The following is a 141,158-nucleotide window of genomic DNA, read 5'->3' as shown; positions in this document are numbered from 1 at the left end:
GGGACCTCTGGAACGTGTCCGAGCTGGAGACAATCAAGTTGAAGGGTGGGCGCCGAGGTCCGGGGCTGGGCAGGGCAGGAGACGGGCCAACTGGCCACAGAGAAAGCCTGTGTGATGTTGGCTATGGGGAAGCCCCTGTGTGCCAGCTGTCCCCCACTTCTGTAAACCCCTCCCCCCAAACTCCAGAAAGTGAGCAATCCTTTCAAGCTGCCCCCCCCAACTGTGGCCATTTTCAAATTCCCTGCCTCTGGAGGGCACATCAAGTACGGGTAAGTACATACAAGGGCCTAGGGGTGGGCAGGGTCTGGCTAGCCAGATGGATAACGTAGGTAATCCAAAAATGGTATTCAGGGCACTTCTTAGGCTTCCCTCGGTGGTCTCATCCCCCCCCCCAAAAAAAAATTACAAGCTCTGAGGATCTGAGTACATGGAAGGAACTTTAGTGTACGAAAGCATGGCTACTGAGCAGACCTGTCTGCAGCTACCACCTCCTCCTCCCTCTCCAAAACAAACGCCCCTACTCACGTTCATGGTGGACTCTACCTCCCCCAGGGCTGTCCTGGGAGCACCGGAGAGAGGAGGAAGGTTCTGGTAGACCTGGGAGGGAAGGGGAGGCAAAGCCATCCCCTCAGTGACCAGTGCCAGTTTCCCTTCTCCAGCAGTGATGGTGGGCTCCCCTTTGTTATACTAAGTCCCTCGGGCAAGACAAGCCTCCCAAGATGGAGAATGTATTTTCAGAGGTCAGTTCAGCAGGTCTCTCCAGGAGGGGTGGGCCAGATGGGAAAGGACTTGAAGGAAAGCGGAATAGGGAAGCCTGAAAGGTCCATAGGGCCTCCCACAGCCCTTGGAAGAACAGAGGCCTGAGAGATGGGCATGGGGCAAGCCAGCTTGAGGGCCGAGATAATCTTACCAAGACCTGGCACCTGGCACCTACCCATTCTCCCTGGGGGAGCTGTGGGAGCCTGCAGGAGGAGGGGAAGGAGGAAAGCAGCCAATCCCACCATAGTGCTTCTAAGGGAACCTAGGAGTGAGTGTCCCTGGAGTCCGCTGGAGGTAGGAGTAACTGGTCTCCGGCCTTTCTGGGATAGGACCCGGCCGCAGCCAGGACTAGTGCTGGTGTGGGGCTGTGGACAGCCAGTCTTGAGTCTTGACACCCAGAGACTCCAGGCAGGATTGGAAACACATGGCCTCCCCCTCCCTCTGCCAGCTTGGGGAAAAGGTATCCATTGGCAGGGCTGTAAATCCAGGCAGATGGGGGGGGGTTCCCCAAAGTGACACCTAAGCTAAGCCCATTGGAGCAGGCAAGAGCAGCTCAAGGCCTTAGTCGCTATATTGGGAGACATGGGATTAAGAGTAGTCTCACCTGACCTCCCCACATCAGGAAGACCAAAGACACAATCTAAACAGGAGAATGACTCCCTTTTCCCCCTTAGGCCTCGGGCCCATCCTCCCTCTCTCCCTCCCACAATCTAGCCAATTTGAGGCAGGGGGAAAAAAATATCCCCTCACTCACCTTCAGTCTTCTTATCACACTCTATCTCTTCCTCCCACATCCCCATCTCCCACTCCCAGGACCCCTTCTCCACTTGGGACACAGCTGAGGAAAAGGGCTTTTTGGTGGTGGTTTTTTATTATTATTATTATTTTTTTTTTTATTTTCAAGCTTCTAAGAAGGGTTTACAAACAAGGGCATTTTGTTTTTGAAAAAGGGACAATGGGGCAATACTGTTGGCCCAGGTGCCCCCCAGTAGGCACCCCCCCAATGCCTGTAAGAAGGAAGGGGGCCCACGGTGCTTCTCCCACTGCCTTCAGCCACGAGGTACAAAAGCTTGGGGTTGGGGAGAGCTAGGCCCCACTCAGCTCTCCCCCCACCATTACCCCCCACACTGGCTCTCCTGGCCTTTTCCTGGGAAAGGGAATCGGCCAGGGTCCCAGGACAGGTCCTGAGAGAGAAGAGGGGCGGGGTGGCTCAGGCATCTGGCTAACCCAGCCTGGGAACCAGCTCAGGAAGCTCAGCTGGAGGAGAGGGACAGGACACAGCCGGGACTCTGGGAAGACTGGCTGGCGGAGGGTGGGGGGAGGGAAGGTGGCACGTTTCCATTTAACACTGAAATGAGGGCTGGGCCCAGGGAAGAGGGAAGAGCACATAGGCTCACAAAACAAAAGTTAAATTAAAATAAAACTGGACAGTTACAAATCAGGACCAACACGGCCCTGCCACTAAGCAGACGGCCTTCCCCCGCGTGAAAATCATTTTACCTGGCTCCAGGTACTGGCTACTCAGATATATGGGAGAGGGACAGAGTCTGGTTACCCCTGGCACAGAGGGGCCCCCAGACAGCCTTCGGGAGAGGGGTGGGGAAGGGCACCTGAATCCCTCTCTGGGCAGAGAAGGGAACTCAACAGGCGGCCCAGGAGAACAGAGACTACAGGGATGCTAGAGCCTACACTGAGCCAGCGAAGTCCATTGGGCTGTGCGGTCCTTGCCTTTGGCCTTGGTTCCTTTGCCTGGGGGAAGCGGGGCCCTTCTGGGGTCTGTGTGTGTGTGTGTGTGTGTGTGTGTGTGTTCCACTGGATCTGCATGCATCATCAAGAAAAAAAAAGAAAGACCTCTTCTCTTCCTCCTCTCGCCCCACCCCCCTGCCCACCACCTGAAGGCTCTGGAGAGGCCAGTGGGAGGCAGGGGAGGGGACAAGAACCACCTCTATTCACGCATCAATGTAAATAATAATAACAATAACAATAATAATAATAATAATTAAGAAACAATGCAATAAAACTGCATTTGCCTTTTCTCTGGGGACCTGCCAAGGCGAGGGCCTCCGTGGGCCAGGCAGCCCTGGGGACTGATTAATCTGTCGTCTTCGTCTGAGGGGCCTGAGAATCTCATCCTAGATGCTTTCCAGGGTCCCGCCCTGTCTCCCATCCTGGGGAGGGCTGAGAAGGCAGCCAGCCCCTCATGCTAGGCCAGTCCTGGGAGGCAGAGGGCCCCAGGGCCCATGAGCCAGGAGAATGGAGGACCAGCTCAAGGGATGAGTTGAAGGCAGGCCTGGGCAGCCTGATGGGGCCAGGGTCCGTAGCCACTCTGCTCCTGCCCGCCGCACTTCCTCTACACCCTCTCTCACTAAGCTTGTCCAACTTGCCAAGTGTCCCACCCACGCTGAGCTTTCTCCTCCACTCCCCACTTCTGCCACCCTCACACATCCTCGCACCATCTCTGCGACTTCCCTCTTCCTCCATCTGAGGTCCCCGGGGGAGGTTCCAGGGCTTGCCCGGCTCTTCCGGACCCTCCACCAGGACCTGCACTGTCATTCCTCTGGCCTGCCTGCTGGGCCTGCCTGCCATTCTTTCACGTCCCGCTACACCAACGTCTGCTGCCTTCTGCCTGGCCAATGCCAGAGCCCTGCTGCTGCCCGGACCCTCGTGGCTACCGCGTCTCCAAACCCTGGCCCCAGGAAGGGCACGCCTGGAACTCCAAGAGCAGGCACCCAAGATGGTCAACTCATCCCAGAGCTGGAAAGCAGATTCCCCCCATGTTTGGGACTAGCTCAGGGCTGGATGAGTGGGGAGGGCCCCAGATCTGCATGAGGGAAGCAGCGAGGGGGGGGGGGTCCCCCGGTCCACTCCACCTGGCTCCTGGGGGCCGCGGTGCACCCTGGGAGCACCCTCCTTTCTGCCTCTGGAATCAGGACCCAAGGTCTTTGCCCACAACTACCTTTTCTGCTGACAAAGCACAGATTTAAATGAGTCCCCACCACCTGCCCACTGTTGAACCACTGCCACAAGCAGCCAAACACGACTTTGGTTAAAGTTTCTGAAGGTACCGACACCCCCATGTAAGAATCAACCCACCCCACCCCCACCCCCAACATATCCCCCAAATAAAATAAAATAAACTCCATAAAGGACCCCCTGAGATCAACAAGAGAAAAACTGACCCACTGCAGGCCACCTGACCACCCCCAGCTGGCCAGACGTGCTCTTCCCCTGCCCCCCCCAACATTCCCAGGGACAAAAACCTTGGGAGTGACACCCACAGAGCAGCAAGCAAGCCCTCCCAGACCACCTGACCCCAGCCCTTATGGCTTGCAAAGTGATCTTCAAGCCAGAAGAGTGGGCAGGAGAGAGGGGACAGAATAAGGATTCAGGCAGCTCTCCCCTGGGCCTCCAGGAGCCCACCCAAGCCCAGAGGTTACAACTGAATAAATAGAGTCTAATGGTGGACCTGTCTTCCATCTTCTGTTCACAGTGTCAGGGGGAGGGGGGCGTACAGCTCTCCCCCGGGAAAGAAGCCGGAGGCCCAACTGGTGCCAGTTTGTCCTCAGCTGAAAGGCAGGGGGTGGGGGAGGCGGGTCTGGAGGGCCCCCACTTTGTCTTCAGCTCTCTGTGGCTGTCCACGTTTCTGTACTCCCTCCCCAGCTCCATGTGACATCTGGCCCGCCAGCATGGGGGGAGGCGAGTGGAAGACTGGTACATCTGGGGGCCGGGGTGGCAGAGCCCCTGCTGCAGCTGGAGTGGGGGGAGGAGCGGGCTGACTGGCCATTTGTCTTGCCCCCTTCTCCCCCAGCCCCTGCTGACCCTCCCAGGCTGGTCACCACTTGGCTACCTGAAGAAGGGAAGGTGATGCTGGCTCAAGATGCCGCTAGTCCGGGGGGACTCTGTCTTCGCCATGACATCCTTGAACCAGGACGCCACATCCACTTCCAACATCTCGTATCGTTTGATGAAGCTGTGTTCCTGTGGGGGACAGGAAGGAGCACGTCAGACCTAGGAGCTGTGACTCTGGCCCCCTCTCCTCCCTCCTGCCCCAAGGCCTTGGAGAAGCTCAGGGTCCCACTCCCAGTCCCAGGGAAACAGTGTACTCACAAGTAGCTTATTGTACTTTGGTCTCTTCCTGTGATCTTTAGTAAGGCTGGGGAATAAGAACACACATCTGTGAGTATGTGACTTTGCCAGGGGAAGAAGGAAACTTGTCCTAAGACGGGAGGGAGATGGCCCGCAGGATGAGCCGAAAAAACCAGAGCTAAGTGCGGTGGAATACTGAGCACCCTGAGAACCGGCCAAGTCCTGGGGCTTTTCTTCCTTTTCCATCCATTTAAACAGCTTCTGCTGTCCTCTCTAAAGCGATAACTCTTCAAAAGGCATCCAAGGACCATACAGGACATCTCCAGCTGAATGTCGCCATGTCACCTGAGATTCAACTTGTCCAAAACTGAATTTAGCCTTTCTGCCCCGCAGTTGGACGCTGGTCTCATCTACCTTATCACTGTCCATGTCACCTGCACTGTCTCTCTGAGGAAGGACCAACAAGTGGCGTTCTTCCTTCTGCACTCTCCTGACACCACCTGTCATGCCCGGCCTGGCTACTCCACCAGCCGGACACCCGGCTCCCACGTCCTGGATGTCAGGAGTTAGGAGGACGCTCCAGGGCCACGTGACTCTGTTAGTGCTGACATGTAACCTCCAGGAAGGGCCCCTCAGCTCACTTGCTTGTTGTCAAATACTCCCTCCTCTTATCAGGCTTCAGTCTTGGTCAGAACCTCCTGTCCATTCTCCCAGTGCTGCTTGTGAGAACCCTCCAAGCTACTGACAACTGGTGTCGAGTACCCAATGCCCTCCTCCCTCTCCCCCATTCTCCTGCCAGAAGTGTCTTTTATTCAGATCCAAACTCTCCAGTTCCTTCACTTGACTTTCCTATGGCATTTAGCTCTAGTCGTCTCTGGATCCTGGCCATGCTCTCCTGCTGGGGAAGGCTCTAGAGGGTGTGTGGTCTTCTAAAATCATGCTGCTCCTGGCTCATTAGGAGGCCCAAGAAACCTCTTGTAGCGCAGGATGGGGCAGCATGGCCGCTGGCTCAGTCACAATACATCTCGAGTCCACTAAAACCTCTCTTTTTTTCACTCAAGCAAATGTCTTACAATTCCCCTTTCTTGTAACAAAAAGAGTTTAGAAACACAGACCTGAAACAAACCTTTATTCCTACTAAATTTCACTGAAGCAATTGCTCTGGCCTAGGAAGAACTTTCTAAAACATAATTCTATCATTGGTCCTTCTCCGCTTCACTTTGTTTCCAAAATGCAACAAACGTTTCTCTCATCCCAAGATACTTACTCCCTCTCTCAGCTACCTCACCTCATTTGTGACTACTCTTTGGGGCAGTGATTGTAGCAGTCACCTATTAATTTCTCCCCAAGCAATGTCTACAGGATCAAGTCCCAACTCCTCAGCCTGTGGTCAAGAATCTCTACAACCTAACCCCACTTTCTCCCAACAGCCTTCCAAGTATCCATTCTAAGCAAAGCAAATCTCACTGACCATTCCCCGCTCTAGTATTCTTGCCAACAATGTCCTCTCCTCCTCTTCTTTCCTCCCCATCCTGCCCTGAATACTGAGGTCAACAATGATTTTTCCCTTCTCAAAAAAGTTCACGGATTTTTGTATTCTGAAAGCCAGAATTTAAAACTTATGCAAGCTGTCCCAATTATTAAAGCTTTAATAAATTTAAAATCACACTTGGGCTTTTGGGACACCCTTTGAACCCTCTCTCCACCTTGCCCATGAACTCCTCGAGAAGAGATCAATCAGGCCTTTCCCCTTCCTGTATCCCTTGCAGTATGTACAACAGGCTCTCTAGGCCCCCACTTTACCTCAATGGCATTCTGATTTCGAAGCCTATACTGGCCATAGCTCTGCTAAATAAGGAAGTTTAAAAGTAGGCACATGGGGAGTTGAGGGAAGAAATGGGGGGGAGGGGAAATTGAGGACCATTGTGTACAAGGAGAAGACTCACCAGTCTTTAACAAAGGACTGAAAGTCCACCGAGAAGCCCATATTACTGGGCAGAAGGGGTGGCTCTTCCTGCAGGACCTTGGTGAGGACCTCAAAATCAGTCTTGCAGTTCTTGTAGGGGAACTGCCCCGTCGCCAACTCCACCTAGGTAGGAAGGGCTGAGAATGTGGTCACCTTCCCTTCTTCCATTGGTCTTTTCCGCCCTCTCTCTAACCCTCTGCAGTTAGCTCCCCTCTTGCATCAAGTTCTCTACCCAACCTGCATCCCTCTTTCACAGATTTCCAAAATTAAAGGGCATCCAAGTCCAACCTTACCCTGCACAAGACTTCTTTCTACAGTAAACCTGACAAATGGTCATCCAAGATCTGCTTGAAGACTGGCAGTGATAGAAAGCCCACTACCTCTCAAGAGGGCCCACCTATTTTGCCAATTCTCTCCAGTCTCAAATTCATGGGAAGATTCTCAAGCCCCTGGCTTTCAAAGTCATGTTAACTTCAATTCCCTTCATACTCAATTCATGTTTTGCAACTGTCTCCAGCCCCAAGGAGGCCTCCTCTACAGCCAGGGTGCTGCCCAGCATTTGGCCCAGGTCTGCGTGGCTCACCAGTGAGATTCCCAGGCTCCACACATCTGCTCGGATATCATAATCAGGCTTGGTGGGGTCTGGAGGGTCTATTCGCTCCGGCTGGTAAGAAGGAAGAGACAGACAATTTCTTCCAACAGCTCTCACAGACATACCCATGAGGATAGGGCAAAGCAAACAGCCCAGGAAACACCTGGGAGGGTTACCTGTAGGCCAGAGGACCAGCCCAGGTCAGTAACTCCCAAACTTGTAGAGATGAAACACACAAACATTCTAGTATTTTACAACATCCCTCAACTCCACTTTCCTCAACTCCAACCCTGGATAAAAATCCAAGTCAATAAAGATGTACCCCTGAGAATGCCTGCCATCTAGGGGAGGGGGTGGAGGGAAGGAGGGGAAAAATTCGGAACAGAAGGGAGTATAAGGGATAATATTGAAAAAAAAAAAAAAAAATTACCTATGCATATGTACTGTCAAAAAAAATGTTATAATTATAAAATTAATTTAAAAAAAAAAAAAAAAAAAAGATGTACCCCTGAGACAGAAGACAACCTGCTAGACCACTACAGTGCTGGGGCTAAGGAAAGCTTACCGCCATGTAAGCTGCACAGCCGGCACTTCTCGTCTTGGCCTTGGAGTCCACCAGGCGGCCACTGATGCCAAAGTCACAGAGCTTGATCTGGCCCCGCTCATCGAGCAGGATGTTGGATGGCTTCACATCTCTGTGGATCACCCCATGCTTCTCCTTCAGGTAGTAGAGCGCCTTAACAATCTGGAACCACATCCACCCATCCCAGCCAGGACTCTTTTACTGCCGGGGGGTGGGGTAATGGCCCCAGTCCCCCTCACCCCCCTTTCTGCCACTCCTCCGTTCTCCTCCCAGAGTTCAGTGTCTTTCCTACAGCCCCCGCCACATGTAGTGAGGCCTCCAAGCCTGAGCAGAACAGTGCAAAGCTCCAAGTTCTCTTTCCTCCTTCTGGCACATCCATGTCTATAAACTCTGAAGGGACCCCTGATTATCCTCCAATCCATCTCCACCTACTTACAGCCACAGTCATCTTGCCTAAGATCCGCTCTGGGATGGGCCCTTGAATCCTCTTCTTTAGTTTCTCAGCACAGGTGCCCATAAGCTCCATGGCAATGAAGACATCTGTCTGTGGAGGGAATAAGGGGAAAGAGCTGAGAGAGAGGAAAAGCCTTCCCCCGCCCAAGATCTTATTTGTCCCGGAGCTGACCCACTTCCAGGTATTATGAAGCCATGGGAATACAGTTTTTGAGGGTGGGGGGAAGGCAACCTCAGAAATATAGAGAAAAAATTTTTTAGCACTTTTTATAAATCTAAAATCACTCTTTAGTTCACAAACCAAGAATGAATTGTGTAATTAACTTGATTTACATAAAAGTATGTCAGGGAGTGGAAGAAAGTGACAAGGGAAGGGAGAACATAAGATGTATGGGGCCAGACCACAGAGCAGTCACTCACATTGGTGATGAAGGTCCCAAAGCACTGAACAATGTAGGGGCAGTCATGGCTCTTGAGCACCACATCCAGATCCATAAGAATTCGCTTGTTTTCTTCCTTGTTTCCAGAGCGGCGCATTTGCTGCAGAAGACCATTGGAGTTGGAAAGGGGGTCAGGGCTGAGAAGGAAGAGGGCAGGAAGCAGAATCTCACCTTGAGTGGGACAGGGTGGCCTGCCCTCCTAAAGGGCCCTTTCTTATCTAAGAGGGGCAGAGCAGAGCTGCCTGGGCCCAGAGATAAAGAGCGGGAGAACCGGGAAGGCAGGTGGGGTTGGTGTCTACCTTGACAGCAAGGATGTGGCCCGTCTTCTTGAATCGCATCTTCCACACCTGGCCACATGTGCCACTGCCCATCTCACCCAGATTCTCTAGATCATTGATCTCCGCCTGGTACCTCTGGGGAAGAAGAAAGCACAGCAATTATCATCACCAAACGTTATTCCCCATAGCATGACAAATGTGGAAATGTGTTTAGAAGAATTTCACATGTTTAACCTATAGTGGATTACTTGTCTAGAAGAAGGGAAAATAGGAGGGAGAAAAATCTGGAACACAAGGTTTTGCAAGGGTGAATGTTGAAAACTATCTTTGCATGTATTTGGAAAAATATAAAATTATTATTACTAAAAAAAAAAAAAAAATTAAAAATATGCCCAATTCAAAACACACCCACCCACCCCCCAAAACCATTATTCTCACCTCTGTCCGCCAACCCTGCCCAGAAACTGCCAGAACACTCTTCCTCAAGGCTCAACCATCCGTCCACCCTCCCCTCCCACCTCCAAGGCCTCTGCTATGTTCGGGGCAACAGGTAGGAGAGGGGAATGGGTGACAATCATTCTCACCTGGCCTCCAATGGTCAGGTATCCTGTCTGCTTCATAATTTCCTGCAGCTTCTGGTCAATTTCTATGCTGAAGGGAGGAGAGACAAGGGGAGGACGGTGATCCTGACAGACACACACTTGGGCACTGGCATCCCCAAAACAACTTTACCCCATGGAGCAGCAAACTCCACTGACTCTTCCTACCCTAACAGCGACAGTGGGATAGTCTATTTCCTTATTCTCCCTCTTCCAAAGTCCCACTCAAGTCCAGTTCCTATAGTCCCAAAGCTTCTTCTCTTCCCACATGCCAAATCCCAGGGCCCAAAAGCCAAAGCCGTTTCACCTTCCCAACCATCAGCAATGTCCCCTCTCTCCTCTAACACTTGCCCACCTTTCCACATCCTCACTCAAAGGCTCCTAAACCTTAGACCACCTTCTCTTTCTGTCTCCTCACCTCTCCATGCTACGTGGCACAAACAGTGGTGTGGGGAGCCCCAACATGTGCCGGGGCCGAGCTGGTGGGGTGGGCTGCTGGGGGGAGCTCTCCGAGGAGGGCGATCGGCTACCCCCATCGTTGGCTAGAGGGAGCTGCAGAGCTGTGAGAGAGAAGGGAGGACAGGAGCAGCCGAGGAGTAAAGGGAAAAGAAATGTCAGTTTTCTAAGGACAGGCTGTCTTCCAGGCCCCACGAGACTGCCCAAAAAGCTCCTCCACTACAACTGACAATTAACTACTAAAAAACCCAAACTAATGCCTAGAAAAGGCCCAAGCATTCTGACCCTCCAAGAGAGTCATGCAATTAATCTTTCCACCGTCCCAAAGTTGCAGCACAGACCCAGGATGTCAGCCATCCAGCTATGGGTCCAGATTTGGGGACCTTTTTCCTTCAGGTTACTCCTTTTCTACAATGAAGGGAGAGAGAACTCTTGGTCAAGCTCTATTCTAGATCTGACTCACTTTTGTGGGAAGTGAGATGACCCAACCCAAATGGCCCCTTCATTCAGTCCAGTGTCAGAAAAGGTAACCCCAACTCTCTGGGAATCAGGAGGATTTCTGAAGACTGAACAATTGAGGACATCCTCTCTTTTTCCCCCTCCCTCTCAATGCCCCAGCCAGGACAGAGGGTGGCTTTCAGTTACTTACTACTGCAACCACCCAAGGAGCTTAGGCATTTAGGTATTGATTAGGGTTTTGGTCCCAGGGGAAGGGACCAGTTTATCCTTCTCCCATTCCTCTGATCATAGAGGGAAAACTAAGAAGGGACAGGACACTTCAGATCCCACACTAAACCAGAGATTTTCTTTGCAATTCCAAAAAAATCGGGTCTTAGGTCAGGCACATACGCTCCTGGGCAGAGAGGGATGGGAGAAGGGAGCAAAGAGGACTTAATTTCCTAACACCCTCTAGGCCCCACAGGCTGCCCCAGGAATATCATTCCCACTAGCAGCAGAGTTTCAGCACTCCCATCCCTGCCTCTCAGGGTCCAAAAGAAAGCAGATGGTGGGCCAGGAAGAACCACAAAACCTTTAGCAGTAAAGGGAACATGAGGGTTTATTGCTGATCCCTTCATTTTAAAGATGGAGAAAATGAGGCCTAAAGAGGGCAAAACCAATTGGTCAAAACCATGCTGTTTAGTAGAACAGGCCTGAGCCCATGTAATGGGCCTCCAGAGACTACCCAAGACAGGGTTCTTTCCTCTTCTCAATACAGAGGAAACTAGACCTCAATGTGGCTCACTGTCCCCAGGGCCTGGCTTCTGAACACTGACTGCTCTTGGTTTGTAGAGCTCAGTCCTCAGACCCCAGGTGCTCACCCTCTTTGAGGAAGGGGAGGGCTCAGAGGTCCCAAGGAGAACCTGTGCATGGGTCCCCGGCCCCCAGCCGTCTAATCTTCCACGTCAGTCCCTCCAGGTACTACGGCGTGCACAAGAGCAGGCCTGTAGCGGGCTTTTCCCCGATGCCCACCCAGCCCCATAAGCAGAGGGAAAGACGGAAGCCAAAGGGTTGAGGGGGAGATTCCCAGGAAGTCAAAGGGAACTCACGAGTCTAGCCTCCTCTTAGTGGGCTCCCTCTAAGAAGCAGGGGGGGGTGTGTGGAATGGGGAACATCAGACCTCCTGACAGCCCTGACAAATTATATCACATCAAGCAGCCTGCATGCAGGAGAGCTGGCCCCTTCATGCAACTAACAGCCCCCCAGAGGGGCAGGACATGCTGTAGGCAGGCAGGCAGGCAGCCACTCTGGGTGAGGGATGGAGGATGGGGATGGGATGAGGAAAAAAGGAACACCACTCAAGTGTTAAAGGAGAAAGAGGAGACCTGAAAAGAAAGAGTTTTGAACATGTAAACACAAGAGACTGAACAGCAATGAGGAGAGTGCGGGGGGAAAGGAGAAAAGACAGAAACTGAGGTTCAGGACAGAACAACAATAGCAGCAACTACTACTCCACTAAGGAGGGCCACAAAGGGAGAGGATGAGAGCCAGAGGGCTCATGAAGGAAGGCTCTGTCAACATGTACTAGGAGTGTATGGGCTGCTGAGAGCAGGGAAGGAGCTGCTGAATGGAGATAGAGACTTAAAAGAAGTGGAAAAGAGAGATTTATTGACTGGGGAAATGGGGGGGGGGAAGGGTAAAAGAGGAGAGAGGGGGTAGAGTGTCAAAGTAAGAAAAAAAACAATCCTTCCCAAGCTGCTCTATCTTGGCTCAGAAAAGAAACTTCCCCAAGAAAATCATCTAGGCTGATGCCATGTCTTCAGCATTAACAGGTGGGAAGCCTGAAGGCAAATACTACTGGCACTCGGAGTCCTCCAAGAAGGACTTCTAAGGCCCTTAGCCCATTCCCCAATGGGTGGGTCACAAAAAATGACAGGATAACGATTTCCAGGTCAGTTTTCCAAATGGGGCTTCTCTGTTCCGAGATGTTTATCTCTAGAGAGAACAGTATCCTAGGAAGCAAATGGGAAATTCTCCAGGATGTCTTTCATTTCCAGTTCAATGAGGTGAAGGAGCTGGACTGGACTCCACTGACTTGGCGCAGCTCTGACCCATCCTCTGATTCCCAAGTTTTCTCAGTTGTCAAGGTTTCTCTTTGCCTAACTACGTATAAATTAAAGGGAAAGGGCTTCTACTCACTGAGGCATCTGGGGAAGTCTGGACAGTGCAGAGGCCAGGCACATTGCCTCCATTAATAAATGTTCATTGAACTGGTAGCATTAAAGACAAGAGTCCTCTTACAAATGAGGAAAATTTCACGGAAGGGAAGTTTGAAGTTGTTTCAAGTGCCGTTCCTCTTCGCACCTCAGGTATTTCTCTTTGTGGTCACCATTCACTCATCCACTCTTTGTCTTGCTATTTTAGGACAAATGCCAAGTGCTTTTTTCCTTGGCCTTTCTTCTCTTCCACACCACCGCTCTGCCCATATCCTTCAACACACTAGACACTGGCCCTACTCCTGTCCATACCATTCGTACTAGGGCCTGGAGATCACCACTACCTTGCTACTGGAGCCTGTGGCTGGCATTGGGAAGCAAGAGGGGAAAGAAAGAGGCTCAGAGTATTATCCACAGTCAGAAAGGTTCTCCCTGAGAGAACCTTTATTTTAAATCCCAAATTTCACTGCTCCCTAAACTGTGGGGAGGGCATAGGTCAAACCACAGAAAAAAAGAAAGGTGAGAGACACCTGCCCTTTCAGACTCACCCCATATCCTAAGTCAGGGAGGCTAATGATGAGGAACCTGGCAAGGGGTGGACCTACTGCCACAGCTGTCACGGAACTTTCCAAATGAAGTGAGTCCAAGGGTAGGAGAGCTGGGGCTGGAAAGTACTTAGAATGCCTCCTGTCCTCGGGAAGAAACCACACCAGCTTAGACTCTGGCTCTCTGACTCAGCTTGGCCTGCCCATTATAAAGGACAGCCAGAGAAAAGCTCAAAGGCCAGGAGAACTCAAAACAGAATCCCCACCAACTTCTTCCAAATGGTTTTACTGATCTTTGCTAATAAGGAAAAAAAAGGCTTCCTGTGACTTACTGATACCCCAGTCCTTGTAAGTGGACATCCCAGCATATGGGCCCTTCCTGCCTCCTCATCTTCTCCGTATCCGAAGAGCGGCTGAGTCCTGTCGATGCTGCCTCGGCCATCTCCAGCCTGTCACCACCCTGCCGCCAGCCCTCGTGGCTTCATGTCTGGACTATTCCAATATCAGTCAGTTGGTTTTCCTGCCTCAAGTCTCTCCTCAGACCAAACCATCTTCGACTCTGCTGACCAAGTGATCTTCCTTTAGGGCAGGCCTGGCTTACAGATTCCTCTCCCATTGCCCTCAGGATAAACTAGAAGCTGACTTTAAAGGCCCTTCCCGATCAGACCCCTTCCTACCTTTCCAGTCTTTCTGCACGTCTCGCACCTTCCCTGTACTCTAACCCAGTGACCAGCCTCTTTTCTCTTCCTTGTACAAGGTCCTTCAGATCTCCCCCTGGGCCTTTTATAATAATGACAACAACTAGCATTTACACAGCACTTTAAAGTTTGCAAAATAATTTACAAATATCTCATTTTTTTCTCATCCAAACCCTGGAAGTAGGTGCTGTTATCATTCCCACTGTATAGATGAACAAAGTGAGACAGAAAGGCTCGATGCCTTGCCCAGAGTCACACAGCTGTAAGGGTGGACTGAGCTTGGTCTTCCCGCCTGCGGCCCAGGGCTCTGCATGGCGTCTCCCCCTGCCTTTTCAGTGGCCGCTGTCCCCCAGGCCTGGAACGTTTTTCTTCCTCACTTCTCAATTTCTGCAGAGTTTAGCTTGAATCCCATGCTCTCCAAGAAGTCTTTCCCTGCCCTTCTTCATGCCAAGGAGTTCCCTCTGCGCTTGTCTCCACCTCATCCTGCCACTTGGAAGGTGGTGAGAAATGCTTGTGGACTTCACGGAGAGGACGGGGTGCAGGCGTGGGGAGGCATCCATCACCTTCTACTCGAGTTGACTCTACTCGAAGGCCAGGTTTTAGGAGGAGGACGCTGTGCGACTATTCGGCTCTACTTCAGCCGGCCCGGGGGGCCAGAAGGCAGGATGGGGGAGTTGGTCAACCCAGTCAGTTGGAAGACGGGCAAAATGTCAGGGCAGTTATCACGTACGAACCAACCTCAGGATGAAACAGGACTGGGAGCACAGGGCAGCCAAGCTGCTCCCCCAGATCAGACGGTGCCTCAGGGGGCAAGAAGCAATGAAACCGGGGAGGAAGGTCCTACTCCTGGTGAGGCTGACTCAGGGGAAACCTGGGTGGCAAAGGACAGGAAGGGAATAGTAGATTCTAAACTTCTAGGTTCGGCCTCAGTCATTGTTTGGGCTAAGGCCCTACTACGTAATAGAAACAGGTGGGGTACAAGACTAATCAGCAACGGACACCTACACACACACTCAGACACCTACATACACACTCAGACACACACACAGACACGCACACAGTCTCACACACAGACACACACACAGACACGCACACACACTCACATAGACACACACAGACACACACACACACACAGACACACACACACTCACATAGACACACAGTCTCACACACAGACACACACACTCACATAGACACGCACACAGTCTCACACACACACACACACTCAGACACAGACACACTCACACAGACACACACACATTCAGACACCTACACACTCACACAGACACACACACAGACACGCACACACTCAGACACACACACTCACACACACAGTCACACAGACACACACAAACATACTCAGATACACACACACAGTCTCACACACAGACACACACACTCACATACACACAGTCTCACACACAGACACGCACACACTCAGACACACACACTCACACACACACAGTCACACACATAGACACACACAAACATACTCAGATACACACACAGTCTCACACACACACACACACACACACACACACACACACACACACACACACACTCAGACAAAGCCAAGCAGCAAGAAGCCCACACACTTGCCACACAGCCAGACACACTTCTGTGGACACTGCTGCACTCAGGCCTGCACGCCGGTCTACAGAGAGGGTCCGGAGGACAGAACAGAGGCGGACAGAGAGCGGACAGAGGTGAGGGGCAGTCAGGGGTAACCGGACACACGGCAGTTCTATGCGGCCGAAGGCAGCGAGTTAAGTCAATGATGCAGAAGTCCAAGCGGTGATGATAAAAAGGCTGGTACCTGCTCGTTGGGACGGGGCAGGAGCAGGGCTTAGAGTGATCACAATAACTGGATGGGGAAAAGGAAGAAAAAAAACAACACCACAATAAATAACAGAAACTACCAATTGATTCAAAGGAAAGAAATAAAATCATAACAAAGAAGAAAGGGGAGGGGGAGGCATCAAATCAAAGGGAAGAGATGAGGAGAAAACCAACAGAGATGGGAAAATGGGATGGAACCAACAACAAGGCGCGCACCTGAGGGAGCCCCTCCCCCCTCTCTTTCCGATTGAAGGCCCCGGTCCAGCCCTCCTCAGACCCCCCACTGTCAGCGTTACTTCCGGGCAGTCCAGGCGGAACCAGGCACAAACAACCCCAAACAGCAGCCGGCCCGATGACCTCCGGAGCACCAGCGGAGGGTCTCGGCTCCCACCCCCAGAAGTGAGGGCGCGGGCGCCCCCAATCAGAGAGGAGAGGCGAGGCGCGGGGGGAGACCAGAGCCCCGGATGGGGGGGAGGCTGGGGGGGTTAGGCAGCAATGGGAGAGAAGAGCCGGCCGTTCCTGGCCTGGCTGGAGAGGAACCCGGCACTTCCCGTAAGGAGCTCTCCCTGTCCCTGCAAAATCCCGGGGTCTCCTCCCTTAGGGCTGTCGCTGAAATTCCTGTGCAAGGGAAACCTTCGCCCCCTCGGTCCCTCCTCCGAGAACTAGGAGTCAGCTTAGCGCGGCTCCCGGGGACCACCGGAAACCGGGCCGGGGGCGGGCTATTTATTGACAAACGCTCGGAAGTGGAACGAGAAATGGGGGGGAACCAAGTATGTCCCCCCCACTCCTCGGGGCGAGCTCAGTCTCCTTCCCACCACGGCCCCAAGTTGGGAGAGGAAGAGTTCGGGAAAGGGGGGAGGGGGCTGGTAGGATTCCTCCCTCCTAAAGGGGTGAGGAGGAGGAAGAAGGGGGCGAAAGAGAAGGGAGGAGAGGAGTCTGGTAAAGGGCTCAGGGGAGCTCCTCGCCCCCCTTCAGGTCAGAAAGGAGGGGACCGGAAGTCTTCCCCCTCCCCCAGGCTTGGAGTACAGCCCTGGGTCAGGGTGACCCTCTCTCCCCATGGTCAGCGGAGGGAGGGGGAGTCTCGGGAGAGAGAGGAACCTGGAGGGATAAGCCGAGGGGTTCCGGAAGTCAGGGGCGGAGCTTTCGGGTCAGGGGCGTGGTATCTCATCTGACGCCCCGCCCACCTCCCCTCCCCCTTCTTCCCCTCCCCCCCCTTGCAGACTTCCTTACTCGGCCTGGGCCGCTGCGGGCTGATCTCCAGGTTGAGGTCGATCCTCCGCCGGGCCTCGCGGTTCTCTTGCTTCAGCTTCGCTTCCAGGCGGGATAGCTTCTGCTCCAGGGAGGACGCCGCCATCTTCCCCGCCGCCACCACCACCGCCGCCGCGCACCTCCCGCCCGTCCGACCCTCAGACAAACACCGCACTGCGCTTGCGCCGAGATGACCCCCACTAGGCCTCCGTCCCACACCAAAGTGCGCATGTCTGTATCTGTCACCGCCCGCCCTTCCCTTTCGGAACCCAGTGCACCTGCGCTTTCTCCTTTCTTCCCGCCCCAGTCCTCGCTTCTCGTTCCCCGAAGGCCAACGGTGCGCAAGCGTGGCAGGAAGGCTCGCGCCACCAAGGGATCGCCTCCGGCCACGGAGAGCAATTCGTACTACGCCTGCGCGGGGACGCCCGTGACCTATCGGAGGGGAGGGACCTTATAGCTACGGGGAGAGCTTTCTGGTCTAGAGGAGGAGGGATGTCCGGGCGCAAGCGGACGCCGGCTCGGCCGCGAAGGAAAAGGGGACTCCGTGGCGCGTGCGCGCGGGGGGGCGGTGCCGGCTTCTTCCGGTCGAGCGTTTAACGGTCATTTCCAGCTGTTGCTGGGAGTCATTGGGGGTTTCCTCGAGACTTAAGGCGCAGAAAAATGGGACCTTTGGCCCAATAATTCTGTAAGACTCCCCTCAGTCGGCGAATTCAGCCTCCCCTGCGCGCTTGCCTAGGCTAGCATTCCCCCAGGCGATATTTTTAACGTCCCTAATTAGTAGTTGGAGTGCGTGATTACTCCGCTAATTGAGGGCCCGAGTAGCGCCCTGCCCTCGTGTGGACCTTTGAGGGATCGGGATTACGGGAGGATTCCGGAGTCAGTTATTGTCGGCACTAATGCTGGCCAAGAAAGAGAAAGGCCCGGGTGGACCGAGCACTGACCACGCGCAGAACTGGGACGGGAGCTTGAGGCGTGAACTCTGCGGATAAAGAAACTGATCAAAATCGTGGGGGAAAAGTGGAATGAATGTGCTACCAGAAACTGAGCGCGCACTTACACCGTTTAAAAGGGACGCGTGACAGACATAAAGGGAGTTATCATAAATTAAGAACGTGGAGTGGAAGAGGTCTAGAATTGGGACACCCAAATGAAATCAGGGTTCAATTGAGGTCTAGTGGAAGGTTCCGGGCACAGGAAGTCAAATGGAGCTCCCCTGCAATCCCTTTGGATTGGGCGCAAGGACACGGAGTTACATGAGGTCTAGTGGCAGCGCAAGTGTCTCTGAAAAAGAATTTACAGACCCGGAAACCTAGATTGATAAAAGAGGTTTATTTTGGGGTTGGAAGTAAAGTCTAGTTAGTAAAAGGTGAAGGCAGAGATAAGGGCACCAGAACCAGGATTCCAGTGGGCAGAGATCCTGGACAGGCCAGGGTAAGGCCGCCGTGTTTGGGACCTCTGCAAAGGGAGGACTCCAGCTTGGCTCTTTTATTATAAAGAGATTTAGCCAAAGGGGCCCGTGGGTAGAGGAGCAAGTTGCCCCAGCAAGGGCTAGAATTTGCTTGGTGGGGGTTGGGAAACCTGAGCAGATCTTTAGAATGGAGGCTGGGAGAGCCCTGATCTCCTATTGCAATTCTAAGGGGTGCTTTGGACCAGGATTTGTGAATCAAAGGTCCTGGAGGGGCTGGGAATCAGAAAGGAGTAAATCCATCTGAAAGGACTAGTTTCTTAAAGGGGCCACAACAGCGTGTCAGACTTATGGAGAATTTATGAATAAACAAGAGATAAAATGGATACTTTTAATTACAAAGAAACTATAGATAAAACCTATGTAGTAACCAAAATTAGGGGGAAGATTGGGACAAAATTTACATAAAATTCTCATATCTCAAACATAGAGAACTTTATCAAACATAAGAATAGTCATTTCTCTATAGATAGACGATGGACTCCGTTTTGGTTTTTGTTTGGGAGGCAGTCAGCTAAGTGACTTGCCTGGGGTCACACATAAGTTGTGTAGGCCAAATTTTACTCTGGGCCTGGTACTCTTATTAGTTTTACCATCTACTTGTCCCAAAAGGTACATTTTCCATGAAGAAAGCAAAGCTATATATAATCATATAAAAGAAATGCTCTAAATTATTGATTAGCAAAATACAGATTCAAACAACTTATGAGATCATCTCATGTCTTATCAGATTGGCTAATGGGAAATCAGAAATTGAAGGGGATGTGGAAAATTGGGATAAGAATTGTGAACTGATCCAAACATTTTGGAGAGCAATCTGGAATTATGTATTTGACCCAGCAATACCACTCTTAGAGATCTGTTTCCCCAAGAAATCGAGGAAAAAGGAAAGGAGCCTGTAATACGTAAAGCAAAAAATTGGAAATTGAAGAGATGCCTATTAGTTGGGGAATAACACAATTTGGGGTTATGATTGTGATAGAATATGATTATGCTGTAAGAAATGATAAGCTGGTTGACTGCATGAAATAATAGTCAAATGAGCAGAATCAAGAAAACATTGTACACAACAATATTATTCAAAGAATAATTGTGGAAAACATAAATCAGCTACAAAGGACCTATGAAAGAAGATGCTGATGCTATCTACCTCCAGAGAAAGAACATGGCATGGTTTTACACATATAAATATGTGTCAAAAGGTGTACTGTGCTGTGGAGGGGTTAGGGATGAGACAACTCAGAACTTAAAATGTAAACCCCCCTCCAAAAAACAAAAAAAAAATTTTTTAAGCTATAGCAGGCTACTTTACTATCTCTGGTTCTAGGAGTGCGTAGTTTTTAAGAGGCATATGATGGTGCTCAATGGACTCAAACTGTATTCTAAATTGGGTCCTCACTGCTGCTTGGCAATCCTACATTTTCCTAATCAGTTATCTATCCCATACCATCCCATTCAACCACATGAATTCTTCCAAACATTTCATCTTTTTAACCTTTCATGCATGGTTCCCCACCTACCTCCATCCTCTCAGCTTTGCCTCATATTTTATTAAAAATTGAAGCTCAGAGCAGGTAGTTGGGGCAGTGGATAGAGCACCAGACCTGAAATCAGGAGAACCTGAGTTCAAATCTGGCCTCAGACACTTAACACTTCCTAGCTGTGTGACCCGGGCAAGTCACTTAACCCCAATTGCCTCAGGAAAAAGAAAAAATTGAGGCCATTTGCAAGAACTCCCTTCTCATATCACTTAGATGCCTTCTGCTTTCTGCTCCTTCACTCATCTCACACAAAGAAGATGCCCTTCTTGCCAAGATAAGCCCCTCTACCTATACCTGTTTACACAAAGTAATCCTGTTTCCATTCCATTAACTTTTAACAAATTTCATCTATCATTACCTTATCTTGTATCTTTCCCTCAGTCAATCAAACATTAATGCCTATTATGTGCCAGGCCCTCTGCTAATCTGTGGAGATACAAAAAGAGGCAATACCATCCTAGAGCTTATCTTATAGGAGAGACAAATACACTCTATTGGCTCCTTCCCCTACTATCTGCAAACAAGTCCACTTCTATCATCAAGAGCCCTTCACTGATGCCTCACCTTCCTTTCCTCAATTCTTCCTCCTCACCCTTGTAGACTTCCTTACTTGATCTGAACTACTATGAGCTGGTCTCCAGGTTCGGATTCATCCTCTGCTGACCCTAGTAGTTCTTGTGCTGCTGCTTTGCCTCCAGCAGAATAGCTTTTGCTCTAGGGATGAAACTGCCATCTTCCCCATCTCTGTCACTATTGTCCCACATCTCTCTTGTGGCCAAATTCCTTGAGAAAGCTGACTATGATGAATACTAACACCATCCCTCTTGTCACTCTTCAATATATATTCTGAGCTTATCATCCCACTGAATGTCCTCTTCAAAATTACCAATGATCTCTTAATTGCCCAGTCCAATGATCTTTTCCCATCCTTTTTGATCTCTGCAGCCTTTGACGCTGTTGAGCATCTTCTTGATTCTATGTTTTTCAGGACACTTCATTCTCCAGTTCTCCTCCCTGACCACTTTTCAGTCTCCTTTGCTGGATGATCTTCTCGGTCATAACCACCAATCATTGAATGTCCCACAAGGCTCTTTTGGAACCTCTTCTCCCTCTACTTCACTTTGTAATCTCATCAGCTCTCAGGGATTCAATTAGAGAGTAGTTCTCAAAGCTGCTGACCTCTAGTCTCACATCTTCAACCACCTATCATCTCACTCTCCAAGTAGATGTCCTTTAGATATCTCAAACACATGTCCAAAACTGAATTATTTCTTCCCAAATCCTCCTCTTTCCCACACTTCCCTATTAGCATTGATAGCATCATGTGCCCTCAGACTGGCAAGCTAGATATCCTTGACTCTTCACTATCTGCCCCCCCCCCCAAATATCTGATCTACTGGCAAAGCTTTTGCAACATCTCAAAATACCTCTGATACTGCCATCTCCTCCCTCTGTCCACTCCCATTTCACACCTGAACTATTGCATTGGGTTGCTGGTCAGTCTGCTTGCCACAAATTTCTCCCCACTCCAGTCTAGCCTTCAGCCACAAAAGCAATTTTTCTAAAGTTCAGGTCCCACCATGTCACCCCACCTCTGGCAATCCCCAACTCAGTAACTCCGTTTTCTATCACCTGTTTTTGATCTGAGATCAAATACAAAATCCACAGTTTGGTGTTCAAAGACTTCTATTACCTAGTTCCCCGCATACATAGTCCCAATTTTCTTTTATCTTACACCTTCCCACATACATGCTTAGAGACAGTAGCCTCTTTGCTGTTCCTTAAACAAGACGCTCCATCTTCTGGCCCCAGGAATTTTTCTGCCTGTCCTCTATACCTATAAATGCTCTCTCTTTACTCTTTTCTACCAGACAACCAAATTTCTAAAATTATTTCAGATTTCGGGGTTCATCCTTGAAAATAATTCTGGTGTTCAGAACTGTCATTTCCTTAGTGGTAACCCTGAATAGACCTGAAAGCTTTCTGAAAACAGAAGCTAAGAAGTCTCTATGATTTTAGGATTGAGCATGGACAGGATCCAACCAATACACCAGATCAGATCAAACACAATGAATTTAAGTTCCTATCAAACAACTGTCTAGATCCTGATGCCAGGTGTCCAGAAAATTAAGGAGCTATAGGCTTTAGCCCCAGGATATAACTCAGGTGAGATTAGAATTAGCCCAGGCCACCCTAATCTGCAAAATGAATTATCTCCTTGGTTTGCTTATCCAAGGTCTTGACAAGCAGCTACTAAAAAAAAAAATCTGGTTAAATTTAAATTGGTAGAACCTTTTAATTTCTCTTCCTGTCTTCTCCATTCTTCCTATACCTGGTCAGTGACTGACCAATATGCCTTGATATCATAGTGAACAATATGATCCAGGCCTCAAAACCAATGACCCTCAGTTCAACCCCATGTTCTAATGTGAAGATACTAGAATTGTTTTATCAAATACCTGTGTCTTGTCCTGATTAGGTGATTGAAAAGATCCTGGGTTACATCTAGCAGTGTCACTACCCGGTCTGTATCACAGAGATCATAAAAAAGGGAAAAGAGCTTATTTGTGCAAAAATGTTTGGAGCAGCCCTTTTTGTAGTGGCAAGGAACTGGAAATTGAATACTCATCAATTGGGGAATGGCTGAATAAGTTATGGTATATGTAATGAATATTATTCTATAAGAAATGATCAGCAGGCTATTTCAGAAAAGCCTGGAAAGACTTGAACTGATGCTGTGAAGTGAGCAGAAGCAGGAAAAATTTTACACAGAAATAAGTTATGTGATCAACTATGATGGACTTGGCTGTTCTCAACAATGTGATAATTCAAGGCAATTCCAATAAATTTAGGACAGAGTCATCTGCATGCAGAGAAAGAACTATGGAGACAGAATATGGGTCAAAGCATAGTATTTTCATCTTTTTTGTTTTCTTTTTCTTTTTGATCTTATTTTTCTTGCACAACATAAATGGAAATATGTTTAAAAGAATTGCATATATTTAACCTATGTCAGATTACTTGCTATCTTGGGAAGGAGGAAAGGAAGGGAGGAAGGAAAAAAATCTAGAACACAATTCCTACAAAAATTATTGTTGAAAACTATCTTCACATGTATTTGAAAAAATAAAATACTATTGAAAAAATTTAAAAGACCTTAAGTTAGTGAAGAATACAGGATTTGGTAGGTAGTGAGGTGAACTTTGATTCCACTTTAAAAATTATCTAGTGCATACAAATTTTGTTTACCTTGGAGAATATATTGATATTTTGCTATATGAAGTAAAATCTTTTGGGATTGTAATTTGATGATGTTCTATATTTTGACTTTGGGTATGATTGTCTGGATTATCATTAAGCCAATAGTCCAGTATTCAAAGGAAATGTCATGCACTGCTCAAAGGAAGCATAGAATCTGAGAATTGCTTTTTATGCCTGGGAAAATTGAAGAGACAACTTTTTGTAGACAAAATAAGATTCCTTGACTCAATTTCCCCATTGTGCTATTTCTTTTTAGAATAAAAATGTTCCTACCTCGTTAATTCTGAGCAAATTTCTATAATCAGAGCAGGTGAATTGTAAACGATTTTGTTGTTGCAATACTAAAACATCTTTGAGTTACTATAATATGATGCAAGTATGAAAGACATTACTGTTATAAATCTGAATTTGTGTTCAACTCCATATCCTGAGCAGCTAGGCAATTAAGTTCTTACATTTTCTGTTCACTTACTAATAGTTATAATATTCACATATAAGATTAAGTCCTTATATACAGATATCCTCAAAAAAGAGGGATAGGATAAAGATGTAAAAGTTTTAAATTTATTGAAGTAAGCTTCACTCTGAGAAACCAACATGATATGATTACTTTCCAAATGACATATACAGGCTTTGAGCATGTTTTAGAAATAAGTTCTCAATACAGAATTAAGGATTTTTACCTATAAAATTGCATTAATAATTGTAAAGAAATTTTAAAATCATGTAATTTTGATGTCTGATATTAAAAAAAAAAAAACCAAAGGCTTACTTTACAATTCAGGGTTCAAGCTAGAACAAGCAAAATTCTCTGAATTATCAAGTAAATTGAGTTTCTAATTTGATATTATTCTTATAACAGTGTTGTTATTAGGATTGACTCTATAAGATTTGAACTGGTTTTAAATACTGGAAAACCAGATTTACAAAATTTTCTTAAGCCTTTATCCCTAACAGATTTAAGCCACATTATAGGGAATCTGCAAGACACTTCCATACTAGACAAGCAAATCTGCTAGAGGAAATTCTCAGTGATGCCTTGAGAATGATGCCTATTCCAGAATTTTCAAGGGAAGATATTTTCAGAGATCAGATGACTGGTTGAGATGTCTAGGACTCAAGATGAAAAATATTGATTAAATGGAGATTAAATGGTACAGTTAGATACAGTAAAAAGAGCCCAGGCCCTGGAGTCAGGAGGAGCTGAGTTCAAAACTGACCTCAGACACTTGACACCTGTCAGCTGTGTGAGCTTGGGCAAGTCACTTAACTCCAATTTGCCTGAGGAGGGAGGTAGAATCGAGTGGATTATCAGGAATAAGAAGACTTTATATTATTTAATGTTGATGATCATCAGTGATGAACAGAACCAGCTACATCCAACAAAAGAATACTGGGAAATGAGTGTGGACTGTTTGCATTTTTGTTTTTCTTCCCAGGTTATTTTTACTTTTCTAAATCCGATTTTTCTTGTGCAATAAGAGAACTGTTAAAATTACTTTTTATTTATTGTTTGGGGATCAGGGCCATGCCTCCTGCAACTTTTCTTTATATTAACTTCACTTGATCAAAATTGACTTATGAAATAATGTTAACTGTTTAATACAGCAGAAGTCAAAGAGATTTTTTAATTCTCTCAAATGATTTAGTTATAGCTAACTGTATAAGGAAGGCTTTTCCTAATCCTAATTTTGATATATAAGTTTTCTTTCTCAATTAGTCCATTGTGAATCTTCTAAATGTAGTTTAATTTGTAACATGACTTAATTTACCTATAGAGTCTGTTTAATGAGGTGATTTCCTTAAGGCATATATGCAGATTATGACTACTCAACTAACTTTGTTTACCTTTTATGACATTAAAGTAATCATGGGATTCTGATTTTTTTGTGATACATATACCTACAGTATACCTGCTTCCTGGTATAAACTTATATCTCTGATTTACACCCCAAGACTTACTCAGATTGATTCCTCTGTGAGACATCGGGTTTGTCATCAATCTGGTCCCTACTCTCACCTTTATGGGATTCTATCAAGGGAGGTAAGTAGTGAAGATAATACATTTATGAACTCCCTCTGAAATCAATCCACAGGCAGCTAGGTAGTACAATAGATAAGCTACTTAATCGTGAAGATTTAATCTTTTTTTCATTTTTTAAAAATTAATTTAATTTTTACAAAAATTTTATGCATAGGTAATTTTCCAGCATTGACAATTGCAAAACCTTTTGTTTCAACTTTTCCCCTCCCTACCACTTCCCCCAGATGGCAGGTTGACGAATACATGTTAAATATGTTAAAGTATAAGGTAAATACAATATGTGTATACATGTCCAAACAGTTATTTTGCTGTACGAAAAGAATCAGACTTTGAAACAGTGTACAATTAGCCTGTAAAGGAAATCAAAAATGTAAGAAGACAAAAAGAGGGAGTGGGAATTCTATATAGTGGTTCATAGTCAACTCCCAGAGCTCTTTCACTGGGTGTAGCTGATTCAGTTCATTACTGCTCTATTGGAACTGGTTTGGTTCATCTCATTGTTGAAAAGATCATCATCCATCAGAATTGTTCATCATATAGTATTTTTTTTATTTTAATTTTTTTAATTAATTTTATAATTATAACTTTTTTGACAGTACATATGCATAGGTAATTTTTTACAACATTATCCCTTGTACTCCCTTCTGTTCCGAATTTTTCCCCTCCTTCCCTCCATCCCCTCCCCTAGATGGCAGGCACTCCCATACATATTAAATATGTTATAGTATATCCTAGGTACAATATATATGTGCAGAACCGAATTTTGTTGTTGTTGCAAAGGAAGAATTGGATTCGGAAGGTAAAAATAATATGGGGAGAAAAACAAAAAATGCTAACAGTTTACACTCAGTTCCCAGTGTTCCTTTTCTGGATGATTCTGTCCATCATTGATCAATTGGAATTGGATTAGCTCTTTTCTATGGTTGAAGATATCCACTTTTATCAGACTACATCTTCCTATAATATCATTGCTGAAGTGTATAATGATCTCCTAGTTCTCATTTCACTCAGCATCAGTTGATGTAAGTCTCTCCAAGCCTCTCTGTATTCATCCTGTTGGTCATTTCTTACAGAGCAATAATATTCCATAACATTCATACCATAATTTACCCAAACATTCTCCAATTGATGGACATTCATTCATTTTCCAGCTTCTAGCCATTACAAAAAGAGCTGCCACAAACATTTTGGCACATACAGGTCCCTTTTCCTTCTTTAGTATTTCTTTGTGATATAAGCCCAGTAGTAGCACTGCTGGATCAAAGAGTATGCATAGTTTGATAAATTTTTGAGCATAATTCCAGATTGCTCTCCAGAATGGTTGGATTCTTTCACAACTCCACCAACAATGCATCAGTGTCCCAGTTTTCCCACAGCCCCTCCAACATTCATCGTTATTAGTTCCTGTCATCTTAGCCAATCTGACAGGTGTGTAATGATATCTCAGAGTTGTCTTAATTTGCACTTCTCTGATCAATAGTGATTTGGAACACTCATATGAGTGGAAATAGTTTCAATTTCATCATCTGAGAATTGTCTGTTCATATCCTTTGACCATTTATCAATTGGAGAATGGCTTGATTTCTTATAAATTAGAGTCAATTCTCTGTATATTTTAGAGACGAGGCCTTTATCAGAACTTTTAACTGTAAAATGTTTTCCCAATTTGTTACTTCCCTTCTAATCTTGTTTGCATTAGTTTTGTTTGTACAAAAGCTTTTTAATTTGATGTAATCAAAATTTTTATTTTGTGATCAATAATGATCTCTAGTTCTCCTTTGGTCACAAATTCCTTCCTCCTCCACAACTCTGAGAGGTAAACTATCCTATGTTCCTCTAATTTATTTATGACCTCGTTCTTTATGCCTAAATCATGGACCCATTTTGATCTTATCTTAGCATGTGGTGTTAAATATAGGTCCATGCCTAGTTTCTGCCATACTAATTTCCAGTTTTCCCAGCAGTTTTTGTCAAATAATGAATTCTTATCCCAAAAGTTGGGATCTTTGGATTTGTCAAACACTAGATTGCTATTTTTATTTATAATCTTGCCCTGTGAACCTAACCTATTCCACTGATCAACTATTTCTTAGCCAATACCAAATGTTTTTGGTGACTGCTGCTTTATAATATAATTCTAGATCAGGTACAGCTAGGCCACCTTCATTTGATTATTTTTTCATTACTTTCCTTGAAATTCTCAACCTTTTGTTCTTCCATATGAATTTTGTTGTTATTTTTTCTAGGTCATTAAAATAGTTTCTTGGGAGCATCATATAGTATTAACATTGAAGTATATATATGATGATCTCCCGGTCCTGCTCATTTCCCTCAGCATCAGTTCATGTAAGTCTCTCCAGGCCTTTCTGAAATCATCCTGTTGGTCCTTTCTTACAAAACAATAATATTCCATAATATTCATATACCACAATTTATTCCTCCACTCTCCAATTGATGGGCATCCACTTAGTTTCCAGTTTCTGGCCACTACAAATAGGGCTGCCACAAACATATGAAGATTTAATCTTAATGAAATACCTAATGAAACTCAGTGGCATCAGAGCACCAGTCCTGGAGTCAGGAGGACTTTAGTTCAAATCTAGCCTCAGATACTTATTAGCTGTGTGGCCCAGGTCAAGTCACCTAACCCTGATTGCCTCCCCCCAAAAAAGTAATAACCCAACTTTCTGCTTCTTTAGTTATGCTTCTACTAGTATGAGACTATTGGGCTTTAATAAAGTGGAAATTTAATTTTAAGTAAGGAAATTTAACAAATGGGAAATTTTGGGAAACATTTTATCATGTTTGGAAAACTTACTATTATACTATTTAAATTTAACTTTTTGGGGCAGCTAGGTGGCACAATGTATAGAGTACCAACCCTGAAGTCAGGAGGAAGAATTCAAATCTGGCCTCAGACACTTAACACTTCCTAGCTGTGTGACTCTGGGCAAGTCACTTAACCCCAATTATCTCAGCAAAAATAAAATAAATTTAACTTTTTATGACTAGAGATTGTTTGAAATCAGAATGTTACCATGAACTCCAGGACTGCCAGAAGTAGCTACAAGAGATTTTTATTTTCTCCATTATTGAATATACTTAAAATTTTTATATTTTTAATCCAATTAGGTTTTATTTTAGTTCTACCCAAACTTACACTTTGGCTTTAACCAAATTCTATTGAATGTCTATATTTACTGATAACTATTTCAATCTATCTTACTTCCAAGTTGGTGGGTTTGTGTGGAGATAACCCTTATTTAAATCCTATATACAACTTTGCAGAGTCTAAACAAGATGAAGCCACATCCTTTCCAGCTCACTCTTACCAAATAAATTTCTTTCTAAAACTATTTCAGATTTTGGAGTTTGTTCTTGTTAATAACATTTTTCATCCCAGCTAAAATATTCCCTTTTATGGAAAGCCCTTTGCAAGTCCTCAATTCTAGTGCCTTTCCTCTGTTGATTATTTCCTATTTATCCCATATATAGCTTGTTTGAATATAGTTATTTACCTATTGTCTCCTCCATTAGATTGTAAGCTCCTGAGGGATTGAGCTTTACCTTTCTTTGAATACCCGGAATTTAGCACAGTGCCTAGCACATAGTAGTTACTTAATAAATGCTTATTGACTCATTGAACCTGGGGACTGCTAAGTTAAAAGCAAGATTTGGTGCAGATGCTAGCAGTGGCCAAAGTGGGTGCCGCCTTCTACCCCAATTCTCTCCCCCTTCCTATCCTTTACCTGGTAGAAATACTTTAAATATGGGCCTTGAGAAGGAGAGGGATTCTGCCTGTATCTATGAGGCTGATTAGGGCTCATTGACCTGTGTACATATTGATGAGTGAAAAAAGGAAATTGCACAATGGAAAAGAGAAAATTTTAAAAAGAGATAAAGGAATAGGGGAGGGAGGAAACACAGAAGGAATCCACAGGGACTGTAGGAACATCGATTTACAGAAATATGGAAACTTCAGTGTCATTTAGTCCACTCCTCCTTTTATAATTTAAGAAAATGAGGCATAGAGAGGTTATGTCCTGTTGAAGGTTATATAAGTGACAAAACCAGTATTAAAATCAGGTCTTACAACTTTAAGTTCAGTTCTTTTTCTTAATGTTCAGAGAAAAGAGAGTAGAAAAGTAAGAGAAGGATCTGGAGGCAAGGGCAATGTCAATCCTGTTTCTTAAGACAAAAGATTATTGTCTGTATTATTTGGTTTCAATTAATAAAGTTTAAAATCACAGGTTTTGTTTTGGAAGATTGGGAGGCTTTATTGTTTCACAAGATTGGCTTATATTTAGTTTGTAGCTTATGAAAACCCTATTATCTGTCCTATGAGCTGTTGTCAGCCACAGCTCCTATATGAGCTTTCCTAAAAGCTAGATAAAAAACAGAGAACATAGCCTATACTTAGGAATGTGAGCACTCTATCTCAGTTTCAGAAAAAAAGTGAGGAAATTGAGCCACAGAGAAAGAGGTCACACCTATTTCTCGAAAAATTTGTAGGAGATGTTAGAAAAGCTAGGTTTAGTGGAGCAATTAATTTGTAGATGTTAGGTCATTTAGAATCTAGCACCTAGAGATGATACAAAGAGATCAGCTAATTGAACTTTCATTGTATAACTTTGAAAGCATAAGTGATCAGAGGATATAAACAATTTTCAGATGATGGAATTCATCTATAGTTATATGAAAAAATGTTCCAAATCACTGTTGATTAGAGAAATGCAAATTACATCATCTGAGGGACCACCTCACGCATCTCAGATTGGCTGAGATGACAGAAAAAATAATGATAAATGTTGGAGGGAATGTGGGAAAACTGGGACACTACTACATTGTTGGTGGAATTATGAAATGATCCAATTATTCTGGAGAACAATCTGGAACTGTGCTCAAGGGGCTATAAAACTGTGCATACCCTTTAACCCAACAGTGCCATTTCTGGGTCTGTATCCCAAGGAAATCATAAAGGAGGAAAAGGTGTACAAAATATGGGCAAAGATGTTTGTAACAGCTCTTTTTGTGGTAGCAATGAATTGGAAAATGAGTAGATGCCCATCAATTGGCTGAACAAGTTGTGGTATATGAAAGTAATGGAATATTATTGTTCTATAAAAAAAAAAATGAACAAACTGATTTTAAAAAGGCCTGGAAAAAATTTACATGAAATGTAAATGCTGAGTGAAACAAGCAGAACCAGGAATACATTGTACATAATAACAGCAAGAACGTGCGATGATCAACTATGAAAGATTTGGTTCTCTTTAGGGGTTCAGTGATCCAAAGGAATTCCAATAGACTTTGGACAGAAAATGTCATCTGCATCCAGAAAAAAAAACTAAGGAGACTAAATGTAAATGAACATATACTATGTTCACTTTTTTTTTCACTTCTGATATATATATTAACCCTGTGGTCTTTCTCTTTTGCTCTGATTTTTCTCTCCCAACAAGATTCATAAAGCAATGTGTGTTTTAAAAAATGAATAATAAAAAAAGAAAGCATAAGTGATTTGTTCAAAATATCACAGGGCAATAATCACAAGAATTTTTTCTTATCTTTACCTTCAGAGCATCTTTTTCTTCCCTTTTTTCCTTCCTCTTCTTAGTGAAATGGAAAGAAAGATTTGTATTCAAAGTTCAAATTCCAACTTACTATATGTTTGATCTTCGATAAATCACTTACCTCTTTGGTCCTCAGTATCCTCAGCTGTAAAAGGAGGAACTGATACTAAAATGACCTTGAAGGTCTCCTTCAGCTCTAAATATGATGCCATGTCCTGGTCAGACTAAATCTGATAGTGCTAAGGACTATGCTTCACACATTTGACACATGCAGAGAAGGCAACTAGAATGGAGAGAGATCATGAAATCATATAAGGATGTGCCAAAGGAAAAGGCTAATCACTCCCTTTTAAATGAAGGATTGTCCTAGTGAAAATATATACTTATTGTGCTTGAGTTCTGAAAGAAAAACAATGGCAAATTATGGAAGTTACTGTAAGGAAGCAGATTTCAACCCAGTATAACAATTCTCTGACAAAGATGATTTTTTAAAAAAGGGACTGAGTTGCCTCAGTAAGTAGTGAATTTCCTAACATGGAGAGACTTTTTAAAAAGCTAGATAACTAAACTGTGCATATTCTTTGACCCAGCAGTGTTTCTACTGGGTCTGTATCCCAAAGAGATCTTAAAGGAGGGAAAGGGACCTGTATGTGCAAGAATGTTTGTGGCAGCTCTCTTTGTGGTGGGAAGGAAATGAAAACTGAGTGAATGCCCAACAATTGGAGAATGGCTGGGCAAATTATGGTATATGAATATTATGGAATATTATTGGTCTGTAAGAAATGACCAGCAGGATGATTTCAGAAAGGCCTGGAGAGACTTGCATGAACTGAGTGAAATGAGCAGAACCAGGAGATCATTGTGCACTTCAACAATAGTGTTATGAGGATGTATTCTGATGGAAGTGGATATCTTCAACAAAGAGAAGATCTAATTCAGTTCCAATTGATCAATGATGGACAGAAGCAGCTACATCCAGAGAAAGAACACTAGGAAATGAATGTGGACTACTTGTATTTTTGTTTTTCTTCCCAGGTTATTTTTACCTTCTGAATCTAATTTTTCTTATGCAACAAGAGAACTGTACGGATCTTTACATATATATTGTATCTAGGATATACTTTAACATGTTTAACAGGTATGAGACTGCCTGCCATCTAGGGGAGAGAGAGGAGGGAGGGAAGGGAAAAGTTGGAACAGAAGTGAGTGCAAGGGACAATGTTGAAAAATTACCCATACATATGTTGTCAGTAAAAAGCTATTTAAAAAAAAAAAAAGCTGGATAACTTTATGTTGGGGATGTTACAAAAGGTATTTTACTAAAGGTATATATACAGAAATAAACAATAGGTCAGCCTGAAGGTTTCCTGATAGGAGTGTAAGGAATGAGTAAATCTGGGAATCTGAAAGAAGAAGAAAGGATCTGGTTGGGGGAGAAAACAATGGAAGCTGAGCTGGGCAGAGAAGCACCAGAAATTAGCATAGCAACCAGTGTCTTTTGTTTGACGTTTATTAAGCACGCGTTGGCTCTGTACAGAGCCTACAGAACATACACTCTTTTAAGTGTTTAAGAGTTATCCCTTCCACAATGAAGGGGGTTAGGAGCACAGCAACCCCACAATCTGGAGAAACTGAGTAAAGTTTTTTGGCCCTCCCTAAAAAAAAAAAAAAAAGCCTGACCTCTTTCTGAGATGTTTACAGTACCTTATTGTAAAATTTATGTTAAGTATTTGGCCATAGACTTTGTAATTGCCTGTTCGTCTTCATGTATTCTCTTGCAGCTTCTGCAAAACTCTCCCAAAATTCCCATTTAATTTCTTATGCTGACATTTGATATAGTGAAACCATGATGGAGAAAGTCAGGATGTGGACAGGAGCTCTCTTCAGGGAGCTCCCAACTTCTCAACTTAAAAAATAAACAAACAAACAAAAGAACAAAACAAAGAAAACCTCATCTCCCCAAAGCCTAGTTCAAAAAGTGTTTATGACACATAGGTTTATAAATAAGGGATTGGATTCAGGATTTGGAGAACAGTCCCTATTCTCCTAAGAAAGAACATCTGATACTGAGGTGGAAGAATATTCTGAATCACACAGGAGTTTTTCCACCCTTTCCATAACAACCTCCTCCTTTTTTTCTCACAGTCTAAGGCACTAAATGAAGACAAATGGTTCAATGAGTAAGGATGGAGGAAGGATCTCAATCCCAGCCAAATAAAATGGGCTGACTCCTCAAACTGGAAGGGGAAAAACCAGCCAAAAGAGACAGGTGTGGTTGTCTCTGAATTCCAGGATTAAGCTAATCCCACCATGAGCAGTTCCACCCTTATTCTACACAGGCCTAAGATTATTTCCCTAACCTGTCTAAGGGCTTCCCTCAAACCCCACCTTCCTCTGGTTTCTGCCTTTTCTCCCTAAGATGTGTGTCCCCCTTCCTAGCCTTAGCCTTTCTAACTGAGGTTTCCCAAACTGATGAAATCCCCAGGGACCTTTCTTACTCCTCTTCCATTTTCTCCCGCACTTCAGCAGGCAGTCCCTCATACAGAGCCTCCTCCACCAGCAGCCCTGATTTCTTGAGCCCCCCACAGTTGCCAAGTTCTTCAGGTAAAGCCTCTAGCCGGTTACCCTTGAGTTCTAGCCGGCTGAGGGCCTGCAGCGAAGCCACCCGTGGGGAGAGCTGGCTGAGATGATTGTACCCTAGCAGTAGCGTCCTCAGCTTTTGGCAGAAGAAGAGTTCTTCTGGGAGCCCCTCCAGGGTATTGTAGGAAACAGCAAGATGCTGTAAGTTTTGGAGGTAGCTCACCTCTTGGGGTAAGGAGCGCAAGCCATTGTGAGAAATGTCAAGCAAGCGCAAGTTGGTGCAGAAACAGAGTTGCGGTGGCAGGGTCTCCAACTTGTTGTGACTGAGGTACAGCTGCTCTAAGCCCTTGAGTTTGCGAATGTGTTCGGGGACATAGGCTATCTGGTTGTGCCATAACTTGAGAGTGACCAGCTTGCGACAGTGTTGAAAGCTCAGGATCTCCTCGATGGAGCGGAGGTGGTTGTCCTTCAGGTCTAGCTCCTGTAGCGCAGCCAAGCTAAAGACAGCGTGGGGTATCCTCTCCAGCCCGCATCCCACCAGCTCTAACTCCCTCAGAGCCATGAGCTTCTTTAGCCCATTGAGGGTCAGCAGCCGGGCCCCGTCATTGTGGATGCTGAGCCGCTGCAGGTGCCCGGCCACGTCGGTCACACTGGGGGGCACTTTGCCTGCATTGCTTCTCAGGGAGAGGCTCTTGAGGAGCTTCAGCTCTTTGAGGCTCTCCAGATTAGCCGCCCGGCTAAGCTCTGCAGGGAAAAGACCCTCAAGATGGAGCTCTTCCAGGCCCCGGAGCCCAAACACCCAGAGGGGCACTTCTCGAAGCTCCTCACACTTCACCCTCACCACCTTGAGTCGGTCCCTCAAGAAAACAAAGGAGGAGAAGGGCAGTTTGGCTGGGGAGTGCAGCAGACTGAGCTCTTCCAGGTGGACCAGCTGGGACAGGGTGGGAGGAAAGGTGATGTCGCAGATGGCCTCCAGCTTGAGAGCCTCAATCTCACTCAGCTCGAAGACTGTGTCAGGGAGACCGGGCAGCATGCAGAGGGCCAGCTCCAGCCGCTCTCGCCCATTGCGCTGGAGCTTCTGGCGCAATTTCTCTGCTGTCCACTCGTGGTTGAGGTTGAGCTGCTTGAGCCGGCTCTCACTGACCTCCGAGAGGAAGACGGCAAAGCGTTTGGAGTAGAGAGAATCATACTGGTCAATGAGGTGGAGCATGAAGGCAAAGTCGTTCTTGACGTCAGGGATGTCCCCCATGCCTGTCTCCTCCCTCACCGAGCAGAAGGAATACTCCTTGAGGGGCCGGTGGAACAGCCAGTAGAGCGTGTAGAGACAAGTGAGGCCGTAGACACACACGAAGGAGATGTAGCAGAAGGCCAGCTTGGCGAAGAGGTGGGCCTTGGTGTGGTTGCAGCAGAAGCTGGCGTACCCCGTCACTTCGGCCGTCTCCACCTGGCAGGCCACCAAGAAGCTGATCTTCTCCACGTAGATGACGTTGTAGATCAGAATCGCCAGAAATTTGCAGACCTTGAGCACCGTCTGACGGATGTACATGGTGTATAAGATGTCGCCCTCCTCCACGTGCACCCGGAACTTCTTCACCTTCTCAAACAGGGCTTTGGCCTGCTCTCCCTCCTTTTTGTCCAGCAGGGTGACGGCCGGGGGTTCCATCACCACCTTCTCTGGCTCCGTCAGCACCTTCTCTGGCTCACCTGCCTTTCCCGTGCCCACGATGGCCGTGGCCGGCACCCGTCCCGAGGCGCCCTTGTGGTTCTCGCCAGACACCTCGGACAGGGCCCGAGTTGTCCACGGGGAGTCGAAGCATTTGCCCAAGATGGAAATGAAGTGCTCGATCTTGGAGCTGGTTCCGGGGAATTTGAACCAGAAGCTTGTGCAGACCATGAAGATGAGAGTGTGGATGACAACCAGGTAGGGGAAGTACTTGGCATACCAGTGCAGGGCGGTCTCGTAGCAGAGCTGATTGATGAAGCTATATTGTTGTAAGTCTAGATTGTTCTTGAGGCCACTGAGCTCCCGAAGGTCCTCTGAATCCCCAGAGATTGCCCGGGGCAGCGCCCCACAAGGTGTCTCTGATAGATTCTCTCGGGGTACATGGCTGGGCAAGCAGATGATCTTGTCCTGAGTTACCTGGGGTTTGGGGAGATAGGAACAAAAAGGATAAATATGCCCAGGGAGGTGGATGAGAAGAGCCTGGCCTACCCCTGCCTTGGTGGCCAGAACTATTCTGTGCCTCAGTTTCTCATATTGTAAGTATAGTACCTCCCCGCCTTGGCTCTCTCTCCAAAGATTTTACAAAACACACAATTAAAAAGCTCTGTAACTTTAAGGAATTCCCGGACACTCCCGCTGATCACATACAGGTTTGCCAAGTTTTGGGTCCTAGCCTCTAAGAGAACCCTATACTCAAAAAGGATCTCAGAGCATCATCTCTCACCCCTTCCATTCAACCTTACTCTGACTTGGCCTTGGCAGCTGCCTTAATGTTCCCTTTTTCTCCCCCCAAAATGATCTTCTGTCCTTTCCCCCAAGACCCACCTCCAGCCCAACTTTGGGATTTTCCCAGCCTCTTCTCATGGTCTGTCCAAAGGACTGGGGACCCTCACCTGCAGCGTGCAGCCGAAAACCCCGATCATGAGCATGGCCACTGTGATATATTCAGCTAGCACATCCCACCATGGCTTCAGCACTTTGAATGCAGGCTGCTGCTCTGTGAATTGTTTGAATTCAGCCACTGGGATCATTCTGTCTCTGGAGGAATTACAGAATGTCAGCATTGGAAAGAACCCCAAAGGTCATTTTTACAGAGGAGAAAACAGAAGCTTAGGAAAAGGAAAGAACTTGCCCAGGCTTTATTGGTGAAGTCAGGGTCAGGACACAGTATCTCTGACCACTGCTTTAATTAGTCTAGCTTGCTGCCCGGAAACGGTGCAGCCAGAGTTAAGTAAATGAAGGGGCCCAGGGGGAGGGAAAGGACCCAGGCATTCCTTGGGCCCCCAACCCAACTAGGGCCTTAGCCTTTGGCCCCCAAGGTCTCCCTTCCTCACCCCGATGCTTTCTCAGGCCCTTCCCCATCATCAGTCTAAATCTTCAATTTCTAACAATCTCAGATACTCAGACTGTCTTGAGTTCAGATGAACATCTCCTCTCTGTTAATCCCCCCCCCTACCCCCAGCTCTTCCTTTCCTCCCAGAATCCAGGGAGCACAGTCAGCTTTAGCCAAACACAACTCCTTCCCTGGGACCCACCCGGGCTGTCATCTCACTCTCAGGAAACTCCAGAGTTCTAACTCTCCCTAACTAATGCCACAAATCGCCTCAAGGACTGAAGGAGTTTGGGAAACTCCTGCCTCCCAGACTCTGAATTCCCACTCTGAGCTGTCCAAGGGTGGGACTGAGGCCATATACCTCCACCCCCACCCCATGGGGGCACTCCCCGTGCCACCTCCAACCCAGTGCCACTTTCAACCGGAAAAGCCGGCTAGAGCCTGGCTCTGGTTACCAGGGCCCCAGGGGCAGGGAGTAGAAGAGTCAAACAGGGGCGGGTCAGTTGGACCTTCCTGGAGGGGGTGGCTGGGCTCCTGGAGGGGCAGGGGTCTGGGCCCAGCTTGGAGAAGAAGTGAAAAATGCTGGCAGGGGTGGAAAAAGAGAAGTATACCTGACTTAGAACAGAGAATGACCAGGGGACAAAGGAATGGGAATCCTGGATCCTTATTGAGAAGGGGGAGGAGGGCCAGGATGAGTAGGCAGCCACCCAGTCTCCCTTGTCTCTCTGTCCCTGGGTGTCCTTGTAGACCAAGCTATTTTTCCTACTTTGTTAAATGAGGGGGTTGGACCAGACCGTTTATTTCTATGGTCCCTTCTATCTCTGATATTCTAAGAGTAGAACTATTATCCTGGGCCCTGGGGAGACACAGGAAGCCAGGCGTGGGGGGTAGGGCTGGATCAGGGCCAGATACCACCTACCATGGTATTTGGACTGGCACCTTGCCCTTTTAAATTAGCCGCCTTCATTGCCCTACTCTCTCCTTCAGTCTCTCCTTTTCCCCTCCCCCTTCCTACTTATTTCAGCCCTAGGAAGGAAGAGAAGCAAAGATTACCTGAATATATTCTTGGGAAGAGATCCTGGATTCAGAACCCAAAAAGAAGGTTAGGGTGTGACATACAGAAAAGGCTGCATTAGAGAGGAAGAGTTTCCTAGTCAAGAAGAGCTAACCATGGAGAAGGGTTCCCCAAGTGCTGAGGACCCTCCCCGGAGGGTTCCCAGGTGCTCTTTTCTTTAAGGGAGCAGAGAAGAGGCTCCAGGATCCATCTCCTCCAACCTGCATGTTTCTCCTATTACGGAAGTTGCTCCCTAGCCGTGGCAATCCCATCTCTCCCCTGATCCTGTTTCTGTCCTGATCCTCTTATCATTATCCCTGCTTTCAACTCCATTACTCTATTCAACCTTCACCATACAGCAAGCTAAATAGAAATCTGGAACGCCATCTGCAACCCCTGTTTACTAGCTGTGTGACTAATGCAAATTATTCCCCTCTCTGGACCTTAGTTTCACCGTCCGTAAATGAGAAAGTCAGACAAGATGTTCTCTAAGAATGCTTCTACGGCTCTCTAAATACCTGACCGTCCTGACCCTGTACTCTCTCTTCTGGTGAGCCCTAGGCCCAGAATTCATTTTGGGAGTTGGACATAGAAGACCCCTGGGTTCCAGAGTAGGTTTCCACTTTAGACTCCCATCAATTCCCTGGAGAAGGAGCTGATGAAACTCTGCTGATCATCCCCAAGTCCCAGCCAGCATCACTGATGTTTCCAATCTTTCGGCCCTGGCATTCTAACAGCTCTTGCACAGAAAAGTATCTGGGGATACTAGGCCAGTGATCGTACCCTTATGTCTAGAGCAGTTCAGTCTGCCCTAACGAGACCCCCCTCCCCCTCGTCTACTTACTATGTGCTTGATTGTGTGTACTCCAACAGAGGCAAGCTCATACCTGTCTTTATTCACAAGGACCCTCATTCATGGACACACATCTGTTAGGACATCCTGAGTCACACGCTGACACACATACACACACATGCTGACACACCCAAAGTTATAGTCAGAGGCCCAGTGCGTGCACAGTAATCAAGTTAGACACACACACACACACACACACACACACACACACACAAATATAGACATTCACAATCAGTGATACAGGCTCTGACACAAACACTGGAACATACCCGCCCACGTGGGTGGGTATGGCTATACCCATGCTTGCTTGTGACACATGAAAAAAACCAGAAACATCCACATAACCCCAGCTCTGTGGACACACACACATACACAAGCATATTTGTGACAACAGAAAAGGGTGAGTGTGTTTATACATACACTTTGCGGTATATAGATAGGCCTGGAGTTACAGGCCTTGGTCTCACATAGCCACTCTCCATGTTCTAGCCCTTATAATCCTTTGCTGGCCCTCTCTTGTGACAAACTCTTTAAAGTCCTCCACAAAAATAAGTCCCACTTACTTTTCCAGCTTTATTTCATAGGACAAATAATTAGTTCTTTTTTAAATTTTTTTTTATTTATTATTTTTTTGGCTGAGGCAGTTGGGGTTAAGTGACTTGCCCAGGGTCACACAGCTAGGGAGTGTTAAGTGTCTGAGGCCAGATTTGAACTCGGGTCCTCCTGACTTCAGGGCTCTATCCACTGAGCCACCTCGCTGCCCCTCTGATCAGCTGTTGACAAACTGGATGGACCTCCATCCTCCATGATCCAGATTTTGCCTCTGAGCATTCATTCCACGTGGGCATATCTGAAAGGTCCTCTCTCCTCTGCCTCATAGCCCTAAAATCTTGTCCCTTCAAGACTCAACTGTGTTGCTATGTTTTCCTCAATTCTGCCTTGTTCCTCCATTTTTCTTATACTATCAATATTTATGTTCATACCATGTCCCTCAAAATGAAATAAAATCTCTTTGAAAGTGGTGTTTCTCAACATCCTCCAGTCTCTGATCATGCTAGCACTTGGTGGGTGCTTTATAGACGCTGAATTATTGTTCTGGTCTTCACAGCAGATCAGCAGAGAAATCACTGGTTAAATACCAAAATTATCTCTATCATTATAAATCTTGCTTTCCACAGCCAACAACCAGTCTTCTCCCACTGTTCCCCTCCCCCAAAATGATGTCATTGGTCCAATTCAAGAAGGAAGGATCATTAAAAGTCTCCCCAAACCAAAGCAAACATCCCACATATCAGTTTTGGTCACAAGTTCATACCAGTACATCCTAGTGAAAATCTTAGAAATGTAATCAAGAAAAACAAATAGTGAGGAAGAATCACAGTCACCTCATGCATCTCAGATACATAACAGATAGATACACAATTACAGGCGGACACATTCTTATTCATGGCTGGTTACTCAGTAACAGGTTCTCACAGAAACAGTGGGCCTGCCCGAAACAGTCACCCATCCACCAGTCTCTCTCACATATTGATGTACACAATCATAGTCACAGACACAGAGATTTACAGGCAAACACAGGCACAAGTGAGGAATACCAGATATGAAGTCCATTACAGACAGATGGACGCGCTTTATGCACACCCCTGGATAGCCACAGTTGCAGACAGAGACCCAAACGCCCAAATGTCAAGTGCCATATAGACTCACAGACACACGGGGATTGTCATTATCTCTGTCTGTCTTTAATTCTAACTTTGTTGTCCCAAACCTATCATTAAGCCCCCACGGACACATGACTGTCTCCACATCCTAGAATGTTGTCTGAAAAAGATTCCGGAGGAAGGGCCCAAGGAGAATAGATGTGTACGAAGCTCTCAAGTGATCTACTTGGGCAGCATCTATGGCCCCTTGACAAAGACCTGATACCCCGTCATCAGGACTTCATTCCTTTGAAGGCATATAACCCTGTCAGAATGCCAATATGTGGGAGGGTCCCATAGCCACTCATTGTAGTCACTGGCTCCTTTGTGGAAGAGGTTCATCCATCTGTCCTTGGTAAGGGAAGATTTGAGCTCTGGATGTCGGGGAATAGAATGGGAGGGGGGAAACGACAGAAAGGCCACAGAAGAAAAACCAGGGACCTGCTTCCCTTCCTTCTTCTATTCTCTTTGCTTGCTCTAGAGCATATTTTCTGCACAAAGTACCAGATCTGACCTTCCGTGGCTTTCCCCAGCCTGGAGAGGTAAAAGGTACTAAACACGCTTTGTTAACTGGCCCCAACCTAGCTCTGCTTCTCCCTCTGCTCTCTGCACCATCCCCTGCTCATTCCTCTCCCCTAACCTTTGCTCTGTAACTCCCTTTCCCAGAGCTCCTTCCCTTTTTGGCTCTGCAAATCCTCTCCATTTTGGTCTTTCATGGTTCAACTCGGGGCTGGCCGTGGGAAGCCTTCCTGGACCACGCCAGCCCCACCTGAGCTGATAGCACCTAGCCATTCTCTGGCTAGAGATCTTGGCATTTGCCTTATAATCTTGGATTCATTAGGGATTCATTATCTTCATCCTTGTGTAAACTTTTCTAAGAGACTGGAAGTCCCTGCAAGGTAGACGCCCATATATTTGGTAAGTGATCAAGTCCCAGCCCAGTCCAAGCAACAGGCTAATGGCGTGCCGAGATGCTGAGGGCTGAGGGATCTCACTGGGGAGATCAAAATCAATGATAGGGTTTGGGATCTGGGAAGTGGAGTCAGGCTAGGGCCAGGGCCTGTGGCCACAAGGATTTAGGGCGGAAGGGAGCATCCTGAATAAGTCTGCCCTCAGCTGTGGGGTCCCTTAGCCCCCCACTCAGCCTCGGGGCGCAGCTTCAATGGCACCGATGGCTGGCTTTCCGATATCCCGCTCTCCGTACACTTCTGGGGTTCAGCCCTACTGTCCCGGCAGATCTCCCTTGAGGTGGGGGTTAATCCCCCCTCTCCCCCATAGATCCTGCTCTCTGGAAACCCCCACTTTCCGGACCAGTCCTCGATTTCCAGATCCAGGTTCCCAGCCTCAGAACACCTCCGTCCTCCCCACAGGACGCCCTCCGAGAACGGGGACTACTCCCTCCCTCCCACCTCTGGGACAGATCCCCGGTCCCCAGGTCCAGCTCTCCAGCCTTCCGGACAGACCCCGGTCCTCGGAGGTTCCCCCCTCCGTCCCGAGACAGCCCCCTCCCCCAACTCTGAGAACTGAAGCTGCTCCCGGGGCACACGCTCCCTCACTCACCCGCCAGCGCGGCCGCCGCTCCGAGCCGGCTCTCCCGGAGTTCGCTCCCGTCTCCTCCGGACGTCCCGAACGGCACCCGGGCCAGGCGGCTGAGTCAAGTCGGGCGTGGCCGCCGGAGCCAAGAAGCCCGGGCCGCTCCGCCCACCTGGCCCCGCCCCTCACCCAGCCCGACCCGGGCCCGAGACTGGAGGGAGAGGGAAACTGAGGCGGAGGCTGCCGGGGGGCAAACGCCGGTGCTTTCCCACTCCTGGCCGGCCGCTGGGGTCCCAGGAAAGGGAGGGGAGACGTCGTAGTTGGGAGGGCCACACAGTCTAAACTCCCTGGCTCTGGAAGGATGCAGAGGGTCAGCCTCTAAGGAGGCTAGGAGGCTTTTCTTTCTCCTGGACCCCCGGGAAACTGAGCCTCAGACCTCCAGAGGCAATCCGAGAGGAGAAGGCTGGCTCCCAGCTGTCTGGCACTTCTTTCTTTTCTTCCCAGTAAGGGAGATGGAAAAAAGTGGGATCCTTTAATTTCCCCCCTCAGCCAACCAATCCCCAGATCGACCCATAAGACAGAGTATTAGGGAGCTGAGGCCGCCAGGCAGCCACTTCCGTGTGGGGCAGGGGTAAAGTCCAATAATAGTAGGTTAACCCCAGAACCAGTCCAAGAGGTTCTAGTTCTTTCCCATCAGCCCTTCAGGGCCGCAGGGCAGGACCTGGAAGACAATCAGATTCCGAACTAAAACTGGGGAGGAGGGACTATAAGGATCTTAAAAGTCTGGTTACCCCTGGTTAATAAGGGGGAAAGAGCTTTTGATAAGTGTACCTGGAGATAAAGAGATGAGAACTACTGATAAGGGTCTTTCTGTCTTCCCTTAGGTGCCATTCCCTTTCTTCCCTCTGACCACTGGAGCCTCTTTTACTGGAAAAGGTGGGGGGAGGGTTCCAAGGGAAGCTCCCCAGGCATCGGGCCTGAACAAAGACTTCAGCTGGAGCTCACCAGTCTGGCTAGTATCCTTTCTTTACCTTTGTTTTGCTAAAACTATATCTATCTTTAACTATCTATGCATCTGGCAGAACTGAGAGCTAACCAAGATCTCATCCAGGGGAAGTCTGTGTAGGTAGGGGAGCTTAGGGTCCTTAACTCCCCCCACACCTTGACTTACAGGTTAGCTTCTCCTTCTAGATTCTTACACTTTATCATTTCTACCTCTTTCCTCCCCTTCTTTCCCCCATTAAAAAATAAAGAAGCAGGGCAGCTAGGGGGCGCAGTGGATAGAGCACCAGCCCTGAATTCAGGAGGACCCAAGTTCAAATCTAGTCTCAGACTCTTAACACTTCCTGGCTGTGTGACCCTGGGCAAGTCACTTAACCCCAATTGTCTCAGCAAAAAAAAAAAAAAAAAAAAAAAAAAAAAAAAAGAAAGAAAAGAAAAGAAAAAGGAAATGGGAGACACCCTAAGTCCATTGTAATTTAAGACTCATCTGATGCTGCCACCCCTCATCTCCTTAAGCCTTGATTATTGCAATAGCCTATTCAGGGGTCTGCCTGCTTCAAGTTTCTCCCCATTCCGATCTGTCCTCCATTCAGTCACTAAAGTGGTTTTCTCAAAACTTAGGTTTAATTGTCACCTCCTTACTCAATGAACCCTAGTGGCTCCCTATTACCTCCAGAAGCAAAGACAAATGGTTTGGCATTCAAATCCCTTTGTGATCTGCCTCCTCCTCCTCTTGTAGGCTATTTATATCTTAGTCCACAACATGTTCACTTGGATCCACTGATACTGGCATCCTGGCTACTCCACAAACAAGACACTCCTTCTCTAGGCTCCAGCTACTGACTTCCTGGCTTTCTTTATGTTCCAATTTAAATCCTTTCTTTTATTGGAAGTCTTTTCTTCTTAATTTTCCTTTTTAATCTTTTCCTCTTAATTCCAGTGGTTACTCTCTGTTAATTATTTCCCATGTATGCTGTATAATAGCTTGCTTTATATATGTTTTCATGTTTTCTCTCCCAATATATATAAGCTCCAACACTGATACATTGTTGGTGGAGTTGTGAAAGAATCCAACCATTCTGGACAGCAATCTGGAACTATGCCCAAAAAGTTGTCAAACTGTGCATACCCTTTGATCCAGCAGCGCTACTACTGGGCTTATATCCCAAAGAAATACTAAAGAGTGGAAAGGGACCTGTATGTGCCAAAATGTTTGTGGCAGCTCTTTTTGTAGTGGCTAGAAACTGGAAGATGAATGGATGTCCATCAGTTGGAGAATGGTTGGGTAAATTATGGCATATGAAGGTTATGGAATATTATTGTTCTGTAAGAAATGACCAGCAGGAGGAATACAGAGAGGCCTGGAGAGACTTAAATCAACTGATGCTGAGTGAAACGAGCAGAACTAGGAGATCATTATACACTTCAACAACAATACTGTATGAGGATGTATTCTGACTGAAGTGGATATGAATCAGCTACACCCAGAGAAGGAACACTGGGAATTGAGTGTAAACTGTTTATACTACTGTCTTTCGACCCAGGTTACTTTTACCTTCAGAATCCAATTCTTAGTGTGCAACAAGAAATTTGGTTTTACACACATATATTGTACCTAGGATATACGGTAACACATTTAACATGTATGGGATTGCCTGTCATCTAGGGAGAGAGTAGAGGGGGGAGGGGGAAATTTGGAAAAGAAGTGAATACAAGGGATAATATTGTAAAAAAAATTACCCATGCATATGTACTGTCAAAAAATTATAATTATAAAATTAATTAAATAATTAAAAATATATATATATATATATATATAAACTCCAAGAACAATCTTTTGCCTTTCTTTGTATCTCCAGCACTTAACACATTGCCTGGCACATATTAGACACTTGATTATTGTTTATTTCTTAAAAATCATGTTTATTATGTATCCAAGTTTTTAATTTTTTAAAAAAAATTTTGAGTTCTAAATTCTCTTCCTTTTTTTCTTTCTTCCTTATTGAGAAAGCAAGCAATTTGGTATAGATTATACATAAGCAGTGATACAAAACATATGTCATATTAGTCATATTGGGGGAAAAACAGACTAAATCCCCTCCCTCAAACAAGAAAGATAAACATTTTTTGAAGTATGATTTAATCTGCATTGAGATACCATTGTTCTTTCTCTGAAAGTAGCTAGGATTTTTCATCGTGAATCATTTGGAATTATCTTAGGTCATTGTTTTATTGAGAATAGCTAAGTCATTTACAATTGATTATTGTACACTTTTGCTGTTACTGTGTATAGTGTACTCCTAGTTCTGCTCATTTCACTTTGCATCAGTTCTGTTCTCTTCATTTCTTAGAGTGTAAGAATATTCCATGATAATCTCCAAGCAAAGAGTAACAGTTTTATTTTATCTTATTATTCCTGTTTATTCTAATCCCTTCCATTCTTTTTTTCCCCTTTTGTTGATATAACTAACACTTCCACTACAATACTAAATAATAATGGTGATAATGAGCATCTTTGCTTTTCCATGTCTTTATTGATAAGACATCTAGCTTATCTTCTCTACATCAGATACTACTTATCATTTTAAGGAAAGCTACATTAGTTCTATGCTTTCTAGTGTTTTTAATAGGAATGAGTGTTGCATTTTATGAAAAGCTTTTTCTGCATTTATTGAGATAATCATGTGGTTTTTATTGTTTTTCTTAGTAATATTGATGAGGTATATATCTAATAATGAGGTCTATACCTTATTAAAATTAGGATTAATTGTGGTCTAGTGGCAGGATTGGGGTACAGGGAATCAAATGGAGCTCCCCTGCATCCCCTTTGCATTCGGCACAAGGATACAAAGTTAAATGAGGTCTAGTGGCAGCACAAGAGTCCCCTGTAAATGAATTTACAAGCCCAAAAACCTAGATTGATAAAAAGAGGTTTATTGTAGGGTTTGGAAGTAAGGTTAAAGTCTGGTTAGTAAAAGGTATTAGATAGAGGAAGAAATACACCAACACGGTCTACAATGCAAAGCATGGTTGCTAACATCTTTCAACTCTCTGCCAAGGGATGATTCCCACTTGGCTCTTTTATTTGCTTCAAGGAGCCTAGGGCACTGCCAAATTCTTGGTGTGCTTTTCAGATAAGGAAGAAACTGTTTTGGGGAAACCTGAGCAGATAGTGGGGGCTCAAAATCCAAGCCAGCTCAGATCTGGTGGGGGCTGGGTACAGCCCAAACTGGCTCAGATACAGATCTCTTCCCATTGGAATACAAAAGGGTGGTTTTGACCAGATCTTGTAAATCAAAGGTCAGTCCCAAAGGAAGTTGTAGATCAGAAAAGGAATCTTAAAGGGGGCTACGCCCGCATCAATATCACCAATAGTTTTCCTAATATTGCACCAGCCCTGCATACTTGGTATAAATCCTACCTGGCCATTATGTATCTTTCTGATATATTGCCATAATCTCCTTGATAGTTTTTTATTTTAAATCTTTGCAGCAATATTCATCAGGGAAATTGGTCTATAGTTTGCTTTCTCTATTTTTGTTTTTCCTAATTTGGTTATCAGTATCATGTTTCTGACATAAAAAGAATTTGGTGGGACTCTTTCATTGTGTATTTTGTTGGCTTCTAATACTCATTTTTCTTTTTGCTTATTTCTCTAACACATGAATCATATTTATGCTCAGTGTTAAAAGGGAACCCAGAATTATTTAATCAAACACCTACATAGCACTGTGGATAAAGTCAATGCTCTATCCTGAGTTAGCTGAGTCAGGAAAATCTGAGTAAAAATCCCATTTCAGAGACTTACAAGCTGGGCAAGTCACTTAACATCTCTGTGCTTCAACTATAAGATGGGGATTATAATTGTACCTCTTCATAGATTGTTAAAAAGATCAAATGAAATAATATCTCCTAGAGTACTTAACCACAATGCCAATAAATAGATATATGTAGGACAAATTGGAGATAATTTAAATGAGAATCAAGAAATGTTTTTTGTAGAACATGGGATTTTATTTGATACTTTGAAAGGGAAGATGAGCATCCAGGCAAGGGGGACAGCCAGTGTTAATGCTTAGAGTACAAAGATCGACTGCCTTGCTCTAGGGACAAATGTAGCTGGATTATAGTGTACATGGTGAAAAGTAAGGTTTAAGATGACTGTAAAGGTAGAAAGCTGTAAAGGTGGAGGGGACCATGTTATGAAGACTTTGAATGCTAAAATTTCATATTTGATTCTTGAGGTGACAGGGGGCCACCAGCATATACTGAATAGAGAGATAATGTGTCCAGACTTGTACTTTAGGAAGATTTTGGGTTGTTGGGAGGTGGAAAGTGGTGTCCTTGATATTAGCAAGAAAATTAGGAAGAGGGGAGGGGTAGGTCATGCAAAGAAAGATATTGGGTTCTGGTTTTAAAATATTTAGTTTCGGATGTCTATGGAACATTCAATTCAAGATGCCCAATAGGCTTTTGGAGATGAGAAATTGGACATCAGGAGAGAGTTTAGAGTTAGAGCTCCAAGAAGATCTGGAAATCATCAGGATAGAGATGACAATCGAATCCATGGAAACTGATGAGAGTGCTAAGTGAACTAGTGAGAGTAAAGAAAATGGTCTAGAACAGGGATCTGTGATACATCGATAGTTAATGGACATGACCTGGATGAAGATCCCAGCAAAAGAGCCTGAGAAAGGTCAGTCAGTTGGTCAGGAAATAGAAAATAGCCAATCTAAGTCATAGAGGACTTCAAAGTTATGTTCTAGAGTCATGAAAATTGGAAAATATATTGAAATCCTCTGGAAATAAGAACACAAGCCAAACTATTTTAAATAAGGATGGGATTGAGTTATTCCTTTGCCTAAAAGCACCAGAGGAGGAAAAGCTCAGTATGGCATAAATGATTAAGTTGGGCAGGTATCAGGATGAGATAGCAGAGCTCAAATGTTGAGCATCCCATGACTGAATCAGCTCCACCACTCTTTCATTTGTATGTATCTAGTGAGCCAACGTGTCTAGAATGCCACCCAGTGGCTTATATACAAATATACTTTGAGCAGTTATCTTGAGCAACTAGATCAAATAATTAAATATATAAAGAGTTAGATGGAAGGGATCTCAGAGTTCTACCAGTCCAATTCTCACCCTTCATTTTTCAGATGAAGAAACTAAACCTCAGAGACGCAATTTGGCCATTATCACTCAAGTTGTAAATGGAAAGTTAAAATTTGAATCTGGGTCCTTTTGCTCCAATGATTATTACTTTTCCCCTTCCCCTACCATGCTAGCACTCTGAAACCTGGTCTTCTCTATGCCAAAAGGAAACAAGGAATTTCAGTAATTAGGCTGGAAAGGTAAGTGGGATCCAAGTAATGGCATCTTACCTGCTAAACTGAAGACTTTGTGCTTTATTCTACAGGCAATTGGTAGCCATTGAAAACTTTTAAGCAGGGGGTGAGCTAATCAGATGTATTTAGGAACATTAATTTGTTTGATTTATGGAAGCTGTATTAGAAAAGGAAAGGGTGGAAACAGGGAGACTCTTGAGAGAATCCAAATGAGAGGTAATTAGGGTCTGAACTAGAATAGAAATTGTATAAGTGGAGAAGAGAGGATGGAGATTAGAGATACTGTGCAGCTGAGAAGACTTGACAGTTGATTGGAAGTGGAGGAATGATAAAGGAGTCAAGCATGACTGGATGACCAGAAAATCATTGCTATTTTCTTTTTTAAATTTTCATTTAATTTTTAAATATTCATTTTTACAATTTTGAGTTCCTAGTTCTCTCCCTCCTTCCAGTCCCTTTCCCATTCAGTGAGAAGGCAAACAATACGATACCTATTATCCACATCATTTTTCAAATATGCATTATAATCTCCCAACTCTGAAGAAAAGTTTCCAGTACTCCATCATTGAAATCTTGTTCCCATTTTTCAAAGTCCATCTTCAATTGCACTTCCTCCATGTAGCTTCTTTTATGATCCTAGGTATAAGGGAGCATCTTCTTCTGTAAACTCCCATTGTTTTCTGTTTACCACACTTTGTTAGGTGTGCCCTGTAAGACAGCTTCAGAACTGCCCTCTGCTTCATGATTCAGATGTGTTAGGAAATGTGATTTCTAATTACCTTAGAGATCTCAAAGACTAACTCCACAGAAGACAGACATTAAGAATGAGTCAGAGACAGATCAGGAGAGGTAAGGCAAATGTTTTTCAAATTAGGGACTGGCAGTTATTCTTGGAGCCAGATATGTGGGGGAAAGTCAGCCTCTCACTCCCAAAATTTGCACTTTCAACCCTAGAACCTGCTGAGTGCACTTTCTTGGGACAGATCAGTCTCTTCCTCATTCACTGAGCTGAGGTGTTCTCTCTTGCTTCCAGCTGGTATTTCTTTTCCATCATGCATTCTTCAGTTTATTCAAATATGAATAGGTTCACTGATTTTTGCTTAATGTTTTGCTTAGCCAAATGGGTGTATTCAAGCCACTATTCATGATGGTATTTTATATAACCAGAATTTAGTAGGGATAGGGGAGGTAGGCTGGCTAAATTAAATTATTACCTTCCTTTTTTTTTTTTTGAAGTACAAAATAGATAATTTTTATTACAGTGAATTTATTTTTGTAAAACTTTTTATTTTCAAAATACATGCATAATTTTTAACATTCACCCTTGCAAAACCTTGTGTTCCAATTTTTTTTCACCCTCTCTTCCCTCCATTCCCTTCCCTAGACAACAAGCAATTCAATATATGTTAGACATGTGCAATTCTTCTATATATATATTACCACAATTATCTTGCTACACACAAAAAAAATCATATCAAAAAGGAAAAAAAAAGAGAAGGAAAACAAAATGCAAGCAAACAACAACAAAAAATGAAAATATGTTGGTCCACACTCAGTTCCCACAGTCCTCTCTCTGAATGCAAATAGGTCTCTCCATCACAAGTCCATTAGAATTGTCCTGAATCACCTCGATGTTAAAAAGAGCCATGTCCATCAGAATTGATCATCATATAATATTGCTGTTGCTATGTACAATGTTCTCCTGGTTCTACTCACTTCACTTAGCATAAGTTCTCTTGAACCTGCTCTGAAATCATCTTGCTGATCATTTCTTATAGAATAATATTCAATAACATTCATTTTCAATAACTTATTCAGCCATTCTCTAACTGATGGGCATCCATTCAATTTCTAGTTTTTGGCCACTACAAAGAGGGCTGCCACAAACATTTTTGTCCCTTTCCATCCTTTATGGTCCCTTTGGGATACAGACCTAGAAGACACACTGCTACAGCAAAGATATGTACAGTTTGATAGCCCTTCAAGCACAGTTCTAAATTGCTCTTCAGCCTAGTTGGATCAGTTCACAACTTTACCACTAATGTACCAGTAATGGGAGAAAGTGTCTCAGTTTTCCAACATCCTCTCTAAAATTCATTGTTATCTTTTCCTGTCATCTTAGCCAGTATGAGAGATGTGTAGTGGTACCTCTTTAACAGCCGTTATCTTAATAATTTTTATCATCTGAGAGGCCTTCGCATCTAAATGAGAAGTCTCTTCTGTAGAATTAACCACTACTAATATCGAATGACTCTGTGGTTGCCCTCCCCCTTACCATACATTGGAGCAACCTGTGTTCAATATTTGTCTTAATTTGCATTTCTCTGATCAATAGTGATTTAGAGCATTTTTTCATATGGCTAGAAATAGTTTCAATTTCTTCATCTGAAAATTGTTTATATCCTTTGACCATTTATCAATTGGAGAATGGCTTGACTTCTTATATGAGTCAATTCTCTATAGATTTCAGAAATGAGGTCTTTATTAGAACCCTTGGATGTATTCCCTTTCTTTTAAAAGCAATTAAGGAAAATGTCCTTTATTTTGAACGTTGTACTCCTAGTCTTACATATATACGATGTGTGATATGTACTTAAAATTCTTGCTCAGTCCTCTTCTTGAAGATGAGCAAGAGAAGAAACAAGAGCCCAGTTTTGTTCATCATATTATTCCTAACAAATATACTTTAGTATACTTTCACAAATGTTACATTCATATTTCTCTTGTGGCCCTTACTTTATTATATAGTTCTGAAAGAACTAAGCTTATAGAGACATTTGGAATTAGAAGGGACTTTAGAGAGCCTTAGTCCTTCTATTTTGAAGATGTGGAAACAGAGCTGAAATGCCTTGCCAGTTCACAGAGCTAAATAGTAACATGCGCAAATCCAACGTGCTTTCTACTCCTCGGTGGTCTCCCTCTCTCGATCTCCCCTTCTCTTTTACAAAAAATCACGTCTCCCTCCTTCTCTCCCTCCCTCCCTCCATCCCTATTCGCGCCTTCTTCCTCCCCCCACCCCCACCCCCCAAGTCCCGTCCTCCCTTAGGGGTAGCGCCATCCTTTGTCTTTTTAGAAGGTGGAGTCTTGGAGAGGAAGGCCCTGGATCTTAGGTCCCTCAAGAAGTCTGGGCAGGACTAAACATCTCATTACCCAGCCCCGGGTGGAGATATAGATTCGAGAGTCCAAATGTGGAGGGATACTCAGCATGAGGATTGGTCTGCCCACGGGAAAATAGACCAATGGAATACTAGTCCCACCCCCAACCTGTCCAGAGCCCAGCCTGTCGGTTTCCTAGAGCACAGGAGAGGCCAGGTAGGTTGAAGTGAGAGGAGGGGTAGCTTGGGGCTGGGGGGACAGGAGGGCTTGGATGGGGTGGGGTGATAGTATATAGGATTGACGAAGGCCGGGGGGGGGTGAAATCTAGGGGGGAGAGGCCATTTGAGGGGCACCGGAAATCCTCTTTCCTCCCACTCCCCATATGCTCCTTCTGGACTCCTGGAGGCAGTTGTCATGGAAACAGCCCCTTAAAAAAAGATCCCCCAGAGATTCAGCCCCCCTCCCCCGTCTTTGCTCTTGCTTCTCTCCTCCTGTCCCTTTCTCTCCTCTTTCATCCCGTCTCCCTTCTGCTTCCAGCCTGTCTCTCTGGCACTCTGCGTTTTCTCTCCGTTTGTCCGCCTCTCAGCTCTAGCTTATCCTATTTTTTCTTCTCAATTCCTCTCGCCTTCCCCATTCATCCCTCTTTCCTTCTGTCACCTCCTCTCTCTTCCATCTCTATTTTACCCCCTCCCCCATTTCCCTTTGGCTTGTCTCTCCGCCCCCTTCTCCATCTCTTCCTCAGTCTCCTCGGCGTTAACCCGGGGCCTCTGGGCCCTACCCTCTCCTGCGTAGTCCCCTCGCTAGCCGGCCAAGGCTGGGGCAGGGGGCGGGGTGGGGCGGGGCTCTCCTGTGGTCTCCTCGCCCCCAGCCCCCTCCTCTTCCTTGATCTCCTCCCTCTTCTCCCCATTGCCCTCGGTGCGTCGTCCAGGCCCGACTGCAGGGTCAGGCCCTCCCGCGGGGACCCAGGTGTTCCAGCTGCTCCAGGCTGAAGGTGACTGAGAGATGGGCTTGGGGGGGGGGGGGGCGCCGAGCAAGCGAAGCAGGTGGAGGGGGAGGGGTTGAGAGGCGGGGACTTCGGCGGTCGCGCTGGGCTCTTTGTCTCCATTAACTCCTTCATGGCAGTCCCCCTTCATCCCTCCTTTCCGCCAGCAGGTGTCTGGAATCAAGGTGTGTGTGTGTGTGGGGAGGGAGGGGGAGTGTGAAAGGACAATAGACAGATGCTTCCCTCGTCCCTCCCCCCCAATCACACCCAGACTCAGTCGTCACCACTGGAGCTGAAGACAAGACCAAGGCGGTCCCCCCTTCCCTAAACTCTCCATCTGCTTGAATTTCCGAGGGTTTCTGATCCCTTGCCCCTTCCTCTGGCCTAGTTGGAAACTCGGTTTCCCGTAGTCTTCTCAGGGGTTGGATGTGTCCAGGCTGAACACTGAGACACAAATAGCATTTGTACTGGGGAGGGAAAGCTTTTTCTATCCCTCAGATACTAGTTGAGGAGGGGGAGGCGGAGTAGGGATCTCAAGTTTGTGAGTGGGACTGGAGAAGGCTGTGACTGGGTCTCTGGAAACACTGGGTGGCTGGGGATGGGGACCTGGATCCTGGGTGGTGTGGCCAGGACTCTCCTGGCACTTCAGGGGTTTGGTAGGCAAGATGGTGCTAATCTCTCTCTAAGCTGTGGGGGGTGGTGGAGGGGGAGCGGTCCCATCTGCCATCTAATTCCCTCAGAACCTGCTGGGTGTCAAGAGGCTGGTTGCTATAGGATGCACACAGGAGAGCTGAGAACGCCTATAGTGTCCCCAGCTGGTGGGAGAGGCAGGTATCTGAAGAGGATACAAAAGAAGTCTGAGGATCGAGGGGCTGAAAATGAACTGGAGAGTTAGGTGCTGGAAAAGGCAGAAGAGAAGTGGGAGGAGGTGCTGGTAGGTCTGCAAGGCAGGCTGGGATGTGTCATTCTCTACCTTTGTTGCAGGATGAATACTGGAGCTAAAGCTAAAACCGGGGGAAGGGGCCCCCCAGCTGCCCGCCTGCCCAGCTCCACAGTGCCAGGGTCTCTCGGGACTCCTAAAAGATCAGGGACAGTGCCGCCACGAGCTGCTGCTGAACCCAGAGCTGTGGTGAAGAGGCCTTCCGGGGAGCCCACGGGACGAGTGGCACCTGTCCCCAAAGTGGCCACAGCCGTATCTGGGCCCCCAAGAACCAGCAAGACAGGCCACAGTGTTTCTAGCACAGGTACAGGGGCCCCAGATCTTTTTTCTTGATCCCTAGCCCCAAATCCCAAGACTTTAAACCTGCCCCTTGCTTCTTGACTCTTTTGATCCTTCTCCCTGACAATGACCTTGAACTCTACTCTCAGCTCCTGCTTCTACTGATGGTTCCTCCCTCTTCTATTCCTTCATTTCTCCAAATGTCAGAAAGAGTAAAGGGAGAGGAATTTGGGGCAACAGACTGGATGGCTCCAGCTTCCTGGTTCTAGGCCCCTGGTCCTAGAGCATGGCCTCCCTGATTCATTCCCTGTCCCCTTCTAAAAGGGTGTTTAAGGTGATATGGGAGGACAGAGGAGATCAGGATTGAACTGACCTGGAGCTTCTCCCTGTAGTGCCCAGGCAGCCTTTGGTGAGGAGAGCAGAACCAGCTCCAGGTGCTGGCCAAGCTTCCAGGTATGGCTTCCCCAAGAATGTCCCTCCTCAGGTGGGTATGACCCATTTCCAGATGGATCCACTCTAGATATGACAGAGCACTAGGCATAATACCTAGATGTGATCCTTTCTCTGGTGATTTCCCTTCATGACCCTTCCCCAGATAGGACCACCTGGCCCCTCTTTGGTATTTCTCTTCTCTGGGCCGATCCCTTCTCCAGATATGGCACCCACTCTCTATGTGAACCCTCCCCCAAACTGGTCCCACCTTCCCTTCCCCAGATATGCCGGTCCCCGGGTTGGTCTTCCAGGCTCCTAGGCCCTCCCCAGGTATAGCTCTTCTCAGGGGTGAGCACATCACAAATTTATTTTACAACCTTAGATGAAAATGGATACAAAACATCAGCTTGTGTTCAGGGAAGGGGGCTTGCCCTAGAAAACTCTGGGGAACCCAAGCTAGCTCTCTTTGTATGACCTCGGCTTTCTTCTCTCATCTAAGATCAGGGCCTGAGAGCTCCAGAGTGTCCACTGCAGCCAAGCAAGCCCGCTCTGCCCCGGTGGCATCTGGAGCCAAGTCTAAGACACCCCTAGCTTCCACCTCCACAGGACGGAACGTTGCGGCCCCAGCAGAGGCCAGGAGAGGTAAGAGGATGGGGGATGGCGATGGCACCGAGTCAGAGGATGCGACCAGGGAAGGAGGATGCCCCCCCTCAGTCCATTCTAATTTGCCACTAGGTGCAGGTGAAGGGCAGGAGAGGAAAGGGACTCTCCCGGAAGTCTTTACTCTCTCCCATCTCTTCCAGATACTACGAGACCAGCTCAGGGAGCACAAAGCTCAAGGGCTGGGCTCCCTGGGTCACGGTTGGCTGGAACCTCAGAACCCGAGCCAGGGTCTCTGCGAGCTCCCCTCAAATCCAGGGCCAGGCCCTCACCCCTGCCCAAAGCCACAGCCCCCAGAAGAACGCCCAAGAGCCCTGGGGACCCTGTCTCCAGCCCAGCCTCTGCAGCCAGGAGGAAGTCCAGTGAAGGTTCTCCTGGGCTTCCTTCTCGCCTCCCTGGACCCACTCGTCGCCTGGACAGCGCCTCTGCTGCCTCCGGGGCCCAGCCCTCTCTTCAGGCCCCGCCCCCGACCTGCCCAGTCCTCAGATCCAAGGGTCCCTCCTTTTCCTCCACACCCCCATCTAGGAGAAAAGACCAGCAGGCTTCACCCCTAGCCACACCCCCTATACAAGCTCCTCCCCCTTCATTGCCTACTCCCCCTCTACAAAACAATTCTCCTCCCACATCTCCCCAGCATGCCCCACCCTCTCCTTTAGTCAGACCCACAAAACAAGCCCCTCCCTCTCTAACCACATCCTCTAAACAAGCTCTTCCTTCGCCCTCGGATACATCCTCTCAACAGGTCAATTCCTCTCAGTCCACATCTCCCCAGCAGACCCCACCCTCTCCTTTAGCCACACCCGCTAAACAAGCCCCTCCCTCTCCCTTGCCTATACCCCTTCCACAAGTCAATTCCTCTTTGTCCACATCTACCCAGCAGATCTCCCCCTCTCCCTTAGCCACATCCACTGAACAAGTTCCCCCCTCTCCTTTAGCCACACTCACCAAACAAGCTCTTCCCTCCCCCTTGGCCACACCTCCTCCACAAACCAATTCCTCTCCGTCCACATCTCTGGAGGTCTCACTCTCTCCTTTAGCTACACCCATTAAACAAGCCCCTCCCTCTCCCTCCACCACACTCACTAATCATGCTCTTCCCTCTCTCTTAGCCACACCTTCACAAAACAATTCTATGTCTACATTTTCCCAGCAGGCCCCACCCTCTCCTTTAGCCACACCCTCTAAACAAGCCCCTCCTTCTCCTTTGGCCACACCCTTTCCACAAGTCAATTCCTCACAGTCCACATCTCCCCATCAGGTCCTACTCTCTCCTTTAGCCACATCCACTAAACAAGCCCCTCCCTCTCCCTTAGCCACACCCTTTAAACAAGCTCCTCCCTTTCCTACACAAACCAATTCTCTTCCCACATCTCCTGAGCAGGTCCCATCCTCTCCTTTAGCTACATCCACTCAACAAGCCCCACCCTCTCCCTCAGCTACACTCCCTAAACAAGCTCCTCCTTCTCTCTTGTCCACACCCCCTCTACAAACTAATTCTCTGTTCACATCTCAGCAGGCCCCACCCTCTCCCTTAGCCACATCCCCTATACAAGCTCTTCCCTCTCCTTTGGCCACACCCCTTCCACAAGCCAATTCCTCTCTGGCTACATCTCCCCAGCAAGCTTCACCCTTTCCTCTAGCCATGGGTTCTGCCTCAGCCACATCACTTCCTCGGGCTCCTCCCTCTCTGACCACAGCTCCTCAAAAGGCCCCACCTTCTCCTTCCTTAGCCACATGCTCCCTTCAGACCTCAAGCTCTCCAGCTATACTTCCTCCACAGGTTGCTCCCTCTCCTCCGGCCACACCTATCCAGGCTGCTCTCACTCCTATCAATTTCCCTCATCAGAACTCACTCTCCCCTTTAGCCACACCCTCAGAACAAAGAGCTGACTCTCTCCTGGCCACGCCTCTTACTCAGGCTCCACCCTCTCCCTTGTCCCCACCCATTCCCCCTCGAGCCACACCTCAGGATCCATCCTTGTCATTAGCTACACCTCCTTACCGGGCCCCTCCCCCTTCTCAAAAACTCTCCATTTTAGCCACACCCTCTCTACAGACTCCTCCCATTCCCTCAGACCCACCTTCTCCTCCCTCGGGTCCTCTTCAGTCTTCTTTTCCTTTGGCCTCCCCCCCTCCTCAGGCTCCTCCCTTCTCTCCAGCCTCGCCCTCTCTGCAGGACCTTCCCTCTCCCATAGCCACACACTCTCAACAAGCTCCATCCTTTCACTTGGTTCCTCCCTCCCCGCCCTTGGTCACCCCGCCTCTTCAGGCCCCTCCCTTGCATCTGGCCACGCCCTCTCCTTCTTGGGATCCACACCCTTTGCAGCCTCTCTCTGTTGCTCTGGTCTTGCCGCCTCCTCCCTCTCCTCTAACCACGCCTCCTCTTCAGGCCCCTCCCTCTCCCCAACAGATACTTTTGGTGCAAACTCCTCCCTCTCCCCTGCCCATACCTCTCATGCCGCCCTCCTCCTCTTCACCGGTCACCGTCCCTGTGCCAGGCCAGCCCCACCTGCAGAATCCGCCTCCTGGGGAATTGTCCCTTCCCGAGTCTGTCCTGTCCTTGGGAGCCTTGGGTGGGGAGCTGTCCAGAAGCCCTTCCAGCACTCTGAGTGGCCCAGACCTTGCTGGACACAGCAGTAGTGCCACAAGCACTCCGGAGGAACTTCGAGCCTATGACAGCGGCCCCGAGATTGGGGCCCCAGCTTCGCCCCCGCCCGATCCTGAGCTTGAACTTGCTGCCTGCCATCCTGCTGCCTGGAGCCGGCCAGGGGTCCCAACCAGGAGCCCCTGCACCACCACCCCTCGACTTACCCATGGGGTCCCAGGTAACCCAACGAGGGGGCAGGAGGACAGGGGCTGGAGGAAGAGGGCAGCTCTTTGAAGAGGGGGTAGGGCTCAATCTTGTGCTTCCTTCCCATAGGGGAACCACTACCCTGGTCTCCGTTGGCAGGGCCTCCTGATGGTCTGTCCACGATCTATGAGGCAGAAGCTCCGGAAACGGCATTTGGATCCCCACGCAGAGATGTACAAGATCAGGAGGAAGAGGATGACCAGACGGTGGAGAAGATGCCTGCAGCGCCTCGAGGTCCCAAGCCAGCTAGAGTGGGTGAGCTGCAGCTGGGAGCATTGCAGGCCAGCGTCGTACAGCAGCTGCTGAGCCGGACGCTGCTGCTGGCCGCAGAGGGACCGGGGGGAGCCCGGCAGGGACCTGGCGGGGGCCGCCCAGCTCTGAGTGAGGCCGAGCTGGGCCGGTGGGCAGAACTGCTCTCACCGCTGGATGAGTCCCGGGCCAGCATCACATCCGTCACTAGCTTCTCCCCGGATGATGTCGCCTCGCCCCAGGGAGACTGGACTGTAGTGGAGGTGGAGACTTTCCACTGAGCTGCCCTTGTCCCATCCCGTCCAAAGGACCGTGTGCCCTCTGAACTCAAGGCCCAGCCTGTTGATACCTGCCTTTGGCCTGTTGTCCCACCTGCAGTTCCACAGCAGGGGGAACTAGGCAGAGGGAAAGTCGGGCCGAGTTCTGGCTTGCTAGCATCCTTCCCTCTGAGTGGTGGAAGGCCTTGGCCTGACCAGCTTCTTGATCCCCACGTGTTGTATGTGTGTATGTTGTAGTTGCCATTGCTGGTTTGCTCCGTGACCTCTGGCTTCCATGGGTGCTGTGCCTGTGTGTTTTCTGAGGCCGGTTTAGTTTGTAATAAAGATGAGTCGGCGGGGCGGTAGCTGCTGCTTTAGGGGATTGGGCGTCTGAGACTTTTGGGTCTGGGGACCCCCAAGTCCTGCCATCTGCTGCTGGTTTTGGTGGGCAGGTGGAGAAGGGGGATTAGGGACAGTTTTCTCCCTTCCCGCTGGGGCTCAGGACCCCCAGGGAGGTGCCGCGTGACTCTGTGGGGCAGGATTCCTGCAGGGCGGGGCACTGGGGCCTCCGAGGCAAGGGCCGGCTCAGCCCGTGCTGCCGACGGTGAGTGAGCAGGTTGGAGCTCTGACTGAAGGATTTTCCGCATACTCCGCAGTGATGAGGCTTTTCTCCTGCGGAAAGTTAGTCCGGAGCTTGGCGTAAATGGGGAGCTGGGCAAGGATCATGTGGAGGGGGGCGGGGTGAAGAAGGGGCAGTACAGAGGCATCGTGGTACACGGGTAAACCAGTGTCAGAAATGGGGAGTTATGGGAGTATGTTGATGGGGAGTCTAGGGGGGAGATGCAGAATTCAGGTGGCTAGTCGGTAGGGAAAATGAAGGCAATGGAGGCTCCTAGAGGGGCTGGAGGAGCCATGAGGATGACTAGGAGGCCTGGCCGAAATACCTCTGGGGAGAGGTGAGGCTGACCACGAGCTGGGCTCCCTTCCAACTTCCCTCCCCAAGGGCTGGGGCCGGCTGGGAGGCGATGGGGCGGGGCAGGCCCCCAGCCGTTTTCCCCAGACCTCTCGGAGTAGGGTCCTGCAGCCGGGCTGCTTGCCCCTCTCCCAGCCCCTTTCCTCCTCCTCTTCCCGGGCCGCACCGGTGTGGGTAAACGTGTGCTTCTTCATGTCGGATTTCTGGTGGAAGCGCTTGGCGCAGAAGGGGCAGGGGTGGGGCCGCGTGCCCGAGTGGATAAGCAGGTGTGTGGACAGGGTGGAGGAGCGCCGGAAACTCTTCCCGCACTCGCCGCACCGGAACAGCCTCTCCTGGGGGCAGGACGGAGCCGTGGAAGGGGGGCCAGGCCGGGCTCCCTCCGCTCCGTCCCGTCCCCCCCAGAGGCAGAAACACGGGGCTGGGGCGGCTGCGCAGTAGCGTCTGTCCCTCCGCCGCCCCCGCTCCCCAGTCCTCCTGCGTTACCTTGAATTGGCGAGGGGGCTGTGCTGTGGGTGGCGGCAGCGGAAGGTGGGGCTGCAGACTTGGGGCAGTAACCGCTGTGGCAGGCTGAGGCTGGGGCTGGGGGCAGTGGCCATCCCAGGCGAGGCCGGCCGGCCCCTGGAGCCCTGGGGTTACGTCAAATGACTCCAATCACTGAGGTGCCAAAGGGCGACCCCTCCCACTAGAGGCCTGAGCCCACGGGCCTCCAGCTGCCGCCTCCCCTAGCCCAGGGGGGTCTTACCAAAGACGTCAGCCTCTGCCTGGGCAGGGGACCCCCGGGAGCAGCCGGCTTCGGGGCTGGGGGACGGGGGCCTCCATGTGCCTCCGAGGCTCCCCACTGAGAGGGCTGGCTTCCCTGCAGTAAAGCCTACACAAGAAGACTCATCATTCTTTGAGAAGTGTGAGAAAACCCCGGCATCTAGTCTCTGACTCTGCTGATGTAAGGTGTCCTGTCACCCCTCCCCCATCCTTGCCCCAAACCGGTCCGCGGCTCTTCAATTTTCCCCTGTCCTCACTTTCTCAGCTCCGTGGCCTTTCCCTCTCTCCACAACTTGGGCGCCTGGTACCCAGATCCTCCATGAGAGCCCTGCAGAATTCCGGAGCTGGGTCTCTCAGAAAGGACAGGCCATACATACTTACCAATCAACTTTTTTCTTCCAGAGGTTCTTCTGCTTCTTACCAGGAAGGATCGAGGCATCTCAGGGGCTACCCCTCCCCGAGGGGAGGAGGAGAAAGCAGACTAGGATGGACACCTCAACCCCCTTGAGTCCTCCAGAGGGAGGTTTTAGTTTAGATCCACCTGGAGTCTTCGGGAGCTGTCAGACATTCAGATGTGCCTTGGATGATGGGAACTAATGAAAGTGGAGCAACAGGGTGCCCTGGGCCATTCCATCTTCTTCCTCCTCCCCAACCCCAACATCCTGGCACCAGCTTCCTCCGGGTTCTAAAAAGAAAGTGGCTATGTTGGGGGCCTGTCCTATCTTTTCCCTGGTCCCTCCCCATATTCCTCACACACACAACCACTACCACCATGGAACACACTAATTGAGCTCCTGCAAACTGATTCCTTCCCAGAAGGAATGATGATCCATCTCATCAGAACTGAGCAGGAGCCAAGGCAGCCCCTCTCCTCCCTGCTCCCCCCACACCATTCTTGGGCCTCAGGGGATATGGGTTTACTGTAAGTCCCCACAAAGAGAAAGGACAGATAGCTCAACCCAAAGATCCTGGTCACCTCATCTACATCCACACGTTTCCCCTTACCTGCCACACTTTACAGCTAATCTTACTTCCACATCAAAGGCTAGCTTCCAGCCTTACCTCCATAAAGTCTACCCTGGCCATTCCAACTCAAAGCCACAGGCTCAGACCCCCCTTAGACTCTTTGGAATCTGCTGTAAGAATCCCAGAACCTCAGAGCTACAAGAGATGTCAGAGGCCAATTGGTCCAGTCTGCACATGAGCACAAACCTATTCTTCAACTTCCCTTATAAGTGGTCCCCCAGTCTCTAACAGGAGGCAGCCATTCCTCTTGGAGAGCTCTAGGAAGTTCTTAACCTTAACATGGATTGATTTCTTTGCAGCTTTCACTCCAGTTCTGCCCTCTAACAGCAAATTGACATCTTCAGTTTGTCACCCACACCACGGTCATTTCCCTTTGTGGTTTCTGTAGTCCCATTTCACCCACCAATTAATTCTCCGTGTAGATTAATAGAGTTGTTCACAGCCTTCTTAATATACAAACTGCCCCCCTTATGTTCTTTTTGGACAAGATATGCTTATCCAGGGATGAGAGATTCCCGTCCTGATTCCCAGCTCCCTAAGTCTCAATGATACCTATGAGGTTGTGTTTGTCGCTGCTAAAATCTGTTGCTGACTCTTGCTCAGAAATAATTTTGACCTTTTTTCCTTATAGAAAGCACCATTCTTTGTGGCATAGTGGGGAGGGGGGGAAACTCAATTTAGAGCCTAGAGAACCTATGCTTTTTCTGCTTCCATGTGATGGAGCAAGTCACTTCTTAGGGCCCTGTTTCCATCAGTTGAAGGAGGGCATCGAGATGGTTTCTAGTATTGCTTCCGAATTTACAAGCCTATAATTACAAACTCCATATCTTTTTATGGCTTGTATATAGGCATTTCTTCTTTCCTGTCACATTTCTGTTTGAAAACTGTGTTGCTCAGGTTACTGAGCCCCTCATCACAACTGTTTCCCCAGTCCTGGGAGATGCCCTGATCACAAGTCCATCTTAAGTCCTCCTGGAAGGCTTTCCAGTACAGTTTTCTGTGGAGGACTTAAGGAAAGACAGGGATAAGAATTATACAAGATGGCAAGGAGGTTCTCATCAGATCCACTGACAGTCTTCAGGTCTATATCATAGACTCATTGTGGGACTGAGAAAGACCAAGATTTGAATTTTCACCTTGGCCTCAATTTCTGAATTGGTGAAAGGTGGGGATAACACCAATATTTTCTATTTCACAAGGTTGGTTGGGAGGTTCAATGATGTGTGTGTTTAAACACACACATTTGTAATATTTTGTGTATTTTTAACATGAATATCAATTGCTATTTTTTAGAAATCTGAAACTACTAACAGTAAAATTACCCATGACTTAAATCCTTGTTTCCTGCCCAGGACATATCTGGCCTATTGCCCCAGTCTTCTAAAACAATCTCTTTCTAGTCTTTCCCCTCAGTATTTCATCTACTGGATCCCTCTCCCTAAAGTCTAGCTCTTGCCATATCATTCTCCTTTAAAGCCTGCGGATCTCCCTATCCCCAGAGGAAAAACATGAGGTGCTCTGTGATGTTCCATATTTACCTTTCTAGCCTTATCTCTCATTGCTCTTCATGACTCGTCACATCACTCTACTTCCACCCCATCACCCAAGATAACACAGAGATTCTTACCTGCTGCCTTTGGTTTTGCAATTTCTTTCCCACCTCTCCAATTAACTAAAAGTCTACTCTTCCCAAACTACTTTGTCTTACCTCCTCCTGGAATTTCTCCTGTCCACTCCACCCTTGGTAGGCTCAAATACAAACTTCCTCTGCTTCCTATTTTTCCACGTGTCTTCTCCACTCAGTTAAATTGTCTGGAAGCTATTTCGGACGAGGAAGGGAGCCTTATTCTCCCGTAGTACATCATGTTGGGTGACTTTGATGACACCTACTCACACATAAGTACCCTCCTTACCCCACCCACACATCCTCCTTCACACCCACCCACACAGAGCACTAACACAGACATTTCCCTATCGAACACACATCTCTCCACAACCGTCACCGTCTACCTCAGCCTCCAAGGGATCTCGCCTCACAAACCCTCTGTTCATTCTTGCCAATCTCATCCCTTCCCAGTCCTTTAAAGCCACAATGAAAGCTCCATTTAGCAATCCAGCAATGGGATTAGGATGAAATGAAGAAAGGCTTTTTTCTTGTTTGGGTGCCAACCCCTTCCACATTGTGTCCAATTCTCAGGATTTTTTTTTTTTCCCCAAAAACTCCTCCCTCCACGGCCATATTCTGCCTGAAAGTGTATCCCCTAGTATTTCAGGATAATGAAAGCAACCCTCAGTTTCTGTTGCTCCCTTCATGCTATCTGTTGTTAAATCAAGGACTGAGGAAGGGAAAGAAGCCCAAGTTTAAGCCATGAAGCTCAGGCTTTCCTGATCAGTCTTTATCTCACTTTGCTTTAGTCTCTTCCAACAAACTCCACCAACCTCCCCCCCCCCAACATCCTGCCCACCAATTCTAAGACCGTGTAAATATGCTTTATTATTTGTCTTTCCAACCTTGTGTGGAGACACATGGGTTTGTACAGGCAGTGTGAGGATGGTGGTGGGCAGAGGGGGGAGGTGGAGGCCATACACTTACACCTGACAAAACATTGCAGAGCAGGCCAGATACCTGCAGAGTACCAATCGCCCTCAACTACTTCTGGTCTCAGCACAGGGACAGAGCCAGTGGGAAGGGATGCTGTGTATGTGAGAGAAAAGGGACGGAGTCAAGAGAGTGGGAAACCTGCCCCACAGGGGCTTTCCTATGAATTAAGTATAGATCAGACTATTTGCTTCTGATGTCAGCTAAGGGGCAGGGACAACTGGGTCAGGATCAGGGTCAGGAGATAGCTTTGGGAGCACCAATGTGGTGGGCTGCCCTGGAGCCATAAGCCCTCAGTGATTGGGGGAGGACCAGAATAACAAGGTGAGAGGAGTGAGAGATGGGACAAATCCTCCTGCAAGGACAAAGAGTAACACTTAGGGTATAGTGTGTGTTTGAGGGGAGCATGCCCCCAGAGCAGCTTAAGTAGACACTTCATGGATTTTGGCACCTAAGTTCTCAAACTCAGCAAACAGAGCCCAAAGGGGAGGAATCAGGGATGAAATGGAAGACCAGAAGTCTTATTCTTCAGTGAATATGGCACTTCATCCTCCCATGGCCACAGGCACGGATTCTATAAGCAGGTTCCTAGGGCAGGGCCTACCAAGGAAACATTCCCACTCTTCTTTGCCCAAATTCTTTCCCCTCCTAGGTGACTTCTGCTGGGTTGGTAAACCCTCTTGGAGTGAATATGGAGGATCTAGAGGGGCACAGATGGGTGCTGAATACTGATACTGCACTGCAGGGAGACACAATCGGGATAAGACACTCCAGTGAAAATCCTCCCTCCCCCTCAGCCTTTCCATCTGGGGTCTGGTCACCATCTGGCTGTGAGGAAGCCCGGCAGCACCTTTAATGTTGGCAAAGAAAAGAGACACCAGGAAAATCTTAGAAAGCAAAGTGCTGAGTGTAGGGGAAGGCTGCTCCGTGGGGGGGCTAAGCAGGCTCTGGATGGTGAGGGAGCTCCAGGGTCTGGGACTAGAATGGTCAGAAGGTGCTCTTTTCTACCTCTAGCAGTGGCTAAAGCAGTTTCTCTCTCAGCTTCGGAGCCACAATGAGGATTCCTCCTTCCCACCTGTGGCCCAAAGAAACTCTCCTCAGCCCTCCGGACACAGCAGCTTACTTATCTGGGACGTGACAGGTGGGTGGGTGAGATGCTGACAATTAGCAGATGCTTCTAAACATTCCCTTAGATATTTGCTCCCCAGACTGGGATGACTTTGGTTTTAGCAGAAAAAGAGCCTGTTCCTCCAAGGGCACTGACCCAGGTACTGGCTTGGCTGATGGCAAGAAGGGAGTGGTGGAGGAGATACAATATGGTCAGAAAATGGAATTGGCACAGGGAGGAAGAGGCAGCTGCTAATGGAAGGTGCAGCGCCCAAACTGACCGGGACCCGCCCTAACCCTGTCTCCTATTCCAAGGCCAGTCCCCCCACCTCAGGGGCTAAAAGGGAATGGCCTGGGAAGGAAGCAGGTAGGAGTGGAGAGCTTGGACATGCCAGGGCCAAAGAGCTCTGGAGGGAAGTTACCACCAAAGGCCTGGCAAACAGAGGAAGTTGGGGGGCTTGTACATTCTGTATCTTTAAGGGTATGAGCCAGCCTCTTGTGCCAGCCTGACCGGAGGAGGCCATAGCTCAGGGGCAGCTGGTGGTCTTTTACATCACAGAAAAGAGAATCCTATTCTTGCTTTGACACTAGGCTACAGCCCTGGGAGTCCTATGAGCATGATCCATCTGCCAAGACCTGGTCTCTTTTTTTTTTTTCTCAGGAGGGAATCTTTTGCTCTTGATTCCTTTGTCAGGTCTGCTAATGGCTGAATCTCACCCTTTCCCCAATTCCCCCCATCAACCCCCAAATGTGGAGGTGCAGAACTGGCAGCTGGGGACTTAGTTAATCTGAAGCACCTCTCCAAGGATGGGGTGGGGCAGGAAAGTCTATGTGTCCTTAGCTCTCAGTCCCTGGAGAAGACAACCTAGTCCTGGGAATGGAGACAGAGAAGAGAGCAGTTCCCACAGAGAAGGCCAGTCCTGATCATTGGTCCTCTACGTCCCTCCTTGCCCCAGTGCCTGTGCTGCTCTCTTGGGAGGGAACGGCAGTGCTTTCTGGTCCTGGGCAGTCAGGGATGGGGGAGGAGAACAAAACAACCCTCTTGTAGATAAATAAATAACACTGGGAACAATCAGAAACTCAGAGACCACAGAAGTGTTCCAAGGGGGAGGGGAGCCTGTGACTCTCAGAGTCTCCCAGTCCCTGCCTTAGAGAACCCCTGAAAGGAAGGAGGATGGTGGGAGCTGGGAAGGGAGCCACAGAATGGAGCTGAGTTTAAATACAGTGAATCACAGGTGCCCCTGGGAGAGGGCAGTGTAGACAACACTCAAGGTAGATGTTCTGATGCACTCTGTGGAGGGGCAGGCACACCCAGATGTGCCCCATTCCCCCTGGTTCTGGTAGGGAGGGAACAGCCCCTCCAGGAAGAACGCTGAATGGAGGTTGGGGAGAGCCTGCCCTCCTACCCCCCGAACATGAGAGGTCTGGGCCCCAGATGGGGCGGGCCAAGGAGACAGTCATTCCTCAGTTACCCAGGCTCTGGCCATAGGAAGGGGCCAGCTCATCAGCTTCGCTGTCCGTGCTGCCCTCACTGTCCTTGGCGGGGCGGTCTAGTCGGCGGAAGAACCGGGCATCTCGGGGGGAGAGAGGATACAGGGCGTCCTGCAGAGCTGCCCCCACCCCCACCCCCAGGAGCTCCTCATCGGAGGAGGGCAGAGAATCCTCATCCAAATGACGCACCAAATGGAGGCTGTCGAATGCCAAGGGGTCCTCAAATGGGGGCGGGCCCTTCAGTAGCCGAACCTGGGAGACATGGAGAGGGAGACGAGATTGAGAAGGAGATGGACAGGAGGGATCCATACCCATATTAGTGGGGAAAATAAGCTGTGGCCAGGATGAGATGGGAGATAAAGGGGATGCTAAAGAGGACCAAAGGGGATGAGATGGAGGAAACAAAGGAGATGACCAAGGGATTAGGAAGGGAAACAGAAAAGGGAGTGAGCAAGACCTCCTGCATGGCAGAGGGCCACCAGGAGAGGAGAGATGGCTCTTAGGTGGAAAACACAGAGCAGTAGGAGGTAGTGGGCCACTGTGGCCCCCCTCCCCCCTCCCCAGCAAGAAGGCTGTTACTGGATTTGAGGGAAAAACCAGGAGCCGGATTGGGGAAGGACTAATGGGGATCAGGCAGAGGGCTGGTAAGGTTCCGAGGAAAAGGTCTTCCACCTTAGCCCAGCCCTGCTTCACCCAGACACCAGAGCCTGAAGGGGCGGCTCTGGGGGAGGGGCAGTTACCCTGGGCTCTGATACGGAGGGGTGGCCTGTGGGAGCCTACAAGTCCCAGCATGCAGTGCGTCGCCTCGGTCCAGCTGCCAGCCTGCCCAGGGTGAGAGACTCTGCTTGGATCAAGACAAGAGTTATGGGGCAGGGAGCTCCGGCCCTGATGTGGGGCCCACGAGTGGGCCTGAGACACCAAGTACAGCCGGGGAGCCCATACTTGGCAGTCCTGCTTCTCGACTTCCCTCCTTTCTCCCTGTGGACCTGGACCCCCTCTAATGGGACAGCTAGCACCTCTCCCAGCTCTTTGGGCACTAATTTTGGCAGGACCAAGGGCTCTGTAGGAGGCCAGCTTGTAGAACGGGGATCTAGAGAGAGAACAGTTGGGACATGTTTCCTTCTCTGTCTCGCTCTGCAATTGTAGGCCCAATCTCGTATCTGCTCTAAAGTCAGTAGGAAACTCCTGAAACAACAGCAATAAATGATGGAAGATGGCTCCTTTAAGCTTTCACCTCCATTATCTCAGGTGATTATCATACTACTTCTGGGGGGATTTTTACTCCATTTCACAGATTAGGAAAACTAAGGTAAGAAAAGAGGAAGGGTTTTTGTGCCAGTGGCCATCGGCTGAGACCACAATTCCACTTTCGGGCCTATTAGGCCAGGGCTCCTGGGCTTAGGATGCTGGCTGTTTTCCGTGTGAGTCCTGCTGTGTGCCCCCAGGTAGTTAGACATGTCAAGAATGCTCATCTCAGGGATGGTCTGATGTTCTCTGGTGGGCTACAATGGCACTCTCTTCCTTTCTTAGCACAGCATCGGGGAAAGTTGCCAGGCAGTCCAGGGCCCTGGGAATCTCTTCTCTGGGCACATTAGTTCGTGCCCTGGCCTACAGGTGGAAGGCCTGCCAGCATGCCCAAAGAGGGAATGGATGATTTTCCTTCTTGGAATGCCAGCCGGTGAGGAGCGACTAAAGAAGTCACAGCCTGGCCCAGCCTAGAACTCACCTCGGCCTTGAGTTCGTCAATCTGATCCTTGAGCTCACGGATGTACTGGGAGGAGTCGGAGTGGTTGAGCTGTCCCTGGATCATACCTTCTTCTCTCTGTAAGACAAAAACGTGCCCCCTCCCAGGTCACGGAGGAGAGGACCGCAGGGACGAAGACTGCCCCCCCCCCCAAGCTCTCCTCGTGGATGGTGCCCTCTGACCCTCACCTGAATCTCCAGCTCTGCGATCCGCTGCCTCATCTCTGCCACAGCAGCCATGCTGTCTGCCTCCCTGAGCCTTACTGCCATCACCTCCTCCTTGCTCTGGAGGGGCAAAAGCAGCAGGAAAGCACAGGGAGCTGACTCGGGGGAGGGAAAGATGAAGGAAGAGAGGGAGAGGGGCGGGATGGGGGCCTGGCAGCCTGGGTTGGAGGGCAGGCCCTGGAAGATGGGGAAAGGCTGCAGAGCACAGCTTGGGGGTGGGGGCTAGAGGGTGGGGGCCCACCTTACACTCAGCCTCAGCATGCTTGCGTTTGCTCTCACTCAGTTGGGTCTGCAGGCCTTTGTTCTGAGCCACCAGGTAATGGAGCTTTTCCTGCAGGCCCGCACTCTCTGCTTCTACACGGTTCAGCAAGTTTCGATGGATCTGGTCCTAGGAGGAGGGAAGTCACCAGCAAGTGACCAAGGGCTCAGGCAGTGCAGGGGGAGCTTAGAGCCAGACAATCAGGTGACCTCTGGCCTGTAACTGACAAGGTGCGGGGATGGCACAGCCCAGTTGGGTTCATGAGGTTGGGCAGGCGGATGGCGTAAGCTTGGCAGTGGGGCAGGAGGAGGGTACAGGCCAGGGAAGACAGGGTCCTTGCCCATTCCTCAGGGTGGGGAGGCCCTCTGACCTGTGTCTCCAGCTCCACCACTCGCTGCCGCAGCTCCCTTCCTTCAGCCAGAGCATGGGCCTCTCGCAGCCGGACGGTCATCAGTTCATCCTGTAGGTCACTAAGGGCCAGTTTCCGGGGAGACTCCTTCCATCTCCCTCCCCGGGAGAGGTGGGCCTATCCAAGAGGGAGGAAAGGGTTTTAGAGCCAGGAGAGACCTCTGAAGGGAAGATCAGCCTCCTGGAACTTCCATTCATCTTTTCGAGTGTGAAATGGCTCTTAATCAGCATCTTTCAAATAAGACCAGAGTCCCATGTCAAGAGTCTTCTCCCTGCCCTGGACTGTGGTCCCAGGGAGATAAGGACACTCAGGGGAAGGCATGATGGAGGTGACTGAACCTGAAGGTCCTCCCTGCAGGAGCTCTTCAGCCCTAAGAGCTGAAATTTCTATAAAGCATTTACCTTATCTCACAACAATCCTGCAAGGGAGTTAGTGCAAAGCCCAAGGCATACTTTAAATAACTATATAAATGTGAGTTATTTTGGATGCTCCAGTCCTCAAGGGCATCTGTGATTTCATCAGCAAGGAGGCTTGCTCCTCCAGCTCACACCTTACTGCACAGCTTTATGATACTGAAGAGCTGAATTGCACCCAGAGGAGGGTGACTGAAAGGATGGCTGGGCTGGAGATGATGCCATTATTGGATCAGCTGAAGGAATTGAGATGCTGACTTGGAGAAGAGAGACATACAGGAGAAACAATAGTGATCTTCAGTTACCTAAGGGGATGCTACCAGGAAGAGGAACTAAATTTATTCTCCTCTATCCTAGAGGACGGATAGCAATGGAAGGAAGATGATGCAAGGAAAAACATTTTAACAGAGTTGTTTACAAATGAAAGGGCTGCTTGTTTTGTTACTCAGCTTTACTTTTTCATCCAGCAAACACTTATTAGTAATGTCCACTATGGACAAGGCACTGTCTGAGTTTTTAGGGGTTTAAAGATAAAAACAAAATTCTCCCTGCTCCTAAGAAGCAGGCATCCTGTGAGGGTGAATGAGGTCCCCATCCCAGGAATCCTTAGTTTGGAAGATGGCTGATTACTCGGAGGGGTTAGAGTTTCACAGTGCACAAGGGATTCCTGTTCATGCAAGGATTGGCAAGATGACCACTGAGATTCTGTGATTCAATAGACACACAATCTGCAGCCAGGTATCCCCTCCAACTTTTTCTCTAACTAATTAGATCCTACAAGGGACTGCTCAGATGGCACAGTCTTTAAGAAGCCAGGGGCACGCTCATCCTCCAGAAGAGCACTGGAAGAAGACTAATAGAGCATGCAAGCCTTGTTAGCCTCAAGAAAACCAAAGTACAAGAGAGGAAATGGTTTTGCCCACAATACAAGGAAGTGACAGAGACAGCACTTGAAGTCTTGGTTTTAAACTGCCAGTCCAGGACTGCGTAGTGCATCAAAGAGTGAGAGGGAAAGCCCTCCGGGGAAGCCTGGATTACCTGCCAGCTGTCTGTGAGCTCCTGAACCTGCAATTTCAGCTCCCGAAGGGAGGCTACGGCCTCACTCTCCCGAAGTTTTAGGCCTTTCAGTTCTTCCTGTAGCCGGGCCACATTATTCTCATCAGGAAGTGAGTTGTTCCTCTAGGAAGAGCAGAAGAGGGAACAGAGTCAGTGAAGGGAATGAAGCTTTTGTCCTCTTGTCTTCCCATTCCCTTCCTTTTGTTCCTCCATATCTTGCTTGGGGCCCCAGGGCTTGGTACCTGAAGAGAGCAGTGGGTGATCTTATCTACCAGGACCTAGCAGTTCCCTGGTCCACACTATCAGGCTTGGTACCTTTACCTCTCAAAGAGTTGTTTGACCCGTCTTCTTCACTGCCAGGACCATACCTTCCCTAATTCCAGCTAAGGCAAGAACCCATTGGTCCTTGTTGTCTAGAGGAAATTTTCATTCTGACTTTCATTCTTCACTTTTACAGCTAGGATGGTGAATGGAGTCCTAGGACCTCTAGACTTCTAGCAAAGTCTGGCTTCGTAGGGCAAACTACTGAAGAACTAGGAGTGCCCCTTTGTGACTCAAAGCTTCCACTTTTAGGCTTTCAGACTCCAGTCTAAGTTACAGTGATGGAAGATCGAAAAATGAAGTCAGATACATGAAGGGAAGGAGACAGAAGGAGGCAGTGAAGGAGAGATAATGTTGTAAAGAGGGAGGTAGAAAGAAAAGACCAGATTTCTCCTACCTTGTAACCTTTCTGGAAAGATGCTAGTCTGTGGGTTTATCCCACTGCTGGCAACCCTCTGGATCTGATACCTAATCCTTCCTCTTAGCTCCTACCAAAAATTAGAAGATGCAGGGATCATAAACTCCTCTAGCTTCTAGAGAAGTCATATTGTCCCTCCAGGTATAAGAATCTCTACACATCCTGAATCAATGAAATTCTTCCGAGCTCTCCTGAAAAGTAGGCTCTTCAATTCAGTGGAGCCACAATCAATATATTTACACAGTGCTTTACAGTATATAGATCTGACCATGTCTTCTCTATTCAATCAGCTTCAGTGGCTCTATATAGGGGCTCTAGATTCAATCAAAAATTCAGTTTGGATTTACAACTCCTTCATAATATGATCCCTTCCTACCTTTCCGGTCTTTTTATGCCCTACTTCCCTCCATGTGCCTTACAAACCAGTGACATTGGGGCTTCATTTTTATTCTTCAAACAAGACATTCCCTCCATCTCCTCTGGACAATTTCTCCAGTTGTTCCCCAAGCCTGGAATTCTTTTCTTCTTTATCTCTGTCTAGTGACTTCTTTGAAGTCCCAGCTACAATCCCACCCTCTACAAGAAACTTTCCCAATCCCCCTTAATGCTATTACCTTCTCTCTTCTGATTATCTTCCAATTTATCCTGCCTATATCTTCTATATACAAAGTTGTTAGTACATTGTTTCCCTGCCATTAGATTGAGCTCTTTGAGGGCAACTTTTGCATCCTCAATTCTTAGGAGGTGCTAACTAAGTTTCTGTTGATAAAGTGCTTTCCCCACAATAACTTCATGAGGCATTTCAGTGGTAGAAGCAAACAGGTTTAGGAAAGCTTCGACATGCTCAAGGTTACAAGCAAGTGGTTGAACAAGACTTTGAAAGATCTCCTCACTCCAGGACCAAATCGCTTTGCCTTACACGAGACAGCAAGAATTTCCCCCAGAGACAGGAAATTCTTATGTTCAACTTAAATCTCCTACTTTGCAAATTACAGACCAAATCCTTTTTTCCTTGTCCAGACCTTAATAACAGTGGGAAACAGCTGGTCTCTACCTCTTTTGTCAGAGACTATCTCTGGGTGTAGGGAACCCTAAAGCATTAATAAATTACTAAGTAATAAGTACTAAGTAATAAATTACTTTTTATTGACTCCCAAATACCCTCTCACAAATTGGAGTCCCTCAAAAGGTTCAGAAAGGCCTACATCTGGACATAGCACCCATCAGTCTGACTGAAACTGAGAATGATAGTGACATCCTGTGGGCAGGACTTCAAAAGCACTATTTTTAGAGTCCTAAGAGAAGGGCCCCAGCTTTTGATGAAGGTGGGGAATAGGATGGCGGGGAGGTGGGGTATCTCTAAGCTTTTCCTTCCAAATGAACAGGGGACCTCTTAAGGGCTTTTTAGCCTCTACTAGGGTTGGAGACCAAGGCAATGATCTAAGCAAACAAGAACTGGTTTAACATAGAAGCTGTCTAAAGATCTCTGAACTCCCCATTTTGTAGAGTGGCGTCAATATGAAACTGGCTGGGATAGGAGCCACGGATTCTGGCTCCCTGCTTCTCTGCTGTCTGTGCTAGATAGGAAAACATCTCTAGTGAGTTGCTCTTAGAAGCTGGGGCTGGAGTACAGAATTCTTGGAAGTTGGCCCTACTGTTGTATATACTACTCAAACTAGGCAGAGAAGCAGAGTCAATTTTTGTGACCCACATTGCCCTTTGCCTTCTTGAATGGCTGGCATATTCCAAACAGTGCTTGCCATATTCTCTTGGATTACTGAAGGCAAACAAGAAACTCTCAGGGGATGTGTTCCCTGCAAAGTTCTTTTCTATCTGAATGGAAGCCCTGAAAGGAAAGCTCTGCCAAATCTACTACACAATTCCCAGGAAGTAAGGATACAAAAAGAAAAGTAGTCTTAGGGCCCAATCTGGCCCATTATAATAATGATCAAACTGACATTTATATAGCATTTTAAGGTATTCAGAGTACTTTGCACACATGGAGTCTCAACACAACTCTGTGAGGAAAGTCTTAGAGGGATTATTATCCTTATCACATATTTGAAGTTTGAAGTGAGTAAGATGACCTGCACAGTCATCTGGTGAGTGTCAGAGTGGTATCTGAACCCAGAACTGATGACAAGCCCAGCACTTACTCTGATCCATCACAGGGCAATTTCTAAGCCGAGTCTGTCTCCTTAGTTGGAAGCAAGTACCTCCACTTATCCCCAAGGCAGGATTTCTGTCCTTACAGTCAGAGGATGCCCAGGGACACCCCAGGCGTGTCTCTCCTCTCTCTATGTTGTGGACACAGAGTGACCATAGTCCTGAGTCTGGCTTTGGGGTGGGACTCACAAGCACTGGCCTCATTTTGATGTTCTGTGTGTGTCTCGTGGACATACACATGTAGTTTCTGTGTCCACAAGTTTCTGTGTATCTATGTGTATAGGTAGTTGGGATAGGGGAGGAGAAGGGAAGGAAAATGTATCACTCGCCTCTCTCCCAAGCCGAGCTGACCTTGCTAACTTCTCAGCAGTAATGCAGAACACTTTTAAAAACTCTTTTTGTACAACTATCTAGAGATGAGGCTTGTGTAGGAATCAGAACCCTTCACTTTTCCTCAGCTTTCCCTCTAAAATATTTTCAGTGATTTACAAGATCAGAGTGATAAAATCTTAAGTAGCAAAATTCTTTGATTCTGTGAGTTATAGGGCTGAGTTTGGATGGACAGATTATGTAGTTTTCTTTAAGTCCTTGCTAGAGTCTCTCCTTCTGCAAGAAGCTCTTTCTAGTCCTCTTTAATCTTGGTGACTTCCTTCTGAGACCAGCCCTAACTTATCCTGTATATATCTTGTTTGTACATAGTCGTTGGGATGCCATCTCCCCTAATTGACTGGGAATTTCTTGAGATCAGGGAATGTCTTGCTTTTCTTTGAATCTCCAAAATTTAACATAGAGCCTAAAACATAGAAGGTGTTTCACAAGTGCTTGTTGACTGACTGACGACAAGTGCTTGGAGATCTTCAGATAACTTTGTGAAGACAGTCCCAATGCCTTGTAGACTGTTCCTGTGGGCTGATAATATGGTTCTTTAACCGCTACAAATCCTTTGGTCTCTAGGCCTAAAGGCAAAATTAGACATTTGGTTTCTGGGTCATGTGCCCTGATTCTTCCACTTTAGGACTGAAAATAAGATCCAGGCATCTGGCCTTTCTGTCCTGAGCCCCCACCTCAGAGTTGGAAATAGAATCTGGGCACCCACCTTCCATCCAGAGCCCACCTCCTGAGTTCTGGGCATAGGATGGGGATTCACACATCTGTTTTCTCTCATCTGTGCCAATTGCCTGCTTCAGGTCTAAGAAAAGGATCCAGCTATCTGACCTCTCTGTCTTCATACCCTGATGCTCTAGCTCCTGGACCTTTCCTCTATTCCCCCTCATTACTTGGGTAGTGGTTCTCAGGGCTCTCGAGTGGCCCTTCTTGTACTAAGATGCAGGAAGGAAATGGTGGGGAAGAGGCACATGGAGATGTTGGTAAGAGAGCTCTGAGCTCATGTCTTTGAAGGTACCACAGACAACACCTTCACCAAAGTTTGCACAGTGGGGACTGACCGCAGGGGAGAGGAAAGCCAGAATGATAAACAAGGGTGGTGGTGGTTGGGGGAAGCACAATATAGGAAAATCCAGAGGTTCACTCTGAAGCCACAGAAGCTTATTATTTGGGCAGGGAAATTTCTATCTTATCCCATCCTATCCCATCTCCTCCTCAGACTGGCATTTTTGTTTGCTAGTTCCAAGGCACCCTTCTTCCTCAGAGACCCCACCTTCTCCATGTCCAGGACTTTGTCCTGCATCTCTCGGAGGGCACTCAGGGTCTCTGTTTCACGCATTCGAGATTGCTCCAGTTCTGTCTCCAGATGGGCCACAAACTCTTCTGTTAGACGAGGATTATCCTGCAGGAGACAAAGGACAATGGGATAAGATATAAAACTGATGTAAGGTGCATTCCTAGAAGTATGGGGAGGTGAGGGAGACAAAGAGTTCTACTGTTCTCTGACTTGGTCAGCCCATATCTACAGTGCTGGGTTCAATTCTGGGTATCACTTTTTTTTAAGAGAACAAGATTTAGTAGCTTCTTCATTAAAGGATTGGAACATTTGAAATATGATATTCCAGAGAATAATGGAGTTAGGATTACAGTTAAGAATCAACTACCTAGCAAAACTAAGTATAATCATTCATGGGAAAACTGGACTTCCAGTGAAATAAAGGATTTTCTTTTCATTATTATTATTATTATTATAGCTTTTTACCATGCATATGCATGGGTAATTTTTCAACATTGACTCTTGCAAAAACTTCTGTTCCAACTTTTCCTCTCCTTCCTTCTATCTCTTCCCCTAGAGGGCAGGCAGTCTGAGTATCACTTTTAAGGAGAGATGCTAACAAATAAAAATATGTAGAATGTTGGCCAAAATAATGAGGATATTGAATATTGGGCCACATGAAGAGTGGTTGAAAAAAACTGGGAATAGCCAGCCTGGAGGAGATAAAGTTTAGGAAAGGGCATGAGAGTGTCTTCAAATACATGAAGGGTGATCACAGGGAAGAATAACAGGATTTGCTCCTTTTGACCCCAAAGGGCAGGAGTAGGAGCAATGGGCAGAAGATGCAGACTGGGAACTTTTTGGCTCAAGAGAAAATTTCCTAATGCTTAAGGCTAGCTTGAAGCTGCCTTGGGAGCTCTTTTTGGGTGAGCATCAAATGGAAGCTGATTGACTTCTTGTAGGGGATAGTGCTCAAGTACAGGCTATCCCTTGAAGTCCCTTCCATGTCGGAGTTCTTCGGATTCCAGTTTCCAATCACGTCTTCTTTCAAAGTCACTAGGCTCTCCCTAGAACCAGTTAGTCCACCTTAAAACACAGCTTTGATCATGCAATGCTAGTTATAACTTTTCTTTTTCCATAAATGGTAATTTTATTTAGGGGGAGAGGTTACAGACAAAATGGTGGGATACAACAGACATCAGGAATAGTAAATATGAAATAGAGTTGGGAGAGCATAAAAAGGGCAAGTTCCCTAGAGAAAGGAAACATCCTATGAGGTTGGGGCATGCCCTTAATTGGCAGGCTAAATCCTGAAAGGGATTTAGCACCTAAAAGTGGCTATAACTTTTCAACTCTTGCCTCTACTTCTGTAGTCAGTTTCACCACGGTCTTTTCCAGAGACCAAAAGTGGAAAATGAAGCATATGGTGGGAAGTACAGAATTATCATCACCTGTTAACTATACTTAATTGATTAATCACTCAATAGACATTTATTAATCACTTGTGTGCTTAGCAGGAACTGTGCTCAGCATTGGAGGAATAAGAAGAGGCAAAATACAATCCTTGCTCTCAGGAAGCTTATAATCTAAAGGGGGATATATGCACATACACACACAGACATACAAATTTATACAAAACAAGCTTATACAGGATAAATAGCAAATAATTAACAAGAAGAAAAACACTGGAACTGAGAGATTACAGGAAGTGTCCTGTATAAGGTAGGATTTTACTTGGGACCTAAATCAATTAATGGGTAGTTATGAATAGAAGTGTCAAATATACACAACCCACAACTTGGGCATTATTTCTGAGCTCCCAGCCATCAAACACTGTCACAAGAAAAGAGCACTGAGGCTTTGGGAGCAAGGATCCTTGGGTTCTCGTTCTGGCTACACCCCAAATGGGCTGTGACCTCGGTAAAATAATTACCACTCTGAGTTTCAATCTCATTTGTAAAATAAGATGTTGGACTAGATGCTTTCTTCCAGTTCTAACAGTCTATGTTTGCTGAAGTCTTACCCTGAGAAGCAGGGCCTGGGGATGGGCAAGGCCTAAGAAAAGCATCTGAGGTGAATGCATCTGGTCTCTATTTGGACATCTTTGGTGGTTACCCAAAAGGGCCTCATTCTGCCATTCAAAAGCCCTTCATCATTTGGCTTCAATATCCTTGTCTAGCCTCATTTCATACTACTTTCTTTCCTTTCCCAACCAAATAGGACAAGTCTTCATTTGCTATTGTCCTCCTTCCTTTTACTCTCTGTGTTTTTGCTCCCACTATTTCCCATGCCTAGAATTCTCCCTCTTCTCACATCTACATCTCTTAAAATTCCTTCTTTCCTTCAAGGTTCAATTCAGATATTACCTTCTCAATGAAGCCTTTCCTGATCCTCCAATTAAAAGTCATCTTTCCCTCTTCAAATTTTTCATTGCATTTTTTCTGGACTTTGCACTTCTCTCTCTCTCTTGTATCAGGGTGATTTTTATATTTGCCTCCTAGAAGAAAGGCTGTATACCATCTATCTTTGAATTCTGAGGGATGAGCACAACAATATAAGGAAATAAGAGCACCTGATCTGGTAAAATCCGTTTATGCTGAGCCCTGTATTCAGCATCTAGATAAGTGCTTATCAGGGAATGGGCATCTTTTGTTCACCAGCTAGCCCATGACATATGTCAAAGAAAAAAGTCTACATAGCATTAAACATTTTAATCTATGCTGAAACTCAGTTCCCAAGTTCAGAGATTAGTTCTTCAACAGCAGTGAATAAAGGGAGTGAATAGAAGACAGAAGTTAAGACTGTTAAGTTTGTGGCCCTAAGTACTCTATATTCAACCAAGTATGAGATCTACTTAAATAAAAATTAGTTTTCTAGATATGGTCTTAGGATCAAAAGTGATCTGTAAGGATCCTCATTCCAGGTGAGGCCTTATGGTATCATAGTTATTCTCAATATTTCCTTCTCTCCTCTCCTCCTGCTACCTCAACTCTTTTATCCAGATTCTTGCTTCCTGAAGTCCCAAATAGAATGGTCAGGAGGAGAAATTTACCACATGAGATAGAGGTCCTCAATGGAAAATATGAGGGGAAATACCACAGGAAGGGCACAAGACAAAAAAGGAGAGGTTAGCAAGTATTTGTGAAAAGAATCCCCACACATCTTTTAAAGTATTCTATTAGGAAGAGGAAAGTGGTATAGAGGAGAGAGCGCTGGGCCTGGAGTCATAAAGATATGAGTTCAAACCTAACTTCAGGCATTTATTAGCCATGAGATCCAGGGACAAATCAATTAATGCCACTGCTCAGTTTCCTTAATAAAAGCATCTACCTCCCAGGGTTGTTGAAGATCTTATGATATAATATTTGCCAACTCTAAAGTGCTATATAAATGCTGGCTATTATTATAATTATTGCTATTGTTACTATTATTATTAAAACTGGGGCAGAAGCTGGATTTTAAATCACTGCTATCTTGGCTTAGATTTAAAAGATAAAACCTTTTACTAAAAAAGAAAAGTTAAATTCTTTATCTTTCAAGAAAGGAGAGAAATTATGAGTTCTAGAGAAACATGGAGAATGGTAGAAAACGAAGTCTCTTTTGACACAGATGAGGCTTTGCTCTCAGTGAGCATGCAGTAAGTCAGCATTCTGGAAAAAAGAAGAATGATTTTTCAAGGATACAACCAGGAAAAACACTCAAAGGAAATTTCCAATAGTATGGGAAATAGAGCAGAAACATTTCTCAGCAGAGAAACTGAAATGTTAAAAGAGAGTTAAAAGAGAGTCAGAATTATGACCCAGTTCCTGGTGATCTTAATCATTACAAAATTCAAACTCTGAACAATGAAAATGATTCCATCTCTCAGGTTTTTTTTTTCATGTTGACAACTATTATAAAAGGAGTTTCAATATGTGAAAAGTGTCTGAGTGACACATTAAGAGACAGAAAAAGCCATTGATTAAAAAGGAATGTTTTACATTTATGGTTTTACTTTTAAGTCTTAAGGAAGCCCCTTTGAGGCAGGGGAAGAAAGACCAGCCAGTAAATGCAGCCCCTGTTCACAGGCCAAGGTGGTATATCACATTAGAGGTCTCTGAGAAAATGGGATAGCATGAGGGTACCAGGCCACTTTTGGAAAACTAGGGCACTGAAAGGGGATGGGGGACAAAGTCTAAAGGCAGAATAAACCTAGTGGTAATGAAGACAACCTAACAAAAGACCTTCATTTATGAGGGACAACCTGATGTGCCAGATAAAGAATTCTCCATCCATAACTTAATAACTATGAGACTACAGACAAATCACAAACTTGGAGAAGCTTGATTTCCTCTTATATAAAAAGAGGAATAATAATACCTGCTATAGGGTTGCAGCGAGAATCAAATGATCATACACTCATATACATACATACATACACACACACACACACACACACACACACACACACACACACACACACACACACTCTCTGTCTCTTTCTCTCTCTGTCTCTGTCTCTGTCTCTCTCTCTCTCTCATTCCCCTCCCTTTCTCTCTTTCTCCTATTCCATCCCTATCCTCTTTATCTTTTTTCTGTTTCTCCTTTTTAAAATTTCCCTCAGTTATTAATTCCAATGATCTCCCTTTAAAATCTAATCTAACCTTTTTACTCACATCCTCTGCTGCCTTAAATGACCTTAGAGGTCATCTAGTGTCCCCCATTCCCCCAATTATATTGAAGAAGAAGTTGAGACCCAGATCGATTCAAGTGAATTGTCTTGAGCCCTCTGTTTCCCATCTCCTACCAATCTTTATTTTCAGGCCAAATCATACTTGTTCCTTTAGCCTTTACTTAAGAACATTCTTTTTCAGATGTTTTGTCATCCTGGCCAGTGTACAGAGCAGCCCTCAGGCCTTTCCGGCTGATACTGGGCCCTGACTCAAGCTAAGTACTATAGAATGGAAAACCACAGGGTGCTCCTTACCTGCTAAATTTTTACTGCATGGGGAAAAAAAAAGCTAACAGATTTCTCCAACAGGGTGTCCTGTTAGCTCTAGAGTGAAGGCAGACATAACCACAAAATGGAGTGGGGGCAGGGTGGGATGGGGATGGAGGAGCCGTTGCACTGGTACTTCTGCAGCTGTTGACAGTTGATCAGATAAGAAACAAGGCTGAGGCTGGGGAGCAGGACAGATGCTTCCCTGTGCCTATGGGGGACTCCAAGAAAGTTCCCTGAATTGAACAGGTTATAGTGGTGATGACTATTTTCTTCCTAGGTGGCAGAGGCCCTGGACTCCCCACAGATATCCAGTTTAAAAGACCCTACTTTTAATCTCAGTAGCTACTAAGGACAGAGGAGCCAAGAACACAAAGACTGGACTCACATTTTTAGTTAGCTTGGTCTAGTTGACCTAGATGATCTCTGACACTCCTTTCAACTCAGATTCTAAAACTCTAGCCCTCTATGATTATGCATCTCCCAGAGCCTTAATTTTGTCCACCTCTCTGACCTGTCTGCCTCCATTTAAAGCTCTCAACAATTCTGCCTCTTCCTATCTTTACAGTCTTATTTTTTACTCCCTTCCATGTGCTCCAGAATCAGCCACAAAGACCTTCTTACTCTCCTTAACATGATGGCATCTCCCATCTCCAAGCCTTCTCCTGGAACCTTCTACACCGCCTCTCTGCCTCGTGGCTTCCCTGGCTTCCTTCAAAACTCACTTCAAATGTTACTTTCTGCTGAAGGCCTTGGATGATCCTCCCACCTCCACCCCCTCCCCTCTACTAGTAATTTCCCTCTGAGATTACCTTTTGTCTATTCTGTATGTACTGAGTGTGTACATGGTTGTTTCACATAGTCTTTCCCATTAGAATGCAAGCTCCTTGAGGGAAAAAAGATTGTATTTTGGCCTTTCTTTGTATCTCCAGTGCTTAACATATTATCTGGCACATAGTAATTGCTTAATAAATGTTTGATGACTGATTATTATCTATGCTTATTCCTCAAGGATCTTGCATCTGGGGAGGATCATATATTTCTGTATTCCAGCTCTGTCTTGGGCCTTTGCACATGGTGGCGAAGCACGCAGATCCATGCTCAGGTCTTACTTTATCCAAAGGCATGGCCATGAAGAATCCTAAAATAATGTTCCTGGCCTGACGGGGAGAAAAGCTGGAACTGACTTTGTTTCCAACCAGGAGAATATTTCATTTGCTCTTGCTCATAAAGAACCAAAGAACAGGTCATTCTCTTTCCTAAGGCCAAAGATCCTGAGGTGTAAACCCTGGGGAAATACATCTTCTCTCGAGTGAAAGCCATCGGTACCTTGCCAGGCAAGCCCAGCTCTTCTCTATGCTCCCTAGGAGTAGGTCATACTCAAATCAAATCAAATCAAATAGCAAATGAAATAACACATGTAAAGCACTTGAAAAACCTTAAAGTGCTATTATCAGCTGTCATTAACTATTATTTACTATTGTTATGTAGCTGCTCATTAGGAAAGGAGACTTAGAAACTAAAGTTTCAGTCCCTTCTCTCTGTCTTTCTTCATTTTTGTCTGTCACTCTCACATCCACATCCACACACACAGAGACACAGACACATACACACATACACAGAGTTAGATGAGCTGGCGTGGATCTCTTATACCTCCGATGATGGAACCTATCTATATTTGCTAATTTTTTGCATATCTTCTCCACATACTCCAATAAATTCTCTACAGGGGATCCACCTAACAACTTGAGAGAGGGAGTGTCCTCCTCTGGATCTCTTGCCATTTCATGGCTCCCAACGAAGCAGGAAAAGTAGTCATTATAGGATGATTTCAAACTGGAAGGGACTTCAGAAATTATATAGTCCAACCTCTCTATTTTAGATGAGGAAAGGTCCTGCTCTATTTAAGGAAGTTGCCCAAGGTTATAGGCATTAAGTGGCAGAGCTGAGACTTCTGAATTCAAATGCAGCACTCTTTCCACTGCCTCACTGCCTTAGTTACCTTTCACTGTTACCATATGCCTATCTAGTCTCTTCCTTTTCTAGTCACACTGTAATCTATTAGCCTGTTTTGCCTATGCAAAATGTTATTAGTACATCATTATTAATATGTTAGCCTACTTATCCCCACTATGCACCATTTTATTGCCGTTGGGTGAGCCTCAACTTTAGTTCTTTGAGACCATATAGTTCTATGATTCACGGCCCCATAGCAGCAGCAGAGGAATAAAAATTTTACAATGATGGGCCTTTGTTTCAGGGAGAAGCTTTGAACCATTATAAACACTGTACGTTTTTCCAAAGGCATTCCAGATTGCTCCCCCGCTGTTGTCCAAATCTGGACCACTTATGGTTGGTCCACAGAATTTGTCCAAAACAAATGTATCGATGGGCTAGCTTTATGGATTGTCCACATAACTTTATGTCACAGCCTGGAACCATAGGCATTCTTCACCTACTTGAGTTTTTTCTGTATAGATATGGATTGAGCTGAACACTCACTGAGGAGGCTCCCAAATATTTGGGGTTTAATGAAATTAAAAAGGTGTCATCTGCAACAAGAACATCTGGAGATTCTAACCAAATATAATGAACCACTTTTCCAAATGAACTCTGTGCTGGCTGTTTATAGTGATTTCAAACACATTGGTGATTATGTTGCCTTATTTCATCCATCATTTGACATTAATCATCAGAAGTTTGAACAGAGTTATATAGCCTATTACATCTTTTAAGGAAGCTGGAATTAATTTGACACATGCATGGGAGCTACATTGTTGGAGTGGAACCTTTCAGGTAGCATTTTGTTGTACCATCAAACACTAAATTTTTTCAATTGTTGATTCTTGATCATTTTCACTGTGTGTGTATGTGGGCACATTTGCTCAGTGACCACTTAGTCAGCTACAAAGATGAAGCCTAGAAAATGTCATTGGTCAAAGTCAAACTGCTCCCTTCTCAACTCTTCAAGGGTTCTCTCAATCTTTTGTAGATTTTTCTCCTACAGTTTTGTAGAACTGGTAACACAGGTAGAGTTAACCACTATTTTCTCAGATGCCTTTTTTTGAGATAACAAGATCTAATATTCTTTCCAATATTTTTGTATCTGTCTTTTTAGATAACTTGGGGATCAGTCTCTCAACACCTTCCAAACTGTGTTACCTTCTCCAGTCTAGCTGTTCTTTCTGCCTTTTGTTTCTGGTGTCATTTCTGCATCCTCAAGTAGTAATTCAGGTAATTTAGGGACTGAGATATCAGTAGGTTCTACTAACATTAAAAAAGACTTAATGATAAAAATGTTAACAAAATTTCCCCCATTTTTCCCATTTTCTTCTTTTAAATTTCATCTAAATGTTTTCAGTATGATTGATTTCATTCAACTTTTTACCAAGCTTTCTGAAAACATGCCTTTCTTTTCATTGCATCTTCTTGTTTTGTGAAACAATATTACTCACAATTATTTCATCACCTTCCGTACTCACTTTAATACTAAAGTTACAAAGTATTAAAATACATGAAAATTAATTGAAGGGAAGCTCTTGTTAAGTTGATAGATTTTCCCCTATTTCATCAATATCTTTATTACACACAAACTATAATTATTTTAATATTTTCTTGCAAATGCGTATCTTGAATATAACATAGGGGATCAAATATTTCATGAAGCAGTGTTTCTTGTTAGTTTCATATGCACAATAACTAAGCTTTTTATTTACCTAAGGAGAGCCTATGAGCAATCCTTCCATTTAACTGCCACTTTCTTTGTCTTCTGGATTCATTTTTGGCAAGAAAGTTAAAATTGAATTGATTCAGTTCCTCCAGTAAAAAACCACTTAACTAATGTTTATAATGTGTGATTTTTGGCATCTTCTCTCCTTTATACCACTCTGTCACTGAAGAAGTAGAAGGAGCCACTTGGAACTGAGGGACATTTTAAATTTTTTCTTTGTTTTGTGGATTGTCATGGCAAAAGGATTCATTATCGAATGGCTAATCTGATAATAATAAGCCTCTCTGAACTTAGCCAGGTTAGTCCTTGGAAATTAGATGGTTGGTATTGAATGGCTTTCCAGAGTGAGTAGAACTTGTCAGGCTGACACAGTTTGAATTAATGAATGAAAAATCATTTTTTAAAGTACTTTATCTGTCCAAAGCACTGTGCTAAGATAGGAGATAATAAACAGAAAAAGCTCATCTTCATTCATATTCAAATAGGGAAAAAAGACATATAGAAAGTTCCAGCTGCAAGTCAAATGGAAAGGACCCATGGTTCTTAGGGTGATGAGAAAGCAGATAAAATCATCTAATTTGGTGTAGAATCATCTGACAATGCCAAGAACTTTGGGGGTGAAACCTTCCCCTGGCGTACAAAGGTTGTGAGTGTTGAGGGGAAAGCAGGGGCACATTTGCAGAAGCAATGGTCAGGTCGCATCTGCTTCCCAGGATAATGACTGAGGGGCTGGGGTGGTAAGAAGCAGGATCAGTGATCTGGGGTTCCTTGTCCTTGATTACTGTTTTCTTTTTTCAGGGATAGTAGAGCTGGCCTAGAAGTATAGTTGGTGGTCTGGAAGGCACGGCTATTCCCAAGGCTCTTGGGCTCAGGGTCCCGGGCTCTCTTCACTGGAGTCTGAGATTTAACGTGCTTGGAACATGCTGCCCCTTCTCTTCCCAGGGTGTTTCCTTGGGGCAGTAGCTGTCAGTAGCTAATGGGGATGGCTGGTCCCTGCTCCAGAGAAATCACTTCCCCAGTAACCTTGGTAACATAGGGTTACCTCCATGCTGCTATAGGATTTGGGGGGGGGTTAAGAAGATACTTCTTGTGTATGCTGTTTAGCTCACTGTGAAAAAAAAATTCTCTGTCATATAGCCCCTTGGATACAAAAGGGTTTCCAAGAGTTCATATGGATTTGATTATACTTTGCCTGGTGTAGACTCAGGAAGGTTTCCTTGAGTTGGGGGGGAGGGAGAGAAAATCTAGTCAATTGTTGGCCATCTGTATGTGTGTGGAGTGATAGCTTAGACTAGAGTTCCATGGCCTGCTAGCCCAGGTATAGGTTCCTTGCTAATAAGCTTATTGATTTATTTATATCTTGCTTTACAAATATTGTCATTTGCTCTTTACTACAACTTTAGGAGGTAGGTGCTACAACAATCCCCATTTTATAGGTGAGGAAGCTGAAGCAGACAGAGGTTAAAGGACTTGTCAGAGGTCACACAGCCAGGAAGGGTCTGAGATGGGATTTGAACCGAGGTTTTCCTGATGCCAGGCTCAACACTATCCACTGAGTCACACAACCTGGGATGCTCATGTGAGTATGACCCTTGAAGAGTATCCAGGTGCACCCATTCTCCATTGGAATTTGCTGTAGGATCAGAGCACAGCTCTCAGGAGTGTCCACTAAAACAAGTGTCCTCAGAAAAGTCAGTGTCTGTCCCCACTCCCCTCCCAGCTGCCCCAGCCCCCAATTCTTTCACGAGGCAGAAATGGAGCTTGAGGGTAGAGGAGTGACTTGTCCAATCAACATGAGCATTTTGTTTTGTGAGGTTTGAGAAGGACTCTCTTAGAACAATTCTGTGAGGGATGGAGGAAGCTCTTGTGAGCCTTATTTGACTAATGAGCAAACTGAGGCTGACAGAGGTACAGAGACTTGTTCGGTCCCATAGATAATAAGAGGCTGCAGGTTTATGATGCTTTTCATCACCCCCATTCTGTGGATGAGGAAACTGAGGCTGAGTTTGGCTGGTGCCCAGGATTACACAGCTAGTGAATATCTGAGTTAGGATTTGAATCTGGTCCTTCCTGACACTTACATCTCATTTTTGCATGCTTGTTTCTACGCTGTCTCCTTTGTTAAGTCTAGGAACTCCTTAAAAGCAGGGATCATCTTATGCCCTTTTTTGTCCCTTTGGCATTCCCAGCCTTTAGCTCAATCCTTGGCCCACGGTTGGTACTTAATAAACGCTGTTGTCTGCCTGCCTGACCAAGCCCCACCCTCCATGCACCTAATAACTGGCAGATTGGGGATTTGAACCCAAGCCATCCGACACCAAATTCAATATTTTCTCTCCTAGACTAGAATTCCTAACTCTGTGGCACTTCTGGAGGACTTGTTTTTCTTCCTGGATCTCTCTTCCTTTGGTGTATTAGGCTCAGAGAGCCTAAATCTGTCACCTGTTCACATTTGCAGGGCACAAACACTTTCAGGAGGGGCAGCTTGCCAGGCTAAATATTGGCATCCCCTTTGGCCCCGTTTCCTCCCTGCCTGGTATGGCACTCAGGGCTTACCTGCTGCTCCTGGAGCTGCCGGATAGTGCTCTGAGCCTTTTGGAGGTTCTCAGTGGCTGAGCTGCACTGCTGCTTCACCACAGCTAACTCCCTTTTGATGACATAGTTCTCCTCGGCCTCTTGGGCTCTGGTGACCTGCCCCTAAAGGAGAAGAGAAGACCAGTTATAGGGGGATTCTTCATGCCTCTGCCTCCCAGGCCCTCCCCCAACTCTTGATCCCCACCCCATGCCACACAAAGATGGAGTCTGGGTTCCCAGGGGATACGTGAGACAAAAGGCGTGCTGGACATGGCAGAGTGGTTAGGCTTCATGGTCAGGTGCTGGAAGATGGTAAAGGAGAAAAAAAAGAGAAGGAGAAAAGGTAGTGATCAAAAGTTTTGTGAGAAAGGAAAAAGTGAAGCATTAAACTGTCAGGAGTAGGAAAGAAGATGAGCCAAGTTTGCCAGGAACCCAGGATCCCAATAGCCTAACCTAATACTAAGGGTACTTCTATTGTTCCTACCAACTCCAGGTCCCTGAGAGGACCTCAATGTGCCCAGGGTTAAAAAATAAAGCAGCAAAAAAAAAAAAAATAAAAAAACCAAAACTAATAATGATTCTCATAATAATAATAAAATAATAATAATGACAAAAAAAATAAAGCAGCGCTTGGTAGCCTAAATGCTCATTGACAGCTCCACTGACAGATGCTCCACAGGATAGCAGACCTGTCCTGCTCTGTAACAAGAAGAATGCTATTTTCCTGGATCTTTGGGGGAATACAGGGAACTAAAGGCTTCTCTCATAGGAGGGCTACAAGGATCCCATGAAATAATGGATGGGAAAGCACTTAAGCCACAGAATGTCAAAGTTGGAAGGGACTTAAAGATGATTTAGTTCACGTTTCTCTTTTTATAGATGATAAAACATGGATGGCATAGAGACTGGGTGACTAGGTTCTTAAGGGTTAACCAAAGTAGATGTTTTCCAGGTTCACACAGCAGACCATGATTTTATCTTTTCTTTTTTTCTTTCTTTCTTTCTTTCTTTTTTTTTTTTTTAAAGGCCACAAGAAGTCATTATAAAGATTAGTGATGCATGGAGAGGTTGTAATCTACATCAGTATGGGGCTGAAATCACAGTTTTAGAAGTAGTAAGGAGGCACTTAAGTGTTTGCTAAATCCAGCAAGACAACTAAAGCTTCAAGACATCTCAGGGACATAAACCAAGAGATCAGTGACTTGCCCAAAATCACAAAGCAATTCAGTGAGCTGAGATTGGCACTGAGGTCTGAAGCAAGATCTAAAGCTCTTTCCATTATTCTGAATTGCCTCAATAATTCTATTCCATAGACATTTATTATGCACCTAAGTGCAAAGATTCTAAAGGGATCATAAAATGAAGACGTTTTTAAGGAAATTAAAATCTAGCAACAAATGAAGATACAGAGAAACTGGTCTAGAAGTTTGGCCTCCGGGCTTCTAGAATGCATAGAAATAATGTCAGACATAAGGTCAGTCACTTCCTTGTCCCAGTCTGGATCATCATTTCTTCCCTTATTTCTTGTATGGCAAATAAATGAATGTTTTAAGGGTTTAGAAATAGGGATGGAGGCAGCAGGTGAAGGAGCAGCTAGCAAGCCAGATCCATATATTTTATTGAATCTCTAGCTCTTGGGCAATTTACCTTATATGATAAAATTTATCCAAGATAACCTATTGAAGGAAACAAAAACATACTTCAAGAATGTTTTCTTAAAGACATTCTTTCATTGGATGGATGGGAAATTAAATTAAATAATTACCAAAGGTCCGTTTTAAAGATTCCACTATTCTATAAGTCTATTATATGACCACACTGCTCCCATCCCCATAAAAATCAAAAACAAATATGGACTTTTCCCACCCAAGCTCAGTGTAGAAAGTTTCTGGAAAAGATGGTTCAGTGAAACAGGTAGGTGAGTTAGATTAGAAGCCAAGCACTGGTATAAGATGCATTTCATATTTGTAATGGGAGGACAAAGACTGAAAAAACAGAATGGTGGTTCAAGTGTATACACACACACACACACACACACACACACACACACACACACTCTTATCCTTCAGAGAAATCTTTCTTCTACATCCCTCCCTCCTTCCTATTCCATACATACACATACTCACAATCACTATAGGAAAACTATGAAAAATGATCATCATGCATCCAATAATTCCACAAATGGCCACTTGTTTAGATAGAAACTTATTACATGCACTGTGTGAAACCCACTTCTTCCCCCTATCCTTTATACAGGAACATTTCCCACCTCTTCCCCAAAAAGCTGCCCACATACACACAAGTTCAAGAAACAACTTCTGAGAGGTAGGCATTGGCAGAAAAAGCATGGAGTGCAGATGGAAATCAGAGATGGGTAGGAAGAAAAAAAAAAGTACTGTACCTGGATTAACCTATCAGCCAGAGCAGCACTCTCCTACCGAAACCCACAGGGAGGAGATCCCGAAAAGGGGAAGAGGTAGAGCAGAAGGGATGGGATGTGGGGAAGGGGAGAGAAGAAAAACACGACAATAACCGGCAGTTACTAGCACAGTAGACTAGATCTACAAGCAAGGTAGAAAGAACAGGCTGAGGGCCAAAGCCCATAGGCAGGAATCCAGAAGACAGCCAAGGCTAATACTGCTTCAATCCCACAGAAATATACCTGGGCTAATGATTGGGGAAGAGGAGAAGTGGTACCTGGAGCATCTGATGAGTAGAAATAGTAAGGTATACTGCTTCCGGCCCAACCCACCCCTTCTTTTCCAGAATTATCATCTGTTCACAAATCAGTTTAAGAGGTTCTCTTAAACAGAGTTGCTATAGTAACAGAAGGAATTTTTTATTCTCTACACCAGTGTTTTTTTCTTTTAAAGAATATATTTGAGAGTTTTACTTCTTTTTTTGGTTCTCATGTATATATTTGAAAAAATCCTCACACATCATGACATATTTCTGGGCTACATGACAAAGAAAACACAATTTTAATGAAGCTGTTTGTCCCTAGCAAAATGACCAAAGACGGAAAAGGTTTTCAGTTGTGTCCAGAGCAAGCCTGGGATACGGGCTAAGAGAGAGAAAAGAAGATCATAGGCCTATACTTTCTTTCCACCATAGAGCCTCTCCTCTACCTTCCCTTTTAATGCCATCAGAGCTATGGAATTTGTCACTCTGCGAGTAGCACCAAAAGGGCAGTGGTACAGGCATTTATTGGATTGCCAAAGTTACGTTGCTGGGCATATTGTCACCTAGTATGTGACAATCCAATTAAAACTAACTATTTAATTAAAGATAGAATTTAATTAAGATAGAAGTTTTAGCTTCATTCAGGGAAGCATTATTGCTCTCTCTCTCTCTCTCTGTGTATCTGTATGTTTATCTTTCTAGAACTATGTCTATATATAGAAATTATGGCATTTACAGTAACCGTTATGGCATAAGCAACCCAAAGAGTTAATTACAATGCCACTCAAGCATCAGTGAAATTATATCACAGTCTCATTTTATATCCCATTACAAATCACAGCATCACTGACAGTGAAATAGTAGGGACGCTGTCACAAACCAATATGAAGTGCTGCCCACAGGACATGGTTACTCAGACCCTAGGCCTTGGTCTTGCAGGATGAATGACAATATTCAGTTCAGGTTAATAACTGTCCACTCCACCACAAAGGTGGTCTCTGCAATGCAATAATAAAAGGAAATGGGATTCTCCAGGAAAGGAACTGGGCAAGCAGCCACCAGACAGTTCAAAATGGGGAGGGTCCAGGTAAGTTAGGATACCAGGTGAAGCTTTCAGGGACTAGGGACCCTCTGGAAAAGAGAGTGCTCCTAGAAGCAGATAGGGTTGCCCCTCACCTTCTCTAGTGTCTCAATCCGCTGCTTCAGGAGCCGGTTCTCTGTCCGTAGCCTCTAAATTCCAAGAAAGGGATAAAAGAGAACATGTTAGAGTAGATCCCTTCTCACAATCTCACCTTAATTTCCCTGTGGTTAATTTAAGTCATCATCTAATTCTCTTGTCCTGAATAATGCATCTCCTTTTAAGTGCCTGACCTTAGATTTCAGCCAAAGATAATACCAGTCTAGTCCTGGGATTATCAACCTTTCTGTGTGTCCTGGACCCCTTTAGCAGTCTGACTGGAGAAGCCTTTGGACTGCTCCTCAGAATGTTTTTAAATGAATAAAATTAAATATATAAACTTATAAAGGAAATACATTTATCAAATGTTCCCCCCACACACTTCTAAATAGGTTCCTGGACTTCAGATAAAAAAATCCTAAATAACTTTAAAATATATATAATTAAATATAATTATTATAAATATAGTTAAAATGGCTAAGATTTTTTTTTCTGAAAAAACTTTCATTTAGGTTTGGTTGAGTTCAGAGATCAGTCAAAAGAACACTCTTCATCTTTGTTATTCATATAAGCTGTTACTTGATACTTAGACTGTATGCCCTCTTCTTCCCTCAAGGCTCCTATGTCACCTGCTCTGACACTATTGCTGATTTCCTCAGTTGTCAGTCTCTCTCACTCTTCACTTTTCCTTGTGTATTTGTCTGATATATGTTACTTGAAGGCAAATGACTCTATCCACTCCCTTGGATCTCTAGGGACTTACATAGCATTTAATAATTGTAGATTGAATTTTTATTTTTATACTAAAATTCATAAAACTGACTCTTTCCTCGCTCTTTCTGGGGTAGATGTCAAGTAGTTAATTGTACAATTAGGAGAATTTTAGGACTAAAAGGACCCAAGAAACCATTATCTTGGTCTCTTGCCCAAAGCCCCATAACTCAAAACCAAACCTCTTGACTCATCCTATTGCATTTTGCATTATACCAGTCTAGAACCCTGAGTCACAGATCCCTGTTCCTAGGTGTTCTAGTCCCACTAGTGTCCTTTCCAGCCCCACTGGGAGGAGCCTAATGGAATAGAAAGAGCACCATCTTCTTGAATTAGCCGCTGACCACAAATTTTTTTTTTTAAGTCACAAAAGAATTTGTTTATGCCAAAGTTGATAGATTAGTCTTCAAAGGAAGTCTAACAAATTAGAAATAATTTGGGATGGCTATATATATTGAAAATTTGGGTTCTTAGCTAGCAGGCTAACAATCTACAAGTACAACACTTTGTTGTCTACTCAGAGTCTCATTTCAGTGGCACATGAAGAACTTAGAAAAAGAGTCAAGACCAACCTCAAGGATAAAAAAGGATGGGATATAAGACAAAAGAACTGAATTATTATCAATTCACAACCTTGTATCCTAAAATAAAGCTACATTGGCATTAATAAACCCAAACTAGGAATAATAAAATGTTATTTCTACTTGACATGAAAATATATACCCACATATACATATTAGTAAATATACTTTCCCATTCCCATTTTGCTCATTGAGATAAATATGTATTTACTGTGTAGATAGAGATGGCAGGACTTAACTTGAAAAGGGTTGCAGATAGGATTAAAAGGCTACCATCTATGACTCCCAAATAATGTCCTCCCTCAATAGGTTTACAATCCAGGGCAAGTCCTACTTGTGGACCCTTACTACAACAAAAGAGCCTCAAAGGAGAAAGGAAGTCACAAGCTGGGAAGGTAAGAGAGGGAAAGGAGTCTGATCCTTTGCACTTAAGAGATAAAAGCAAAGGAGTATAATGGTACAGACAATAGATCTGGGATCACTAATCCTGGCTCAATCCTTTACTGGCCAGGTGATTCTGAACAAGTCACTTTTACTTCGATGCCTCAGTTTTCTCATCTGTACAAGGGGGAATAATAAATATTTCTACCAGTTTGTTACACTTTTGAAGCACTTTCACACAGACATGCTCTCATTTGAGCCTCAAGGTATGCTTAAATTAGGTAGGGCAGGCCTCATCTCCATTTTACAGATGAGGAAAATTGATGAGATGAGGCTCATCTACAATAAATCATTTGATCAAAGACATGACTATTGAATACAAGGGCACACACTATATAAATCAGTTTTTTGGATTCCTGGTTCAGAGATTTTTTTTTTAACTACTCCAAGTACTTTTATGTGAGCTAGAAAAGATAACATATAATAGTGATTTTTAAAAGAATTTTAAAAGTGCTTTATAAATTCAAATTATTACTATTGGTGATGGAACTGGAGCAGCTTTGTAAAGAATTAATGCATAATATATAAATGAATGTGTAAACAAATTAATGTATAAACTTCAAGAATATTTATTTATGTAAATGTCTTTATACATGCATATACACATGTGTCTATCTACCTATTACAGCTGGTAAAAATCACTCACACCTTACTTGGCAGCTACATCTCTGACAATCCACAATGCTGGGATTTAAATCTGTAGTGTCCAAAGGGACAGCTACCTCGAAAGTGGGTTCTAAGACCTGTCTCTATTTTGCTAGAAAAAAAGTGGTGTGAGGGGAGAAAATGAGTGGGCCTTAAATGTCTGCAACTGATGAAGGGTATTGTTGAGCTGTTTTACAGACAACTAAGTGAATAAACCAGAGAAGCTTTGCTTCACTACAAATGTTTTCTCAGGTGAAAACGTGGTTTTGATTCTGTTTTAAAAATCATTCCTTTTTCATTATTTCGTTATATGCCTTCATAATTTTTCATCCCTGTGTACCTTTTTATAGATGGAAGACACTGTAAGAATATCTCCATTGTGTTTTCTTAGCCTCTGCTTTTGCTCCAGGCAGAGGAAAGGGCTTGTTTTGAAAGCTACAACTGGGCATTTGGTCAAATATGACTTAGCAAAACATCATGTAAAAAAGATTGTTATATGAAGAAAAAACAATTAACAATTATATAATACTTTAGGATTTACAAAGTAAATCCTTCCAAGAAGTTGGTCAAGGAAGTTGTAAAGGATCTTCCATTTTATAGATGAGAAACCTAAGGCTCAGGGAGATGACTCTGCGGCCATCCTCCTTTCCCTAAAGCTTACTCCTTCCCAAATGTGAAGGATGATGTGAATTTGGGCTGAGTTGTATCATTCTGGAAAGGCTCAAACAATCCATCTACCCCAGTGAGCAGGGGATTGTGATCAGCGGTCCTGATCCAGACTTGGAGGACACTGAAGTGTCTCTGTGGGAAAGCCTCTGGGTCGGCAGTCTCTCTTCCAGGGCCGGCAGGTTTCCCAACCTAAGCCCTTAGTGACTTCCCTCCACCGATCCTTGGCTTGCACTCTGGAGCCGAGCAAAACCCGTTCAAAGCCATCTTGCACATGAAAGCTCTTCAGCAAGATGAAAACAATTGCCCTGTTTCCCTCCTGACCTCTACACTCATTCCATCCCTTCAAATGACTTTGGTGGGGGCTAGACTCTAGGCCATTCCTTGGCACTAGCTGGGCCTCCTTCTGGAGAGACCCTTCCCCATGGGGGCCGGAATCTCCCCTGCCTGGGATCTGTGCTTTATCTCCCTTCCCCTGCCTTCCCCGATCTCCCTTCCCTATAGGAGAGGCCTGCTAGAGCTCTGCCTAAGCCCCCCTGGGCTCCAGAGACTTCTGACCCTGAAGTATTCTGGCAGTCCTCATCTGGGTGCAGCTGCCATGCCATGGTCTACCCAAGATACTGACACATTACCAAGAGGAAGGATGGCGAGCAAGCTCAGCCAGTGCCAGAAATACTTCTAAATGCTCACTCTTCTCTGTCCTCCCAAGGTGTGTTAATCACATGACTGTGCTTGATCCCCAGATCAAAGAAGAATCAATGCGTTCAGTGGGGGGGGCACTGCTAGATAAGGCTCAATTTGGGATAAAAAGAAATAATCCTAGGGGTTAAGAACTTACTTTGATCTCTATTTGCTCCTCCATTTCTTTGTTTTTGATGGCAGCATATTCCTTCTCCAACCTATAATGAAGGGCAACTCCAGTTCAGTTCTAGTCAAGTTTCCCCTCTTCTACCCCTCCTGTGGTACCTCATTTCTTTCTGAGAAGCTCCTGGCCCACCCCAACTGCTCCCCAAGGATTGAGAGTCCCACACACTGACCTTTTCATCTTCTTGGGATTGTACTTGACCTGGTAGGCCTTGAGAATCAGCTTGTCAGGACAGCTATCAAACTGATGGGGTATCACCTTTTGGAAGTACTGTGGAGACACACCTAGTCACAGCTACCCCTCCCACTATGGGACCCTTCAGGGTCCCTTTTGAGTCACCAGTCACCCCCCCCAACTCCTATCAATGCCTCCTGTTTCCCTAGAGCAAGGGGTCTGCAATTTCAGCCTTTGGGCAGCTAAGAATAGCTTTTACATTTTTTTAAAAACACAATAAAATTTTATTACAAATATAAAAGTCATTCTTTACCTGCTGGGACCATACAAAAACAAGTTACTACTCTAGAGGATTCATGGCAGATAGCATCCTAATACTCCCCCTTTCTAGTTCCCCACATCTAAGGTGATCACTCTATCTAGTATTACCTGGATCAGGGCTCTGATTTAAACACAATATAGATGATGAATCTTTCCTTCAAGAGACCAAGATCCATAAAGAACCCAAACAAATGATTGTCTAAGTTTGATAGGGAAAACAAATATAGGAGAAAGAATAAGGCTAGTCAGATTATTCAAGGTTCCTATAGTTCTCTCAAGCTTTCTTTAAATCCTAGGCCAAAATTTCCAAAATTTCACTAGGAGGACAAAGCCAAAGGGGGGGGGAGGCGATGTAGGTGGATTGAGAAAAAGGCTTTCACAGAGAGAAAAAGAAAGGTAAGAAGATAAGGTAAAAGGCTGGAGGTACCAAAGGATGGTATTGGATATATAGGCGCTCAAATGTCTAATTGAATCAAAGTGAAATTAAACAAAGTAGAAATTTGAGCTCAGCCTTTGGAAAAAGCCTTGAAGCAAAGAGGGAGGAGCATCATTTTAAAGAAGGCTAGAATAAGGTGGGATTTGAGAAGGGGAAGCTTTCTCCCCCAAGTCATCTAGTCTACTTTGAGAAGTCAGGGCACTGAAACCAAGAACCTTGGGGACCCATCCAGCCCCCATCAAAAGGGTTAAATGTTAGAAATAGCCCAGCACAGCATAGGGTAGGCTGGCAACAGGAGGTGGTAGGGGGAAGGGGATTCAAGGAGATTGGCTGGCTTCTCTGGAGGAATACAACGGATCCCCCTGTGTCTGTGGACACAACTGCTGCCTTTGTGTATTCTTCCCTGAAACACCAGCTGGGAAACATTGTGGGGGGAGGGAGAATGAGAGGTGGAAAATCAACCTCTTCCCCCAATAAAACTCTGTCCCAGGATTGTTTATTTTCTTCCCCCTGGATCTGACCTGTTGGCTAGGCCATCCCAGACAGAAACCATGCCCAATGCCATGTCTATTTGATTATTCTAATTTACTGTAAAGCACATTCTGCAGCATGTGGCTTAAGGGAACCCAAGCTGGAGGCAGAAGACAGAACAATGTGTTCTACCCTCCTTTTCTATGCCCTCTGCATTCCCTTCTTGCCCTATATGCCAAGAATGATCTGACTAGCAAATTCACTTTCTCTTACTCCTCCTTCAGATCCTTGTTCCTACCTCAGTCAAGAAGGCCTCTGGAGGAGCCTTCAGATTCCTAGTTATATTAAAAAAGGGGGAGAGTGGGGAGCTTAGGGATGATCCTAAGCCAGGTTCCTGCCTCATTTTAATAACTTTCTTAGGTATAAAATGTGCATCTCATCTACAGAAGGCTCATAATCTTTCCCTCCTCCCACTCACTTGTGACATGCCCTCCATGTCCAGCTGCATCAGCTCCATCTGGTTCACCTGCAGCAGTGCCAGACCCACCCGGAACACAATTTCCAGTCCCTGCAATGGGAAAAAGTTGCCTGTTTTTACAATGAGGACTAGAGATGCAGGATCCACCTATTTCTCACCTCTCAATCCTAAATCTCTGCTATATTTGAAATGTCAACTAGGTGGAAGCAAGATAGGGGGTGGGGAAAAAGATGGTTCTAAGTTAGAAGCAGACAAGAAAAAAAGAGTCAAAGATAGCAAGTATATCAAATTAAAGAGAAAATCGTGAATTAGTTAGCAAAGAAATTAAGCAAATCAGGCTGTTATTTTAGGATCTGCTGACACTGATCTGAGTTCTCCCTTTCACCCAATCCCACTGAACCTTAGCCCTCACCTCGTACATAAAGATGTCGAAGACTCGGGTGGCGATTGGCAAGGGAAAGGTTGTGAGGAAGAGTGTGAGGAACCAGGATGAGGCATACATGGAAGTATGGAAGCTCTGAGATCGAAAGTGAATGTTCAAGTCTGGAAGCTGCTCCTGCCAGAAAATAAAGAAGACACAGTGTTTCCCCAAGACAGAACTCTAATACAACCTACCCTGGCTCCAAATAGATCTCAATCATCAGCTTTGGTGAAAATGTGTTCTGGCTATCTTCACCACAGAGGAAAACTCATATTCTAGTTAGTATCTAACTTCCTTAGGCTTCTTTATCAGTTCTTATTCTTTCTACCTAAATTTGGAAATCTCAATTCATGTACCTTTTCCTGATGTTTTATGTTTAAATTTCCCCTTCTCTTCCCAAGATCTTTCCTTCCATCCCTTTATATGACATATGCAGATCCTCTTGTCCCATCCCTTCCTTTATATATATTTATATAGATTTTCAGGAAATTAGATGCCAAAGAAGGAAAACTAAGGCATGCAGTAAGGCATGTAGAAATTGTATGGGTCCTCCAGGGTAGTTCTGTCAGAGCTGGAAATAGAATCAGTTGAGTGCTCCAATCATCTGTCCCTTTTGTCCTCCCCACTTGCCTCCTTTCCCCCTTCTCCCCTTCTCCCCCCACCCAGCCATCTTTGCAGACTTTCTCCCAGCTCAAAGCTTTCTGGGTTAACACCAAATTATATTCAGCTTAGAACTTCTTGGCTAACTGACCTAAAAATCATGACCTTCTCGAGAGAGGATAAAGTAATTTTTCATCAAGAGAAGAAAATGGAAATCAACTTCAAAGGTCAGATATCTCAGGCCCTCAGATACCTAGAACAACAGAATCTTTCTATTTTCTCAGGAGCAACTTTAAGGCTAGTCCTTGGAAGGGTAAGAGTAAGAGAGATTATGCTAAGGCCTTCCCTTCTCTTTGTCACCTTATTCTCCTCAGTCCTGTGGAATCTAATAGGTCCCTCCACCTGCATCTGGCTTCCTGAATGGGCCAACTTACACAGTTCTGTCTAGCAGCCATAAGCAATGTGGGGGCTGCTATTTATAAACAAAGACGTCTGCCGGCTTGTCTTTAATAAGCAGAGGCGGGTAGACATTTTCCCCTGTTACACATAGAAATAGAATAGAAATGGAGAAAGAGGACCATCTGAGGTCTGGGCCAGTCTCTCCCTCTCTCTCTTTCACTGGCTTTCTGTTTCTTTCTCTCTCTTCACATTTTTTTAACCTTGTTTTCTAAAGATGCACAATAAAGAAACATCACTAGACATTTCCTCAATTAACTTCCCTTTCAAAAAGACTTTGGAAATCAGGGTTGGGCAAAGTTAGAATCCTTCCTAATAGAGGAAGAAGAAGAAGCTCAAAGCAACAGAGAGGGGTATATTTCTCAGTAAGGTACCTCCTCAAAGTAACTTGCTTCAGAAAAGCTGTTTTTTACAGTATAGTGCCAAGAAAAGGAGATACGTTAAGGATGTAGAAAAAATCAGTTCTGAACACCAAACCTTATGATACGTTTAGGATAACATCTCTCTGTAAAAGAAATGAATTTTTGCCATTAAAGGGCTGAAACATTGTTTTTCTTGCAACTTGACAGAAGGAGGAATAGAGAAGGAAAAGGGAGACAGAACAGAGAAAGTATAGTTAACTCATAGGTAAGGTTTCTTTTTATGATTAAAACAGGTCACATGGATGTTAGAATTTCAAGTCCTTCCTCTTCACACTAAATTCTATAGTCTTAAAGAACTTCCAGAAATAAGGAGAGGAAATCCTAAGAGCCAGGAAAGCAGGGGAAGCCTCAATTCCTCCTGGATTTTCATCAGCCTGGCTCTCAGATCTGGCTCTTCTACATGGGATACCTGGGTAGGTTGTTCTTGGGTTGATGAAGGATTCAGCTAAAAGAGCTCGAGGTAATCATCCAAACATTAGAATCAGGGATTTGACCTTTAGCAAAAAGATAAATCACCTCAGCTTATACCCCAGAGCTCACCTGTAGCATGTATTCAAACTGGTATATACAGAGCCCCAGCTCAGCCATGCTGGGCTTAAAAAGTTCCCGTAGACGATATTCCTGCATCAACCGCACAAATACACAGAATGCCTCCTCCTCAGGCATCTGGGATAAAAAGGAGAAAGACACTGTTAAATAGCGTTCCAGAAAAGATTATAGGTCTCTTATGGATATGGATGATGTCCTATATTTCTCATAATCTGCATAGGGATAGAGAAGAATTCTACTTGATATCCCCTGTGACTAATCAGGCTAGGTACTGAGTAACCAATAGGGACACATGGGACTATGTCTTCCTATGTTCTTCCTTCCAAATTCAAGAGTATTTATTTTTTCCACCTTTTTTGTTTCCTGTCCTACTGCTAGCCCATCTTTCTCACCTAGAAGAGTTTCCCATGGCCCAATGGTGCTGATGCTTCCTTCAGATCCTTCCCTCAATACAGCCTCCAAAATGCCCATCCTAAGTTACCTTCAAGCCCCTGGAAGAGGATGAAGAAAGAATGATGGCTATTGGGTATTTCTTCCCTTTGTTCTTCCCCTAGATGGCACAAGTCAGAAAATTCTCACCCAGGGACCAGCTCAGTGCCACATTGTGTTCCAGCCCATTACTGAGGTGCAGCCTGTGTTTCCATCAAAGAATGAGCCATGGTCAACTAGGGAAGCTCTGTGGGCCCACCACACCATCAGGGCTATAAGCCTTGGTGTAACACAAATCTCCCACCACTGACCCCAGGGAAGCCAAACACTTGACTAGAAGGACCCCAGAAGCGCCTGAGGCAAGAGTCCCCGACAGGGCTCAAAGGGGAGAGCAGAGCCATCCCCTGCTGGGGGCATAGGGCCAGGCCACTCACCTGCATCAGGAGCAGGCCGACGATGAAGGCGCTGCCCTGACAGTAGCCCACCTCTCGGTCGACTAGGGAGTAGGCCTAGGAGAGAAGAGCAGAATGGTAATTTGCACCAGCCAGGTGCTCAGTGAAGGGGAGAGGTCAGCTTGGGCTCAAGAAAATCAGGACAGAAGGGAGTGAGGGACCCCATGAAGTCTCCGGAGATTTCTGGGAAGAAAGGGTGCCCAAGGAGACGGGACAGTCAGAGTTCTTTACCTTCATGACGTTGAAGAGGACCTCCTGGCCCAGACTGTCCTGCCCCTTGAAGAATTCATGCTCGGGGTAGGTCCGGGCGATGTCCCGGCGTATCAGTTTCTCACAAGGAGATGACATTTTGAGTAGTTCAGAGTACTGGTTCTTCACTGGCATGTCGGTGGCACTGCAGAGAAGCTGCCACACAATGGCACGGAAGTGGTGAGGGATGCCTTTCCGGATCAGCTCCTGGGGAGCAGAGGACCCAAGGTGATGGGACAGGCCGCCACAGGATCTTTGATCCTCTCTCGGGTTAGCAGGGAAAAGGCACTTCAGGCTCAGGTTGGGAACAGTGGGATATGGAGGGGGGAAAACCTCAAATAGGCAGAGTCATTCTGGTGGGTTAGGGTCACCACTAACTTTTTCCTGCTCTACTTAACACCGCAGATTGCAATGCCAGATTTTTTCTTCTGGACTGCACAGCAACCTCATCAGGGTAGGTAAGGCCCTTTTTTCATCCCTACTTTCTCCACAATGCCTGTCACAAAGTGGGTCCTTAATCACAGGAGGGACTGAGTGGCCTGGGACACTGAAAGGACAGTTGCCTTGCCTGGGGTCAAAAAGCCAGTGTATGGCAGAGGTTCAATGTGATGCAGGTATCCCCAAATCTGAGGCTCATTCTCCATCCACTAAGCCAGGCTGTTTCTCCTAAAACAAAGCTTTTTAATGTGTGACTTCCCCGTCCACAGAGTAGACTCTAAATTCTCACAGACCTCAATCAAGGTCTCCTATGATCTGACCCTATACTATCATTCTAGTCTTATCTCTCACTAGAATCACAGAGTTTCAGCACCAGAAGGGCCCTCATAGGTCATCTAGCAAACCCTTATTCACGGATGAAGCCTCTGTACAAGGTCATCCAGCTTCTCCTCATATTACCTCTAGTGGGAAGGTAGGGCAACTCTAGTTGATGGAAAATTTTCACATTAAGTTAAAATGTTTTTTTTTTTTTTTTGTGCCTTCTCCCCCACTGATCTTAGATTTGCTCACTAAACAAGTTTTATCCTTCTTTCAGGAGAGTTCTTCAAATATATAAATACCTTTGTCAATACCTCTCCACCAAATAGTCTCTTCTAAAAGCTAGGCTCTTCACTAGATCCTTACATAAATACAATTTTAAGTATTCTCACCTTTCTGGCTACTTTCCTTGACTTGAAAAGCTGTCACGTGGAAGAGGGATTAGGCTTGTTCTGCTTGGTCCAAGAGGACAGAACTAGGAACAATGGGTGGAAGTTACTAAATTACTGTCAAGAAAATCTTCCTAATGATCTTGGCTTCCCAGAAGTGGAATGGGCTGCTTCAGTAGCTAGGAGGCTCCCCTTCAAACAGAGGCAGGAGGCCCACCTGTCTATTTTGGAGACTCTTTTGGGTATGAGTTGCATTAGATGGCCACTAGGGTCCCTTCTAACTTTGAAATTCTGGTTCTAATGTTTTAGACATCATGTTTTCAGTCACTTAAATTGTGGTACTCAAAACTAAAAACAATAATTTAGAAATGGATTATCATTTACTTTGTTTTAAATCTTGTATTTCTATTAATGGAGCTTCAGATTGCATTAGCTTTTTGTACCTTATGCCACACTGATGAATTCTAGATACTGATCTTGCAATTAACTAAAAAACTCAAGTCTTTTTTCACATGAACTGATATTCATAAATCTTGTACTTGAACAGCTGATTTAGAAAAAAACACAACACCTGAGTATAGGACTTAATTATTCCTAATGAATTTTATTTTGTTATTTGATTCACAGAATTATGATCAGGCAAGACTTTTCTGATCCTCATTCTGTCAGCCCAGATATTAGGCTTTTCTTTCCCTCTTCATGTCATATGCAAATTTGGTAAGCATGCTATTGAATGAATATTTTTTTAGCTATATAGGAGTAGTCCATGATTTCTGATTCATCCTTCCTGATTTCTCTGCAGTTGTATATACTGTTGACCATCCGTGACTTTTGGATGGATCTTCAGGATAATAACTTTCTCCTGATTCTCCTATTTGCCTCAGCAGTCCTTTACAATCTCTTTTTGCTACTTCTGCATCCATGCAATGCCCCTTAATTGTGGGATACTCCAAGGCTTTGTCCTGGGACTTCTCCTACTTTCTGTACTTTCTCAACAACCTTTTCAGCTCTTAAGAGTTTAATTATCAGTTCCATGCAGATAACTCAGATCTATATATTCAGAATAGTCCCAGTTACTTTCCTGAACTCTTATTTCACAACACAAACTACTGATTGAACATTTCAAACTGAATACTAGAGAAATACCCTTCTCCCTTTAAAAATTTTTAAAATTTTTATTCTGAACTTAATAAATCTCAAACAAAATGAGTATTTCCATAAATATAATCATATAAATAAATAAAACATACAAATATAATAAAATTTATATATAATAAAATATATAAATATAATATAAGCAAATATAATAGATAGAGTACTCCAGGAGACTACAGATCTCCCTGATGTATATAGCTTGTTTTTCTTTTTAGATATATAATACATTCTGCAGCTTTCAAAACTGGCCTGTCTATACTTCTCCCTATACTTCTGGATTTTACTCTGTTCTCTGAATTAAAAAACAAAACAAAACAAACAAAAACACCATACTTCAGTGAGTTTCTTTTCTTTTTTCCTACCCCTTCCCTTTTTTTCCTTATCCTCCCTCATACTGATAAAAAAAGATCATAGTAACAAACATGCACAGTCAAGCAAAACAAATTCCTGGCTATCAAGATACTTATTTTATTCTGCAGCTTGAGTTATCTTCTCTTTATCTCAGAGAGGGATGACATAATTCATCCTCAGTCCTCTAGAATTATAATTCACAGCTATTTCAAACTCAACAGAACCAAAATAGAAGTAGTTTTTCCCACAAACTTTCTCTTCTATTGAACTTCTATCATTTTTTCAGTCTCCCAGACTTACAACCTTAGCTTATTATCTTCACTCATCATGTTCTCTCATTTCTAATATCTAATCAGTTGCCAAATCTTATCATCTCTGCATTAACAGCATCTTTTGAATCCAACTCCTTCTCTCTACTCACAATTACCTCTGTGATTCAGGCCATCATTATTCTTCATGTGAATTGTTGTATGGGCCTCCTCACTCTTCCTACCTCATGGCTCCCCATTCCAATTTGTCCTCCACACAACTGACAAAATGAATTTCCTTAAATGCAGATGTGACTATATTAAACTTATACTCAAACTCCAGTGTCTCCTAATACAAAATTAAATATAAGTTCTTCTGGATTTTAAACCCTTTCACAACTTAGCTCCAAATTTTCATTCTGGGATTATTATGTATCATTACTATTTCTCTTCCTATCTCTATGGTGTAATCAAATTGGTCTTCTCTCCTGCTTCAAACATGGCACTCTATTTTCTTTCTTCATGCCTTTGCACCCCCAAAGCCAGAAATGCAATTCTATCTTTCTTGTCCCTCATAAAACTGAAGCCAATTTTGATTCCCTCAACTGCTAGTGGCCTCCCTCCCTAAGTACTGTGTATTTATTTTGTATTTTTTCTTCATTATTTATATACATATATATATTATCTCCTATAATAGAATATTATTTCTTTGGAAGGATCATTTCATTTTTTTTTTTTGTCTTTGTATTGTTGGTACCTAGCACAGTCTTTGGGACACAGTACATACTTAATAAAAGCCTGTTAGTTAATTTGTCACTCTAATAACACTCTCAAAAAGTAGTAAGGTTATTCTGTTATGATTTATTCTGTTATGATTTATTCTTAGTTTCTGGTTCTTAGTACTTAAAGCTTAGTAGTCATGAAACTGCTAAGAAGAATCTTATTCTCATCAGAATTGGCTCAAAGAGGAAATGACATACATATTCAATATGCGCATAGATATCTATCTTATCTTGCTGGAAAGTAGGGAAGAAAGAGAAAAAGAGAAAGGGAAAGGATGATATAAGGGAGGGCATATTGGGGGAGAGGATGGTCACAAGCAAAATGCTTTTGAAGAGGGACAAGAGGAAAGAAGAGAAAGAACAGAATAAACAGGGAGATACAGTTAGCAAAAGTAATTGTGAAAAGAATTTTGAAGCAAGTTTCTCTGATGAAGGCCTCATTTCTCAAACATATAGGGAACTAAGTCAAATTTATTAAAAAAAAAAAACCCAAGAGCTATTTCCCAATTGATAAATTATCAAAACATATTAATAGTTTTCAGAAGAACTAATCAAATTACTTAGTCAAATGAAAAAATGCTCTAATACCCTACTGATTGGAAAACAGCAAATTAAGTCATTCTGAGGTACTACCTCATAATTATTAGATTGGTTAATGGGCCAGAGGGGGAAAATGACAAACGTTGGAGAGAATGTGGATGAAAATGAGACAATGTATTGTTGTTGGAATTGTGAACTGATGCAGCCATTCTGTAAAGCAGTTTGGAACTTTGACCTAAAAATACCACCACTAGGTGGCATCCCAAAAGAGATTTAAAAAAAAAATGCACAAAAATATTTATAGCAGCTTTTTTCTCAGGGAAAAGAGTTAGAAATTGAGAGGATGCCTATCATTTGAGGAATGGCTCAATAAATTGTGTGATTATGATGCAATACTATTATTCTATGGGAAATGATGAGCAGGATGCTCTCAGAAAAGTCTGAAAAGTCCTCATGAGCTCATGCAAAATAAAGTGTACTGTACAGAAAATAATAGCAATGCTGTGGGATGATCACCTGCAAATGATTTTGCTATTCTTAGTAATCCAAGACTACTCTGAAAGACTTATGATGAAAAATGCTATCCATACCCAGAGAGAGTTAATGATTCTATCTGAATACAGATTGTACATACTTTTTATTTTTACTTTATTTTTCTTGAGGTTTGTTTTTTTTTTTTTTTTTTTTTTTTTACTTTTATAGAAAAGTTTTACATGACTTCATGTGTGCCTTCTGGATCAGGAGGAAGGAAGAGAATCTGGAACTCAAAGTTTTAAAAACAAATGTTAAAAATTGCTTTACATGTAACTGGAAAAAATAAAATAGCAATAAAAAAAAACTTCCACTAAATAGCATTATGGAATTTGTCTGATCTTGATATTATATTGATTCTTTTATGGTTTGTGGAGTCCTCTTCTCCTTTCCCCTTAAAAATGGTATGGTGATGGCATTTAAAAAAATTATTTGACTCTAAATCTAACTTTAACTTTAACTCTAACCCTAACCCAACTAAACTGCCAAATATTCAAATTCTACTGCAGAGAATGCGATTCCATTGGGCTGGCCACATTGCTTGAATGCTATATGTATTCTTGCCAAAAAGACTATTTTATGGAGAACTCATAGGGGATAAGCACTCACTAGTGGTCAGAAAAAGTGATACAAGGACACTTTCAAATTTAAGATTTAGATTGATTGCACAACATGGGAGATGCTGGCATTGGACAACTTGGCATGGCAGAGAAAACACTGTGCTCTATGAGCAAAGCAGAAGAAATACAAGATGTGCAAAGTTAAATTTTTTTTTTTTAAAGATGAGCAAAGTTAGAGAATCCACTTTAAATGTTCATAGGGACTACTTGTGTCCAATTGTGGCAGAACATTCCAAGCTCATATTGGTCTGCTCAGCCACAGTCAGATCCATAGTTGGACATTTTGCCCTTCTTAAAGAACAAAGGACAATAACCAACCAAAATAACTAAACAAACAAACAAACAAACAAACAAAAAAGACGGGTTACATTTCCCCATCTCTAGTCTTACAGCCTTCTCTTCCATTTTCCCTAAGTCCAGTTTCTTAGAGATCACAATAATAATTGATTCCTTTCTTTTTTAAACACTTGGAATAATTTTTCTTCATCTAGAGGCTTAGCCTTGTTTATAAAATCATAGATTCTCAGAACTGGAAGGGACCTCAATGGTCATCCAGCCTCACAGGAACCTGAATAAGTGCCTCCTCTGTAACATCCCCAAGTGGTCAGTCTTTTTGAAAACCTCCAGAGAGAATAAAACTGTTTCTTTTGACTTCATCAGCTATTTCTCTTGTGTACAGGTAATAAATGAATTAAAAATGATTTGTGGGAGAAAAAACCAGCAGAGAGGAGAAATCCACAATTTTCTAAAGTAGTCCATTCCACTTTTGAAAAATTCTAATTTTAAGAATTTTTTCCTCATGTTGAATCTAAATCTGCCCTTGAGCAGTTCTTTCCCTAATCCTCCAAGGAAAACAAGTCTAATTTCTTTTCCACATGACAGTTTCTCAAATACTTAAGAACCACTATCTGTCCCCTTCCCTGCCCCTACATCTGTGCCTATGCCTGGTTTCCAATTCCCTCTCCCCAGCATCCTGCTCCTGTGATTTCTAGCATTAGAATCTCTAGGTGCTATCTCATGAACTTCTTACTGATCTTTTTCCCCCCCCTAATTCCTTTATGACCATGCTAATCTTAATCTTCTCAATCAGATGATGATTCCTTTATAATGAAGGAGGGAAAACAATCTAGAATTTTTAAAGTGTTTTGAGTTCTTTAATATAGGTTCGAGACCTATCATTCTAGAAATAAGGGGGCTTGTACCTCTATTTTTTATCCTATCAAGATAATTCTTTTATCAGACATATTTCTATTTTCTATATTTGTGGGGGGTTGCATGATAAGGCAATGGGCAGGGAAATAAATCATACTTTTTTTTTAATCATCTATTAATACTGTACCATCCTTCCTAAGCAGTAGGCCTACCCATACTGAGGAAAGCTTTTTTTAAAAGGCTTATCTTATTTCAGTTTTCCTGATATAATTCTGCCATGCTTTTGTGTTCAATGCCCTTTATTCCATCTTCTTCAGCCCTCCAGTGTACTCCAGTGTTCTTTCCTTCCCCTCCTCTCCAACTTTCATATCTGACACCTTTTCTTCTCCAGGTTAACCATTCCCTATCAAGTTATTACAAGGATATTCCCCTTTGAATCTGAGAGAGCTATCTGGGAAGCTATATCAGATTATTTCCACCTTCATTCTCTTTAAATGACCCCCTTTTCTTTCTTATTGGAAATATTAATAATCATATTCTCAGAATTTCATTCTAAGAACCTTCTATTCATGCTAGAATTACCTTCCCTTTTAAGAATCTGTGGTCTCCATAACATAGCTATTTTTCTCCTGATCTTTTTGAAATCTGCTCTCCTTTTTGAAATCTCTCTCTCTAGTCTAATCAGACTAGAACAATGTTCTAGTACTTCTGCTTTGTGAGCAGTTTCTTCCCGGTGGTCAAAAATCAGGTTTAGAGTATAGTACTTTTTCCCTTGCCTATTAAGAAAAGAAACTATTAATAAGATAAATTTACAGATGCTCTGCTTTTAGAATAATGAATCTTCTATAGAATTACAGAGTTAGAAAAGGCCTTCAGAGATCATCTAGCCCAACACTTTTCTGAATAAGAATCTTTTAACAACTTGCTGGACAAGTATTCAACTTTTGCTTTAAACCCTCATTACCTTATGAACAACCTTTTTTTTTTTAATTAAAGATTTTTATTTTCAAAACATATGCATAGATAATTTTCAACATTCACCCTTGTAAAACCTTATGTTCTAAATTTTTTTCCCTCCCTTTCCCCCACCCTGTCCCCTAGACAGCAAGTAATCCAACATTGAACAACCTTACTTGTTAGGAAGTTTTTCCTTGTATCAAATTTAATTCTCTCTGCTACTTCTCCCCATTGTTTTTAGATCCTTCTCTTTGGGGGCTAAATAGAACAAGTCAATTTACCTTCTGCAGCCTTTTGAATACTTCAAGATTGTGACCATGTCACCACTAGGCTATGCATCCCTAGCCCTCTCAATTGATTCTCGTGTGACATAATGAGGTCTTTTACCATCCTATTTGCTTTTCTCTGGATACTCTCCAGCTTATCATGCCCTTCTTCACATGTGTTATCCAGAAGTTAACATAATACTTTACTGTAGTCCAGCGAAGGCCAACTATAGTGCAATGATGACCTCCCACACTTTGGCTTTCTTAATAAAGCCTTGTTAACCATTACATTTGGGATTTTTTTGGTGTATTATTGGTTGCCATATAATTCTTGACTCATACTGAATTTGTAATTCACTAAAGATCCCACATCTTTTTCACATGATCTACTTTCTCATCTTGTATGTATGAAGTTGATTTTTTTTTCAACACAGGTGTAAGATTTTATACTCTGGCCTAATATTCTAGCTTATCAGGTGTTTTGGGATCCTGACTGCTCTACAATATATTAGTTATCCCTCATAGCAATCTGTGTTTTGGAAATTGGATACGCATATTAAGTATGATTTTATCCAAGTTAATGATAAGAATGCTATTTGTCACTAGGCCAATCACAGATCCCTGTAAGATTCACTGGAGCCTCTTATCAAGTTGACATTAATTTACTAGTAACTATTTTCTGGGTTTGGCCCAAGTCAAATTCACTAATTATCTACATCTTTTCATCTCCATTTGAATATAACATGACAAATTTTATCAAATGTTTTGCTAAAATCAAAACAAAGAAAATATTCATAGCAGCACTTTTTGTGGTAGCAAAAATGTGGAAAATTGAATGCTCATCAATTAGGGAATGAATGACTGAATGGATTGTGCTATATGACAGCAATGAAATACTATTATGCTATAAGAATTATGAATATGAAGAATTCAATGAAACAAAGGAATATTTGTATGAATTGATACAGAGTGAAGTAAACCGATCAAGAGATCAATGCACACCATAATACAACAATATAAATTAAAACATTAAAAGGCTGCCAGATTAATTAGATACTGATTAATTGCAATAATTGATATTGGCCTCAGAGAAAAGATGATGAAACATATCCCTCTTCTCTGGAATGATGAACATTATATATATTATAAACAAAAATGATATGTCAACTGATTTTGCTTAAGTTTTCTTTTGTTTTGGGGGAGGTTCAATGTGAAATCGTCATATCAATCTATGTATATATAATTATGTATACATATGCTTTATAAACATAAATGTGTACATGTACACATGTATATATCTATCCATGTATACACATATAATGTATATGCAGTATATGTATATATACATATATGTAAAATATACACTATGAAATATATCCTGCTTATAGAGCTTAATTGGGCTATTTTCAGAAAGCTAGTTTGACTCTTTGGGCCTCAGTTTTCTCAACTGCACAATTAAGGGATCAGATTAGATAACCATCAAGGTCATCCCAAATTTAAATCTATGATTCTATTATCCCTATGACCTATAATTGATAAAATCATGGTCATTCTTTGTGATCACTATATTCTCTTTCTATATGTTCACTAATATTCCTTTAATAATATATTTTATAATCTTGTCAGGACTCAAAAGTCAAGCTCAGGGCCTCTAGGGCAAGTTCCCTGGCAATTGAAACAATATCTTCTTTTTGAAAATCGGGAAAATTACCCTTCTCTAATCCATTTGAATTCTCCCCATTCTTTTAAAGATCACTGATATTTATTCAACAATCACATATACCAGTTCTTTGAGTATTCAGGTATGTAGTTCATCTGAGTCTGATGACTTAATGAATTAAATTCAAAGACAGTTTGTAGTATAATCTCTCCCCTCCTTCACCTTCTCTCTCTCTCTCCCCCTCTCCCTCCCTCCCTCTCTCTTTCTGTCCCTGTCTCTCTGTCTCTCTCTTCCTCCCTCTCTCTTTCCAAATATATATAGTATAGTATATACTATACTATAGTATACTATACTATAGACTATATTCTAAAAAGCATTTATTAATCACCACTGTACACATTTATTAAATACCTACTATATACAAAGTAATATGTCAACTCCTAGGAATAGGAAAACAAAATAAAAAAGGTCTTGCCCTCAAGAAGCTTATATCCTACTAAGGTTTAAAGGATTTGAAGATGTGGATTCTAAGATTGTAAATAAGGATTATGTTCTAAGCAGGGGCTAAACATCTGTAAAAGCACAATGGTAGAAGATGGAATGACACATTTAAGGAACAACTATTAGGCTAGTTTTATTGAAATATCAAATCATTATTAGGGAATATTCTAGGAAAGGTAAACTGGTACTAGGTTGAAAAGGGCTTTAAATAAGAAGCAGGGCATTTTTTACTTTAAGAGGCAGCAGGAAACCACTGAAGATTCTTGAGCAGAAAAGTAGTATTGTCAGATAGTGTTCTATGAAAAATATTTGGGCAACTGTGTGAATGGATTAGAGAAGGAAAAAACTGAAAGCCAAGAATTCAAATGAGTCTGACTAAGAGGCCTGCACTGGGGTGAAGGGTGTTTTGAGTACTGAGAAAGGGACGTAGAAAAGTTATGTTGGAAAGGCAGAATTGGCAATATTTGGACAATTAATTGAATTGGGAGTGGGGGAGTGAAAAACAGTGAGAAATGAAGAATGATGGAGCCCTTTACAAAAAGAAGTTTAATGGAAAGGTGGGCTTAAGACTTCCAATTGGGAAATATTCACTAGGTAGCTGGTGATATGGAATGTTCAGGAAAACTGTTAAGAGTTAGACAGACAAATCTAGAATAAATAAAGTCACAGAACCTGATGAAAGCACAAGAAGTTGTAAAGAGAAATGAAAGAGGGCTCAGGACAGAGCCCTAAAATAGCCATGGTTAGACACTGAGACAGGGACAATGATCCAGCAAAGCAGAGTGAGAGGGAGGAAAACCAGGAGCAGAGAGTATCACAAAAACTTAGAAGAGAGAAAGAATCTAGTGGAGAGGAAAGTCTTACATTCTGGTAGACAGAATATTAGAGAGGTCAAAAAGGATGGGGACTTAAAAAAAAAAAAAAGGACGTTAGTTTTTGTGATGAAGAAATTGTTATAATCTTTAAATAGCAATTTTAGGTAAGAGATAAAGTTGGAAGGAACTTTGCAAGGAAATAAGTGAAAGATGAGAAAATTGAATCACCAAGTGTAAAGCAGCCTATCACAATGTAAAGAGTTGGGTTCAAATCCCCACTGACATGACAGCTGTGTGATCCTGTCCAAGCTATTTAACCAAGCCCTCGAAGGGCTCTGGACACCTTCCTTAAGGCTAGAAGTTACTGAGAGGGTGTCAACCTACATTGGTAGATGAAGTTTTCTCACCTGGGTTTTGCTTATATCAATGAAATTGGATCACATGCCCCTTTTGCCTACCCCTTTGACAATGGCAGGATTAAGAGATGTGGAGTTAATGACTTGAGAAGATAGAGGAGTCACATAATAGCTTTTCAAGGATAGAGGAGACATGAGAATATTTGTCAGCAGTAGGGAGAGGGGAAAGTTTGAAGATTATGAAACAAAGGAAACGGATAATCACTCATTTCTCCTACCTTTTCTCTTCTTCCAATAGCTCTCTACTATGTTTCTAAATCTCTTGCAGTTCTAAGCCCCAGAATCTTAGAGCTGAAAGGGATCTCATAGGACAGTTAGTCTAAAACATACCTCTAGAAAAATCCTGTGTATAATATCCCTGCCAAAAAGTCATTGAGCTTTGCCTTAAGGAGCTCCCAGATTTCCAAGGCAGCCCATACTCCATTCTCCATGAACAATACCATACTAGAAGATGTTTCCTTTGATCTGAACACATGTTCTTCCACTGCTACATTCTAGTTATGTATCTTTAGTTCAGTTGTTTTTCAGTCATGTTAGACTCTTCATGATTTGGGGGATTTTCTTGGCAAAAGTATTGGAGTAGTTTGCCAATCCCTTCTTCAGTTTTACAGGTAAGGAAACTGAGGTAAACAGATTTAAATTTAGACTTGCTCCAGGTCACACAGGATTTGAACTCAGGTTTTTCTGACTCTAGGCTTAGTGATTTAATCATTATTTCTAACTAGTTGCCCTAGTTATGTATCTACTAAAATGTAAAGACTAGCCACATTCTGTTTATCATAGAATTTTTTCCAGTGTCCAGTACAGTTAAAGAGAATAGGCATTTAATAAATTTGTATTGAATAAGTAAAAATCTTTCCCAAGCCACTAAGTCTTGAGGATTCTTATTTTTGTGTTTATTATATTTATATTTAATATTTGTGTTTATTTTTTAAATTTTTTATATATTTGTGTTTAAATTTCAAGTTCACCTTATGTATTATCCACATCCTATAGATATGCAAATATCTGAAGTTGTAAGCACTATCTGATTATCTCTTAAGAATAAATAAGATGGGGCAACTAGGTGGCACAGTGGATAGAGCACCAGCCCTGAATTCAGGAGGACCCCAGTTCAAATCTAGTCTCAGACACTTAACACTTCCTAGCTGTGTGACCCTGGGCAAGTCACTTAACCCCAGCCTCAGGGGAAAAAAATGATAATAATAAATAAAATTGCTAAAAAAAAACAAAAAAAAAATAAATAAGATGCCTGCATCCTTTACAGATATTCTTAATAGTGTTTAGTTTTCAATTATTTCTATTAATTCTTCTCTTTCTGCCTCTAATTAATTTAAAGCCTTCTTGATCAGCTTACCAAGCATGTCCTTCTTAATTTTCATAACTTGGCCTCCATCTTCAGGCAAGCATCCATCATTCTGATATTGTGAGTCATGAAGCAGATAAGCAAATCTTATTTTTTGATTCTATCTACATAAACAGCTGTTCACTTTCTTTCTTTCTTTCCAAAAAGCTCCATCATTTGGTTGAAAGTAGTGGTTAAAATCTTACTCATGGCCCCTTATTTTACTGATCAGGTTTCCCAGTCCCTACAGAGGTTTCGTGGCAGCATAATTCATCCTCACACAAAACATAATGGGAATTTGCTGATAAATTCAATGAGTTTCACAAAAATTTTAGGTCCTATTGAATACACATACACTTCTCTTAAATACCTATGTCTGGAGTGCATAGTCACTTCCCTGACTACCAAACAAGGTTATAACATATCTTCTCCTTCCATGTCCAGTAAATGCTTTCCTCACACATCCTGGAACCCATATGATTTAAACTTAGGACTTCTTGACTCCAGTACGAGAGCTCTATCTACTTAGCCACCTAGCTAACTTGACTTTCCCCCCAGACCTTTTCTGAACTTCCCTATTTCTATTTAGGGCACTAAGCTAAGTTGACAAGTTAACCATCTTTCAAGTCACCTGAGTTTGCAAGCTCAATATTGTTTTTGCTGTAGTGTATAAATGCAGCTGGCTGATTAGGCACTTATAGATTCCCTTGCCTTATTCTTACAGGGTCAGATAAAAGACAAATTCCTTTCATTTGCCTTTACATTTGCCTTCATAGCCTTACTATAGTTTACCTGTTTGAATACATTCTTCCTCTACATAAACTAGGAAACTGTAGTAAAGTTCTGGCTTATTTGCTATTCCCAGAAAACAAAATTCCATTTTCTTCTTCCAAGCCTTTATGTAAACTTCTCCATCCTAGCAATGCTTTCCCTCTCAACTGTACCTCTTTAAAGCCCTAATTTCCTTTAAGGCTCAGCTCACATGTCACCTACTCAAAGCTCTTCCTGATCTCCCCAATTACTAATCTCTCTCCTTCTGACCAATCTTGCTTTGTATGTGTACATCTGTGCACATCTCATATTCCCCAAGTAGAATGAAAACACTTTTTTTTTAAACTTCATATCTCTAGTGTCTAGGCCATCATGTCCAATTTCTTTATTTTACAAAGGAACAAAACGGGGTAGAAATAAGTGAAATGACTTGCTTGAATCCCGCCACTAGTTATGTATCTGAGTCCTCTCTCTGGCTATATATATATATATCTGAGACAGGACTCAAAATTTGCTTTTCTGTCTTCAGTTCTAATGTATGACATTCCCAATGCTTCTTTTTGTGTTGTTTTAAATATGCCAATATTTAACAAGCTATGTACATGTCTAACAATGCTGTATCTACATTGAATGAAGGTTACACAAGGTTTGGGAAAACACTGACTTTTTTTTACACAGCAAAATGACAAGGGTCTACTGCTACAGTTTAAAACATATTAGTATCTTTTTTAAAACTAGGAAACTATTCTACTGCTCTTTACAGCTTTATTTTCAGTTCATAAAAAAAATTCCCTTCATATTATCTTATATGCTAGACTTTGGAGAGCCCAATCCCACAAGTCAGACAAGTCATCTCACAAATGGCCCATCAATGGAACCATGATCTTTAGATTAGGAAATGTAATTATTTTAGATGATGAAGAATGGCAAAGCAAAATGACTTAGATGGATAGGATTGGCAGGACTACATAGAGACAAATGTACTTGAGTAAGTAACAGCAGAAAAACCTGACTGAACAGTCTATAAAACATTTGGGGGTAGGGAGGGGAGTGGGAAGGAGAGGATGTAAAGGAACCAAACCCATTATTAATAGGAGTTAAGGGTGATGAGGTTAAGCCTGTGTCATTAACTTATAAAATTACAAAGCAAGGAAAGGAGAAAAACAGGTAATTTGTAACTAGTAAGCTAGTTCTAGATTTTCCTACTAGGAATTTGGATTGCAAAAACACATTGAGTGACTTTCCTAATCACTTGCTATTACACCCTATGTAGCACTTGCTACTGAGCTCTTGGCATCAAAATACAGGGAACAAAATTTTGGTCCAGAGGCAAAATGGTGATCACTGCCAGCTACCAAAACTCTTGTGATCTAGTGAAACCCAGCGTCTCTTCTGTTATTCTTTAAGTAAGCTCTGGACAAGGAGACTTGTCCCCTTAATATGAACTTATCCCCTTAATATTTCAATAACTATATTTTGATGTAACTGGTTTCCTTCATTGTTTTATGCATCTAAAAACAATGTTTTGATAATAATACATTAGACCAACATAAATATTAACAAGCCTAAGATCCAACTAATATATTCTCTTTGATGCAAGGCTCCTGCTACACTACCAGAACCTTTCAGTGAAACAAACTGACTTTGTCACTTTCCTATGAACAAAGTAGGTACATTTTGACTCTGTTTTTGTTCAGTGTCTGACTTGCAGCTTGAATGTCCTTCTTCACTTCTCCTTAATATAAGTTCTATACAATCTTCCAGATTCAAATGTAGCTTTTTCTTCTAACGCTCCAGCCAAGAGAAATCTCTCTCTCTGAACCCCATGACAATGCAGACTGCTCACTTGGCACTTAAAAGCTATTTTCTTTCTTTTTCTTGTCCTGTGATCTCATCAGTGTAGGGAACTCTTGATGAAAAACTCTTGATGGAAAACTTAAATGCCTTGCCCAGGGTCCCATGGCTAATACAAATTATAGCAGGTCTTGAATTCAGATCAATGTTGCCTCTAAGTCCAATTCTCAGTCCATACTGCCTCTCACAGCCTCATTAGGAAGTTATATTTCATTCAAAAGTAATAGAAAGCCATTGCAATGTATTGAATAGTGAGGTGAGGAATGAGCAGTGCTTTAGGAAAATAACTTTCAAAATATACAGAGAATGGATTATCTAATTAGAAAACTAATGAGGCTATGAGAGACAGTGTGGGGTAAGGTCATGGTGCTCTAAGGGGAAGAGCACTATTGCCTGGGAAAGACTTTATAGACTTCCTGCCTCAAGTCTCTCTACTCCAATCCATCCTCTGCATACCTGCCAAAGAAATTTTTCTAAAGCATATATCATTCTTCACATCACTACTCAATGTACCACAATAGCTTCCTACTACTTCTGTATCCTTTGTTTAGGTCTTTATAACCTTGCCTCTTGCTATCTTTTAATACATTATTACTCTACAAAAACGCTATGATCCAGTCATAAATAGGTTATTTGCTATTCTTCACAAAATACGCCAGTTCTTGTTAAGGTTCCTTTACACTGGCTATCCCCATGCTAGAATGATTCCCCTCATCACCTCTGACTCTTAGACCATCCCTGGCTTCCTTTAAGACACAGATCCTACAGAAGGTATTTTTAAATCCTTTCAGATGCTAATTCCTTCTCCTCTAAGATTATTTTCTATCTACTCTGAATTTATCCTGTATGTACTGATTTACATAGAATTTAAAGTCTTTGAAGGCAGGGACTATTTTTGCTTCCTTTTTTTTTGGATACTGAGTGTTTAGTACTGTGCCTGGAACAAAGCAGGTGCTTAATAAATTCTTGTTTATTACTATGTTAATTATCAATTTATCCTTATGGTATATATCCTACCTCCTTAACAATGGAAATTCTATAGGAATTATGTCTCATTTATTTCCCAGAGTGCTTAGTAGAGTCCTGCAAATAGTGGCTGGCAGTGTTTACACAATTATCATGAAGGAAAGCACAATTATAACTAGTGCAGTAAATGGACACCTTTCTTCACCCTTCACCCCCACCTCTGTTCTGATGGACTCTGCCCTGCCACTGTAGAATTGGAGGAAATGCTCATGTTGCTTCCCAGGAGCCCTACCTTGAGCAGCTTTTCTTTTTTGCGTCGCCATTCCTCCCATTCATTAACAATCCGGCCCCAGAGAATCCAAGTATCCTCTTCCAGGTGACTAAGGTTGGAAGAGGCCGAGGAGCTGGAGACCAAGGAAGAGCCGCTGTTTCGTCGAGAACCATTCATGGAACGCATCGACTTGGAGTCGGCCTCCAGAAGCCTGGGTAGGAAGGAGGGCAAAAACAGAAACAACCATTACTGCAAACCTGGTTGATTCCTCTCTCTGTCCCAGACACTGCATACCACATTCCTGGCAGTGGGTCTTGGGCCACAATATGAGTCTTTTGATCTCTACCCTTTGCCTGGGTAGGCCTATATATGTAGCTCAATGACAATGGAGTTTTAGGGGCCCTGTTCAACAGATTGGGAGTAAGGACTGTGCGAGCACTAGTAACTACTGCAAAAGCAGGATCTATAGACCCTTAACAACAGGCCAGTTCAACCCCAAACCACCTAGTTCTGTCCAATTCCCAGTTCTAAGGCTCATATTCATACTTCTATACAATTTCCCCTCGTTTCAGGACTTTCTGCCTCCTCACTTCAATTCTTGAATTCTCTTTCTTCAGGTGTCTTCCTTGAATAATTAGTTTTTAAAGACCAAGAAATGGATCCATGTAGGTCTCTGTGTAATTTCTAATATAATATAATTTACAGTTTGACTCTTTAAGAAATACTTCAAGGCTGGTAAAAATGACTGCCCTCTTTCCAGGCCTTCCTTAGGAAGCAAATGTCCTTTTCATCACTCACCGATTCTGTTCCTCTAGTTTAGCTAATAACTCCAATTCATCTGGGCTGAGGTTCTCAGAATCTGAGGTGGGGGAACAGGCAGGGCCTGAAAGGGCCTCATGGGAAGAGGAGTCAGGGCTGAGGGCTGGGCTCGCCATGCCGGGAAGGCTCAGGATCTCAGGGATGTTCATCAGAAATGGTTAGGGATGGAGGAAATTGAAGGGGAAAAGAAAAGGTTCACCAGAGGCCCAAATGAGGGAGGTTATAACTCCATCTATGGAATGAGAGAAACACAAGTTAGTTATATAAAATACTGACCACACAGTGCATTCAATAAATATTTGATATTCTCCCCTGCCTTTCAATTCAGTCTACACCAAAAAGAGTTTACCAATGACTTCTTTTAAGCCTGACACAATTAACATTATTTTCCTTTATTTATTGACCAATTAACCAATTCTATCAAGTTCACCCCACCTGCTTTGCCTTCTAGCCAAACCTTAGCCAGCATCCCTCTGATTTTCAGAACTTGACTCCTTTACATGTTCTATCACTGAAGGAGGAAAGATCAGAATGGATCCTTCGGAAATAAGGAAGGTACCCATATGACACACAGGATCATAAATTCTAAGTGAACAATAGGCAACAAAACTTGATTTTTAAATATTCAAATTGTATTCAAGTATTAAATACAACTCAACAGCATCCAAGAAACAGATATTACCCAAGCTTTAACAATACCCCACAGTATTCTATACCAACAGTGTTCTATAGTACTTAGCCAGAGTCCCACAATACACAACAGTGCTCCAGAATGCTGAAAGAATTCAGGCACAGTGCCTAAAGAATATGGGCTGTTAATGCTATGGATGTTACTGTTTCTTCATTCCTTCCTGATCACCCCTGTCCCTCTCACAATTCTCTCCCACCATCCTGTCCTCCAAACGGAGTATCTGATAGTTCTCATCTCATTTACTAGAGTGTGCTATTGGCACTGACAGAGGCAATTACCACTCATCATTAATTATGTGGCTGTTTGTTAATGGGCCAAAAAGTCAGTTTTTCCTAGCAGGGAGCCCAGGATTGATCAAAGCACTGGCAATTTGTTCTCTTGGTTATATGGGCCAAAGTCAGAAGGCTTCTGATCTCATTCCCCCACCCTGCCTCCATATCCAATGGAATTCTTGGGTCCCTGCCTTGGCACTCCTGATGAGCATCAAGGCTCTCACCTACTTAGTACCTCAGGAGCCCTATCTAACTACTTTGAAGACATTGCCTTTTCACCTCCTGCTGGGAAGTATAGATAGAATGGTCAAAATAAACTTTTTACCACATATAACATATATGTAGCACAGGGGACCAAAAATCAAGATATGGGAGGGGGCCTCAGCATGTATGGTGCTCCTCAGTCTCTTTTCAATAGATAGGCCTAGGGATCAAAGCTTTAGAGTATGTAGCCAGATCCCACAAGTCAGATACAGTTCTGGAAAATGAATTGATAGTATTGCTCCTGCTTAGCCACATTCACCATGACTGAGCTGATGGTACACTTGTCCAATATACCAGAAAGGGAATTGCTGAGAGCTATGGAGACAGGCATAGAAGCTTAGACTCCTGATTCCTTCTACATGTTTTTGCCCTTTTCTGTGGCAAGAAAAGGAATTGGTCACACTTAGATGTCTAAAACATGCTGAAGCCTCACCCATTCACCTTATAAGAAACAAGGAATAGAATTCCATTTATTCTCCCCATAGTCTCCAGATGCCATAAACAATCTGTGAAACAGTTCCCTTATCAATTTTTACGCAAAGTAAATTATCTCTGGAAATGCCCCCCGCTCACACCCTCCTTCCAGCTGACAGTCCCATGCAACCGGATCAATCTTCCTATTCTATCTACATCTTTGCCAGTTTACTGAACTTCCCATCTCAGAAACAACTTACCGATGAGTCCAAGGGAGGTGTTTTGACTCAGTGAAGATGACTTCAGCCTAACTGGGGGTTAATCATTCTTAAGATTCTGACAACGCAGTCCACTCAAGCGCTTCCTGAGAGAGTCAAAGTCTGCAGCTGGGGCTGGAAGGAATTGAATTGTGAACAGAAAATGCTGAGTCTAAAGGATTCACCCAAGAATTTGGGGGGAAGGGAGGAAAAAAGAGAGGGCAAAATTAATGCATAAGGGAGATTTCCAAACTAACTGGAATTATGGGATCACAGTAATTGCTGCCTAAATTTGTCTGAGAAGCTCAAAGCATACAACAGACCACATGTGGCTGGTAGAGAAAGAACTAGGACTCTTCTGCTCCTTTTATTCCCTTTTAAACAAGGAGGTCCATTGAGAATGAAAAGGTGGAATGAATAGGGAAGAATTGTTTCAAATACTCTTAATATCAATTCTAGGCAGAAAACCTAGGAGTACTGATTCCTTATTTTTCTCTCCCACTCCATTACATCAAATAAGGTGAGGGATAGCCTGGACTTGGGTTTCCAAAACAAAATTAGAATAGGAAATTATTGGAGATCAGCCAGGTATTTCTCACATGAATGAGCAGTTTTTGCAAGGAATCAAAGTTATTAAGCAACATCAGTTTGAGATTTGCAAACTTAAGGAGAAGACGTTCATTAGACTAGCATCAAATTTACTTCTCATCACTTCCCATAAAGTCCTTGCTGCTTCTGACCCCTTAGCAATCTTTTATTCTGCTTGGGCACAATGCCTAGGCGTTGGAAAAGTTTACATCCTAGCCCCATCCTGAAATGATATCGAAACATTCTTAGGAAAGAATTTAGGCTGCTGGTTCTTTGGCTAGATATTTCATATAAGATTTCATCCTTCTTCAAAATGAAACCTCCTTTTCAGAAATATAATCATTGTTTTCCAGATCTTTGTATATTAACATGGCAAGAAGTAAGAATCAACATTTTCCAGCCTATATATAGAAACATTTTGTTTAAATTCATACTCTCCAGCTTCTCCATCCTCCTCTTGAATTCCCTGCCTCTCTCCCTATCCTATACTATTTTCCGAATCTCCCACTTATGCCTATATAACAGGTGTTTAACTCCTTAAGACCACCGACTCCTTCCTGGTTCAAAAATTTCAAAGGCAACCACATTCTCTACTTTGTCTAATATAGCTATTGGTTATAAAGTATCAAAATACACCAGTCATTTTCTGGATTAAATTGGCTTACATCTAAAAAGAATAGTTTAATAATCCCAATAAAATGTGAAGCTTTTTTTCCCCGTCTGGGCACTACTTTTCCTAAGAAACAAAAACAAAAGTTTTCTAGTCCTCAAGACTGCAAAATTGGAGACTCTCCTCGGACTTAAACATAGACATTTCAGAATTCACTTACTGGCCAACAGGAACACTGTAACATTCCATTCGATTAACATAACCTATTCCTATTTCTATCAATTTAATTTTTCTGCTGTTACCATCCTTTATCTATTTAACTCCTATCCCTCTCACACTTTTTGGGAAAGGTACAAAAATTTCCTTTGGACTTCCAGGACCAAAGCCAGGACCACAACTTCTGACTCTTGTCATTCTCAGAGAATAGAAAGGAGTTTATAAATCACCTAATCTGAGCCTTCATTTCATAGATGGGGGAAATGTATCCAGAGAGGAGAACCTAATGATTAAAGTACTTTTTGATGTTTGGAACAACTCTGGTAGGCAGGTACTTGAGGGATAATAATCCCCATTTTACAAATAATCAAATTCACTTCAGGGAAGTGAAGTGACTTGCTGGTATGACAATCAAATATCTATTATCAGAGGTAGAAGATTTCCCCTGATTTCAAATCCAGTATAATTCCGAATATAATATCACAGCATCTCTTGGGAAAGAATTTGTCCAAGGTTACAAAACAAGAAAGTGACAGAGCTGGCACTTAAATCTATTTGAGTTGGCACTGAAAATTGCTATTTCTCATTTTAGTCAGGGCTCTCAATGTCCAGTGGATGTTCCTTGTTTAATGATAGATGCTAGGTCACGGTAAGCTATTATTTTATTTATAACTATTAATAGTAATAGTAATAACAGAAGCAACATATCTAAGGTCCTGGAGCTTAAAGAGGACTGCCATTACTAGAGTATTCCATCTGACCTGGAAAGTAGGCTTCAACCCACATTTTGCAGGTTTTCAGCCTTTGTGACCAGTTTGCTGTTGACTAGATTAATTAATTCTCTGTCACTTCAGTTTCTTTCGGAGCATGAGAGAAAGAATGAACTTGTTAAGCCATGACAGAAGCAGGGTGATGATGCAATGGTATCTAGTGAGGGTTCTTGGGTCCCTAAAAGTCCAGAACCCACAAGCAGAAAGATTCCTTTTATTTTTATGGTTTGGTTAGAAATGGAATTAAAAGAGAAGTTTTCCTCAGCGTCTATAAAAGCCTTGATGGAAGAACAATGGAGACTCATTGATCAATTCATTTCTTGAAAATTTTCAGAGGAAAGAGACACTGTTTGGTCCAAATGACACATTCTGACCATCGGACCTTTCTGTTTTCTGACTTGAGGTATGGCTCTTAGGATTCAATCTACACATCAAAAGAGAATCCCTCATATATCATGAGAGTCTAATAAAAAAAGCAAAGGCAATGTGGTGTTCCAGAGTAAGTATAATATTTAGACTTTAGAAGACTTGGTTTCAAACCCTGCTTTGCTTGGACTTGGAGCCTCAGTTTCCTAATCTGTAATAAAAAAACCCAAAAAAACAAGTGGAATTTCTCCCAGCTCTAAACCCTACGATCCTATGACACATTTTTGCCTCAGGAAAACCTAAAGTGGTCCTATTCACAAAGTAAAGACCCTTTTTTCCTCCTTCTATGGACAGCTTTTCAATTTGGTGTCATCTTGAAGATGATCCAGAATACTTGTTGAGGGAATTTCAAATCCTGTGTGAGATAATCTTTCTCAGTGACACATTCATGTTCTTAACTCATAACAATCTCTGATATTCTGAGCTCCCAATGACGGGAGTTTTCTCCCAACTCTGCCTATGAAGTTAAAGTTTCAAGCATTCTACTGATCTTAGCTCCCTATGTCATACAATGAAAAATAAAATCCCCTGGGAGGCTGTTGTGCTTTCAAGAAAGCAAATGGAGATTCGTCCTTTCTTAAGCACTACAGCTCTTTCTTATTCTCAACTAGTTCTGGATTTCTTCGAATTTTCACAAAGGACAGACTGATCTAACCCTTCAGTTACCTCTTATTCTTGCTAGTTCCAGATTTCGGATCAGCCACAAAGGGTTAACTAAGGGGGCCCCTCCTGTCCCATTAGAGTATAGCAGCAACACAGGTTTCATAAGGTTCTATTTTAGCTATCCAGCCATACACCCTGTGGGATAAGTTCTGTGATGGAATTGAAATGGTCCTCCGTCCAAACTTCTACTGATTTCTTCTACACTGAACATAGACAACCTAGAGAGGTGAAGGGACAACACATTCTTACTTTTTTTTTTTTTTTTTAAACTTCTACTATCTGGTGTCCAAAATGGTTCAGAGGATCATAGAGATTGTATTGGAAATGACCTTAAAGTCTGTCGTTTTATAGATGAGGCAAGTAAAACTTGAAAAAGTTAAAAATGACTTTTGTATAGCTCGTTGGTAGCAGAGCTGAGATGATTTGAACTCAGGTCCTCTCCTTACAAATTCAGCTTTCTTTCTACTGCACCATGGGAGGCATAAGGAAAAGGGAAGGGCAAATATTTGTGAGTTTGAACTGAAATTAGGGCAAGCTCAGCCATGGAAATTCTCAATAATTTTTTCTTCCATTTTTTAGATGCTTAGAAATGTGCAGAAAGTCATTGGCTTAGTCAGGCTCCTTCCTCTGCTGGTGCTTTGCAGCTGTTTCCATAAGAAAGCACAGAAGTCTGTTTCCCAGTCTGAAGGGCATGACCAAGGCTCTAACAGTTTGTCATTTTCACATCTGCCCCTCACCCTTCTCCAGGGGACCCCAGCTCTTCCATATGGCTGAGTTGTCTCTATATCAGCTTTCTACGCCAGTCGCTAACCCACGTGGAATTCCTCCCTCACCGCTCTCCCCCCACAGGAGCTCCCGGGAGCCCACAGGCCAGGCCAGCTGCTCTGGCCCCGTCCTCCTGTGGGAAGCAGGACCTGGGAGAGAGGCAGGATGACAGGTAATTGACCCCGCCTGGGAAGATGGGTTCGGACAGAACAGCAGGCTTTCTTGGGCTACATCTCAGTTCAGTTCAGAAGCAAGAGAGAGATGAAGTGACCTGTTCACTCATTTTTTAGCCAAGCCTTTTTAGCACATTTTTCTTTCTAAAAAAATCCCTTAACAAAGAAATGCCTGCTCCTGGCAGACTCGCCCAATCCCACTGTGCCCCAAATGCCACAACCTACTGAAGAGATCTCATTCTGACAGAACAATCCAACGGAAGGTGAGAGACTGGAGCTTCGCTATCGAGGTGCAGCCCGGGAGAGGGGGAGCAGACTAGTGCCGCCTGAAGGTCGGCATCAGCAGAAGGAGTCAGGATGCCACCGGACCAGTCTGGCCAGCCCTCGGGACTAGCGCCTCCTGCCCTCCTGCCGCTGAGCGCACGAGCTGCTTAGTGATGCACACCGGGAGGCAGGGCCTGGAGGGGGACGGTGCGGATGCTCAGGTCTCAGACTGGAAGGGAGCCCTGGATAAAACTCTGCCGCAGCGTTCCCAATCATTCAACTTTTTGCCTGGTGAAATTGGCTTGACAAGTCCCCTCTGCTCCTTGCTGCTGGACCGCCTCCTTTTCCCAAGTTTTTCTCTCTTCTCCCCCACCTGTCCAGGGCCCGGTGTCCTGTCACACCCCTTCCCTGTTCTTGTCCTCGGTCAGCCTGGAAAGTCACGGGTCTATCCTCGCCATGGCAGAGGACTTCAGGGCGGCTCGCAGTTCTCTGGGGAGGAGCAGAGGGCTCGGAGGCCCTTGATATCACAAGATTTCAGGGAGCACCGAATGGAACGCCTCCCTTTATGGATGAGAAAGGCTGCCTTACTTGGCCAAGGACACACAGGTGGTTTAAGATGCAAAGCCTGCCCTGGAGCCCGGTCTTCCCCGCTAAATCTGGCGTTCCTGCCTCGTGCTGGGAGAAGTTCGGGGAGAAGGGGGAGCTCCGGGAAGAAAGCCTGTGTGCCCAGGTCAGCCTCCCACAGCAGGGGTGCGGCGGTAGCCTCTGGGTTTCTCCCCAGCACCCCCGCCCCTCCCCCCCAGGGGCCGGAAGCCGAGCCGGCTCACTGGGATGGATGTCAGTGGCCAGACTTCGGGGTCTCGGCGCTTGGGGAGAAGAAGCGGAGGGCTGTGGGGCAACTTCCCAGAGCCTCCCCCTTCCCCTTCCGCATTTTTCAGGAGGGAGAAAGCGGGGTGGGGTGGGGGTGGAGAGAGAAAAGATCCCTGGGTTGGGGGGGCTAGAGGACATGGGTTCGAATCCCAAATCTGCCCCTGGCTCACTACGTGACCTTGGACCAGCCCCTTCCTCTTTGTGGACCTCAGTTTCCCCACTTGTCAGACGAACACCGCGGTCTGAGAGGCCCGCGATGGGATGGGGCCTGATGGAGGCGGAGGGCAGGAAGGCTGGAATGGAGAGCAAGAAAAAGAGGGAGGGGTCCTGGCCCCTCAACCGGCCGGGCGGGGAGAGGGGTTGGGCCGGGGGCCGGAGCCCGGTGCGCAGGTGCACGGTCGGCGTGGAGCCGCGGCCCGGGGTGGGGATGCTTCCTCCGCGGAGGCTCCCCAAGGAGACGCCCGCCTGCCTGCCGGCTCCCGGGAACGGGGACAGCGCGGGCCCTACCTGCGCCGCCGCCGCTGCCGCCGCCATGGTCTAGTCCTCCTTCTCCTCCTCCTCCTCTGCCACCGCCGCCGCCGCCGCCGCCGCCTTCTGTTCTCAGGCTCCGGCTCCGGCTCGGGCCGCCGCCCCCTTCCTCCCTCCCACCCGCCCCCCGACTCGTCCCGGCCCCCTCAGCCGCCCCCCGGGACCGCAGCCGCCGCCGGCACTGCCGCTGCCATTTCACCTCACTGACAGGAGCCTTTGCCCCGCCCTACGCCCCACCGAGAACCCAATCCGGGAGCTCAAAGCTTCTCAACCCCGGCCCCACAGGTAAGAGTGACTGAGAGAAGAGCCAACCAGGGGATACTCCGTGTTTACGTAAAAAACATTACGCCCCTTCGGAAAGAAGCGAATGAGAAGAAGGGAATCGCTAAAAGATAGGTATTTTTGCCTATGAAGATTTGGAGAGTAAATGAACGGCATCTAGAATAACCAATAGCGAGGAAAGAGCAAAGGAGAGGGTGTGTCCTCAAGGAGAGGCGGAGGCGCTGCGGAGGAGGCTCCGCCTGCGAGCTGTCTTTTAGTCCTGTGACTTGGGCACCTGAAATAGCCATCAATCTAGTGCAACCTCGAACCCCACCAAGGAGTCTGATAGGTGCAACCAGCAGAAGACAGACAGCTAAATCAGCCAATGCGACGTTAAGAAGGCGGGGCGCTGTGACATCCAGTTGCCTGGGTCTCAGGGCAAAGAGAAAAAACATTTGGATTTGGAACCGCAGCTCCTAGATTCAGTTCTTAATCCTCCCGGGTCCTGGATTCAAATCCTACTCTTAGTTATCAGTTTACTGTGTACACCCGAGTAAACCATTTAGCTTCTTGGTTTTCATCTGTAAAATGAGGTCCCTGGATTACAGGAGTGGGTTCAGCTCCAGTCACGTGGTCCTCCGGTCTCTGGCACATAGTAGGGTCTTTGTTCACTCGTATCCGCCTCTCAGACCCTATACTGCTGGAAGGGTTTGCCATTTCCTTCTCCTGCTCATTTTACAGATAGGGAACCTGCGGCAGAGTGAAGTGGTTCCTCCAGGGGTCGGATTCGAACTCAGTAACGCGAATCTTCCTGATCCCAAGCCTAGCGTTCTACCCGCTGCACCACCTCGTAGTCTAGAGCAGCTGGTGTTGAGAACAAGGACTAAGTGCCTCTCCAGAGCCTAGCGGAGTGCCGTCCTGTCATAGGCGCTTAGTAGATGCTTTTGCTGCCCGCCTGACTGACAGAGCTCCCTGGAAGCTGGGATAGAGAAATCCTACACGCGGAAACGCTCGTGTCCTGTTTACCCCACCACGGTTCCACGGGAGGCTGTTGCTGCTCAAAACATTTGCACAGAAGTCACGAGTCAAAGTCAGGAAGATGACTTGTTTTTGCTAGATCTGCAAAGTGAGGAAGTCCTCTAGAATAAGGACGTTTCCTCCCTGGAAATGTCTTCTGCCAGAATCATCCAGTCGTTCCAGGCAAAACTGAAATCTTGCTTATCTGGATTCTAGGATCTAGGACCCCAAAGAAGCAGCGTTGTGGTGTACTGGAAAGGGCAAAGAATTTAGTTAGAACCGGAGGTCTTGGGTTCTAATCCTGCCCTTCTCTTTCCCTCTTTATCAAGTCATTTTCATGGGCTTCAGTTTTATCCTGTCTATAAAAAATGAATTCTGGACTAAGTCAGAGCTTCTTAACCCTCCTTGGGTCCTGATCCCCTTTTTGGCCCATAGACATGCCCTTCTCAGCAACATTTCTTTCACTATATAAAGTAAAATATATAAGATGATAAAAAAAAAAAAAAACCCAGCTATTCTGAAAAGAAGTTCTAAAAAAATATATATTTTTTTAAGTTTATAGATTCCAGATTAACCACCTTGAGGACTAAACTAAAAGTTCCTTCTGATTGTGAATTCTAGAATATTTTTACTTTTTATTTGTCTTTTTATTCATTTGCCTCTTTTTAAAAACATTCTGTGTTTATGTAAAATATTAATTTATGGGTTTGGGTTAAGGATATTGAGGAAAGTAAAAGTTCCTGCTGACTGTGAATTCTAGAATATTTTTACTTTTATTTGTCTCTATTAATTTGCTTCTTCTTTTTTTAATGTTCTGTGTTTATGTAAAAAACATTAGTTTATGGGTTCTAGGTAAAGGACTCACTCTCAGAAGGAACTTTTTAATCCTTAAGGACTATGGATTCTAGGTTAAGTTTCTTCTGACTGTGAATTCTATAATATTTTTATATTTTGTTTTTATTTTTATTAATTTGCTTTTTTTTAACATTCATTTTTATAAGATTTTGAGTTCCAAAATTTTCTCCCTCCCTCCTTTTTATCCTACCCAAGACTGCAAGCAATCTGATATAGTTTATACATGTGCACTCATGTAAAATGTATTTCCACATGCTATGTTATGAAAGAAGAAACAGAACAAAAGGAAAAACCTCTGTAATATTTTTATCAGACCACTGCCCACATTGATCTCTCCTCCTCTAAATGCACTATATATTTTTCTAATTTTTAATTTTCATTCATTTAGTCAACAGACATTTAAGCACCTAACTTGTGCAGAGCCCTGTGCTGGCTGCTGAGCCAGACACAAAGTTTATGGAATAATCAGTCCTTGTGGACCAATTGATCCAAGAAGGGTAATAAGACATGAAAACTGATCACTTTAATTACAGGACAGCATTAGAACCTTGGGTAGAAATTGCAAAGAAGTTGCAAAATTAAGTAAGGAAAACCTTTGTATCCTCCAGAGAATCTGCCTCTGACCTTTTCTCTCTCCTATTTTCCAAGGAAATGATTCACTAACAGCCTAGCAGAGCAAATTCCAAGATTCTCGTATAGAAAAAGACTATCCTTTCTCTTCCCCTCATGATTTGGGACCACTCTTTTTCTTTTTAAAATTAATTTTATAATTATAATTTTTTTGACAGTACATATGCATGGGTAATTTTTTTTTACATTATCCCTTGTACTCACTTCTGTTCCAAATTTTCCCCTCCTTCCCTTTACCCCCTCCCCTAGATGACAGACAATCCCATACATGTTAAATGTGTTATAGTATGTCCTATATACAATATATGTGTGCAGAAGCGAATTTCTTGTTGACCAGGAAGAATTGGATTCAGAAGGTAAAAGTAACCTGGGAAGAAAAACAAAATGCAAACAATTTACACTCATTTCCCAGTGTTCCTTCTCTGGGTGTAGGTGATTCTGTCCGTCATTGATCAACTGGAACTGAATTAGAGCTTCTCTTTGTCGAAGATATCTACTTCCATCAGAATACGTCCTCTTACAGTATTGTTGTTGCCATGTATAATGATCTCCTGGTTCTGCTCATTTCATTCAGCATCAGTTCATGTAAGTGTCTCCAGGCCATTCTGAAATCCTGCTGGTCATTTCTTACAGAACAATAATATTCCATAACATTCATATACCATAATTTACCCAACCATTCTCCAATTGATGGACATCCATTCATTTTCCAGTTTCTGACCACTACAAAAAGGGCTGCCACAAACATTTTGGCACAAACAGGGACCACTCTTTTCAGTGACAAAACAGGAGCAAGCCTGACAGACTAAAAAGGCAGCATCTGCACCTTGGCATCCTTTTTACTCATTATTTTCTCTAGCTGTCTCTGCTGGAGAATGAGCTGGCAGGGGTGGTCTCAACAATGAGCTTAATCAGTTTGCCAGAGAAGCTGAGGGCCAACAAGGACATATCCTTCAGAATTGACTGAGTCCTGCTACTTTACCAGCAAACTGGTGAGTCAGAGGGTATTTCTTTGTTTTTCTTTTCTCTTTAGGAGATGGCAGGATGAACACCCTTCTGCCTATTTCTTTTCTTTTCTTTAAGAGCTGTGGGTAAGAAGACCTCAAGAGAAATGGTTTATGATGTTTGATGTATCAAGAAGTTGATCCAGCCATTCTGTGCATACCTTTTAGGCCAGCGATAGCACTACCAGTTATATACTCCAAAGAGACCAGCATAAGACAGAAAGGATCCATATGTACAAAGATACTTGTTGTAGCAAAGGTTTGGAAACAAATGGAGTGCTCATCAATTGACCAAATTATGGCATGCAATATTTCTTGCAGATTTCACTTTTGCAGCAGCTCTTGCTGATTTCACCTTATCAAGATCTCTTGTTGATTTCACTTTTGCAGCATCTCTTATGGATTTCACCTTTGCAGCAGGGTTTAATAAAAAAAATTTTTTAATGATGTGATCATTACATATTTATATTTTAAATTATGAGTGCTAAGGAAATGGCCTTAAGAGTTAATAAATCCAGGGGTAAGCATTTAATTTTTTTCTTTTTTCTTATCAAAATCAGAGATAGATATATGTAGTCACAGTGAGGAGGAAATGTGGATAAGCTAGCATCTTCTAACCTAGTCAACAAGCTTGTATATCTCCCAAAAAGAGTGAATGACAGCCTTATGGAAATGCAACCATTTACAACAACATCATCATTATGTATGCTCCCACCAGGAAGAACCCTGATGGAGTCAAAGAAAAATTTTATGAGGACCTAGAAAGCCTTAACATCAATGTGCTAAATGAGGACAAGCTTGTAATTCTAGGTGACTTTTATACCAGAGTCAGTACAGACTATCAAACATGGCAGGGAATCCTTAGGAGGAAAGGAGTTGGAAACAGCAACAGACTTCTTATCACCAACCTGATCTTCTGTTTACATAAACACAGCATCATGGGGAAAGGAAACATGAAAGATATGAAAGTAATGAGGAATGAAGTTGATATGTGACATCTCCAAGTTAAACATTCACATTCAACTAAAGCAGCAGTCTCATAACAAGACGACTACCAGAAGACTTATTGTTAATAAATTAGAGTGCTTTTCTGAGAGTGAACAATTCGTTGCTAACTTGCAGGGAAAGCTGAGTCAACATATGATTGGAGCAGTAAAAAAAAAGTGGGGAGCTTTCAGAGATTTAGTGTACAGCACTTCAGTACTTTACTCATCTGAGCCAGAACACTCACAAACATCAAGGATGGTTTGATGAAAATTACGGAGAAATTCAGAAACTGCTAAACTCCACAGGGTTTACCAGCAGGACAGTTCTTGCATCTCTAAAAAGACAATGTTCAACTCCATTAAAAGTAAAGTACGAAGGGCAGCGAGGTGGCCCAGTGGATAGAGCATCAGCCCTGAAGTCAGGAGAACCCGAGTTCAAATTTGGTCTCAGACACAACACTTCCTGGCTGTGTGACTCTGGGCAAGTCACTTAACCCCAATTGCCTCAGGGGAAGAAAAAAAGTAAAGTACAAATAAAGCTTAAAAAGGCTTAGGATTTGGAGCTCAATAAGGAGACAAATGGAATTCAATTTTAATTTGATAGTAACAATCCAAAGAGTTTTTATGATGTTCTGAAGGCTATTTATGCTATGATGCAACTCAATTACTCAGCATTGATGGTGTCACATTGCTTAATACTAAGAACATGATCCTAGAGATATGGGCTGAACACAAGACTGTAATCAACCAATGTTCACACGAGACAAGTGCTCACACAGAAGTCAGAAGAAGTGATACAAGGACTCTCTCAAGATCTCTTTGAATCAATTGTGAGATACGAGAGAAGTGGAACGGAACCATCTCATATGGCATGTCTACATCAAAGAAGGCTCAACAAGCAAAGTAGAATCGTAATAGCTTAGAAGAAATGTGAGATGCACAAATTTGGAGACATCTTTACTCCATATGTTCATGTGTAGTATTTGTGTCCAACCTGTGGTAAAGTATCGGTGTTGTCAACTGCAGTTGGACACACTGTGTCTTGATTCCCCATAGTAATGTTATTTTGGGTCTCTTTGAGAATGAAGGTCAGCAACCAACCAAAAATTGAAGGTTTATTTTATCCTTTTAGCAAAAGGAAGCCACTGGAGATCTTTCATCAGGAGAGTGACATGGTTATGCCTCAGGAATATTATTTTGAAAGTTACATGAAGGATCGATTGAGCAGAGGAGAGACAAAAGGCAAAAAATAAAATAAAATAAAATGAGTAGAAGACTAGTAAATTAAATGTGAGGGTGAGAGAGAAGGGAAAATCAAAACTAGATCTAAGGTTTTGACCCTGGCTGACCTAGAGTAACAACCACAAAAAGAAATAAGGAAAAGGAACATGTTTAATGGGGAAGGTGTTAATTTCCTTTGGGGATATGTTGGTGGAACACAAAGGTGGAAATGTCTTGTAACTGGTAGAAGATAACAGGTCTGCAGCTCAAGGGGGAGATTAGAACTACTGTTATAGATCTGAAAGTCATTAGCCTGGAGGTGGTAATTGAAGCCAGAGATTAAATTAAATTAATAGTCATCAGGTATTTATTAAGGGCTAACTATGTGCCAGTTTTGGAGAATGGGAGAAAGTGTTGAGGACTGAGGGGAAACCCATTTTTTCATTAGGAGGAGGAGGGTAAATCTTCCAAGGAGACCTGGAATTAGCCAACTGGTAGAGGCAGAAGCATGAGAGAGAGATATTACAGAAGTCAAGGTTTCAGGAAGATTTTCAGGATAAGAGGTGGTCAAACCATGTCTGCAAAAATACTAAGGAAGGATAAAAACTGAGAAGAGGTCATTGGATTGAGTAATTAAGCTTCGATTATTAAGGTATCACTGGAGGTAACCTTGGTGGTGATTATAGAAGTCAGATTGGAATAGGTTGAGGAGTGAATGAGTAGTGGCAAATAGTATCAAATTTCTCTAGAAGTTTGGCAAGGAAGGAGAGGCACATCATAGGACAACAGAGTGAAGGGATGGCAGGGATAATGGAAGGATTTGACTTTAGGATGAGGACATCTGAAAATATGTATAGGCAGCAGAGAGGAAGCCAATAAAAAAGGGAGAAACTGAAGGTGAATGATTATTGCAGTATCCCTTGGAAAAAACGATAGGGAGGGGGAATTAAAGGTTCAGAGAGGTTAGCTTACCTCATTCCCTGAGAAGAAAGGAAAAGGAGGTAGAAAGATTCTGAGAGATGACAGGCTGACAAGGAAGCAAAGTCTTTTGCTGAGAAGGGGTGGCAGATGGTGGAATTTGGCACTTGAGGAGAAAGGAGAAGTTTGGGGGTCAGGTGAATAAAATCATTTCCATGAAGTGGTAAGGGTCTAATGAAGTCAGACAATATGATTTTGGAGTTTTCTGTCAGTGATTCCTGTCATGTCCCTACAGTGATGGCTTGAAAAGTAGAACAGAGAAGGCAGATGGTGGAGGACACTCAGGATGAAGTATTATCAGAATAGAAGAAACAGAATTTTGAGTTGAGGGTAGATAATAGTGCTTAGTTGGCACTATGAGGTAAAGACATAAAAAGGAGGGAAGGGAGGCTAAAACAGGGCTAGTTCTTTAGGTAGAGGAATAGGGAAAGTGTAAGAGACCACAAGTTGTAATGAGAATAAAGACAAAGTTTCTTTTATTTCATTTATAACTTATTCAATTTCTTTTTTCTAAGGCTTTTCTGAGCACTACTTTTCCTCTTTGTGTGTGTGTGTGTGTGTGTGTGTGTGTGTGTATGTATGTGTGTGTGTATGTGTGTGTATTTTAATGGTATTTTATTTTTCCAAATGGTATTGTTAGTCTTCAATATTTACCTTCACAAAACCTTGTGTTCCAGATTTCTCTTCTGCTCCTTTACCCTCCCTTCTCCCTAAGACAGCAACCCAATATAGGTTAAACATGTGCAATTCTTCTAAACATATTTCCACATTTATCATTCTGTGAAAGAAAATTCAGATCAAAAGGGGGGAAATATGAAAGAAGAAAACCAAGCAATAAACAACAAAAAAGTCAAAATACTATGTTTTGATCCACATTCAGTCTCCATAGTTTTCTTGCTGAATGTAGATGGCACTTTCCATCACAAGTTTATTGGAATTGCCTTGAAGCATGGTATTGTTGAAAAGAGCCAAGTCCATCAGTTGATCATCACATAATCTTGTTGTTGCCTTGTACAATGTTCTCTTGGTTCTGCTCACTTCATTTATCAACAATTGATGTAAGTCTTTCCAGGTTTTTCTGAAATCATCATTTCTTATATAGATAACAATAATATACCATTGCCATAACTTCTTCAGTCATTCCCAACTGATGGACATCCACTCAATTTCCAATTCTTTACCTGGGCACTACTTTTCTAAAGAAACAAACAAAAAAGTCTTCTAATCCTCAAGATGGCAAAATAGGAAGCTTTCCTCTGACATAAACACAGTCATTTCAAAATTCAGTTATTGAATATTTGATTGTTTAAATTACTTTTTATTCTGTTAATATGGACATTTTACATTTGTATAAATAGTTATTGATCTTGTTCACAAACAATTGAATAAAATGTTTTCTAATAATTTCCTTTATTCCTTATTCATTTGTTGTGACTTCCTTTTTTCATTTTTGATATTGCTAATTTGGTCTTTTCTTCCTTAAACCAAAATAACCAATGATTTATCTATTTTACTAATAATTTAAAAAACTCATAGTTTTATCGATCAATTCAGTGATTTTTTATTTCAATTTTGTTTATTAATTTTCAAATTTGTTGTTATTGAAATCATTTCAGTTATCTTTGACACTTGAAGTTTTCTTGGCAAAGATGCTGGAGTGGTTTGTTATTTTCTTCACTGGCTCACTTTATAGAACTAAGGCAAACAGGGTTAAATGACTTACTCAATTCACACCACTAAAGTATCTGAGGCTAGATTTGGATTCAGGTTCTTCTGACTCTAGGCCAGCACTCTTACTTGTTGTACCACCAAGCTGCTTCATACTTCAATTTTGCGTTTTTCAGTTTTGAGTATGGTAGAAACCAGGGAACATCTCACACCCTATACCAAGATAACATCAAGATGGATTCAGAATTTAGAATAAAGGGTGATGCTATAAGCAAATTAGGAGAGCAAGAGATAGTTTAGTTGTCAGATCTTTGATGAAGAGAGGAATTTATGAGCAAATAAGAACTAAAGAAATTATGAAATGGGAAATGGATAATTTTGATTACATTAAATTAAAATTAAAATGTTTTTGCACAAACAAAACCAATGCAGCCGAGATTAGAAAGGAAACAAAAAGTTGAGGAGAAATTTTTACAGCCAGTGTTACTGATAAAGGCTTAATTTCTAAAATATGAACAAGTCATAATTCTTTTTTATCAATGGGGTGATTTAAGTAATTTCAATAAACTTGTGATGGAAAGTGCCATCCAGATCCAGAGAGAAAACTATGGATACTGAATGCTTATATTGAAGAATTCTATTTTCACCATTTATTTTGTTTGCTTTTATTTCTCATGGCTTTTTCTTTTTGTTCTCACTTTTCTTTCACAACAAGACTAATGTGAAAATATGTTTAATATGTTATACATATATAACCTATATCAGATTGTTTGCTGTCTTGGGGAGGTAGGAGATAAGGGAAAGAAAGAGAAAAATTTGGAACTCAAAATCTTATAAAATTGAATGTTGAAAATTGTCTAATTGGAAAAATAAAATACTGTTGGGGGAAAACAAAATATTTTTCAATTTGGCTTTTAGTTGGAGTTTTTGATTTCTTGGATTTTTTTTCCCTAGTTTTTCTAGTTGCATAAATAAGTTACTGATATATTTTTCTTATTCTTTTTTTCTCTTTTTTTTTTGAGGAAAAGATTTAGAGAATATCATTTATCTTAAGTATGCCTAGTTTGAATCCCAAAAATTTTGGTATCTTGTCTTATTATTGTTATTTTCTTTGATGAAAGTATCAGTTTCTATGACTTAGTTTGAATTCTTTTAAAGTTTGAATCATTTCTTCAAAGACTCTTAATTGATTATAACTTATTTTATTTTGGTTAATAAGGGATTTGTTTAATACTACTATTTTTTTCTGCATGTCCTAGTATATGGCAAATTTTTGTAAAAATGACCAAATATACTTGAGAAGCATGTCTACCCCTTTCACATTCAATAACTACAAGCCTTACAATAATCAATCTTATAAGTCACATCTAACATCTAAAGTTCCATTCATGCCATTAACTTCATTCTTGTTTTATCTTTTTGTTTGACTTGTCTATGTCTGAATGGATATACATTGAGGCCCCCAATTATTATATAGTTTTCCTGTTCATTTCTTCCTGTTATTCAATTAACTTTTCTTTTAAGTATTTAGATATTTTGACATTAAGTTCACATATATTGTTATCCTATCTTCTACGATATCTTTAATCATACTGTAGATTTTCTTTTTATCTTTTAATTTTGTGTGTGTGTGTGTGTGTGTGTGTGTGTGTGTGTGTGTGTGTATTACTGCTGCCTTATACGAAATTATGGTGGCTATTTATTGTCGTTTTTGGCTCAGCTAAGACACCTTAAGTTCTATTTTAGTTTCTTATTTTAAAGCTATATAAATCTTCATCTTTCATGTTTCTGAATGACATCTGATTGAGTTCTGCTTTCTAATCCACTCCACAGATGGTGCTGTATCTGAAATCAATTAAACCTGAGTTCAAATCCTGACTCAGATATTTGTCATTTGATAGTAAGAAAGTCTTTATCCTCTATTTTGTCTCAGTTTTCCTCATTTGTAAAATAATATATTTGGACTTAATGGTTTCTAAGGTCATTTCCAGCTTTTAATGAATGATCCTGTGATTAAATGCTCTCATTCACATTCATAGTTATGATTGTTAATTTTCTCCATTCTATCCCCTGGCATTTTTTCTCCTTTTGTCTCTTTTTCCCCTTCTTTAGAAGATACCAGTTGTGAAAAAGAAGTGTGGTAGATTATAATGATATTGGCACGATCTATTTTTGATTCACTGCTTATTCTCTCTTCTTTCTCCCAGACCCTGATCCCTGGATTTTATCATTTTCCCCCCTTTTTTCTTCCCTTCACAATTGACTCTCCATAGTTGAAGTTTAGTTTGTGCATGCTTTCTCCCTCTCAGATACAACACTTAATTTTACAGTCCTATCCTCTTTCTATCCCACCAGTTTTCCTCTTGAATTTGATATTTTTCTTTTTTATTTACTTTATATTCTTATTAAAGTAAAAATTTTAAAAGTAATTTATTTATAAATAATCAATTTGTTAAAAGGGATAATTAGACACCTGGAATGGTGTTTTCAATTGTTATACTTGATTCAATATTGATAAAAGTGATCTGTTTAACCAACTCCGGAGGACTGTGCAAGTCAATGAGGTGTTTATGGATTCTCCTTTGGAACAGATCCCAAGTCTTTGAACCTTCACCAACAGTTTTTCTTTTTTTAGTTGTGACACAAAATGTTTTAATGAGCATATATGAACAGACTTCTTCACTTTAAAATTCTTTTCTTTGGCTCTTCTAATTAGGTTAGCACATGCTTTCTAAAGTGATTTAAGATTGTGGTTTATGAAGATAATTCTAATCTGGCAAATGATCACTTTAGGTGAAATAGATGTTTTGCTGGTATCTTAGGATGTTTTAAGATTTAAAAAGATGTTATTTGCAAACATTAAAGTGCTACATTAATAGTAATTTCTTGGGTCATCATATTGTACTACTGATTCTTATTGACCTTGCAATTTACTAAAACCCCAAGCTTTTTTTCAGAAGAAGCACTATCTAGCCATGTCAGCTCCATCATCTACAATATGTCTGCTAGATGGCACAATGAATAGAGCCCTGAGCCTGGAGTCAGGAAAATCGAGTTGAAATCTGGCCTTACTTGTTGGTTGTGTGACCTTGCTTAAGTCATTTAATCTAATCCACTTACTTGATGTCTGTCTCAGTTTCCTCAATTTAAAATGGGAATTATCACAGCACCCATCTCCCAGCTTGTTGTGATCACATGAAATAATATTTGTAAAATGTCTAGCATATGGTAGGCACTTTGCAAATGCTAGCTGACATGATCATGATCCTCATCAAATTAATTTTTTGAACCTGAGGTTATTCATCATTGTTAAATTTTATCTTATTAGATGTGGCCATTATTATTCCTACTTGTCAAAATTTGAGAGGAAGGAGAGGGATAGAGAGAGAGAGAGAGAGAGGTAGATGGGAAGAGAGAGAGAGAGAGAGAGAGAGAGAGAGAGAGAGAGAGAGAGAGAGAGAGAGAGAGAGAGAGAGACAGAGAGAGACAGAGAGAGACAGAGAGAGACAGAGACAGAGACAGAGAGACAGACAGAGAGAGACAGACAGAGAGACAGAAAAAGAGAGACAGACAGAGACAGAGACAGAAAAAGAGAGAGAGACAGAGAGAGACAGATACAGAGACAGAGAGACAGAAAAAGAGAGAGAAAGACAGAGACAGAAACAGAGACAGACAGAGACAGAGAGACACACAGAGAGAGATAGTTTGTCCTCCAGGGCATGGATGGAAAATAATCACTCCTCTCAGGGACTCCCTGGTTTGAAAAGAAGACAGGGCTCTTTAAACAATCCACTATATGGAAGGGAAAGAGAAAATCTTTTATTATCCTTTCTCCATGCCAGACCAGGCTTCAGCAATAGGTTTCAGCTCAACACTGCTGCCTCTTCTCACAGATCCAGTTGTCATTGAGGTTGTTACAAGGGGCATCATTCCATCGACCCGTATAAAGTATCATGATGCAGTTTTCATTCCTTCTCGAATCATTTGGCTCCCCTATATTCCAGTAGCTGTAGAGGTAGAAGTAGGAGATCCCATAATGAAGCTAATAGAAGACACCATCTTCCAGACTTACACCAAGGCAAAAGCCACTATTGTCCTGAAGTTCTGGTGAATAATACACCTGCTGGTGCTTCTAGATTTGGGGACCTTACACATTTGGGAGGGAATGATAGAATAGAAAGAGATGAGCAAAAATCCATCTGCCCTTCTTGTCTCCAGTTACCAAGAGATGTCTGGAATGCCCCACTAAGAATTACAGTCTCCCTCTCCTTCTCCCTCTCTCTCTCCTTTTCCCTCTCTCTTCTGTCTCTGTCACTGTCTCTCTGTCTGTCTCTCTCTCTCTGTCTCTGTATCCCTCTCTCTTTCTCTCTCTCCCTTTCTCTCTGTCTCTGTCTCTATCTCTATGTGTCTGTGTCTGTGTCTCCTTTCCTTCCTCTCTCTCTCTCTCATTCTCTTTGGCTCTCTCTGACTCTGTCTTTTTTTAGAGAAGGGAACTCAAAACATTGACATGATTCCAATCTATACAGTCGTTGTCTTTTCAATATCCTTAAAAAGAGTTGGGCTGGAACCAGTGATCATATTTTCCATAATTGTTAACTAGTTGAATAGTGTGAATACTAATGGGTGCAAACAGATTCATTATTCATATTAACTGAAACCTACCTGTTTCTTAGCCTTCTACTCTGAAAAAGCTCCACTATTAGGAAGTTTTCTTTTAAACTAGAACATGCTTCTCTTTTGCCTTTAAGCCTAATTCTATTCTTTGTGACCAAACAAAAATAAGTCCAACTTTTCTTCCATATGACAGCTTTCTGAATACTTGGAATTAGTTCTCTTGTCCCTCCCATTGCCCCAGTTCTTATGCTTTCTAGTTTCTTCACCGTCACAAAATCACTGAATCTCAAAGTTGGACTAGACCTCAGAGACCATCTAGGAGAGCTATCATTAGGAATTCACTGCTTCTCTTTCTATACAAGCTCACAAAGTGTCCCTTCAATAATGTATGTTAGAATCTTGCCAGAAATCAAAGTCAAGTTCACCAGTCCATAATCTGCAGACTCCACCTTCTTTCCTTAAAAAACAAAACAAAACAGGACAATTGCTTTTCCTCAGTCCTAAGGCAATTCTCCCACTCTTGATTATTAGTTTTTTTTTTTTTTTCAAAGATCCCTAGAATATAACCTGGAACAGATCTTAGAAGTAATCTGAGTTGACCCATTTTCCTTAATGATGATAAAAGAAAAGCCTGGGAAGAGGAAGGATTTTCACATAAAGGGTGAGGGGCAGAACCCAAATTCAAATTCTGGTCGGTTTAACACTAAATTCACATCTTATCCGCTATACCAAGTCACTGCTAACAGTCAACATGCTGGCCATTCTTTTAGCACCTTGGAGAGGTCAATTATTTAATCCCTGTGACTTGAATAAACTCTCATATTCTAGTGATCCTCCCTGCTCTGACATCTTGGTTTCTAAGGGCCCTCCCAGCTCTGACCTCCTGGGTTCTAAGGACCCTCCCAGCTCTGACATCCTGGGTTCTAAGGACCCTCCCAGCTCTGACCTCCTGTGTTCTAAGGGTCTTCCCAGCTCTGACCTCCTGGGTTCTAAGGACCCTCCCAGCTCTGACCTCCTGGGTTCTAAGGGCCCTCCCAGCTCTGACCTCCTGGGTTCTAAGGTCTATCCTAGCTCTATTGTTCTGTGCTCTAACCTCTTTTAGATCTAAATTCAACATTCTGTGTTCTCAAGTCTCGATGTCAATGCTGACATACCATATGGTATGTTCTGAGGTCCATCTCAGCTCTTCTTTTCAATGCTCTAAGACAGGACTTGTTAAACTTTTTCTATTTGAGACCCCTTTTCACCTGAAAAATTTTTACATGACCCTAGGTATAAATGGATATAAAATAAGTATACAAACCAAACATTTACTGATAGTAGAGCATCATTTCATGACCCCACATTCAGTTATAAAACCCCATATAAAGATTCTAATCCACAGTTTAAGAAGCTGAGCTCCAAGACATCTCAAGCCGAGATATTCTAATTTATATTTTAAGTGTCATCCAACTTGGATTTTTTAAATTTGATTTTCTAAATAAGATATTTTTGGCCTATCTAATGGGGTTTCGGACTCAGCACAATGATTTGCCCTTGTGCATGAGCATGTGCTTTGAGAGTTTTGCCTTGTGTCATAAGGAAGATATTTACCTGAAAGTGAGTTTGCTACCATCAACCCACGTGTACCCATTAACCCTTCCTCTGGCACGAGTTGCTGTGAGTCCAATCCAGTAACCCAAGCCTCTGGTGTTCTGGGTCAAGAAGTTCTTAATAAGGAATAAGAGTTGTTAATGGAATTATGATCCCCACCCTTCACAAGACCCATATCTCCCCTATTCACATTGGTGGCTATTCTAGGAACCGGTACTCTCCATTGGATAAAGGGATAAAGTTAGGAGCTGGGAGGGCAGGTATCATCCCTCTCCCTTCAAACTAGGGACATCCTGAGAGCAAGGGACATATCTTACTTTCCCCCAGGACACGGGTACCCCAAGGTTCCATGTCTCCCCCCCCTCTGGCCAGCCATAGATTCCCCAGGTCCATGTTATTCCTCTCAAAGACTGGTCATGGGGGGAGTCTCCCCAAGCACTTGTTACTTCCCAGGATTTTACCTGTTCTTCAAGGTTGTTCACAATAACCAGATGTGCCTGCTCCTGGGCACAACTCTGCTGTGACTGGTCCCAGTGAGCTTTGTTGGTGGAGAAAAAGTAGCAAGAACCCTCAAAGGCTAGCCAGGAATCAGGACATGGGGAGCAGGAGCCTGGAAATGGGATTTAGAGTTTGCTGCAGGCCAGGACAGACCTCTCTATTCTGGCTTAAGAAAAGGGTCTCTCTTCCTATGCTATATCCCAGCACCCATCCCCCAGGATAAAATCAAGGAGGGATCCTGGGCGATGACCCTTGAGCAACCATGGGCCTTGGTCTTTTGTGGGTCCCGCACTGAACCTTATAGCTAAGTGAGGCTCTGTAAATCTAGTACCTTACCAGGACCCTGAACATGCTGAGGGATCAGTGCTTAGGATGGAGGGGTACCATCCATGGGGCAGCCATGGCAGGTGGGGGTGATGGGTGATGCTGGATTGCAGCCCTGTCTTTGGATCCATGAGAAGCAACTATCTGAGCAAGTAGTAGACAGCTAAGCCTAAATCAGGTCACTTGGAGGGCCTCTGGCTTCCATTTTCCCAGCTTCCCTTAAACTGAACCACCTATCCCACAACCAAGCATCTCTCTGACTGAATCAACTCACTGTTCCCTCTTCTCACAGCGGCCACAGCCCGGAACATTTCACTGCGAATGTCTTGTCGGTCCTTCCCAGCCTCTGCCAGGGCCTGAGTCACTGGGAGAATAGTAGGAAAAAAGGAGTGTGTCCAGCAGAATGAGTCAAGATATTTGGCAAGCACTATGGAGGATTTCTGGGAGGGTGGATTGTGAGAGCAGCCAGTGAGGTTGTTAGGAAGGGGCTGGGAGGGTTATTATGGGAATACTTGGCAGGATCAGTGCTGGATTGTCCAAGAGGCTTGATATACAGCCATACAGCAGGGGCAATATGGAAAGGTCCAGCAGGGATGGATGGATAAGACCACGTCTAAAGTGTGGGGCAGCGCTCGGGGATAACCTTGGTTTTGAGAGTGTCCAAGGTTTCTGTTTCTGTGAGGAGTACTTACTCTGAGTGCTGAACTCATTGTGCTTGCTTTCGAGCTTGAGAAGTCGGTTATGGGAATCACCCAATTTATTCTCCCATTTTCCCAAGCTAGTCCACAGGGCAGAGCCTGGGAACAGGAGAGGGATTGGGGGCCAGTGAGCCAGAGCTCCTCTCCCTTCGTGTCCCCAGCTCTCTCTGCACCTCCCCAATCAATCCTTCTTAGCTTCCACCCTCCCTCTCTGTTCCTTCTCACCATTTTTTCTGGCAGCTGTTAAGTCCTTGTTTATCTGCCCCACATCCTTTGTCAACATAGAAGCTGGAAAGATTTCCCCATGGTTTCTTAGTCGTACAGATTCACGGGATTGTACCCCACCCAATCATAGTTCCAGGGCCAACTGGACCAGGTTACCCCAAGAATCCTGCCCCACCTACCATTGGTTCTCATTTCCTCTTTTAGCTGATTCAGCTCCTGGGATGTCTTTGAGCCTGGGGACACGTATGTATACAAATACACACAAAACATGCATTCACACATACACACATCAGAATCCCCACTTATTGTGAGGACTTATTGACTTATAGAGGCCAGTGTGGGGCTGAGAAATAAGTAGGGGAATGAAGACAGATAATCAGGAGGACTGAGCCAAGAAGGAGGGAAGGGGACCTGAAAAGGGGAGCAATGCTCTTAAGGTCTCTAGAATCCCGTACTGAAGCTTGATTAAGTTGCTCTCCCTTCTCATCCCCACCCCCCTGCC

General features: G+C 44.0%; 7 protein-coding genes across 19 annotated transcripts in view; 1 reads left to right on the top strand and 6 right to left on the bottom strand.

The window, feature by feature from the left end:
- The window catches only part of TGFBR3L (transforming growth factor beta receptor 3 like), a 4,550-nt gene extending 2,991 nt beyond the window's left edge, over window positions 1–1,559 (bottom strand). Inside the window, exons 1-3 of the mRNA XM_074271929.1 lie at window positions 1,514–1,559; window positions 526–597; window positions 1–90 (exon numbers count right to left, since the gene is read on the bottom strand). The exon at window positions 1–90 is cut by the window's left edge and continues 44 nt beyond it. Coding sequence (XP_074128030.1) covers window positions 1–90; window positions 526–597; window positions 1,514–1,559 — 208 coding nt within the window. The remainder of the gene's footprint in view (window positions 91–525; window positions 598–1,513) is intronic.
- A 52-nt stretch (window positions 1,560–1,611) lies between these two features.
- Window positions 1,612–17,667, bottom strand: MAP2K7 (mitogen-activated protein kinase kinase 7). Of its 4 annotated transcripts, XM_074301065.1 has the most exons (13): window positions 17,179–17,667; window positions 15,926–15,973; window positions 10,175–10,316; window positions 9,742–9,808; window positions 9,179–9,292; window positions 8,860–8,979; window positions 8,423–8,530; window positions 7,969–8,148; window positions 7,395–7,475; window positions 6,792–6,934; window positions 4,867–4,912; window positions 4,607–4,737; window positions 1,612–4,509 (listed from the first exon to the last, which is right to left on the bottom strand). In XM_074301065.1, the coding sequence occupies exons 1-13, from the start codon at window positions 17,300–17,302 to the stop codon at window positions 4,377–4,379; spliced, it is 1,437 nt and encodes a 478-aa protein (XP_074157166.1). In that variant the 5' UTR covers window positions 17,303–17,667; the 3' UTR covers window positions 1,612–4,376. The 4 variants fall into 4 exon arrangements, with proteins under 4 accessions (XP_074157166.1, XP_074157186.1, XP_074157177.1 ...); XM_074301085.1 differs by having other exon boundaries at window positions 1,612–4,737; XM_074301076.1 differs by lacking the exon at window positions 15,926–15,973 and having other exon boundaries at window positions 17,179–17,665.
- Window positions 17,668–32,178: 14,511 nt separating this feature from the next.
- Window positions 32,179–41,966, bottom strand: LRRC8E (leucine rich repeat containing 8 VRAC subunit E). The gene is made up of 3 exons (XM_074301054.1): window positions 41,887–41,966; window positions 36,277–36,421; window positions 32,179–35,800 (listed from the first exon to the last, which is right to left on the bottom strand). Exons 2-3 carry the CDS (start codon window positions 36,412–36,414, stop codon window positions 33,575–33,577), a joined length of 2,364 nt encoding a protein of 787 aa, XP_074157155.1. The 5' UTR covers window positions 36,415–36,421; window positions 41,887–41,966; the 3' UTR covers window positions 32,179–33,574.
- Window positions 41,967–51,273: 9,307 nt separating this feature from the next.
- PRR36 (proline rich 36) lies at window positions 51,274–58,315 on the top strand. Of its 2 annotated transcripts, none has more exons than XM_074300942.1 (6): window positions 51,274–51,521; window positions 53,272–53,531; window positions 53,899–53,959; window positions 54,438–54,580; window positions 54,742–57,423; window positions 57,519–58,315. In XM_074300942.1, exons 2-6 carry the CDS (start codon window positions 53,273–53,275, stop codon window positions 57,977–57,979), a joined length of 3,606 nt encoding a protein of 1,201 aa, XP_074157043.1. In that variant the 5' UTR covers window positions 51,274–51,521; window position 53,272; the 3' UTR covers window positions 57,980–58,315. The 2 variants fall into 2 exon arrangements, with proteins under 2 accessions (XP_074157043.1, XP_074157037.1); XM_074300936.1 differs by lacking the exon at window positions 51,274–51,521 and adding an exon at window positions 51,619–52,296.
- Window positions 58,316–58,406: 91 nt separating this feature from the next.
- On the bottom strand, window positions 58,407–63,087 carry LOC141561443 (uncharacterized). 3 transcript variants are annotated; one of them, XM_074301039.1, is made up of 5 exons: window positions 60,069–63,087; window positions 59,671–59,796; window positions 59,412–59,554; window positions 59,095–59,260; window positions 58,407–58,627 (listed from the first exon to the last, which is right to left on the bottom strand). In XM_074301039.1, exons 1-5 carry the CDS (start codon window positions 60,124–60,126, stop codon window positions 58,422–58,424), a joined length of 699 nt encoding a protein of 232 aa, XP_074157140.1. In that variant the 5' UTR covers window positions 60,127–63,087; the 3' UTR covers window positions 58,407–58,421. The 3 variants fall into 3 exon arrangements, with proteins under 3 accessions (XP_074157140.1, XP_074157130.1, XP_074157120.1); XM_074301029.1 differs by having other exon boundaries at window positions 58,492–59,260; XM_074301019.1 differs by having other exon boundaries at window positions 58,492–59,554.
- Window positions 63,088–63,181: 94 nt separating this feature from the next.
- EVI5L (ecotropic viral integration site 5 like) lies at window positions 63,182–124,168 on the bottom strand. 7 transcript variants are annotated; one of them, XM_074300974.1, is made up of 22 exons: window positions 124,064–124,168; window positions 118,215–118,346; window positions 116,293–116,545; window positions 115,516–115,705; window positions 99,131–99,355; window positions 98,882–98,956; window positions 98,010–98,135; window positions 95,983–96,126; window positions 95,571–95,660; window positions 93,863–93,960; window positions 93,664–93,724; window positions 89,721–89,774; window positions 88,264–88,296; window positions 85,845–85,985; window positions 74,578–74,706; window positions 69,998–70,138; window positions 68,508–68,663; window positions 68,120–68,266; window positions 67,843–67,938; window positions 67,637–67,732; window positions 66,651–66,751; window positions 63,182–66,162 (listed from the first exon to the last, which is right to left on the bottom strand). In XM_074300974.1, the coding sequence occupies exons 3-22, from the start codon at window positions 116,460–116,462 to the stop codon at window positions 66,150–66,152; spliced, it is 2,286 nt and encodes a 761-aa protein (XP_074157075.1). In that variant the 5' UTR covers window positions 116,463–116,545; window positions 118,215–118,346; window positions 124,064–124,168; the 3' UTR covers window positions 63,182–66,149. The 7 variants fall into 7 exon arrangements, 6 of the variants coding, with proteins under 6 accessions (XP_074157075.1, XP_074157054.1, XP_074157092.1 ...); XM_074300984.1 differs by having other exon boundaries at window positions 65,991–66,162; window positions 66,651–66,732; XR_012488057.1 differs by lacking the exon at window positions 88,264–88,296 and having other exon boundaries at window positions 67,843–68,028; window positions 68,085–68,266.
- Window positions 124,169–136,516: 12,348 nt separating this feature from the next.
- CLEC4G (C-type lectin domain family 4 member G) overlaps window positions 136,517–141,158 on the bottom strand; it is a 5,306-nt gene continuing 664 nt past the window's right edge. The window contains exons 3-9 of the mRNA XM_074283975.1: window positions 140,836–140,889; window positions 140,657–140,719; window positions 140,426–140,530; window positions 140,008–140,097; window positions 139,373–139,521; window positions 138,912–139,027; window positions 136,517–136,711 (exon numbers count right to left, since the gene is read on the bottom strand). Of these exons, the coding sequence (XP_074140076.1) occupies window positions 136,573–136,711; window positions 138,912–139,027; window positions 139,373–139,521; window positions 140,008–140,097; window positions 140,426–140,530; window positions 140,657–140,719; window positions 140,836–140,889 (716 nt within the window). The 3' untranslated portion in view covers window positions 136,517–136,572. The remainder of the gene's footprint in view (window positions 136,712–138,911; window positions 139,028–139,372; window positions 139,522–140,007; window positions 140,098–140,425; window positions 140,531–140,656; window positions 140,720–140,835; window positions 140,890–141,158) is intronic.

This window comes from Sminthopsis crassicaudata, chromosome 1, assembly GCF_048593235.1.
Source record: "Sminthopsis crassicaudata isolate SCR6 chromosome 1, ASM4859323v1, whole genome shotgun sequence".
NCBI classification, from domain to species: domain Eukaryota; kingdom Metazoa; phylum Chordata; class Mammalia; order Dasyuromorphia; family Dasyuridae; genus Sminthopsis; species Sminthopsis crassicaudata.
This window is presented reverse-complemented; position numbering and strand designations above follow the sequence as displayed.

Excerpts from the sequence above, each read along its gene's own strand:
- MAP2K7 (XM_074301065.1), bottom strand. The coding sequence starts at position 17,302 with ATGGCGGCGTCCTCCCTGGAGCAGAAGCTATCCCGCCTGGAAGCGAAG. Across the intron at positions 9,293-9,741 it reads ACCTGACCATTGGAGGCCAG|AGGTACCAGGCGGAGATCAA; the intron begins GTGAGAATGATT and ends CTTCTTCCCCAG. Across the intron at positions 6,935-7,394 it reads GGAGCCTGGGAATCTCACTG|GTGGAGTTGGCGACGGGGCA; the intron begins GTGAGCCACGCA and ends CTTCCTACCTAG.
- LRRC8E (XM_074301054.1), bottom strand. The coding sequence starts at position 36,414 with ATGATCCCAGTGGCTGAATTCAAACAATTCACAGAGCAGCAGCCTGCA. Across the intron at positions 35,801-36,276 it reads TTTTCGGCTGCACGCTGCAG|GTAACTCAGGACAAGATCAT; the intron begins GTGAGGGTCCCC and ends CCCAAACCCCAG.
- PRR36 (XM_074300942.1), top strand. The coding sequence starts at position 53,273 with ATGAATACTGGAGCTAAAGCTAAAACCGGGGGAAGGGGCCCCCCAGCT. Across the intron at positions 53,532-53,898 it reads CCACAGTGTTTCTAGCACAG|TGCCCAGGCAGCCTTTGGTG; the intron begins GTACAGGGGCCC and ends TTCTCCCTGTAG. Across the intron at positions 54,581-54,741 it reads CCCAGCAGAGGCCAGGAGAG|ATACTACGAGACCAGCTCAG; the intron begins GTAAGAGGATGG and ends CATCTCTTCCAG.
- LOC141561443 (XM_074301019.1), bottom strand. The coding sequence starts at position 60,126 with ATGCCTCGATCCTTCCTGGTAAGAAGCAGAAGAACCTCTGGAAGAAAA. Across the intron at positions 59,797-60,068 it reads TGGAAGAAAAAAGTTGATTG|GCTTTACTGCAGGGAAGCCA; the intron begins GTAAGTATGTAT and ends CTTCTTGTGTAG. Across the intron at positions 59,555-59,670 it reads GGCAGAGGCTGACGTCTTTG|GGCTCCAGGGGCCGGCCGGC; the intron begins GTAAGACCCCCC and ends ACGTAACCCCAG.
- EVI5L (XM_074300953.1), bottom strand. The coding sequence starts at position 116,462 with ATGAACATCCCTGAGATCCTGAGCCTTCCCGGCATGGCGAGCCCAGCC. Across the intron at positions 85,986-88,263 it reads TGGCTGATAGGTTAATCCAG|GGGCAGGTCACCAGAGCCCA; the intron begins GTACAGTACTTT and ends CTTCTCCTTTAG. Across the intron at positions 66,163-67,636 it reads TTGACGAACTCAAGGCCGAG|GTTCGGCTACTGAAGGGCCC; the intron begins GTGAGTTCTAGG and ends CATGTCTCCCAG.